General features: G+C 45.6%; 2 protein-coding genes across 2 annotated transcripts; both read right to left on the bottom strand.

The window, feature by feature from the left end:
- Positions 1-15,297: 15,297 nt before the first annotated feature.
- On the bottom strand, positions 15,298-28,901 carry DMRT3 (doublesex and mab-3 related transcription factor 3; the record flags this gene model as incomplete). The annotated part of the gene is made up of 2 exons (XM_082842667.1): positions 15,298-16,262; positions 28,442-28,901. 2 exons carry the CDS (start codon positions 28,899-28,901, stop codon positions 15,298-15,300), a joined length of 1,425 nt encoding a protein of 474 aa, XP_082698793.1.
- Positions 28,902-37,418: 8,517 nt separating this feature from the next.
- Positions 37,419-139,454, bottom strand: DMRT1 (doublesex and mab-3 related transcription factor 1; the record flags this gene model as incomplete). Its single annotated transcript, XM_082842194.1, has 5 exons — positions 37,419-37,573; positions 77,312-77,456; positions 94,994-95,283; positions 135,195-135,384; positions 139,107-139,454. 5 exons carry the CDS (start codon positions 139,452-139,454, stop codon positions 37,419-37,421), a joined length of 1,128 nt encoding a protein of 375 aa, XP_082698320.1.
- Positions 139,455-144,179: the final 4,725 nt, after the last annotated feature.

Genomic DNA, 144,179 nt, shown 5'->3' with positions numbered 1-144,179 from the left:
TCCCACATCCCGCGGAGCGGCTGGGCCCGTGAGCCATGGCCGCTGAGCCTGCGCGTCTGCAGCCTGTGCTCCGCAACGGGAGAGGCCACAACAGTGAGAGGCCCGTGTACCGCAAAAAAAGAAAAAAACCCCCACAACTTTTGGCACCAAAAACGAAAAACATAATGTTGGGAAACATAGATTTGCTTCCCTCTCCTTTTAGAGATAATAACGGACTCAGAGGGAATTGTGGGGACTAGTCCCACATCACACCTAAGCCCTCACGAGGAGCGAGTTCCCAGGTCAGAGCAGAGAGTAGGAGATACGGAGCCCCACAACTTAGATCCACCTGGTCAGGGTCAGCAGTCACCCTGGGCTTTCAGGACCAAAGAAAATGCCTCCCTGCTCGAGGGCAAGACTGAGGAAACTAAATGCTCTGGGTAAGCCGGTCCCAAACTCAGCTGCAGGAACCAGGCACAAATGAGTGAGACCAAGGCAGGCACCAACCAATCTGTCTCCGTGCAATACTGCCAGATATCCCACTTTTTCTAGAATAGCCCCAAAACCTTGTTATATGTGAGGCCTCCCAATTTTTAAATGTTGGCAATCATTTGAAAATGAAAATTAAAACTCCATACTGGGCAAACAAAATACATCTGAGGGCTGGATGAGTCCTTCAGCCCAATATAAAACTTCAGCTCTCCTGTGTCCTTGACTATAGGGGTATGACCACAGCCATGGCCACAGTCAGGCCACAAAAGCATTGTTCTGGTAGAGTTGCCAGATTTAGCAAATTAAAGCACAGGATACCCAGTTAAATATAGGTAAACAATGAGTGATTTTTTTAGTACAAGTATGTATAGGGAATACTTATATTGAAGTATTATATAAATACTTACATTGAAGTAATGAATACTTTTATAATACTGCCTGGGTTATACTTATACATACTGTATAAATACTTATACATATATACACAGATGCTGATATAAATATTTCCTGGGACATACACTAAAAAATCATTCACTGTTTATCTGAAATTCAAGTTCAGCTGGTGTATTGTATCTGGCTCCTGACCAAGGCAGCTCATTAGTGAGTTCTTCTTTCTTCAGCCTCAGTTAGCCAAGAAATCTGGAAACCAGGGGTGTTTGAAGCCAGGCAGGCTCAGAGCAAGTCATCAAAGCTCTGTAGTGTGAATGACTGCCTGGGGCAGTGCAGGAAGGAGTAAACTTCATCCCACCCACAGAGAGAGGCACTCCATGGGCAAGGGGGCTCTGAGCCACTGGAAGTGGCTGCCAGTTCAGGTACCCCTATGCAGGCTGGTTACCCCGGGGACAGTCCTCAGGCCACAGTGGGAATACATGTTACTGTCCCCATCCCTCTGACCCCCTGGGGGCCCGGCCCACTGCCCAGGGGTTGATTCTCTGCAGGCTGCACTGGCATCCACAGCCCATTGCTGTCTCTGCCGTGAGGACTGCAGTAGCTCGGCATCCCAGGGCACAGGTTTGCTCACCTCCACCACCCTCTGAACACTCATCCTGCCCATGGGTCCTGGGGGCTGGGGGCTTGTGGAGCTCTGCTGGGTGTCCCCCACCCACCCCCTGGGACAGGAGGCCAGCCTAGATACCACCATCCTCCTTACGGTGGTGGACTTCACTGTGCGACATTGTCCATGTCAGGAAGGAACAGCCTTTCCTCTATGCTCTTATGTTAAGTACCTGGGGACCTGCAAATTAAACTAACAAAAGACAGATTAACAGGAGAAAAGGCACACAATTTTCATTAATATTTATAGGCATATGGGCTTACAGAAAAGAAGTGAAACTCAAAGAAGTAGTTACACTCAGGGGCTTATATATCTCTTTTTTTTTCAACATCTTTATTGGAGTATAATTGCTTTACAATATTGTGTTAGTTTCTGCTCTATAACAAAGTGAATCAGCTATATGCATACATATATTCCCATGTCCCCTCCCTCTTGCGTCTCCCTCCCACCCTCCCTATCCAACCCGTCTAGGTGAACAAAAAGCACAGAACTGATCTCCCTGTGCTATGTGGCTGCTTCCCACTAGCTATCTATTTTACATTTGGTAGTATATATATGTCCATGCCACTCTCTCACTTCCTCCCAGCTTACCCTTCCCTCTCCCTGTGTCCTCAAGTCCATTCTTTATGTCTGCGTCTTTATTCCTGTCCTGCCCCTAGGCTCATCAGAACCTTTTTTTTTAGACTCCAGGTATATGTGTTAGCATACGGTATTTGTCTTTCTCTTTCTGACTTACTTCACTCTGTAGGACAGACTCTAGGTCCATCCACCTCACTACAAATAACTTAATTTCATTTCTTTTTATGGTTGAGTAATATTCCATTGTATATATGTGCCACATCTTCTTTATCCATTCATCTGTTGGTGGACACTTAGGTTGCTTCCATGTCCTGGCTATTGTAAATAGAGCTGCAATGAACATTGTGATACATGACTCTTTTTGAATTATGGTTTTCTCAGGGTATATGCCCAGTAGTGGGATTGCTGGATCGTATGGTAGTTCTATTTTTAGTTTTTTAAGGAACCTCCATACTGTTCTCCATAGTGGCTGTATCAATTTACATTCCCACCAACAGCGCAAGAGGGTTCCCTTTTCTCCACACCCTCTCCAGCATTTATTGTGTGTAGATTTTTTGATGATGGCCATTCTGACTGGGGTGAGGTAATACATCATTGTAGTTTTGATTTGCATTTCTCTACTGATTAGAATGTTGACCATTCTTTCATGTGTTTGCTGCCAATCTGTATATCTGCTTTGAAGAAATGTCTATTTAGGTCTCCTGCCCATTTTTGGATTGGGTTGATTTTGATATTGAGCTGCATGAGCTGCTTGTATATTTTGGAGATTAATCCTTTGTCAGTTGCTTCGCTTGCAAATATTTTCTCCCATTCTGAGGGTTATCTTTTGGTCTTGTTTATGGTTTCCTTTGCTGTGCAAAAGCTTTTGTTTCATTAGGTCCCATTTGTTTATTTTTGTTTTGATTTCCATTTCTCTAGGAGGTGGGTCAAAAAGGATCTCGCTGTGATTCATGTCATAGAGTGTTCTGCCTACGTTTTCCTCTAAAAGTTTTATAGTGTCTGGCCTTACATTTACGTCTTTAATCCATTTTGAGTTTATTTTTCTGTATGGTGTTAGAGAGTGTTCTAATTTCCTTCTTTTACATGTACCTGTCCAGTTTTCCCAGTGTTACTTATAGAAGAGGCAGTCTTTTCTCCATTGTATATTCTTGCCTCCTTTATCAAAGATAAGGTAATCAGGACTTCCCTGGTGGCGCAGTAGTTGAGAGTCCGCCTGCCGATGCAGGAGACGCGGGTTCGTGCCCCGGTCCGGGAAGATCCCACATGCCACGGAGCGGCTGGGCCCGTGAGCCATGGCCACTGAGCCTGCGCGTCCGGAGCCTGTGCTCCCCAACGGGAGAGGCCACAACAGTGAGAGGCCCGCATACCGCAAAAAAAAAAAAGTTCTAATTTCTCCATCGAATCTGAATGAGATCCTTGCTGGGTAATCTGGGTTGTAGGTTTTTTCCCTTTCATCACTTTAAACATGTCCTGCCACTCCCTTATGGCTTGCAGAGTTTCTGCTGAAAGATCATTTGTTAACCTTATGGGGATTTCCTTGTATGTTATTTGTTGCTTTCCCTGCTGCTTTCAATATTTTTTCTTTGTATTTAATTTTTTATAGTTTGATTCATATGTGTCTTGGCATGTTTCTCCTTGGATTTATCCTGTGTGGGACTCTCTGCACTTCCTGGACTTGATTGACTATTTCGTTTCCCATATTAGGGAAATTTTCAACTATAATCTCCTCAAATATTTTCTCAGTCCCTTTCTTTTTCTCTTCTTCTTCTGGGACCCCTGTAATTCGAATGTTGGTGCGTTTAATGTTGTCCCAGAGGTCTCTGAGACTGTCCTCAATTCTTTTTATTCTTTTTTCTTTATTCTGCTCTGTGGGAGTTATTACCACTATTTTATCTTCCAGGTCACTTATCCATTCTTCTGCCTCAGTTATTCTGCTATTGATCCCTTCTAGAGAATTTTTAATTTCATTTATTGTGTTGTTCATCACTGTTTGCTCTTTAGTTCTTCTAGGTCCTTGTTAAACGTTTCTTGTATTGTCTCCATTCTATTTCCAAGATTTTGGATCATCTTTACTATCATTACTCTGAATTCTTTTTCAGGTAGGCTGCCTATTTCCTCTCCATTTGTTAGGTCTGGTGGGTTTTTACCTTGCTCCATCATCTGCTGCGTGTTTCTGTGTCTTCCCATTTTGCTTAACTTACTGTGTTTGGGGTCTGGTTTTCCCAGGCTGCAGATTCGTAGTTCCCATTGTTTTTGGTGTCTGCCCCCAGTGGGTAAGGTTGGTTCAATGGGTTGTGTACACTTCCTGGTGGAGGGGACTGGTGTCTGTGTTCTGGTGGATGAGGCTGGATCTTGTCTTTCTGGTGGGCAGGACTGCGTCCAGTGGTGTGGTTTTGGTTGTCTACAACCTTATGATTTTAGGCAGCCTGTCTGCTAATGGGTGGGGTTGTGTTCCTGTCTTGCTAGTTGTTTGGCATAGGGTGTCCAGCACTGTAGCTTGCTGGTCACTGAGTGGAGCTGGGTCTTAGCACTGAGATGGAGATCTCTGGGAGATTTTCGTCATTTGATCTTACGTGGAGCGGGGAGGTCTCTGGTGGACCAATATCCTGAACTTCGCTCTCCCATCTCAGAGGCACAGGCCTGACACCCAGCCAGAGCACCAAGACCCTGTCACCCACATGGCTCAGAAGAAAAGGGAAAAACAAAAAGAAATTAAAATAAATAAATTAAAATAAATATAGTTATTAAAATAAAAAATTTAAAGAATTATTAAATTAAAAATTTTTTAAGTAATTAAAAAAAAGAGAACAACAAAACCAATAAACAAATCCACCAATGATAACAAGCGTTAAAAACTAAGATAAACGTAAAAATCAGAAACTGGTCAGGAGCAGACAGCAAACCCCAAGTCTACAGTTGCTCCCAAAGTCCACCTCCTCAATTTGGGATGATTCGTTGTCTGTTCAGGTTTTCCACAGATGCGGGGTACATCAGGTTGATTGTGGAGATTTAATCCGCTGCCCCTGAGGCTGCTGGGAGAGATTTCCCTTTCTCTTCTTTGTTCGCACAGCTCCTGGGGTTCAGCTTTGGATTTGGCCCCGCCTCTGCGTGTAGGTCGCCTGAGGGCGTCTGTTCTTCGCTCAGACAGGACGGGGGTTAAAGGGGCCGCTGATTCGGGAGCTCTGGCTCACTCAGGCCGGGGCGAGGGAGCGGCACGGATGCGGCTTGAGCCTGCGGCGGCAGAGGCTGCCGTGTTGCACCAGCCTGAGGCGCACCGTGCGTTCTCCCGGGGGGAGTTGTCCCTGGAACCCGGCACCCTGGCAGTGGCGGGCTGCACAGGCTCCCGGGAGGGGAGGTGTGGACAGTGACCCGTGCTTGCACACAGGCTTCTTGTTGGCTGCAGCAGTGGCCTTAGTGTCTCATGCCTGTCTCTGGGGTCCGCGCTGATAGCCGCGGCTCGTGCCCGTCTTTGGAGCTCGTTTAGGCGGTCCTCTGAATCCCCTCTCCTCGCGCACCCCAAAACAATGGTCTCTTGTCTCTTAGGCAGTTCCAGACTTTTTCCCGGACTCCCTCCCGGGTAGCTGTGGTGCACTAGCCCCTTCAGGCTGTGTTCACGTCGCCAACCCCAGTCCTCTCCCTGGGATCCGACCGAAGCCCGAGCCTCAGCTCCCAGCCCCGCCCGTCCCAGCGGGTGAGCAGACAAGCCTCTTGGGCTGGTGAGTGCCGGTCGGCCCTGATCCTCTGTGCGGGAATCTCCCTGCTTTGCTCTCCGCACCCCTGTTGCTGTGCTCTCCTCCACGGCCCCGAAGCTTTCCCCCTCTATCACCCGCAGTCTCCGCCCGTGAAGGGGCTTCCTAGTGTGTGGAAACCTTTCCTCCTTCACAGCTCCCTCCTAGAGGTGCAGGTCCTGTCCCTATTCTTTTGTCTCTGTTTATTCTTTTTTCTTTTGCCCTACCCAGGTACGTGGTGAGTTTCTTGCCTTTTGGGAGGTCTGAGGTCTTCTGCCAGCATTCAGTAGGTGTTCTGTAGGAGTTGTTCCACACATCGCTGTATTTTCTTTTTTTTTTTTTTTTTTTTTGTGCTGTACGTGGGCCTCTCACTGTTGTGGCCTCTCCCGTTGCGGAGCACAGGCTCCGGACGCACAGGCTCAGCGGCCGTGGCTCATGGGCCCAGCGGCTCCGCGGCATGTGGGATCTTCCCGGACCGGGGCACGAACCCGCGTCCCCTGCATCGGCAGGCAGACTCTCAACCACTGCGCCACCAGGGAAGCCCAAGTCGATGTATTTTTGATGTATTTGTAGGGAGGAAGGTGATCACGTCTTACTCCTCTGCCATCTTGAAGGTCCTCTCTATATATCTTTTTAACAAAGCAAAGGGTTTGAGCTTCAAAAGGTGATAAATTGTGGGGAAGTGAGTAGGAAATATATGGGGAGGAACTAATGGAAGATAGGGCTATTTTAGTAAGGTCTGCTTATGCAAACTCGTCTTAGTGTTGACTCCCCATCTGCAATGATAAGAGTCACTCTTCTCTCCCTGGTACAAGGCTGGTACCTTCTTCAAAGGAAAATTTATGCCCTGCTTTTAGGCAGATATGAGGAGGGCAGAGAACTCTTCCTGCATCTGCTGAGTCTCAGTTTCCTTCAACTCAAAATAGTCTTTGTGCCAAAGTGGCCTATTTTGGGGTAACATATTCTGATCCGCTTCCCCACGCTGCTTCAGGTGGGGCTGTGGTGGATATTCCTGTTGGCCAGGAAGCCATGCGGAGGCCCAGACACTACCACCACCATCCCCAAACTCATGCACAGCCTGTGGACCTCCCAAAATCGAGAAGGTGCTGAACTACACAACTAGGCCTGGCGGAAGCCCTGCTCTGCCCCCGAGGGAATCTCCATCTTCACTGCCTCTTTCTCCGCTCCTTCAGCCCACTCACAAGAAGCCCCTCCTGTAAGGCACTGGCTCCTTCACCTACATTTCAAAACCCTTACTGACTGCATCGAACCCTAAGTTTAGGGGGAAAAATTCTCCTTGAGTAATTTTTCTTGTAATTAATCAAACCAATCCATAACTGTGAAGGGTAAAGAATTGTCCTCTCACCCCCAGCCCTATGGTGGTGATTTACTTAATGTCACTAGCTACTTCTGAACACTGGTATTAACCACCTCCAACCTGGGAGCCTCCTTACAGTGATTTGGACCCTGAGAGAGTCTTTTATTCACCTGAGTGGGTAACGTAAAGATGAGCAATCTCGGGCTTCCCTGGTGGCGCAGTGGTTGAGAGTCCGCCTGCCGATGCAGGGGACGCGGGTTCGTGCCCCGGTCCGGGAAGATCCCACATGCCGCGGAGGGGCTGGGCCCGTGAGCCACGGCCGCTGAGCCTGCGCGTCCGGAGCCTGTGCTCCGCAACGGGAGAGGCCACAACAGTGAGAGGCCCACGTACGGCAAAAAAAAAAGATGAGCAATCTCTTCTCAAATATTATGACCAGTAGATTTGTCTTTTCCTCCCTTACTAGAGGGCTGGATTGGGCTCTAGAAGACTGTTCTCCAGACAGGAGTAGATTTTGGTGGTTCTTGTTGCCACTGTAGATTCTTGTGGAAGAGGGGGTATGTCTCCTCCCAGAGGTTTTGATTTAGACGATTTGAGGGGAATCCAGGATCTAGATTGTTAACTGACATCTCAGGGCCTTCCAAATCCAGTGATTCACAGACAACACTTGGAGAAACTTTGGATTCAATGATCTTCCTTGTTTTCTATTTTTTGTCCAGTAGATTTAATAAAGTTGCGACTTAAAGTTATATTTCCTTCCTGGTGGTTTTAGACAATTCATATTTGAGTTTAATCTGGGAGCCACAGTATTGTCCATTTACCCAAGACCCCTTCTTCGGGAATCTGTGGTCAACAGCACAGCCATCTGTGACACCGATACTTGCCCAGTGGGAATTCATTCCTCGGTAGGCTGGGGCTTCTCAGGAATCCCCTCCAGGTCCAGTGTCACAGGGCTGTTGGGTGTGAACGTCTTGGTCCATAGCAACAACTGTCCTGGAGGAGAGATCTTAGAACTTGAGTGAAACAGAACGCAGCAAATATGCCTTTGAAAGACTCACACCTTTCTTGTTTAGTCAAGGGATTAACTATGACCAAGGAGCCGAGGGAAAATGCTGAATTCATCCACTTTACCCCTACCGACCTCTAGGGGGCAGCAGAGCCAGGAGAAACATTCATTAACGTCTGTCCGTCTGTAGTGACTGGCTCGCTGATGGAAAGGGAAGACAGGGAGAGCTCTGAATGCTCAGGATTCTACAGCCATGGCCGCATTTCCCACTTCTGATAGAGGCATCTCCGGACCTCGGAGAAAACCAGGGGTCTGGGCAAAGAAAGGCACAGGACTTCTAAAACACCCTGTGAACTCTAAGCCCATACGATGACCCAAACTGCTGAGATGGAAACCCACATCCACCACCTCCAGGGATTGCCTTTAGGTAGGTTACTTCTTTGCTTCCTTATCCATCAAAGGGGAAGAGTAATACTACCCACCTTAAGTGACTGAGGAGAGATGAAATGAGTTACTAGATGTAAATCGTGTAGAAGAATGGCTAGCACAGAGTAAGTGCTTTCTAAATGACTGCTCCTCGAGTCACAAGTAACTCCAAACCATTTCTGGAAAATGCCAGATTCGGGATAGCGCTGATTTTTAATAATTTTCATTTGGGTTGGACCCAGACAGATCTTTTAAAATAATTAATAATATCTAACAGGTGCCTGGAATTGCTGATTTGAATAAGTCAGTGTTGGATTAACAAGATTTTGTCTAGGGTAGGTATAAACAGGAATATATAGAACATGTTTCTGACAGATACATACAGGGCCTTTGGCAAATCAAATACTCCACGTAATAGGGAGCTACGTGTGCATCATACCCAATTGCCAATTTTCAAAAATCTCTATAGAATAAAATATCTCTAACACTAAACCACATGAGATATAATGTTTCTTGAAGGTTCAGGGTCTGCGGTGAACCACAGCTATTACTGTAGTGGAGATGCTTTGGCAGGCTGGTTCCTAGTGCCTCAGTGTTTGCTGGTATTTTCATTCATTCATCAGCTTTGTTTTCCACAGACATTTGGAGTCTTTCATTCAAACCACAGTGCAAGTGTGAGGTCATATCTAAAACCACTAAGCAGTGACTCAAGTCCTCTGGAGGGACTTTTCTGAACAACTGCTGAGTTTACTTTCGGTTAAGTCCAGTAGCTTTGCCCGTGGGATATATGAAACTCTGGACACAGCCAAACAACCCCAGCAAACTCTCAGAATCCAGTTAGTAAATAAACTCCATTGTAATGTAAGAAAAAAACACTGCCCTTGCTATTTACCCTTCACACCGAAAGAGTAAATGATACTGTGGGAACAATGAAGGATATCACTGAAAAGAACATGAGCAAAAGGCAAAATTGCCTCTTCTAAGACTCCTCTTGCCCTGTAAGAATGGGATTTGGGCAGGATGCCTTCGGAAATGATTTTTTTCCCCGGGAATGACAACATTCAGTACCACATAAGAAGTGAAATTGAAGCATTGATCTTATTCCTCAAATACAGGATAGCTTCAATATCAAAATTAACATATAAATGTAGCATCCATCTTATTTTGAACTCACTTCTGCTGAGTAAATGCACATATAAAGAATGAATCACTGAAACAGTATGCAATGAAATCAAGTTCATTTTTCAAATACGTCAGTTCAAATGCAGTCAGTGCCTGTTTTCTGGGCACCCAACAAATGTTCCCAGGATGCCTCCCCTACCATCGTCTCCCACAGATCCAGCCACAGGGCAACCTGGGGACCCTGGAAGATGAGTCCCTGAAGAGCAAACCCCATAATATATGACTGCTACACTGCACTGAATAGGATCCCCTCCTCTGGTCCTATTCTTTTCATAAATTTTAAATGTTCTTAGGCTCTTAGAAGCTGGCCAATTAACTGTAAGAGCCTAGACCAGAGGTCTACAATCACTGCCCCTTTTCCCTGGTACCTGTCCCCTTTCCAGGTTGCTCTTCTATTAATTTCAACGACAGCCATACACCTGGCTAACAAATGCCTTGCTTCTCAAGACGTTTGTGAAACTACTTCTGGTTTTCCCATCATCAAGAGTGTGGAGATAATACAGATATAATAGAAATGCTTCTACTTTTCACTGTGTATTTCCTGCAATCTAGCCCAGATGCTATATAACAACTTTAAAACACATTTGGGAGCCAGCAACTGAAATTCACTTACAATTAACTTCGGTTTCTACATATTATTTCTGGAGATTCCACTATGGAATTATGGAAGTATACAGCAAATTACTATGTTAATTTTTTTCTTCTGCAGGACTGGCATGTTTGTAAGTCTATTTTAAACTCACTCTTATTCACTAAAATTCAGTTAAGAGCAACATCTCTTTTGAAAAACTTACTGCTTTATACTCAGATTATATTATCACCAAACAGCTCATGTTAAACATGGACAGCAGAATAAAATCAAGTGATCTGAAAAGGACAAAACAAAACCAAAAATAAAAACAAGAAACAGAAAAGAAAACTGTTGATATTTCACAGTGAGATGTCGCCTCACACCTGTTAGAATGGCTATTACCAAAAAGACAAGAGGTAAGTGCTGGAGAGGGTGTGGAGAAAAGGGAACCCTCTTGCACTGTTGTTGGAAATGTAAATTGGGGCGGCCACTATGGAGAACAGTATGGAGGTTCCTCAAAAACCTAAAAATAGAACTACCATATGATCCAACAATTCCAATTCTGGGAATATATCCGAAGAAAATGAAAATACTATCTCAGAGAGATATCTGCACTCCATGTACACTGCAGCATTATTCACAACATACGGAAACAACCTAAGTGTCCATCGATGCGTAAATAGATAAAGAAAATGTTACATCCTAAGTGAAATAAGCCAGCCACAAAAAGACAAGTACTATATGACCTCACTTATATGTGGAATCTAAAAAAGCCAGACTCACAGAAACAGAGAGTAGACTGGTGGTTGCCAGGGGCTAAAGGGTGGGGGAAATGAGGAGATGTTGGTCAAAGTGTACAAACTTCCAATTACAAGATGAATAAGTCCTGGGGATCTAATGTATGGTGATTATGGTTAACAATACTGTATTGTATACTTGAAAGTTGCTGAGAGAACAGATTTAAACCACAGAAGTAATAATGTGAGGTGATAGATGTGTTAACTAACCTTATTATGGAAATCATCTTGCAACATATACACATGTCAAATCATCACATTATACATCTTTAACAATGCTACATGTCAATTATATCTCAATAAAGCTGGAGAAAGGGGAAGGTTTGTTGATACTTCTTAGAACCCAAAGCTCCAGGGCAAAACCTATTTCCAGGTGTCACGAGTAAGCCAGGAATCACGGAACAACTGAAAAACTGGCAGCAGTCCCCTTAGGGGAAAGGATAGCATGTTTATGCTAATATCTGGTCCTTTACCAAACCCAAGTTTCCAGAAACAGGCATTTCTGATCCCAAACGTGTACTCGATCTAATCATTAACACTGACACTACCATTATTTGAACTGGCTCTAGGGCGTGAATTAAGACTGCGTACACAGTGAACTTTACTCTTGCCGTAGGAAAGCAGATGTGAGTGGAATGGGGATCTTGAAATCCCCAGCATCACAATTTGTATCCCTCAGCTCTTTTACTTGGCATACATAGATCTAAGAAGGAAACCTAAGGATGTGATGCAGAGTGAGGCAGATCTCAAATCTTAGTGAGTTTAAGAATTACGTGGAGGGACTTCCCTGGTGGCGCAGTGGTTAAGAATCCACCTGCCAATGCAGGGGACACGGGTTCGAGCCCTGGTCCAGGAAGATCCCACATGCCATGGAGCAACTAAGCCCGTGCGCCACAACTACCGAGCCCGTGTGACACAACTACTGAAGCCCACGCGCCTAGAGCCCGTGCTCTGCAACAAGAGAAGCCACTGCAATGAGAAGCCCGCGCACCGCAATGAGAGTAGCCCCCGCTCGCCACAACTAGAGAAAGACCGCACGCAGCAACAAAGACCCAACGCAGCCAAAAATAAATAAATAAATAAATAAAAAAGAATTACCTGGAGAGGATGGTAAAAATGTAGGCGCTTAGGCTACAGGGATTCTGCACTCAACAAGTGGGGCCCAGGAATCTAAGCTAGAGACTAAGTATCAGGTGCCTGGACCACACTTTGAGACAAACTGCTGCAGGACAACACGAGTAGCCCACCCGCCATCACATCAAAGATGAACAAAGCATCTACTGCAAGACTAGCAGGGGGAAAGGGGCACTGTGGGTTAATAGGAATTAACTCTCTATAAGCCTGGCCTGACTCAACCGCAAGCGTACAGCCGAGGACCCAGATATTCTGTGTGACAGATGGGATTTAACTAGGAACTGGTTGATGTTGTTTTCCTCTTTTCATCCAGGTGTTGAGTTTCCTGTGAAAGAGTGACTGAGTGCCCATGGGCAGAGGAGTGTTCATTTCCCTTGAATTCTTACATGCCAACCGTAGCAGGATGGTCTTTGAGAGCTGAGCTAGAATCTAAGAGGTTTTGCCACTTTAACCAGAGGGGCCTCAGCTGTCAGGACTGCAGAGGAAGCAACACTGAATGCAGGAAGCAGGACATAGGATCTTAACGAACAATTTTTCCCTCCGACCCCGTACCACACTTACCGCACCGAAACAAACAGATCTTGCTTCAGAAGTACACTGAGGATCAAACATACCTGTAGTAGCCCAGAAATAAGCTGTCTTATAGGCAGTTCCATTTTGCTGGCCATTGGAAAAAGAGGGCAAGGACTTTGATGATCTGTGGGCAAAATCAAACTGTCAGGATACCATGTCTTAAGCCGCTTTGCTCAATCCAGGTCACTCAACCTGAAGATATGACAGATTTTATAGCACTGTCATCTCATATAGAATCTGTTATCATTGTTGCTCGTTAAATAAATATAGATAAACTTTTGAAGATACCTTTGAAAATACATTTTTGCTAGGTAGGCCCAGACATTAGCCCATCACTACCATATAAAATGTCCTGCACATGTATTTTTAGAATCAGGGGTCACATTATTCTCCTCTCCAGCCCCTCACTAAAATATAACCTTAACAACAAATCGTATTTACTTTTAAACACTCTGGTATGTAACCATGTCAACTAAAGACACATTAGTCCAACTAATATAAGGAATTTTTCCCCTCAATGATTTCTCACTCCAAAGGTGCCCAGTAGAAATAAAAATAAGATTTTGTTTGTTTGAAATATGTTTTCCTCCTGGGACCTATGCAAGGGTGGTGGGCAGCTGACATCAGCTCCTGTTCCCACTGAGGGAGGAGCATCTCAGGCCGAGAGGATTTGCCCTTCTTCCTCCCAGGATGAAGATCCCTTCAAGACCTATCCTTGTGCTGGGAGCTCTCTCTGCATCCTTGTCATGTAAAGGGTTTCACTTCTTTCCCTTCCACATTCATAAGTTCATTGTCTGACCTGGGCAGTCATCTTTCCTCTCCAGCATTCTGAAGAAAGGAGTAAGAAGTGGTTGGTGTGAGCACCACTGCACATGATTGTTCGAAAACTCACTTTTAAAAATACCTGCGCAAGAAGTTTGCCATATACAGTAGCCCCCCCAAAATGCTTGTTAAATGAAGGGGAAAAGCCCTGAAGTTTCGCTGTGGTCATCCCCCAAAGCCAGAATGGCATCTTCTCCAAGTGAGAATGAGGGAATCCACTTCTTCATCCTGAATGCAAATAGGAGTATATACTGAACTGAACAGGAGTAACTGCTCTCACGGATGGAGTACTTTCTCTGTGTCAGGTACCGTGCTATGCACTTTGCTTACTTTCCACACTGTAGATGTTTTCATTTTTACTTTGTTTTTAACGAGATTCTCCATCATATAATCCCTGCTGTCTTGGACTCAACGGGCAGGTAACTCGGACAATAACATACAAAGAGCATCCTCTTACACGTAATAGGCACTCAATAATTATCTGTTGAAGAAACAAATAAACGGATGGAGGGACTGAATTAAGTCTATTCTTGAAAAATAAATTCTGTCTTTCTGAACGCAGCCCCCAAACCTTGCCATTCATATTTCTCAAGGGACATCGCATTTAACTGAAGCCTTGATCCATGCACTGGTAAGTAGCTTTTATATCAAGTTTCTATTTTTAGAGATCCTCTTTCCACAAGTAGAAATGACATAAACCAAGATCATCTCCTTAGTTTATTTTTTTCTAGAGTCCTGAGCATGCTACATTAACCTGACAAAGCTTAATCTTGTGTTCATTTCACAATACATTTCATGCAGTTCACAGCTGGGATTGGCTTTACACTGACATTGACATTACACGTTTCGATTCAGCCATGTGAAAAGAATAATTCTTAATGGAGTTTGTCTCTGAAAACTGTCCAAGCTTAAATAAGCATGTGAGCGGTTCACTCTATTAAGTGCAGTCTCTCTTTAAAATGCAAGGATTTTTAGCATAGGAGTATAAGGTCCCTGTTTATAGTCCGTTTGCAACCGAACCACTGCCTTTAGGTTTCACATATCCTAAGGAATCCTCTTTTACAAAATTTCATTCAAGGGGTTTCCCTGGTGGCGCAGTGGTTGAGAGTCCGCCTGCCGATGCAGGGGACGCGGGTTTGTGACCCGGTCCGGGAAGATCCCACATGCCGCGGAGCGGCTGGGCCCGTGAGCCATGGCTGCTGAGCCTGCAAGTCCACAGCCTGTGCTCCGCAACGGGAGAGGCCCGTGTACCGCAAAAAAAAAAAAAAAAAAAAAAAAAAAAAATTTCATTCAAGTATACTATTTTATTGAACATTCCAGGCTGAGTTTAGGGGCAAGGCTGACCTTCAGCTCTACATCCCCAAATAAATCTTCCATGGGCCCAAGGCTTTCCCAAGACTATTCTCTTTTACAACGAACATTCAGCACTAAAGCCACAGAGCAGAGCTATTTGGCATTTTCCAGTGAAGTGCAAGAAATTAAATAAGTTATGTTTTTATTGCTAAGGTATAGAATCAAGCACAGTCACTTTGTGAAACAGAAGGAAAAGGTATACACAGGATGTGGCCTCTCCTCAAGGGGGGGCCAGGGTTCAAATGCACAGACAATGTCACCTGGTCACCACCCATCGGGTAGCACTTTAAGATGAAGTGTTGAGTATTCTAGAGTCTGAGGAGTCAGACCTCTCGTCATAGTCGTCCTCGGCGTAAATGGACTGCTTTGACACGATGGGACACCCATCGTCAGGGATGGGTATCCGAGGGTCTTCGGGGACGCGGGCGGGGAGGACAGGTGAGCTTCTGAAGACGCTGGTAGAGTTAGTGGGGAAAGGGCTGACGTACTGGGACCTCAGCTGGTACTGTTGCTGCAACGTCATGGTGTTCCACAGGGTGACATCGTTGGGAAGAAAGGGGCTCGACTGGTTTCTCGCCAAAGTATTCCTCAGCATCAGAGGGTACCGGGGGGGCTGGGGGAACGGGTGCTGCAGGGGCACGGCCAGGGGGTTGGGGACCACGTTACTGGAGTCGGCGGAAAACCTCAACGTGTCTGGGACTCTGAAGGCCGAGCCCACGGACCATTTGGAAGAGGAGATGGGGTAGGAGCTCAAGGTGTGTTCAAAGATGTGCCCGCTGGAGGGCAGCACCAGGCCCTCGGGCTCTGCCGCAGTTCGGTCTGCGGCCAAGCTGGAGGTGCGGCTGGAGAGCAGGACCTCCACGGCGCTCACCAGGTCGCCCCCGCAGCCCTTCAGGATCAGCTCCAGCACCGTGGGCTTCTGATTGGGGAATATTTTTTTTAACACTTCCAGGGGCGGTCTGTTGGCTTTCAAGCTGAAGGGCAGAGACACGGTCCCTGAGGGGCCCTCGATCAGGAGGTGATTCTGCTCCCCGGGGTACTTGGGGCTGTCGGGTCGGCTCTCGGAGCTGCCTCCGTTCTTCTGGACCGCATACCCCCCTTCGTCCACCGACACTATCTCGGGGCTCTCTGGCGTGAAGCAGCCCTTACTTTTGGCCACGTCCGGGGAGCTCCTCTGGTCCGTGTCTTTGTCACTGAAGGTCTCAGTGGTGTCCGCTGTGCTGCTGTCCCCGAGTCGTTCTTCAGTCAAATCTGAAAAGCAGAGAACAGCTGGGTTAATCCTTTCCTGGTGTGTGTAAAGGGGAACAGATGTGCTCAGGAGAGGGCCCTACATGGGCTTTCTGCAAGGGGAACTGCTTCCTTGTGGGTTATAACATACTGCAAGCCTTAAAAATATCCAGTGTGTCACTGGCAAATGGGAAAAAAATACCTGAAAATAAAGGTCTAGAAATCGGAGTGATTTCTCAGAATGGTGTGTGCAGGGAAGCTTGCCTTCAGCACAGAACGGAAACACGATACCTACAACCACAGATGTGGCTGTCTAGCGCTAACAATCTAAATAGGGGCCAGGCTGGGGATAAACACCAACCAGGGAAGAACAGGAAAATGAACCCAGGCTTGTCTTCCGGTCCCTCTTCTGCAAATGAGGTGGCCGGTGTCATTCAAGGACATTAACAGCCGGTGCACGACGCATATACCCATGGGAAATTTTAATATTTTAAATCCATTTTCCCATAGGCAGATTTTGTGTCAAATGTCCTGTGAACTCGTCGTCAGTATGTTTCATCAGGATACCATGTACAATAACTAGTCGATATGATTGCCAAAGTGAAACAGGCAGCCTCTATACATTGAAATTTTTCTTAAAAGCCCACTCAAGGTCCTGGCAGACTTGGTTGCCTATAACCCACACTAGAGGGTAAGCAAAACCAGCTGTGAAATCTGGATGTGGGACAGGCTACAGAGAGAAAGAAGGAAATGGCTGGAGAAGGCTTCTGAAACTGCCAGGGAGCAAGATCCACCAGTGAAGCAGTGCGTCCATAACTCCAGGACCTGGGCTGCAAGAAGCAGACAGGTTTTCATGAACTGTTTCATTAGTAAAGGTCATGGAGAGAACTTCAAGATACCTTCCTGAACTATATTAAAAGAAGAGAGAAACAAAACAAAACAAAAAGCTTCCCAAATAAAGCAGAGATTTGCCGTGAAGTAAACCAGTTGCAAATTTAACATTTTGACTTAAGACATCACCCCCCGCAAGGGCTAGTATTACGGTGCTAAACAGTCAGAAAGGAAGGAAGGAAGGAAGGAAGGAAGGAAGGAAGGAAGGAAGAAGTAAATAAGTAAGATTGGTATTGGTCTGCTTGCAGAAGTAGGCTCTAAGAGATCTTAATAATAAAGAAACATATTCTTTATTAACAAGCTATATGCGAGTGGATTTTTATCCACTGCCCTGCCTGAATAGCCTCACTGTCGCCTTCTCAGTGGGCACACCTGATTATGTGTAGATAGCCAGCTGGTGAAATTTCATCAAAGCAGCTTCTAAAATCCATCTCCTCCTATTTGTTGTTGCTTATTTTAAAACGCTTAAACAGGGACTTCCCTGGTGGTGCGGTGGTTAAGAATCCACCTGCCAATGCAGGGGACATGAGTTCGATCCCTGGTCCGGGAAGATCCCACGCGCTGTGGAACAACTAAGCCCGTGCGCCACAACCATTGAGCCTGCGCTCTGGAGCCCGTGAACCACAACTGCTGAAGCCTGCGTGCCTAGAGCCCGTGCTCCGCAACAAGAGAAGCCTCCGCAATGAGAAGCCTGCGCACCGCAATGAAGAGTAGCCCCTGCTCGCCGCAACCAGAGAAAGCCCGCGTGCAGCAACAAAGACCCAATGCAGCCAGAAATAAAGAAAATTAATTTATTTTTAAAAGTAAATAAAAAGCCTTAAACAAAGGCCCATTTATGAGCATTGTTCTAATATGGGATGTACCTTAATTATAATTGAAAAACAAAACTTTGATTCTTCACAAAGCAATAAATATGTCTTAGGCATAAATAAATACTTTAAGAAATTCTTAAACTATATCCGTGAAACTTTCAATTATAAATCTGATACAAATTCGTAGTTGTCCCAAATTTGCATTTTATGTACACTGCTTCTTTTTCCAGTACAAAATATCAAGTGTCCATGTGGCGGTCAGTTGCAGCCCACACACATGAAGCCATTTCTGCTTTCTGTAACAACTCTGGGATATGCACAAAACACCTATTTTTGCAAGAGAAATTTGACATAACCTCTCCTGCAACTTCCTAGGACTGGAATCCCAGTTTTCACCCCCTGGGTTAATGTGGTATTTGTCCTTGATCCCAAGGAGAAAAACAGCAACAAAAAAGCTTCCATATCTTCATATTCTAATCAGCTAGACCTGCCTACATTTTCCTGACTCAGGACCCCACGCCTACCTCTTGGTGTTACGCTATCGTTAAACACTTGACAATAAGCGGACGGTGACAGTATGCTAACTCAGCACTGAACTCAACACACAATTGGATCTTGGCCCCTGCTCAGCGGAGCTTGGGAAAACAAGTCAAATACTCTCCTGGGGAAAATATGGACATAAAATAATGTTTTCAATACTGTGCTCCTCTAAACAGTTTTCTTATTTCTTTAGCTTTCATTATCTATTATTGTCAGCATCAAGTACTTGTATTGCCGTAACCTGCAAGACACTGAGGAAAACAGAATAAAGGGTGGAAAATACCAGGATGTATAAGACTGGCCCCTAACTTGTGGAATTTATTACCAAGTTGGGGAAATAAGACGCATGTGCAAGGGGGAAAGCAAACACAACCAGGCAGAATTTGCTAAGCAGCAAATCTGCACACATGGAACACAAATGTTCATAGCAGCATTATCCACAAGAGCCAAAGAGTGGAAGCAACCAAGTGTCCATCAAAGATGGATAAAGGTGGCTTCCCCGGTGGCGCAGTGGTTGAGAGTCCGCCTGCCGATGCAGGGGACATGGGTTCGTGCCCCGGTCCGGGAGGATCCCACATGCCGCGGAACGGCTAGGCCTGTAAGCCATGGCCGCTGAGCCTGCGCGTCCGGAGCCTGTGCTCCGCAACGGGAGAGGCCACAACAGTGAGAGGCCCACGTACCGCCAAAAAAAAAAAAAAAAAAAGATGGATGAATGGATAAACAACATGTGGTCCATTCATATAATGGAATATTATTCAGCCTCAAAAAGGAATGAAATTCTCACATATGCTACAATGTGGATGAATCACGCTAAGTGAAGTGAGGCAGACACAAAAGGACAAATATTCTATGATTCCACTTATATAACGTACCTAGAATAGGCAAACTCATAGTGACAGAAAGTAAAATGGTATTACCAGGGGCTAGGGCAGGGGGTAAGAGGGACTTACTGTCTAATGGGTACTGAGTTTCACTTAGGGATGATGAAAAAGTTCTGAAAATGGAAAGTGGTGATGGCCACACAACATTGTGAAAATACTTAAAGCCACTATATTGTGTCCCTAAAAAAAGGTTAAAATAGTAAATTTTATGTTATGTATATTTTACCACAATGAAAAAGTGAAAGAAATACGATACACAGTGTCATAGCAATACAGGGGATGGTGGGTTGTTGGGTTTTTTTTTTTAAAGCAAGGAACAACTGGTTCTTCTAGGAAACAAAAAGGTATGTAAATACAGCTAAAAAGCTCTGATTGTGGTATTTTTAAAAGAAATGCGTGAACCTAAAAATACCTTCCCACTTTAAAAGGTAACTTTTCCCCACTCTGGATGAGCTGCAAACACCGAAGACATTTGGGGAAAATGCTTCGAGCTCTATTACCAAGCTCAGTCTTCCACAGAATGCTTTAGACGCCAGAAGAAAGTGATTCAAAGGGCAGAAGTTTAGCCAAAAGGGAACTAAGAAATGATGTTCTGGCTAATCTGTCATATCTACCATTATGAAAATGTAGTATTTTTTTCAAGATGGTAAAGGACATACTGTCCCAATCAACTGGATACTGGACGGCAGGACTCTAAATCAGACAATACAAAATTTAACTTTTGAAGCTATTTTCCGGATCTGCAGAACGGGCCACAGTAGAATCCTCTATGATTGGCAGCTTGTTTACCAATTGTGAACCCCTAGACTGCATGAGGCCTCTTTCATATTTTCTTGTTCTACCCTTTGCACCTGCCACTGTGACATCCCCAGTGCAGCAAGAGCTTCTGGTGACTTCTCAAAGAGTGTGGTGGGTTGTGCTGATTCAGCCACACTTTCTCTCTGAAGATTTCCGGGCTGATCAGCCTCTCCAAAGGGGTGGGCAGGCTATGGCCAAAAAGCGAGAAAATCTAACCGGATGTCACAGGAATCAAATCTACAAATTCAGAACATTCCAACCAACTGAGTTCAGCACTGTTTATACTGTACTCAAAGGGGAGACGGAAGCCATTGAAGGAAGCAGTGAGTGGGACACACCCGTGGTGCCCACACACCTGAGCAACGCATAACGTCCTGCTAAGGGGTGCCAGGTAAGCAGACACCCAGACAACATCCAAGGCTGTTGGGGATTCAGAACCGGGCAAGGGAAGGCCAGCCTCTCACCTTGTACCAAGAATAACTCCTTAGCGATAATTTCTAAAGGTCGGAACATAGGAGCCCTGCAAATTTATGGTGTCAAGTACGGTTGTATTGTTGTGCCTAAACTAGAAGTATTGTAAATTACTGTCATAAATACAGACTTTCACAAGTAATTACAGAGGGTGAGTTTTGGGCCCAGTGATAAAGCGTAATTTAATAACGGGTGTTTCTTTACATCTGTAGATTTTTCCCTAAATGAACTTTACAAATTGTTCCGGTTGGTTTAAAACACAAAGGCCTTTCCAGATATAGAAATGTGAAACTGCCCAGTATCAAAATGAAAAGGAAATACTCCCCAAATGCTTTAACCTCTTCCTCCTTGAAACGGACACCCTAATTCCTAGAACATTAAAGGGTAAGAATATATTTCAACTGAGAATATTTTTACTCCTAGTATATAGGTGCCAAAAACTACTAGACTAGAAGTAGAAAGAAATCACTCTCATCTGATATTACAGATGTGATATCATCTTCTATTTTTAAAGCTAAACTTCTAGATATTTAAAAAAATCTTACCAAATGTTCACTCTTCCATTGCATATTTTTCACGATGTAGAAACACTCACAGCCATCCCTGAAATAAACTCTTCACGAGGGTAAAGGTATTTTTTTGAAAAAGTAGATACTCCATTGAGAAGGACACTGTTGCTATGGAAACCAATGCTCCAACTTCACAATATATCTATGCCATGAGGTAGCTACAAGACTTTAAGGAGAGAGAATGAACACCCACAGAAAAGTGACTTCTGATCTAAAATTACAGTTTGCAAATTTTAACTTTCTTCAGTGGATTTTTTTCATATGAAAATGCAGTTTAAAAAAAAAAAGTCCTAAGTATTTATTTGAAAGATGTTGAGGAAGCCTGCCACATATGCAAAACATTCCGCTCCTGACATGAAAAAGAGCATCTTCCTCACTTAGGTGTGGGGGTCTGATCCATTCTTTCTATCTACGAAAATAAAATATAGCATACATCCAGAATAAAAACACAAAAGCACTGGCATAAAGAGCGCTGCTTCCTAGTGCAAAAGTCACTGGACTTTTTTGTTTCCTTCGGAAATCATGTCACGCATTTTCAAACATGGACTGTCACGCCCTCATCTGTTCACTTGAGCTCTGGGGAACATACCTCTCAATAACTGTTCCCTGATGGGTCGTTTTCAAAGTACACAAATCTTATAGCAATGGCCAGGAAGAGCCCCAGCTGGATGGGGCTTCCAGAAAAGACCCCTGCCCAGTCAGAATTCAAACAGGAGACACGCTTTTTACATTTTCTGTTATCCTTATCTCCCGCTAGAAATGCTGAATCATAAAAAAGTGAATGGGTGAAAACCCAATATACAGCAGGGAATGAACGTCAGTCTAACATCTTTCCTTTTCTTCCGGGGGCTGGGGGGTGGGACCTTGTGAAAACTAAAAATACATAGTCATGTTTGCTTTTTTAAAATCATTAATGACACTGGCTTAATAACATAGGAAGAAATCAAGATGATTCCTGGGGACCAATATTTTGGCGGACATTGATATAGAAAGGGCTAGACTTAAGGAAGTGTGGACTGCAACTCTGGACTTTGTAAGTCCTGCAACAATTTAGTTTTGACCTCTTTCTTGACTCTGAAAGGAACACTTTTCAAGAAGCAGGAGGGCAATTACCTGTAAATCTACAAGTGTGTTTGGCAGTTATAAAAATGCAACTGGCTACTTATTCGTCCACCTATGTAACGAATATCATTAAATCCTTCACTCTGTGCCCAGGCACTGTGCTGGGTAAGATTACACAGAGATGATCAAAGCATTTGCCTCTTGGCTACTGAGAGGCTTACCGTTTACTAAAGAATATTTTGCAAAAATTCCAAGTTATCTGTGCAGTGAGTTGTATTTTATATTGAAACACAGCAAGTAACCCAAAGGCCAGCAGCTGGGCTGACTGCTGTATTCATGGGAGGGAATGTTGCTGTAAACATTCACATATAAAGACTATGAGTGGAACATCTACTGAACGAAACAAGTGATACTTAGTGGGGGGAAACAAGCAGAACACTGATCCCACCTTTGTAAAATTTAAGTCTGCCCAGTCACTGCGATCAAAAGAGATGAGAGATTCGGGAGAAAACCGATGTTCTGAATGTTAAGTTTTCCATAATATTGTTACTCAGTAGTTGATTGTGCTTATTTTTTATAGCTGTTTAACTGTATAATAAAATGCAAAAAAAAACCCACCTAGTTATGTTTTAGTTTCCCCTAGTTTCTTCAGAGAACAGTAGTTTGCAGTGACTCACTAAAGCCATTGGGCGACTCTTGGGAGGGATGTGACAGGATCCCAAGGTGATGGGCCCCGCGATGACCAATGTTCCACCACTCAGGCCCCAACCTCTGCCACCAGCGCCCATGTAAACCCTGGTGCAAGGCCCACTGTGCCACCAGAGTCACATCACACTAGACATGGGGGTCCAGGGACCCGAGTGACTAATGGCTGAGGGGCCGCAACAGGTTAGAAAGCTGAAGAAAGGAGGGAAGCTGGAGAAACGGAAGAGGCAAAGAAAGGGAAAGGAGAGGCAGGCAGGCACGTAGGTGTTCACTGGGTTCTGCCTGCCTTCCCGTCAGGAAAACGTCCAACATTTCCAGAAAGGGGCTCCAAGTCTTCCGGGGACGTTTATTTATGAAGATTCACTCCCTTTCCCTCTGTAAAGCTGTTAGCTGAGAGTGCTGACTCGCTGCAGCAAAGAATTTCTCATCAATGCTCTTTGATTGTATTTCGCAAACAAAATGCCTGTTGCTTGGTAACATTTCACTTGAGCCTGACCTTCCCCGAAAGTTATTGCTATCAGATTAGCTTTACACTGTCCTCCTGTGATTACTGTAATCTTTTAAACCCGGGAGTTCATCCATCAGGGAAAAGACGAGTTGGTTGTGTAAGTCGAGAGCACGGCTATCCTGCCAGATTTATAACCCAGAGGGGTGTGTTAGGTGGGGGGAGGTTCTGTCCTGGATGGCAGTGGAACTCTGTGGTTCCCAGACGTGGAAAACGCTCCCGTTTTCCTGTCCACCCTGTGCTCAGATCCACAAGATGGACACCAGCGCCTCTCCGAGCCGGCCGGGGGCGGGGGGGGGGGGGGTAGCTCGGGCTCCACAGGGATAAAGAGGCTGGGAGACCCGCCAGAGCTACGCCCACCCCGAGGGGCGCCCCCGAGGACTTTAGGGCTGGGCCCGCCCCGGAAGCCTAGGGTTGCCAGATAAAATAGCAGGATGCCCAGTTAAACCTGCACTTAGCAAAAATCACAATGTTTCAGTACAAGTGTGCCCCATACAATATTTGATATCCCTTTTTTGTGTTTATTTGCAGGTTTTTTGCTAAATCGGGCAACCAACCGAACAGGCGGGGTCTAACCCAGCCCACGGGGCTGAGCGCGAGTGGAAGGTGCCGCCGCAGCAGCGGTGCCGCGAGAATTGGGTGCAAGAGAACAGTGGTACAGGGCGGCCGCAGGGGAGCCGCGAGCGCGCTGCTGCCACCGCACGGGCCTCTCCCGGCGTCCCATCCATCCCTGACCCGGCCCGGGGTCCCTGAGCCACCGCCCCGCACTTCCACTCGCTGCGCTCTCGGCTGCGCCGGGGCCCAAGAAGCCGGTCCGTAACTCGGCAACTCGCTGGGCGCCGGTGGGAAAGGCCCGGAGCTGTGAGCAGCCCCGCGTCCGCCCTCCAGAGCCAGCCGTGGGTAAGGTTTAGGAGAAGACCAGTGCGGTCTCGCTTCTTCCTTTTCGTTTGGTTGGTTTTTGCTTTTTAAAATGCAACTCTGAGCCAGGCCCCTCGGCCCAAATAAAAGCGTCTGAAATACCCAGACCCTGTTGTAAATTCGTAGCTACCCTTCATGAGTGACTCTGAGGTCTCTCCCACTTTTCCTTTGCTTCAGCCTCTAGCCGTGGAGAATTTCCCATCCTGGCCTGGACCGGTGTTCTGGCAACATTCATCCATGCAGGTGCGTGTCTCTTTTTTAAAAAAATTAAAGTAAAATTTAAAACTAGGAAGCTGACCAGACAGAACCTAATCAAGCTGGAGCTGAAAAGCCCAGAGCAAGCATAAAGATGCTAGGAGGTGCCGGCCAGGAGGTCAAATCAAATAAAGGCAGTTTTCCAAAATCTCCCAACTTCCCTTCCTGTAAGGTCTCTTGTTCTCTCCATTTCAGGAGACATAAACAAGAAAGGAGACCCTACTTTCCTAGTTAATCCTGCTCTCTTACTCCTAATCAAATAGGATGTTTTAGATTTCTTTTCCTTTAAGAAATTTTTTAACAACTTGTTTACATATTTATTTTGATGGCAGATGTAAACCTAGGAAGCATCTGTAGCCACAGCCCTTTCCTCTGGCAGCCTGAGGAGACCCAGGCCACTCTCCCGGAGCAAGGGTAGGGTGTGGGGGAGGAAGCCAAACAGAGGAATGTAACTTCAGCCTCTCACCTTGGTCTTGACCCCTAACTTTCCTCAGCTCTACAGCACAGGCCCTGAAAGGCTGGCTTGGCTGGTTGAGGCTGCTGACTCAGATACTCTAAGAGCTGAAAGGTGTTCAAGCTTCCCAAGGTATTTTCCTGACGGGAAGGAGGGGGGAGTGAAGAGGAAATCAAAGAGAAACGCATCAATAGGATAGATTTAAAGGAGCTTAGACTAGAATTTGGGGCTCAATCAAAACCTAGTAATTCCAGGCCAGTCGTAGATGATAATCTAGGAGCAGGGGAAATGTACACCCAAAACGGAAAAAAAAAAAAAAAAAAAAAAGCTTTAATCCATTGCTAGAAGTTATAACCTGAGAATATGAAAATTCTCCTTACAACCACCTCCATGTTAAAAGGGATGTTAAACATGATACACCGTTAGACAAAACAATCCCTGTTCCTTTAAAGAATCGGAAGCAGAATTGGGGAAGGAAATTTCTTCCACCTACAAAACTGAGTCTTGGTATTAATGTGGCTCCCTGAACTGGGCATTTTTTTTCTCCAGCGGTGCCCAGCAAACATTCCCTTCTCTAGGGCGTGTACTTTTCACAAGGATTTCTGGAGAGGGGGAAAGACTCTGTGTGTTTGTGCACTTGCATTTGGAGCCAACAAAAAAAGCAAATGTCTCCACAGCTATGTACTAAAGAGACCAACCATGTTTTTGACACTGAAATCACAAAGAAACAAATCTCCATAAACCACCAGGAGATATTTAGAGATTCCTAATGGTCTGTGAACTTACTGTACATGTAACTTACTACCACTCAAACAGAGCTCCATTTACTTCTCTACATAGTGAGCTACTTGCCAAGGACCATATCTGACAAGCTTCTCAATACGCCTGGTATGTTACATACAAATGCATCATAAGAACAACTGCCAAAAAAGGAAAAATCCATACAGTCCCATTCAGGCCGTTTTCCCTAACTTAAAACCCAAATGGGCTTTCTCTGTACAAAGCATTGCAGAGAACCGATCCCCTTGTATACTTGCCTTCCTAATGGAAAACAATTATCTATTCCTTTCCTGCCCTCTCTCGCCATCATCGGATTGGTGACTGGCTTTTTGTTGGTGTTGAATGGAATTATGGGGCCCGAACCAATTGAAAGCAGAAAACAAAAGTTACATAATAAATGTGCAACGTATGCATTAGGACCTGAGCATTTGATCCCTGATAGTTTAGGCCCCCAAAGCCATCACTCTGACCTTTTCTAGTGATAAGTCCTATTCTCCTTTGCAATTACTTGTTTTCATTTTGAAAGGCTCAGGTCATCCTAGAACACTTAGTTCTGAGTAAAAGAGAGAGCACCAGGTCTGGTTTGTCCAGTTGCCGTCTCCGTCTCCTATTCTCCCTAAGCATGTATCCTTCTGCTACTGAGGCTGCTGCTTGGCCTTTCTGCCTGCCCCTCACTCCCCGCCTCCCAGGGTTATTTTTGGTTTTGTGACTCTATAGAAAGCATGAACTCTGGCTATCCCAAAGAATGGTTAGAACAGCACACAATGTGAAGAGAATCCCCTCTTGGACAGGGACCCCAGAACCCAAAGCACTATTACACGGGTGCTGCTTGGGCAGGTGGCCACTGCAAGATGCTACCACTGTCACAAACTCAAAACTCCCGACCTAGTGTTGGGGGAAATGGAGACAGAGAAACTGGAAATGTAAAGGTTAAGAAAAGTTACTGGCATGGAGAACTGAGACAAAACTCTCCTAGTTACCTGCTCTAACTTAAAGGAGAAAAACAAAAAGAATGTCCTCTCCCCGCCCCCCTCCTATTCCTCTGTGACAAACCTATAAGTATGAAGAGATCACAATGACAAAAGAGAGTCAACTGGGAGTGGGCGGACATTACTCAGGGAAATGCTTATATTCTACCTTGGATTAAACATCCACAAAATCCATGTTCAGTAAACTCACTTCTGTCCTTAAAATACGCAGTTCTGCTCTTCCCATAAGATGTTCTCAGAGCTTCAGGTCTGGACAGCATAACGGAGCAACAGGGCAGGAGAACTGCACCTGCCAGGCTGCCTACCAACTCACCCCAAATGTTTCCCTGGCTCCACACAGCAGTGCAGTGCTGCTGAAAGCCTCTCTCCAAGAGCCAGAGGTACAGTCTTTTTTGGGGTGGGGGGAGACTGGGGGTAGGCAGAAGCGCTACCATTAGTTCCGCCCACAGAAGAGCTTTGGGCCTTCCAGGGCCTTCCATCTCTGAATTCCAGCATACGCCTCAACCCCCTCCCTGAGAAGATGGGCTTTTTTCCTTTGTACATCTGCCCCAGTGAAAGGGAAAGACCAAACACCTGTCCACAGAATTCTACGAGCTTAAAATCAAAGGAGCCCTTGGGCTGGGCAGGATGGTAAACTAGACATTCTCCAGGAGGAAAGGCTCCACTGGGGTTTGCAAGGCTTTGGAGGCCTGAAGGAGGGAACCGGATGGAGAGGTGAGGAGAGGAATCTGCCCACCTCCAGGGCTCAGAGCAGACCCATGCTCTCTAAAGCACAGCAGAGGAGGAGAGGGGAGAGGAGAGGAGAGGACAGGAGGAGGCCCAGGCCCACCTAGAACTGGGGAACGGACTCTCCAGGGCTGGCCTTCCTCACTGTAGGTCGTTTTGTTGCTGTTTCTTTAAGACCACGGTGACTGCTGAGGGCTGCCTGCGGAATGGTGTTAAAGGACCTGAGCAATTCTGCAAAAGGAGTTGGTTGACTCTGGGCGCACTAGATTCTGAGTCCCCGCTATCAGTGTGGGGGCCTTTCTGGCCCTTGTTTACTACTGCTTCTAAATACGGCTTCAAGAGGCTGGAGGCCACAGTAGGCTACTTGAAAGGCTTCGGGTTCGCTCATATTCCCCGGGGGCCGAGAAAAACACCCAGAGTCATCCAAGCCTTGGGCCTTGGCTCCTGCCTTGCACCTACCCATCCCAACCTCCAAATGCGAGGCCCTCTAAAGCCTGCGGCAAGAAGGCCCGGCCGCACTGTGGCGTGTGCCCACGCGGATTTTAATTTGGTTCTGCCTCGACCTCTTTATTTACCCGTCCCCCTTTAACCTGGGGAAGGCACTTGGCGAGCCCGAGGCGCCTTTCCCGTGGGCGCCTGGGTTCACCTCCTACCTCGCCGGGTCCAGACCGAAGATCGCTTCTGCCGAGAGAGTAAGGACCGGCTCGGCTGGAGTTGGGGCGGAAGGCCGGGCCGGGCCATCTTCCCAAAAATTCGCCTCCGAGCCTCCCAGCCACAGCAGCAATAGCCGCTTGGAAGTGTTTTCGCCCACGCGCGGGGCCCAGTGCGGCCCCGCAGCTGCTCTTACCTGGCTTGGCGAGCTGCGCCTGCAGCGCCCCAGGCTGGGGCTCCGCGGCCCAGCGCAGCGCGGCGGCAGCAGCCAACTCCACAGCGGGGCGCGGCGGCGGCGGCGGCGGTGGCTGAGACGGCTGCGAGGTCGGCGGCGGCGGGGCAGAGGTGGCGTCTCCCGGCGGCGGGGGTCCCGGCAGGGAGCGCAGCGAGTCGGGGATGAGGCTCTCGAGGCTCTCGTTGGCCTGCTGCCTGCGCAGCGCCACCTGCGCCGCCATGACCCGCTGCCGCTCGATGATAAGGATGCACTTCTCACAGGTGCAGTCTTTGAAGCGGCAGTAGCGTTTGTGGCCCTTGAGCCAGGACAGCACGCCGTGGTTGCGGCAGCGCGCGCACTTGGGCGTGCGCTGCAAGGGCGCCCGCGGCGGCTGCGACACGGGGCCGCCCATGTACAGGTAGGGAGAGCCGTAGCCGTTCATGCCCCGGGCTCCCGGAAGAGCTGGCGGGCTGGCGGCGGGAGCGAGTCAGGCGGCGCTGGACGACGGGTTGGGAGGCCCGCTCAGGGGCGGCCTCCGGGCGGCGCAGTCTTTGGTCCAGCAGTCCCCGCGGCCGCGTGTGCTTCGGGATGGCCGGAGGGGCTGCAGCCGTGTTTACGGCTCCCGCGGCGCTCACAGCCTCAGCCTCCCGACTGGCGCTCCACCAGTCTCACGCCGGTCGCGTCTCCGCCTGCCGCTACTTTGGCCGGCACGTCCTCCCTCGCCGAGGCTCTGCGGCGGCTGCCAGGAGCCGGCGAGGGCTCTGATAATGGTCTGAGCCAGCTCGTCTGCAGCTCCCGCGCGCGCAGGCCGGGCCCGGCACTTCCTCCGCCGCCCTCCCCCTACTCCTCCTCCCTCCCACCGCCACCCCCACCCCCACCCTCGAAGTCCAGGTCTCCTTGCATTCCCCACCCCACTCCACGTCTGCCTCCTTCCTTTCCGCTCGGGCCCTTCGAGTCCCTGCACTTCACCTTCCTTGCCATCCGCCGTCGGGCCACTCTCACGGGGGCGCTCAAGGCCCCCTCCTCCAAGCTCTCTGTGCTTCCCCTGCCCGCTGCGGGCGGGACTGCGGCGCTCCGGAACGCGGCGGTGCACGCGGGGCGGGGAAGGAAGGACCGGGGCGGGGAAGGGAGGACCAGCGCGGGTGAGGGTGGAGGTGCCCTTCGCTCTCTTCCCTTCCCTCCAGGCCTGATTTGGCGGTACCGAGCCCAAGGCCGCTTTCATTCCCACCCTTGGCCACAGAAACACAGCTCCGCGAGAACCTGAGCCTACCAGAGCCCTGCGGGTGCACTTGGTTCCCGGAGTGAGCCGAGAGGGTTTTAAGTTGGGGGGAGCCAGGCCCCGCGGCCACTGGCGGGAGGAGTTGGGGGCAGGGCATTGGAATTGGTTCGAGAAATGTTGGCTTTCTTTATTTCCTTTTGCAACATTTTTTTCTTTTGCTGCTGTAGAAGAAAATGATTGATTTTGAAAACCTGCTGGCCCAAGGATGACGACCCATTTTGCAGGCTATTTCAAAGGAAAAAACTGTCCTCTCTCTCTGGTGCAGAGTTTATTTCTCTACCCTCCTCCCCACGTTTTAATTTTAAAAAGTCTCTGTCCTGAAAAGCCGGGAAGCGCTCTTATGGGGGATTTGCTTAAGTATTGGGTCTATAAACTTTCAGAGAGCGGACGCAGGAACCACGCTAGCGCCCCCAAAGTTACCGCACATGATCTCCTCCCTGCCCAACGGCATTTGAGCGATAAACGGAGGTCTCGCGTGCCCCAATTCAAATGCCCACGGACTCAGCAATCTAGTTATGGAAAGGGATGGGGCCACACACACCCCCAGTGTCTTTGGGTAGGGGTGGGGGAGAGCCCTTGCACAAGATGACAGCATAAAACTTTGTTGAAAGTTATTTGCGTGTTTCTAGTCCCCTAAGGGTACCGATTTGGCCTAAGGCAGACTACCACCACAAATGCACAGAGTCTCTCCCGCAATGCAAGAAAACAAAAATAAAAAGCAGGTGGTTACAGCGACGCAGGGTAGCACAATGGCTCAGTGCGAAGGGGGGTAGAATGCAGTCCCGGAGCCGTCTGCCGGCAAGCTCCAGACAGCGCACTCTGAACTCAGCTCTTGGCGGTCTGGGCGAATCGAATGCGAAACCGGGGCATATACGAGTTTGCTGCAATGGCCAACCGTTTGGCGGCACAGCTGCCCTTGTCCTCTCAGCTTTTCTCTGCACTGCCCTGGAAGCAAACAAGCAACGCGAAAACGTCCCACTGTGTTTGCTGTGAATTCAAGTAGCACCAGGCGTTCTAGCAGCCGACCCTCCGTTTAGAAGGGTGATTCCGGGAGGGGAGCAGGTTAAAAAGGGAACCTGCTTGTGTGTGTTTCCCTTGAAGCCCTTGACTGCCCCCCACCTCCCCCGTTTCAGACCTGCGGACCTGGTAGGGCGCGATAAGGAAACCCTAGCCCGAGAGGGCTAACCCTGGGAGGCCTGCCTCCAAAGCTGCTTCGGGAACAGACCCCTTAGTCTTGCCCCTAACCCACCGCCTCATGGATCTCTCCTCCCAAGCTTCAAGAAGAAAACAAGCCTTAAAGACACTACAACTGTGAGGAACTTTATAAACTCTCCAAACTGGAGGCCTAGGTGACCTGCAGCCCCGCGGGCCAGAGGCCCTGAAGTGGGGAGTTGACAGCGAGTCACTTCACTTAAGGAGAGACTTAGAGGGCCTAGAAAGACACTGAATCTGGGAACTTTCGCGCTGAAATCTCCAGGTCTCTTGGGAATGCGGGGACCACAGACTGTTTTCAAAGCCAAATTTCTCCCGATTTTCTCCAAATGGTCAGGGAAACCAGGGAGTATAAGGAACTTGGGAGTAAAGAATTTTTTTAAAGGAAAGCAGCAGAGCTCTGCACCAGGTTTGGGGGATATTTCCACTACCAAGGCGACCCACTCTCCTCCCTCAGTCACCTAGCCACCCTATCCCTTTGCCACTCAAGCAGGACATCTTGCATTATTTGGTCCCAGGGCCCCGTTTCACTCCAGTGCACATTGGGGGCTGAGATCTAAATACTCATTTGATATAGCGCAATAATCCTTTTCTCATATTTGATGGGAATGTTTTCCATAACCCAGTATTTGACAACATCTCCCTATAGGGACAGGTTTGTATTTATGTTGGTAAAATGTCCCCTGCCTCAAAGTCTATTGTAACCCAACACCTGACAACCCAGAGTCCCATTTCTGTTTGCAGAAAGGGTTTATTCAAGCACATAATGGGATCCCAGCAGAAAGCCTTTCAGAACAAGGGGCTATGGTAAACTTCACCACATGAACTCCGTTTCCAGGGCTATTAAGCTTTTAATTGGAAAATAGCAGAGGAAATTTCAAGGTGACTATAACGTGTTAGCAGTTAGTGCGGAGAAGAAAAGCCGGAGCGGGGATGAATGTAGAAAGCATATGGTCCGAATCACATTTAGGAGGAGCAGCCTGCTTCTACCAAGTCCCAGCGGCTTGTACACTTATGGGAAAAATCATCAAAGAAACTGGAAAGGGAGGGGGGAGGATTACAAGTAAGTGTAACCTCACTAGACCGGATCCACTCTCTCGTTCTGCGCTGGGTGGGGTGTGTGTGTCTGTATGTGCACGTGTGTGTTCAAACCACAATTAACTGGATAGAATTGTGATAGGTATTAACAGCGAAAGGGTGAAAGATAGTGTGCATGTGTGGTTCTCTTTCTCTTGACGCACACACAATCTATATATGTACGTACGTATGAGTCGGAGTGCGGGTGCCGGTGCTGAGAAACCGAAGATGTCCTGACTGGACGCTCATGACCGCAATCAACACTTAATCAAAAGGACAGTTTCATATTGTCCCGGATGTATAATACATCAGGAAATTTTCTGCTTTGCTGGATTCTCATGGAGGGGAGGTCAAGGTTCCTATTCTGCTGTTTAAAACGCGACCACGGTGACACTGGAGGCCGGGGCATGCAGAAAGCCCTTTTATTTTACTTATTTTTTAGAAAGCCCTTTCAAAGCAGGAAAACGAGCTCCCTCTCCCCACGCATGAATTTTTCAGCTCTTACCCTGTCCGTGCCTCTTCGGCATCACTCATTGGCCAGCTTCACATTGAAAGGGGGGAACAAATGTCTAGCGAGGCGCTGGGGCCACCAGGAATCGATTTTTTGGGGTGACAATAATGCCCTTCCACATTTGGGAGAGACTCGTGTGCACCCCCATGGCATCCCCGAAGCCGCCCTCTGGGGCTCAGGACAGAGGGTAGAGACCTTGCGACCAGGGAGTCACTGAACCTGCGTCTGGCGGCCGGGGGACACAGCTGGTGTGAAGGAACATCCTGGACGGTCACGTCCCCACACCATTTTGGCATCGGGGCCGAGGCTTTTCGGAGCAAACGGGACCTAAAACGGCCTTCAACCCCGGCGGCCCCCTGCAGACGCGGCTGCGCGGTCGTTCATATTCTAGAACTCTCGAGACCAGCAACAGCTCACCCTGGAGGTAGGCACTCCCACGGGTGCAGATTACTCAGACCTAGACTAGACACAAGGTCGCGCCCGCCCCCATCCTTTGCTGTGGCTGCACGGGTGTCGCTCCCGCACTGCAACATCTGAGGGGGCCCCTGAACGGCGACCTCCGCCCCGCGCTGTCGAAGGGAGGGACTGGGAAAGGGCACGCTCGGAGCGCTCCCACTGGGCCAGGGCCGCGGGGCCCGCAAGCGCCCGGGGCTTCCTGGGCCGAGTCGCGCACACCCCGCCGGCCATGGGGGACTGGAGGCGGCGGTCAAGTCCCTACACGGTTTTAAAGAGGGTCGCCTGGGCGGCCTGCAGACCCCGTCTACCTTCGGTGCCAAAGGAAAAAGTAAAACATGTACCCTCCGAGATGAAATGAGAGCAGCGCTGCCTTTAAAATAGTTTTAACGTAATCTTTCTCCTGTGACTTTAAAAACCAAAAAAGGCCGAGGAAATAATTTCAGGTAATTTAGAGAAACATTCTAGAAACAAGACAGTTTCTGTTCCCCAAAGTGTTTGCTCTGGGAGCGCTGGTGCAGTTCGCAGGACAAGCCCCCTTTCCGGAACTCTCTTCCGCCTCCCCGCTCCTCTGCAGTCCCGGAAAAAAAGCTCTGCTGGGGAGAATGTGGGCGGAGGTGAGGACTTCCAAGGAAGAAGTCCCTTCTCGATTCGACGGGCCCGGGAATGAAGGGGGGAAACGGCCAGCGCTGCCCACACCCCAGGGAAAGTTGGGTGCGAACTCCTTGTACCGAGACTAGACCGGCAGGACAGTGACGCAGCAACGCCGAGGCGCTGCGCGGGCACTCTAAAGCACCCCACCCCGGGGAGCCAGGCCAAGACTCAGCTCACTACGCCCAAGCCAGAGCCTCCCGGGGGGGGGGCGACTTCCGGAGCAGTTAGGCCGCGCCCACTCTGCGCCCCCGCCCCCCAAGCCCTGCTCGCCCCGCCCCTTCGCCCACGACCCTCCCCAGCTGTCCGGGCCGCAGCTTAGAGCTGCTGAAAAGTTTCCAGGCTCTTTTGCGGAGGGTGGGGGAAGGTACTCAACGAACAACTGGCTGACTAAAGGCCGTTCGCGTTTTTTGAGGGGTAGGGGGGAAAGGCGTCTTCTAAAGGCGAGAATCAAGAGTAGCGACTGAGCTTACGGGCGTCCGGCGCGCAGCACAGGTCTCAGGCCTCCTCCGCGTGCGTATGCGCGGAGGGAGAAAGGAGGACGAGGCCCCGTTCAAGTTGCCGGAGCAAACCTCCCAAAGGGGCGGCGGCGGCGCGCAGGCAGGCAGTGGCGGCCCCAAGCGGCGGGGCGGACAGGGCCAAGTCCGGGAGCCGAGGAAAATCCCCTGCCTTCCACGGGCTGCCCTCTGTATTTCTTTGTGACACGAAGCGCGTTCTGTAAAGCGCTTTTACCACCACTTGGTGCCAAGTGTCAGATGCGGTGCAGTCTGTGTGCACGTGAAACCAGTTCAGCACTGCGGTTACCGTGAAGCGAGGGGCGGGAGCTCGATTTCTACACGTGGGCGAGAGTTTAATTTGCACGAGGTGCCCGGGAGACGGCAGTGCCGGCTCCCGCCCCTGCCCGGAATGGCGGTTCCCTGCGTGGGCTCTGGGGGGAAGCGAGTGTCACCAAGAGCGCCCTGGGCCCCGCAGGCGGCTTTCCCCGAGACCCTAGTTACGCAGCGCGGGGTCTGCAGCACATTAATGGGGTGAAGGGGACACCCGAGTGAGCGCAGGTCCCGGGAGCGGCGTCCGCTGGAAGGGGGGAAAACTCGCCCTCACCCCCAGCTACTGCGGGAGTCGCAGGCGGTCTTGGGGAGCTTCGTCTGCCCACAGCTCCAAGTCGCGTGGCGGAAGCTTGCCCGGAGTCCGGGAGAAGACCCGGCGAGCCCGCCTCGGTCTCTCGGCGCCGGAGCCACGGCGCCCGCAAGAGACGAGCACTGGGCGCCCGACACGCCCACACCTGCACACACTTGTGGTGCGCACTCCACATCGCACACACTGCGGGTGCCACCCGCAGGGGGAGGCGGCCTTGTTACAGGTGTCCGTTCAAAGGCGCAGAGCTGAGAAACTTATAGCCCCTCAAACGCGGGTGTTAACATTCAGCAGACAAGACTTGCTGTCTGTGCTCTTCCTTCTGTTCAGAATTTTAAGTTCCTTACGCAGTCCGCTTGGGCCTGGCCTGACTGGCGCTCTCCTCCCTAGCGGTCAAGAATAAGCCTCCTGTTGGAAACCTGAGCGTCGCAGGGCCACTCCACCCTACCAGGCGCGGGAGGAAGACCGCAGGTCCCTCTTTAACGGAGCCATTCGGCGGAGAAGAGAGAAGCAGCCGAAGCTTCCCTCAACTCCGCCTGGGCCCGTTGAGGTCCTGGGGTCTGTGTCCTCGCGCTGGGAGTAGCCCTTCTTGGGCAGAATCTTCGATAAGAGTCCCCGCGCGGCGGGCGCCCGAATTCAGAACCAAACTCGGCGTCAGGAGAAGCAGTGGACCCTCGGGGCGTAGGAGGCCCACTAAACAAGCCTGGTTCCCAGGGCTCCGACGGCCCAGAGTGGAGCTCCGGGCCGCAGTAGGAGGCCGGGAGGCGCAGGGCCTTCGAAACTGGAGCCCGGGCTCACCAGGGACCCAGGGGGTGCTCGGTCAGGGCTCTGAGAGCACACACGCACGCTTTTCCGGGCTCCGCCTGGCTTTCCAGAAACGCAGGGGCACTGAAGGGAGCTGTGCTGGGAGAGGGCACACACGCACACACACCCGTTGAAGGGGCGTGCCGAGCTTCTCCATCAAACACACCCGGCAAAATTAGTGTGTTGGGGTCATCTTGGAACAGTAGCAACTGGAAGACTCCTGGATCCGCAGAAGCCAGGATTATTCAAAGAAATAGAGGGGGCCTGGGCAGTGGGCAGCGAGTGCGCAGGTGAGCAAGGAATCTTCATCTCCAAAAAGCCACCACTGACGCCTTGAAGGTGGCGAGTCTGCGGCCCAGTCCTTCCTGGCGCGCCCGGCAGCCTCCGGAGTCGCCGTCACAATACCTACAGCTACGGCCGCCCCGAAGGGCACACGGCTGCAGTAGCAGCAGCCTGACAAGTGTGATAAAATGATCTTCCTTAACTAAACTCGTAAAGCACTGGGCAATAAAACTCAATCTTCTGTAAAATCCAATTAAGTCATTATCTGACTGATTGTATCTTTAATTGAAAACAGAAGTGACAGTAAATTTCTGTGATATATCAGGATCAATCGATACCGCTATACGATTCAGCCCCAAGAAGTGATTTATAATGTCAAACCTATATAGGTAACTCCACATTATTCTCTCTAAAACCACTGGTGGATGAAATTAAGAGTAAGTGCATTTAATAAAAAACAAGATGGTCAGGTTATTGATTACAACAGATGGGGGTGAAATCAAATAGATGTTTTCAAAGCACAGAGCGAAGAAAATACAAGTAATTTCTTTTTTCCTGTTTAATACCGCTCATCAAATATACACACAAGAAAATTCAGTCATCAATAACATTTTTATTTCAGGTACAGCCACAACTACACAGAACAATGAATTTTTTTTTTAGACTAGTTTTATTTCAGGATGGCTTCTGTTACATAAGGAGTACACCACTAGCAATTTTTAACAAAAAATGAACTCAGAAATCTATAGTTACTTTTAAAGATGTACTTATCTTCAAATCAGATTACAACCTAAGGTTACAAAATAATCTAGATTGCATCCATTTTTTTAATAGTAGAATGTGCATCATAAACTCTTATATTTTTCTAGAAACAACACTCAGGAACTCTGCATTACTGGGGTTACTTTAAATTGTATTGTTTTCAAACTACCCTTTAGAAAAGGTAGCAATTCTTAAAGTCATTAATTTTTTCTTCTGACTATTTCAGTCACGTTTTGGATTTGAGGGGATGGGGTCGGGGCTAGGCTTTTCTAACAGCAACACAAACACACACACTATTTCTATTTAACCTTCCGCAGATTTCTAACATTATCACTAACTCTATTCTTTTCTTCTCACCAGTCAGGAACGTGGCTAAATTTATGGTTTAGCACTTTTATTAAAATACTAAAATTCAAGAAAAGATCTGAGGCACCTAAGATTTCATTTTAAAACTGAAAGTAGTTGACACATTTAGGTGCAAATGTACTGCTTTACTTGAGTGAATTATTGTATTTCTTGCAAACTACATGTAAACCAGTGTCATAAAAAAAAGAGGAACACTAATATTTAACTCCGTGAGCAAAGCACTTAATTGGCGCAGACGGTAGACACAGATAGTAAACTATTCCAAATGTCTTCTAGCCTCTGGGCTAAGCTCTAAGGAGTATAAACCAAACATCATCTCCACAGTTAAGTTGGTGTGAGTCAAGGCAAAATGTTAACAACAAACCCTGTGTATAAACGGAATAAACCTGCCACTCCAGGTGAATGGCCAAAGGCATCGGAGTGCCGGATTATTCGTCGTCCTCGATGACAGGAGTGACCGCAAAACTGCTGGGCTCCGAGGCAGACTCACATTCGAGCACTGCCTTTGAGCTGTCGTTACTAACAGAAGAGCTGGTGGAGAGGGAAACCAAGCCACAATCTTGACTGCTGGGTGGCGAGAATACTGGGAAGTGGGGAGAGACAGAGGGAGAAGAGTGCGTTAAAAGTGGCTAGTCTTTCTACATTCACCGTGCAATTAGGTTCCAACAAAGAAAAAGGCGCTCTCTGCAATTTCTATTCGGAGTTGAAAGTGTTTTCGTAGACACTCATTAAAATCCCCAGTGCTTCTTTAGAATAAAAAATAGTACTTCTGCACAGTATTATCTATTTAATTGAAGAGGCAAGTTAAGTAGCAGAGTTTCAATTTTATGTTCATTAAAAACAAAAAACAGTCTTCTCCCCCCTCTTTGGGGATACTATTTCCACCCTTCACTGAGCCCCACCCCTTTATGTAAACGATGCTAATAGTTTGAGGAGTCTTGTCAAATGATCCATCTGACAAATTACCCCAAGCAAGACCCCACCCATGTATTTCCACCATTTGACAGGTAACCCTAGTTTCTCGGTAGCTAGCAAGTGAAAGCGATAGCTTATCAACTTTCCTGTTAGTTCTCTTGGACAGAGGGAAACAAACACTTGGGGGAAGGTGTACATACCTTTTTAAAAGCATACCTAACTTTTAAAAAGTCAAAAGCAGTAAATGGGAAGGAAACTTAAAAAAATCCAAAAATTAAAAGAAACTGAATTATACAACACTAAAACAGAAGTCAGGTAACGGTTTTAACAGCAAACCTATAAACATAAAACTCCACTAGGAATCTGACATTAAATATGAAGGATGCAAAAGTAATAATGTGTTGAACAATTTTTGCAACCTTACAAGCCACAGTAGATACAAAATTTAAGCAAAAGGGTCTCTGACCTTCTTAACCTTAGCTGAGTTTAGATCCACCCCCAGAACTCCCTTCCTGCCTAGTGTGAATGTAATTAAGGGGAAGCTGCAGTGGTAATTTCTCTCCTCATTAACTTCCTGATTGGTTTCAGCCTCAGGATTCGCAGGGCAGTAGTTTGTCACCAATTCCAAATGGCCAATCGTTAATACTAATGTTTGTGTAACTAACTGCCAGCATCTGCCACGGCTTCTTGTACAACAATAATGGTGAAAGGGTACATTAGTGCCCCTGTGTTAATTCAGCTTGTGTTCATCAATAGGGAAATCTATGATGTAATTAGCAAAATGCATTGGGAGCTGAGTGCTGGTCATTTGTAGAGAACTAAATCATAGTAGAAGCTGTACTGGGTCCTGATGTGTTTGCCATCAATACTTATTATGTTTGGAATTTAATAAGGTATATTACCATGCTGAAAAGAGACCTTTTTACAACAGAACACTATTTACGCTTGTTATGGGTTTCGAGGTTTGCTGCAGCTAGTGGAACCACACAGAAATAAAAGAACAGAGCCGGGATTTAAGAAGCGGATCTTTAACCACTCCACTGGACCAAATTATCTGAGAAAGCCCCGTTCTTCTAATGTGACATATGGACAGACAGACAGACAGATGGACAGTTTGGGATAGCTACCTCAATATCCAGTTAGGAAAGGAATGTTCTGAAAACTTAGTAAGTTAAAAAATTTGAAAAACAGTGTGGGTAATTTCCTGACAAGCAATTTACTTTTTTTTTTTTTTTTTTCCGGTACGCGGGCCTCTCACTGCTGTGGCCTCTCCCGTTGCGGAGCACAGGCTCTGGACGCGCAGGCTCAGCGGCCATGGCTCACGGGCCCAGCCGCTCCGCGGCACGTGGGATCTTCCCGGACCGGGGCACGAACCCGCGTCCCCTGCATCGGCAGGCGGACTCTCAACCACTGCGCCACCAGGGAAGCCCACAATTTACTTTTGATATTGGCAGTATGTGTTTAGATTTACTAAGTTAAACAAAAAGAGTACTAATTTGAACCTAGGAAACCTGAAGCTTTCATTTTCTCACTGTTCATTAAGGCTTCTTACTAATTTGAGTTGTTATATGGATTTAAATTTCCCTGCAAATCCAAGATAATTTATGAATTGTGTTACATGCCCAAGGATGTTGTATCTACGCAGAGAGCAGACTTTGCTCTGACATCTTGTGACTATACAAGGATATGGAGAGCCAACTAAGGGCCAACCAGAGTCTGTGCGTTAATCTGCCCACCCTCATCCCCATCTCAAGCCAGTGACAGAAGCTTCTCTGTACAGAAGAGATGGAGAAGGGAGTGAACATTTACTACTTCTTGTATGTCACCTACTTTAATGAGTATGTAAATTTAACCCTCAAACCATTCACTGAGAGAATTGTTCTCCCGTTTTTACAAAGGAGGCCCTGTGGAAGCTGCCAAGGGCCGTGCAACGTTGGTCAGCCCCACCTCCTGGCTTGTTCTCACCCCTGCACCATCCCCACCCTTGGGTGTCACATTTAGTCACTGGCCACTGAACCGTCCTAATCTCTGTGTTAGTTTGAGGAGGTAGAATAACTGACCCTTGTCAACTTAATGCAGAGGCTATAAAGGAATAGGCAAAGCGCTCTCCAGACGTGTTCTGAGCTTCTGCCTACAGTTAACAGCTGACCTAGGGATGCTCCCACCCCAGCCACAAACACCCTGCCTCCCCCATTCGGCCCAACTTGTGACTGAAAAAGGAAGGGGCGGGAATTCTGCAAAAGAAAGGACTTGGGGAGAGCCCCCCTTTTGCTCTCACTTGCCTTGTGGGTACTTTCTTGGAAAATATTCCTCTGACCTGAGGGTGTGAAGATGTGCAGAGGGTCACCTGCATAGACTAGGGAGGCTCCAAGCATACTTAATGCATGACTGCACTCCAGAGAAGATCCAGATAAATGAACTCAACCTGTTTTGCAAAATACCTGTATTTCTTAAAGCTTTTCTCCGCTCAAAATTTAAATCCGTGTTCATTTCACCTTTGTTAAAGGCTTCGCATCGTCTCTGAATGTTGAGTTAGGGACAGTATCTATTTAACTCATTTTGTGTAGCACCTCATAAAAGTAGTTCCAAGTGCATCAAAGATTTAGTGTTTATCTTAGTGACTAATGTCCAAAATTTATTTTACTATCATCCTTAAAGATGAAGGGACCCTCTTCATTTAAATGCAGCTTCATTAAACTTTACTGGGGGGAAGAAAAACCACCGATCATTTTAAATCATTTTATACCAATTAAAAATTAAAAAGCCAAAATTCTCTTTTTTTGCGTGTTGATTCTAATGAGCCCTGCAGAAGGGCTAACGTCAACTCAAAAGGTTCCTCTTCATTATTCTGTAAAAATGCTAATGCCTACTGTCCACGGGACTGTGGGGAAAGATACGCTGTTGGTAGCACTAGAAATTGGTTCAATCTTTCTGGACAGCAGCCTAGTGACATGTAATAAGAACTGTAAAACTGTTCATACCCTCTGACCTGGTAATTCCACTCTGGGGAATAAACCCAAAGAAAGAAAGAATAATTGGCCGGGCGATGCTCAACACACCACTATTTGCATGAGCGAGGACGTGAGTGCTTTGCTCCAGCGCTGGGGGGTGGGGTTTGGGGACGGGGGACAGGAAGCTTTCACAGGCCACAGACAATTCAGGATTATGCTACCCTGTAATCATCACTAGGCTCCCAGCATTTACAGAAATGGAAGAAATGACTTCTGGAGACCGAAGTAGAGATTTAAAAGCAAGAAAATGAAAAAAAAAAAAAAAAAGGAAAAAGTGCCCATCTGATCTTTTTTCTTGTTACAACGAAAGGTGGGTAAACCTCTGAGGCTGACCCTGGTTTGAACCAGCAAACCCTGTATCTGTTTTCTCTCGACTAGCCTATTTGTCTACAGCAGCTAAATGGTCTTTCTTTTATTATTATTTTAAAACAAACAAAGAAACCTTACGTATAATCACTCTTACCAATGCTGAGGGGGAAAAAAGATGATTTCAGTGATGCCATCTAACCACCAATATTCTTTTTGGAAAATATTATAGACTGCACCCCCCCCCCAAACCCACCTCTCTAAAAAACAAAACAAAACCCAATCTAACTGCTAAATCTTTTGACACTGCAAAGACCCCTGACTTTTAACTTGAATGATCTGTTAGGAGTCGGTGGACCGGAACGAACAATTCTCTTCCAGCGATGTGAGAAACAGGATATTCGTGCTTGAGAAAAAATTGTTCTTCCTCTAGATGTTAAACACTATTAAGCTCCCACTAAGAAACCATTTTAAAAATAAAAAATGCAAGTGGCATTCTTCAACTGTTAGCAACTCTTCACCTAGACACTGACAGGTCTCTTTGGTTTCCTCGAGTTTGCAAGCCTAAGAGTCTGATGAAAAGCTGATGAAAATGTCTTAAACAATGAATTCTTCCGCTTCATGATAACCATAGTGTTTGGAAATAAAATCATGTCCAATCAATACCACTTAGCAGATATTTGATGTTTCACAATAGGCTCTTTTCCAGAGTAGAACTGCTACCCTTCTCACTACCATTTAAAATAACTAGGATTATCTTAGCTGTCCGAAGCTTGGCAGGTTCAGCTTGTACTTTCAAACAGCATTAATTCTTGGCACTCAGAAGAAGGGATAAAAGGTAAAGATATGAATGGAGATCTTTATTCCACCTGATCTATCAAGGATTAGCTCATTCTTTTCCAGTCCATGCCTGCACGCTAGTGAAGAGGAAGGCTAAGCTGTAACTGATGTAATTAGAAACCACAAGCTGAGAATAAAATAGCCCTTTATTAATCGCCCCCATTTACTATAAATTTACCAAAAACATAATAATCTTTGAAACAATTAAATGTGTTTTTGTCCACCTGTGTGTAATCAAAAGCGTAGTGGCTAGAGAGAGAGTCTGGTTAGGATTACGCTTTCCCTGAAAACATTACCTTAATTGCCAGTCTAAAATCTAACAGCAGTTTTGAGAGGGGCCAGCTCAGCCCTGTGCACAGTGTAGGGAGAAGTGGCCAAGCCATCATAAAGGAGAGCTCCTGTGGATGGAAAGAGGCGCGTGATCAGTGCCTCCTCCTTGATCCTGCTGCCACAGCCTTGGCAAGCTCTAGGAAAAGCCATCTTACAGACAAGGTGAACCGATAACAGAAAGCACATATTTAACCACTATCGACACTGCCTCATTCTCTCTCTATTTCATGTGTAACACGGATACAACACAAGATAACACTAGAACTTCTTAATTCTCAAAACAAACAGCAGCCTATCAAGCTTCCTTTGGCAGCCCCTGGGAGACAGTGTGAGGACCGGGGCTCACAGGCTGGCCCTGCTGGAACTGCAGACTGTTACCCTGCTGCTAAGGAACGAGGGGATAACGCACCCCACCTACCACCTTACCACCTACGGAGTTCAACGGACACACGAAGGGAAGAATTCACACAAAAAGGGAAAAGAGAAGGGACCCCGTTCAGCCTTCCACCTCACCTGGGACGCGGGCAGGATTACCTCGGGTGCAGGCATTCCTCCTCTTCCCCCCACCCCCACCCTCCACGACAGATTCTTCTGGACCACGGCAGGGCAGCTGCTGGGATCCCACACTCCCTGTTTATTCCATGGGGGGCGGGGGCGGGTCCCCAAAACTACTCGAGTCTCAAAGCAAGCACGTGAATAAGTGATGTGCCTGTGACAGCGGCCCTACCCTGGCAGGGACTCACACCCTGAGCATGTCGTCAATCCTCACCTCCCCAGAACCCTCTTGTCTACTGGCAGTGGTCAGGCTCCTGGGTGCTCCCTCACGCCCAAAGTGGCACCGTGAGCTGTGGAGCCTTTTCTCACTGATATTTCTTCTTGCACTCCTGAACTGAGCAACTGCGTAGGTGACGGCTAATTCATTATGACTGGCTCAGCTGGCATGTGTCATCCATGAAGGCAGCACTGGAAACACACAATCCACAGATTCAAAGATCCTCTAATTCACTGTGTTTTAACCAAAATATACTCAGTAACAAAACCTAAACACAGTGTGGCCTTTTCTTCACTTTCATGACAACATTCTGAGATAAATCGTCACACTGACTAATTCTGCTCTATTCTCCTCATCACTGAAATAACCACAACACCGACCTTGAAGAAATCCCCTAAACTACCCGGGCAATGAGCTTAAACACCAGTTTCCTCATCTGTAAAATGAGGCTAACAACAGGTCACTGTGATCATCACTGAGTACATAGTAGTTTCTTTACTTCCTTTGTCTTCAATTTCAGTGTCTTCACGTTAGAAGATCCTTGCCTTTGAAGGTGCCAGCATCCAATCAGTATTTAGTACAAGATCTGTTCCCTCCAGGCCACACACAGTGTGCCTTGAGAGAGCCAGGAACCAGGGATACACATTTTACTTCACTTGGGGCCTACATGACAGCCAGAGTGTCAAATCCAGGAGGCAAATGACCTGGTCCTCATTTGGACAACAGGTCCCTCGTTACATAAGCTCCGGCTTTTTCATTTTTTGAGAAGAGGTGTCCAATCAAAATGAAGCAGCAGAATACCTCTGGACATACCCGACCAAAAATAGTGTTGTTATCCAATGACCAAGCCAACCATTCCTTCAGGCAGCAGTATTTGAAAGCAGGAAGAATCTTCCTTTTGAGCCTAAGTTTGTCCTAAAAGTTGAAAACTCTGGGAAGTACTAGGTACAGGCTTCAATGTCCCCAAAGAAGTAGGGGTCTCATTGTTCCTAATCTACAACTATTGGGTACCTGGAGCCCTGATGGGATGAGGCTTGCTGGGGTACCAGAAGCTGACCTTCAGTCACAAGGCGACAAAGCAGGGCTAGGGCAAGGTGTATGGGTGTTGCCAGAAGACCCTCTCTTACTATCCGAAGACCTTGGGCAAGTGCCTTACCCTCTCCATGCCTCTATCTCCTCAGCTGTACAATGGGGACACAGTATAGCACTTAGGATGGTTCCACACAGAGCTTTGGGGCCCCATTAAGCCCCAAGCATCTGAAAAACCCACACTACCGTTGTACACAGCTGTACCATTTGGTCACCCACATGTGTGTCCCACAGACGCAGCACCTCAGCACTGGATGTGGTCCGAATTGAGCTCTATTCCTAGCATCACTCCCCTCAGCTGCCCCCATCTATACCCATCCTGCCCTGCTTAGTCTTTCTTTAGCGCTTGTCATCTCTGGTCCAGCTTCTCCTCTCTGAAGAGGCAGACCATTTTCCCACCATATATGTGTACTGACAAGGGCAGGAAGGCTGAGGGGGTCCTGCTCCCGGGCCAAGCTCCCAACAGTGGCCACCTGAGAACACGTGTGGAAAGACCATGAGCTCTGCCGTCAGACGTGGCACCTCAGTAAACACCTCTGAGCATCAATTTCTTTCACTGTAAAAGGAGGTAATAATGACGCATTTCACAAAGTTGCTCCGAGGATAGAAGAGATGATAAATGACAAAATCATGTGTAAACGTGAAGACTCCTCTCCCCTGGCCTGAGTCTGTGCACTTCCCTAAGGAAGGAGTGTGATTTAGTCCCTGTCCTCCACTGCCTAAGACAGGACCAAGAAATTAGTAAGACTTCTATTAAACACTGGTTGGGAAAGAAAAAAAAAAAGAGTTAGTGTCAACACAGCTCAAACCTCCCTGACTGTTTTCAGATAAGTTTCAATTTCAGTGTTCAGAGAAAGGTGACTTACTTTATTCGTCCTTCTTTACACAGCAGAAGGCTAAAAGTGAAGATGAATTCCGAACTGAAACCCAAGCCTGTTATATTGTGTTTTCTCCCGGGACTTCAGGTACACATGACATTGCCTGAGGCCGGGCCAAAGGGGAAGGGACTTGGCCGAACCAGCAGAGCAAGGGGAACCTCCTCGAGAAAGAAACAGAAAGTCTATTGGATAAAACACTAACACCTGGTAAACTGAAATTCGGCCAAGAACATCTACTGTACACTACCTAGCACAGTGCAGTGTACCCAGCAGGTGCTTAATAATGGATAGGGGAGTGAGAAAGCCCATGGAATGTGGTCTTCACAAGACATGCTGCCACCACAAAACAGGGCTAACCCACACACTGGCAAAGAGAGTCTCAAGTCTAAAACCAGTTTTGACGATGTTAAAGTGCAAAGGCTTTGTCTAATTTTGTCTGTATTTATTGGAAGGACTCTGGGCACCGACACGAGGAGAAAAGCCACATCAAACACACCCTGAGGCGTGACCTCAGCCAGAGAGCCTGGCTCTGGACGAGTCCGCAGGACCACGTTCCTTGGGGACTCTGCAACGCAAACCACATATGGTACCATGGCTGGGTGGTCACAGGTGCAACTGCATTTGAAAACAGAGTTTAAACAGGTGTGTGATCATCTCAGAAACCAAGGCAGACCAGGCTAACAAGAGGCTCCACAAGTCAGCTCTGGAAGAGAGTTCCCATTTGATTCTGGGAAAGCGGTTTTCTCAGATACAAAAGAAATCAAACCCGCAAAGCAGACCGTGGCATTCGCCAGCCTAGAAACTAGGTTGGCTCTGTCCAGATAGTTTGCAACAAGAGACATTTTTAAAGTAGCTTTGCTGAGAGTTTCCTTCACACTGAGAAGAAAGAATCACAGATGCTTCAACCTTAAAGGGTAATGTGTGATGAAAATCTCCACCTTCATGGGACTCTTGTTAAGACTAAGAAAAAAGATTAAAGTTTTGGAGTCAACACCACTGCCAGGAGAGCCAGGCATGAGGAGAGGGAATGCAGCTGCTTTCTCACCTGGGGCCCGAAATCAGCTCGGTTTCCAGCTAATCCACCAGCCTGCAGTCAGCCTTTCACTGTGGAATTACATCGTCTCTGATAAAACATGCTGCTTAACAAAATATGGAAGATGTGCAGTTTCAGCCGTATGGCTTTGAGGAACTCTTTCATGGAAGCAACCTAAGTGTCCATCGACAGATGAATGGATAAAGATGTGGCACACATATACAATGGAATATTACTCAGCCATAAAAAGAAACGAAATAGAGTTATTGGTAGTGAGGTGGATGGACGTAGAGTCTGTCATACAGAGTGAAGTAAGTCAGAAAGAGAAAAACAAATACCGTATGCTAATACATATATATGGAATCTTAAAAAAAAAAAAGGTTATGAAGAACCTAGAGGCAGGACGGGAATAAAGACACAGACCTACTAGAGCATGGACTTGAGGATATGGGGAGGGGGAAGGGTAAGCTGTAACAAAGTGAGAGAGTGGCTTGGACATATATACACTACCAAATGTAAAACAGGTAGCTAGTGGGAAGCAGCCGCATAGCACAGGGAGATCAGCTCCTGCTTTGTGACCACCTAGAGGGGTGGGATAGGGAGGGTGGGAGGGAGGGAGACGCAAGAAGGAGGAGATATGGGAACATATGTATATGTATAACTGATTCACTTTGTTATAAAGCAGAAACTAACATACCATTGTAAAGCAATTATACTCCAATAAAGATGTTAAAAAAATTCAGATACTTTGCAATGAAATGAATAAAAGAGAAAGTTCACAAGCCATTTCACAAGTAGAACTTGTGTAAAAGTTGCAGCTTATAATTTGAAAAGAAATACTGTGCCCCAAATGATATGCTAGTAGCAGGGTAGAAGACTGTGTCCAGTAAATTATTTTACCTTTACTATCAGGAGATGATGCCTTCTTCAAAAAAAAAAAAAAAACGAACGCAAAACTCCACCAGTATTGGCTATTAATACTATGCCAACTTTTCCTTCTCTTTCTTTCTAACTAGGGTTACAGGAAATTTTAAATGAGTAATTATTAGTATTTTTCTCTGGTACAGAAGAAGGAAGCAAACACCAGGACACATTTAAATAACATATACCAGATGAAATCAATCAGGATAGAAAATTCCAGGCATTTCCAGACAGGAGAATACATGCTTACTCAGTCACACAGGTTGTTTTACCTCCTAATTACAACACAGCCATCATGGGTGGGTAAGATAGTTCAGATTACAGGCTCAAGAATACGCTCTTTTGGAACGGTCCCTGTTAAGGGTGAAGAGAAACAAGAAAGTAGCACAAACTATGTTTTTCCTAAAGAGTATTTACACACTTTGCATAAGACCCCACCTGCTAAAAAAACAAATCATATACGTCTTTCTTAAAACATTTTTCTATTTGTTTAAAATGCCTTCTGTTCAACTAGATCCCAAGAAGGGACTTCAGTGCTAAAGAGGTTTAATCTGTGGGTGATATAAGGCATTCAGGGAATGTGATCGTGCCCTCCCCTCTCCAGGGGTTTATGGTATTTTTTAATTGTTTCAGGAGAGAAGACCTCACGTCTTGACAAGTATTTTAGTTTGCTTTCAAGAAAAGATTTTCCTTCTTCCCCCCAACTACATCCTGTCTGAAACTAAACTTAACTGTAGCCTTTTTTTAGGGACTTCTCAGAACAACCCATGTTCTCTTTGGGCGAGAAGCTTCTGGGCAGGACCTGCTGGTGCTGGCCAACCAAGCTCAGCTCTGAACTAAATGAAGGAAACCAACACCGGCAGGTATTTATCAAAGTATAAGACAACTTTCATTTAATTCTTCCTCCCAATGGTCAAAAAAATTGGTCTCCTTTCAGGATTTTGTTTTCTGCTTAAGGAAATTTTTTTTTATTATGGTAAAATACACATAATGTAAAATTTACCATTTTAACCACTGTGAAGTGTACAGTTCAGCAGTATTAAATATATTCACGATGTTGTGCAACCGTAACTACCCAACCATCTCCGGAACTTTGTCACCTTTCCAAACTGAAACTCTGCACCTATTAAACAATAACTCCCCCCATTCCCTCTGCCCGGCCCCCTGTAACCACCCTTTTACTTTCTGGTTCTATGAATCTGACTACTCTAGGTACCTCATATAAGTGGAAGCATACAGTATTTGTCTTTCTGTGACTGGCTTATTACACTTAGCATAATGTCTCCAAGGTTCATCCATGTTGCAGCGTGTGGCAAAACTTCACTCCTTCTTCAGGCTGAATAACATTTCATTCTAAGTACAGCCCACATTTTGTTTACTCAGGCATTTATCAGTGGACATATGGGTTGCGTCTGCCTTTTGGCTCTTGTGGATAATGCTGGTTATGAACCCTGGTGTTCAAATATCTGTTCAAGTCCCTCTTTTCACTTTTTTTGTGTGTATACCCAGACGTGGAATTGCTGGATCATATGTTAATTCTATTTTTAAGTTTTTGAGGAACCACCATACAGTTCTCCACAGCAGGGGCACCATTTTACATTCCCACCAGCAATGTACAAGGGTTCCGATTCTCCACATCTTCAGCAACACTGGTTATTTTCTGGGGTTTTTGTTTGTTTGTTTGTTTTTTAATAATAGCCATCCTAAGGGGTGTGAAGTGTGGGATTTTGTCTTTTGATCCTTTTACACTAATCCTTTCCTGCACTGCATCCTCTCTTCCCCAACCCTGACCTACCACCCAGTCTCTGTTTTATCATCACCAAACTTAACTGAAGAACTGGCCCACTGCCCACTCCTCACTGGGTTATGCCTGGCAAACTGGTAGCTGTTTCACTCCCAGAAAAGCTTTCTCAAGGTCACCCATAGCCTGCTGGTCCCCAAAGCCAATGGCCTGTTGCAGTCTTTCCCTCTTTGCTCAAAAGCACTGACATCTAACATGTCCTCTCCCCTTCATCCCCCTCAGCTGCCCTCCAGGCTTTCTGCCCCCCTGGACCATCCTTCCCCAACACCAACCCTAGACACAGACTCTCCAAACTACTCCACTTGGTCCTCTCATCCACATAAGCTTTAAACATCACCTCCTTGCAAATGACTTCACGATTCCTATCTCTTGCCCCGATTTCTCACTGAGAACTACTTCTGTGTATGAAATATTGGCTGAACATCTCCACCTGGGTGAGTTTCCTGCAATGGAACCTCACCTGTTTAGAACTGAACCCACCATTTTCTCCTCTCTTGGGTCCTGAACATGCCCACATCACCTGCAGCTCAGGCTCTCTCAGACCCACCCCCCAACCTAAGCCACTGCTCTGTCCCCCTCTCTTGAACTGCACAGAGCCCTCCTGCATCTCCCTCCCTTCCGGTTACCCTCAACTGCTAGCATCTGGTTGCCCTGTCCAGTCTTTTCTACTTCGTCTTAATTTATCCCAGTATGGCCAGTTAGTTATTCTTCCAGAAGCATGTCTCTAACAAGATGTTTCTTTCTAAATAAACACCTATGGAGACTTCTGAAGAGCTGAGAGTACAAAAATAGATCTCTATGACAATGAACCTGAACCCTCAAGAAAGGTTCAGCATACTGAAGGCGAGAAAGAAGGGAATCCATTTTGTAAACGTCTGTCATCAGAGAGTGGGAGGCAGAGAACTTTGGCAATCACAGGAGGAATTATGAGTTGTTTGGAAAATTCATTTATGCAAAAGAGATCACTGTTCAGTGATGGCAAGTTAATGTGACCTCATGAATCTATCCTTAAACTCAGTTCTTGGATGGATGTAACTTCACTCTGGACACTGACAGAAATACCAGAAGGACAGAATCTGGAAGACTGAACAGTATACAGATATTTTTTTCTCCAGAACAAAAGAAGCTTATAAAACTGCGACCTTAAAAAAAAATAGGTAATACGGTGTCGTTGGACAGATTTTGCATAGATTGCTTTCATTATTGTTGATTGGTTGATGACTGACTGACTGACTAACTGAAGATGTGACAACACAATAAATAAAGTTGATTCTACAGATGGACATACAACTCTGGCCCCAACAATGAGCCAATCCACATTCTTCTCAAGCACACCTGAAACATTAATACAAAATGACCACGTACTGATCTACAAAGCCAAGTCTCCACAAATTTCAAAGACGCGTATCTTTCAAACCTTTGAAGTCTTGCAGATTTAAGTCTGTAGTCTGTCAGAGTAACTACTAAGAAAAAAACCTTTCAGCTTTAAAAAAATGATAAAGAAGAATATAAATTTCACTGACTCTGACTAACCAACAGGCCAGCATTTGGCCACAACATAATTGATCGCACCCTTAGTGCTACTGTTGAAAGCAGTTAAGAGCCCAGGCACTGATTCCAACCCACACACTCCTCCTCGATCCCACATTCCAAGTAGATCAGGTATTTTCACACTTGGTTCATCTTCAGTGAAGACTGTAATTAAATCTTTAATTTGAAAACAAGAGCGAAAGTCCGGCACTCGCAGCATTACTGGCCGCCCTCAAAGCTTAGAGCAAAGGGCAATCCAGTACCAAATGGCGACCTCTGCTCCTTCAAGCTCAAGGAATCTGCTCATTTCAGAAGGCACCAGCTCATCTCCAAACTGGCAAATTTACATGTGGAAATGCTTTCCACAGTTATCTGCAAGCTTCCTGGGGATCAGAAACATTATTTAAATTACATCAACTGTCAACTTTATGTGCTGCCTAGCCTTTTGATTACACCGTAATTTTGAAAGCATACGTTTCAGAACATGCTTTGTTTCATATTCAAGGTGTTGGAAGAGACCTCTTAGGGAGCTGAGTGTCCAGGAACACAATGACTACCGCTGGTCCTCTTTATGTCTTAACACTCTTCTCAAGCATTAAAGAAGGCAGTGTGGTGTCAACTGGTTACTTAATTCACGGAATATGTCCTGAGCATCTGCTCTGTGCCCAGCACCATCGTAGATGAAGCGAATACAGCCATGAATAAAACAAGTCTCTGTTCTCATAGGGAAAAATCCAGGGACACCTGTAATCAGAGACACCTGGGAGCAGATTCTTACTGGTGATGTGACTGTGGGCAATAACTGAACACTATACACCTCAGTTCTGGACATTCGTTCATGGAAAACAATAATGTTAAGGGCTGTCATCATTACAACTAAAATATATTCAGTCAACACTATTCCTTCCTCTGCTTTTCCCTTTCCATAATAAGGGAGCAGTAAGTACTTCACAGGTACACCAGGCACCATCTGAAGCAAAATCAGGAGGAAGGTGAATTGTTTCTCAGTTACCCTTTTACCTGACCCTTTGCGCCTCCCTCACCTCTGTGCACTTCTTTTCTGTTCTTAGGTATACGGTGCTCCCTGATCCTCTCCCCTGGTCTCCTCTCTGCCAAATGACACCTTACCCCTCCCCCCAACCCCTCCAGACACAGTTCTATTCTCTCCGTTTACTGCTTACTCTCTCAAGAGTTTACTCTTGATGAAAGGCATCCGGTTAAACTACCTCACTCAAGAGGTGAACTCAGGCTTCGGGCTCTAACCTCCTGTTGGTATCCTCATTTCAAAGCGGTGGCTTCTGGACATTGCAGAGATGTCACCTTTTGGGGCAGAGCAAATTTCTAAAGTGTTGCCTATACCACTCAGTATACAGAAGGTACTGCTATTAAGTGGGTGGATCCTAGAGTTTTACTTTTACTATGTCAGGTTTCCCTAATTTAGGGAAAAGATGCATCCTTGCTGAGGAAGGTTCTGGTCCCAGCCTGGTCTGCATCCCCACCCTAGAATGGTGTCACAGCCTTTCAAAGTATCTACCAGTACAAGAATCTCAAGGTGATTCCACTTGCTTTCCACTTGCTTCCACCTCCACTTGCTTTCCAGGAGCTTAATTAGAATGTAGTCCTGTGGCTAACCAGAAAGCGACCGGTATTTAAAGAACTGACATTATAAGGCAGTTATTTTCGGCTAACAGTAAGTCTCATGTTTTCTAGTGCTTCCATGAGGCTCCAGGATTGTACGTGTCAGAGCAGAGAATAAAATGAACTTCTAATTATTTTCGTTAGGAAATATTGCTATTTGTAACACTGACCAGATGAAATTGTGAGAAAAACAAAAGACACCAACATTAGCATTAGCTAATGAATGTGGTTGGTGGTTAACGGGGAAATTTTTTATAGTGCTCAACCAAGGTCATCCATTTATTTAAAAAGTCCTTAGAACCTTTTGTGAAAAAACAGACTATCAGGTATCACAGGTTTTCATTTGCTTTAATAAACATGTACTGTTTTCATAGTAATAAAAAGTGATATAAAAGACAGAAAGCAAGGATAAAAGGAAATCAAAGAAAACAGGCCACCGCCGGGAGCACTGCTCTCTGCTCCTGCACTGTAGGAGTAAACTGCTTTCTTTATTGAGTGCAGGCTGGCAGACCCTGGGGCAATGAAACAGGACTCCTTAGGAAGGATGGACTACCGGCCCCAGCGGGAGCTGCTAAGTGCTGACTTAGGTAAGCAGGCCTGTGAAATGAGGTTCAGCCCACATTATTTATTAGCATAATTATTAATAATCATCGCTATCATTCACTGAGCCCCTATCATGTTCCAGGCATTGTACTTATCATCTCCACAAAAACCCTTTGGGGAGGTGGGCATTAATATCCTCATTTGGCAAATTAAAAAAATTGAGGCTCAGAGAGGGTGATTCACATCCAAGGTCACACAAGTGTTGAGAGTCAGAGCCAGACTCTGTACTCAGGACTTGAACCTGGGACTGTCCACCACAAGGCCGCGGTACATTACGATGGGTTTACCGGTTTGATTTCTCACGGGGGCTACTCTGCTGACACGACCCAGGGAGCCCTCTGCCATGAGCCCTCCGCTTCTTCATATTCACAAAGTTGCTGCCCAAGCTCCCCTCCAGAAAGCCATGATTTTGCTGAAGAAGACAGCTTTGAAGCCCAAGCATCACCTGAGCTGCAGGTTTGCCTTTTGAAAATGAATCCAGGAAAGCAGCTACCCAGGGAGTCCCAACTCCCACATCTTTTCAATCTACTTTCCGAGCAAAAGAGATTTCAGGGACCCAACATGTAATTCGGTGGAGTGAAGGGCTGGGGAAAGGTATCCATTTGCTGCCTATCAGGTGTTTCAGAAAGTAAAGTAGGAGACACTTGGGAGAACCCTGCAGCCTCTTCAAAGGCGACCCCCTGTTGCAGAGCCTTCTGAGCTCCGAAACAGCAGAGCACAGAGGAGGCATGGTCTCTCCTGGGCCAGCAGGGAGGCTGCCAGGGGCCGTGGGGGGATGCTGACTTCTACCAAGACCCCCAGGCCTCTGCTAGGAGAGTCGGAAACAGAACCATAGGATCTGGGAATCTGAGAGCAACCAGACACCAAGATATCAAAAAGAGTGATATCAAAAAAAGGGGTCTTAGGGACTTCCCTGGTGGTCCAGTGGCTAAGACTGTATGCTCCCAAGGCAGGGGGCCCAGGTTCGGTCCCTGGTCAGGGAACCAGATCCCGCATGCTGCAACTAAAGATCCCGCATGCCACAACTGAACGATCCCAATGCCGCAATGAAGAGCCCATGTGCCGCAACTAAGACCCGACGTGGCCAAATAAATAAATAAATAAACGTTTTTTTAAAAAGGGGGTCTTATTTTTCCCAAGTTACATTGGCCTGAGGAGAAGAAAGGGGCACAGAAGACCCCTACTCATATAAAAGTGTTACTTTTCCCTTCATCTGATTTAAGATAATGATGACGAGTTCAGCAAAGTGCACACCTGGAGGAAGGACAGCAGGGTGTAGGTGGGCTCCCAGGTGGATCCTTCCCATAGGCCTCACGTTCACTAAGCACAAAGGGGCACAAGAGAGCTGAATTCTGGGCCGATCCACACAGGAGAGTTTTCAGAGTAGATAAGTAATTACCCAATTCCACCTCCTATGACCTTCCATGAAGGCAGGATAGAGACAGTGAAAAATGAACCAGTCACCCCAGCAAGCTCCAGCACCTCCCGGTCAGCAGTATCAAGGGCTCCTGATACATCTAACAGAAACGCCACGGGGCCTGATCGGGGCCACCAGCGGGAAAACCTATCCATCAGCAAAGCTAACACAGTCCAGTTCAGGCTCAGATCTAAAACCAGAGCGTCGGGACGGTTAGCAGTGCAGTCATACACTCCTGGATTCTACGGAATTTGTAAAACTAGACAGTCCCTTGGGCGAGTCATGTTTGGGGCCTCAGTTTCCACATCTATAAAGTGAGGGGGTTGAGCTCAGTGGCTTCAAACTGCTCTCTCAGAACTAAAATTCTTTGTGTTAAGGACTTCTGAAATTTCCATTTCTTTTAAGCTCTAAAGGCTTAAGTGCCTACTTAAAGTCGGAATTAATCAAGTACAAAACAGACCTAATTCAGTATCAAGTGATTACTCCTGAAGATATGGAGACCTTTCTTCCCTAGTGGAGACATTAACATTCTCTCTGTCAATAATGTACTAAGCTTTTCCCAGTCACTGGGATTCAGCCACTGAACAGGAGGTTCACCTCCTCCGTCTCTGTGCTGATACAGAAGAGGACCTTCCGGTGACATGTGACAGCCTCTGCCTTACAATCAATCGCTGACTTTGTTGGGAGACTTGGCTGAAATCTGATCATTAGCTAACTTTTCACAATGAATTTCCTAACACTATAATTTATTTGATATCTCGATTGGCTCAGTCTATGAATCCAGTCCTTAGAAGAGTGTCAATCACTGCTTTTTTGTGAATCTGAACTATTGCCCAATACGACCTCGCAGACCTGGACACACGCCTATTACAGAGAGAGGACACATCTTCAACTTTTCTTACAAAGGAGACAGCAGTGGAAATATAACTGTCCCCCACGCTATGTCAACAAGAAAGCAGGCAGAATTGCCTTCTCCTGTTTTTTGGTCTGTTTTCTCCAAGACGAGATCCTCTAGTAAGGAGAACTCAGCTACAAGAGATGGAAACTGTTAGTCTTTCCAAGCACCTCTGCTTGTGCATATGAGCTGGTGTTTTTATAGGGAGACTGACTGGGATTCAGCACAAGTTGGCTGTTAGGGAGGATGGACTACACTGGAGGGGCTTGTCTTGCAACCCGTGTGACCTGCTCTTGTACTCAGTTTGTGGGGAGAGGAGGGAGAAGTGGTGGACGAAACGGTCCAGCCACTAGGCATCTCAGGCACTGTCCAGATACTGGCTGAGGGTACCTCCCTTACTGCAAGGCCTCTCAAGAGGTACTCTGGCTTCCTGATGGAAATAAGACCCACTGGACTCCACTGTCCACCCACCAGATAGACAACAATGTATATATTCAAATATCACACTAGCAGAGGTTTGGGAGAAAGTGGTACTTTCATGCACTGCTGCCAGGAACGTAAACCAGTGCAGCCAGTCTTGGGGGGTAATTTGGCAGCATTTAACACAATCTAAAATGCAGGCTTCTTTGAAATGTCCCTTCCTAGCATCTCCCCAGAAAAACACCAGCACCTGTGTACAAGGAGACTGCAGCATTTAAAACATGATTGTCAATAAAGAAGGAAATTAACCAATAAACTATGATCCTTCCAAACTTTGAAATAGTACATGCCAGTTAAAAAGAACAAAGTAGATCTACATGCACCAACATGAAAGGTCTTTAAGACCAACTGTTGATTGAAAAAAGTAGATTTGAACAACCATCTGTTCACTATGATGACCCCCCTTACGTTAAAAAGCCAAGCAAACTATGTATTTCTACAAAAACACATATCCTCATAGCAAAAAGTCTGAAATGACATATTAAGAGTTTAGCTCTTAATGCAATTGTTAAAATAAGTGAGATAAGGGAAGAGTAGGCCATAGCACAGTTCACACACCAAGATTACAACTGGTGGAAGAATACGCACGTGTATTCAAAAAATAAACCTTGTCAGGAATTACAGAGGAAATCAAAACAGCAACGTTCTATCCAGTTAAGAAAAAAAAAAGTTATTTTAACTGTACATTCAGAATCATGTTCTTAAAAACCAGTTTTCCAAAGTTATTTTTGGAAATAACTTTTTTCTCTTTTAAATCTCTGACTTAAAGAGTGCTTTTTAGATGAACAAAGTACAAAAGACAGCTGTATAGCAAGTTTCATCTTGATGGGAGTATGAAATGGCTGACTGCAAACTAGAATGAAAGAAAAAACACACATTAACTACAGTAGTTATATTGTTCATATAAACTAATTAAACTATTTTGATTTTTGAAACTTACTTTGCAAAAGATCTAACTCACTGATAAAATGTGCGTGGGTATCATTATTATTCCCAATTTGTTTTAATACAGCAGGTCTTTATCAGAGGACAATTCCTTAGGTTAAGTTAGTCATTTTCGGGTGTGTATATTAGGCCACTAGTTTACTAAATTATCTTGTTAATAAGTAGTCATACACCTTCCAAAGCAAACAACTGACAACTAGAATAAAAATATACTATAATGTCTATGTTTGAAACATTATAAAATAGCAACGTTTTGTGACACATACCATGTTATTATAAGTATGTGATATTATGAGAGGGTCACAAATATGGTATTTGGAATAAAGCCAAATTTAAAGCACTTCAGTAACAACCAAGGTGCTTGAAGCAGACTGGGTTCCATGTATACAAAAGAGGTGGTTATTTACAAAAGAGTGATTTGAGAATCAGGGGAAAAGAGATCCTGTCCCTAAAATATGCCTGCCACCCAAGGACCAAAATATCTGAAATTCCACCATTAAAGATTCATTGCTTCAGAATAAAAACTGATGTCCTTTTAAAATGCAAATACTGAGGAGAACTAAGACATAAAATCAGTATTATTTTACCATGTTATTTATCAAATTGGTTTTTCTCAAAAGAGGCACGGGCAGGGCCTCCCTGGTGGCGCAGTGGTTGAGAGTCCGCCTGCCGATGCGAGGGACGTGGGTTCGTGCCCCGGTCCGGGAAGATCCCACATGCTGCGGAGCGGCTGGGCCCGTGAGCCATGGCTGCTAAGCCTGCACGTCCGGAGCCTGTGCTCCGCAACGGGAGAGGCCACAACAGTGAGAGGCCCGCGTACCGCAAAAAAAAAAAAAAAAAAAAAAGAGGCACGGGCAAGAGGGGAGTAGGCTACAGAAGTAAGAAAAAGTCCACATGTATGTGTGGACTTACTGCGAGGATACTGGAGGAGAAATGACAAAAGTGCAACACTACTGACCATTCCCTTTCACTCCTGGAATTGGTCCTGCCTGGAACACTTTCAACCGTAACCTTTCTAAGAATTCTGGCAGGCTCAAAACCAATCCGGAACATTCAGTTAAGAAGACCGTGGAATTAATGAAAAACCGATACAAGTTACTACAATTTATTAAGCCCTAACCATGTGCCATATGCAGTGCTATGCCCATTATATACATTACTTAATTCACACTAAAAAGAAACTTCATGAAATGCATACTATCACCTCCAACTTACAGATGGAAATACTAAGGTTTAGAGAGAGGAAGACACCTGCCCAAGGTCATGTGGCACTAAGTGACAACCCAGGTTTGGGAGACACCAAACTCAATGCTCTGAACCATTATGCAAATATACAAAGGAAAATGAAATAACCTGAACACAAATCAGGCTTAGGCCCCAAAGCAAACCACATGCTCTCATACTTTTAAATTCACCTTTTCTTTAAATAGATACATTTCAGTTAAGAAAGGTAAAAACAGCTTCTTTCTCATGGTGATTTTTCTGCCTTTCTTAACCAAAATAAATCTTCTCTAGAATGGGGAACTTCATCAGTAAACTGGAATCTGCTGGAAAATCTTCAACACATTAGTTTTAACTAATCCTCCCAGGCCCCCTTTTCCCCTAGTAGATGTTTCAGATGAAAAGGAAGTCCATTTGGAAATGGACCAGATAATATCCCACTCTCCCAATGAATTTCAGACTTTAAGGAAATAAAAATAACTCATTGTACCCCAAATCCAAGGTATAAGTGGTAGGTGGCTATGTGTGTTAACGTTCATGGAAAACAGAGTTGGGGAAACACACTGTCACGGGTGAGTTCCAATGATATTCCTACAAATAGACTGTAAAAGATGGCTTTTGCGCCCAAGGAACATCCTATTGGCATCCTCCGTGTAAGTTTCAACTCACCTCCCTGTGGCGGCACCTTGTACAGAGTGGACCGTGGGCCACTTACTTCCTGCCCCCAGGCTTCTTTGATGCCACAGACACTATGCTCCTTCAAGCACATGCGCAAATCAGAAGTGAGGGGGCTTAATGCCTCAGCCAATGGCAGTGGGAGCCTGTGGATAAATACCTCTCCTGCTGTAGTATCCTCAGGTAGAGGACTCTGAGAGGCTCTCTAGGAGCTCCCCAGAAGGTCCCAGATCTAACACCTGATGCTGCCCGCCATGACTCCTGTAACACAGCTGGATGTTGGATTTTCCTCCTGCCCTCACTCTTCCTACTTGGAATTACCATTCAATACACTACAGCACACAAGTCCGTCCTGTCTTGAGTTCTGCTTCTAAGCAGACCCCAAGCTAATACACAGACATCCTTTATACCTCAAGAAGCAGCATAATATGGGGGGTGGGAGGAAGTGACAGATCTCAGTGTGAATCCCAGTTCTGCCATTTACTTACCACACTGGGGGAGTAACTTCTTTAAGCCAGTTGGCTCCACTACCACAAATACCCACTTTTTTCAGTGCGTATTGAAAGAAATAATGTAGAAATAAAGAATTTCAAAAATCTCTTTAAGAACAGATTAAGTTATGCCAATGAAAATCTATACATGGGGCCTCCCTGGCGGCACAGTGGTTTAGAGTCCGCCTGCAGATGCAGGGGACACGGGTTTGTGCCCCGGTCCGGGAAGATCCCACATGCCGCGGAGCGGCTGGGCCCGTACGTAAGCCAGGGCCGCCGAGCCTGCGCGTCCGGAGCCTGTGCTCCGCAACGGGAGAGGCCACAACAGTGAGAGGCCCACATACCACAAAAAGAAAAAAAAAAAAATCTATACATGAAAAAAACAAACTCATATGATGGTGATATGAAATGACCAATAAAACAAACCAACCTTTGGGAAAACCTAACAGAAAATAAGCATACAAAGAGAGAAGCATTAAACATGAGAAAGTGGATATAACCACAGGTACAGTGTTCCAACCACAGTTACAGCAATTTTATAACACTGTTTGAAAATAAAAGTGAAATGTATAGTTCTCTCCAAAGAAAGAAAACTGCCAACATTAAGTGAGGAAAAGAGTTCATTAGATACCAATAGATTACCATAAAAGAGAAGAGTTAATCAAGACATTCCCCATTTTGAAAAAGACCCAGGGCTAGATGGTGTTATGAGTAATTTCATTCAAACACAAAGACATGATTATTCCTATGTCATTTAAACTTCTTCAGAGAATAAAGATGAACAACTTCTGTTTCATCCTATGAGCTTATAACCATGAGACAAAAAACATGATAAAGATACCACGAAATAGGAAAAAAGGCCATTACTCACTTATGAGTAAATACAAAAGTCCTAAATAAATACAGGTAAACTGAATCCTGCAATGTATTAAAAAGATAATGCCTCATGACCAAGTAAGATTTATTCCAGGGATATAAGGATGGTTCGACATTAGGAAATCCATTAATGTGACTTACTACATTAAAAAGAGAAAAACCACATGGTTATTTTGATAGATGCCAAAAGAGGCATCTGACAGAAATGTAATAACCATTCTTGTAGGTATTAATGTATATCAGCATAACATACACTGGGGAGGGAAGGAATACAAAATGTGTAATATCTATATGAAAGAAATTATAAAACTTTACTATGAAACTTCTGGTTTTAATATATTTCTATCTTATTTGATTTTTCCCCAATGAGCGTATATTGGTTTTTGTAAAAATAATAACAATAACCCTGTATGAAGCACTGAACTAGGAGTTACACAGAGCGTACTGCAAAGCCCTCTTCAGGCACCGTGATGTCTGCTGAGTGCCAATAAAGAAAAAGGTAAAGGTCAAAGAATAAATGAGGAGAAAGAATATGCAACCGAAAATAGAAGTAATTATTCTCAGTATTTGTGGAGAAGATTCAAATTTCAAAATAGCAGGACCAGGGAAAAATCACCCTGTTCTTGTCATTCATTTTGGAAAACATGGCGATAGAGGAGTTGAGAGCTGGCTGATTACAGAAGAGGACTTGATGAATGAGGGACAATGTGGGGACCAGGCAGGGAGTTAAGATTATTTCTGGAATACTGTTCCACTTGGGAGTAAGCTCAAGAGAACGGGCAGACAGTTAAAAAGAGGTCCTCAGTGGCCTGGTGAGTGGTCCCTGGAGCAGAGAGGGCTGGGCACCAGGGCCACTTTGGAAAGGAAGAGGCTGAACTAGCCAGGTCACACAGAAGATGGGCAGGGGTGAGGTCAGGATCCAGGCATCATGTAAACAAAGAGGATTCTTTGGGGAAAAGATACGTAAGGGATGAACGGGGTGTCACTGGTACCTTGGAGGTAGCCCTAGAATGCTGTGGGTGAGGCAATGGTGAGTGAAGGGGTGGGCGGGTTAGAAGGGCACCCTGGGGTTGGCAACCCTGCCACCCCACCACCTCCTAGACCAGTGACTGCCTTCAACCCTAGAGAAACCTCAGGTGGCTGCATGGCACTGTAAATGTCATTACTGACACTGAATCCTACACTTAGAAGTGGTTAAAATGGCAAGTTTTGCATGTGTTAAGCATAAAGTGAAAGTATAATAAAAATAAAAGATTATTAGTGCGTCACTGAGACATCATTAAGGTGCCCTGGCGAGCCCCATGGGAAATTAAGTGAAAGAAGACTGTGGTCCAACCAAAGGAAAAAAAAAAGAAAATCATGAGATACTTCTTCCAACTAGCACTAAATGTGAAACAGATTTCACGATAATAGAGCCACCAGAGTCACACTGTGTAACGTCTGCCTACCAACCATGGAGGCTCAGACCTCTGGTCACTTTAACTCTCAAAAGGAATGAATACAGCCATGTCCACAGTGTCCTCGCAGCAGTCGAAGTACATAAGAGAGAAATACACGACCCCAAAGCTAGTTTCTTTGCTTAGAAACTTCTTGGGCAAGAAACCATGCTCTTCTCAGAGCTCAGTGCATTTCTGGCACATTTTAAGTAGCGGCTGGAGACAAGGTTGACGCCCAGAGTTGGTTTACTTCCTACAATAAAGTGTCTCCAGCCCTGAAAATGACTTTGGAATAACTTCACTTACTGTGTGGAGAGACATTTTTCCTAGCTAAGTATACACAGAGTTTCCTCTCTGGTTTAACAGAAGCAAAGTGTAATTCACAGGATTAAAAGACGAGCAAATCATTTGCCTCCATTTCTTGGAGACAAACATTCGGTTTGATAAGTAAACAGAAAGTCATTTACACTAAAAAGACCACTTGCATGGATATAAGCAATTCTGATTTACTCCAGCGGGTCTGGAGGGGGTGCAATTTATTACAGTCCACTTAGCGCTGTAACAACCGCTTTTCAAAAACCGACACTGATTCATGAAAATGAACATACGGACTCTCTGCAGCATAAACCCTAACAGCCTCAGGCAAGTGCCGAGAGAAATGTAGTACAAGGCATCACTCGACTGGTATGCGGAAGCAAGCAATTACGCCGGTATTTAACCCAATTCATTACTCATCAGAAAAGGGCTCAGCACAGGAGTCAGACCCAGATGAGCTGACAAGGAGCACAGCCACTTAACTGTCCCCTCCAGCGATTACACTCTCTCAACCCAAGAGTGTGTCAAATTAAAACAACTACACATTGACTTTTCGCTTCTGTAAACATTAAGGGGTGATTGACAACTTTGGGCTGCAGCCAGCCAGCCAGGCATCCTTATCCACCGTCTTTGCTTATCTGCTCTCAGCTCTAGACGTGTTGCGTTAGGAATATTCCTACAGGACACAAAAGTATTTCATGTCTCTGCCACTGGGGCTCACCCAAAGAGGTTCTGCCATCTCTCATGGATAAGCAGCTTCAGAGGACCCTTAAAAATGGAGTATTTTAGGGCTTCCCTGGTGGCGCAGTGGTTGAGAATCCGCCTGCCGGTGCAGGGGACACGGGTTCGTGCCCCGATCCGGGAATATCCCACATGCCGCGGAGCGGCTGGGCCCGTGAGCCGTGGACACTGAGCCTGCGCCTCCGGAGCCTGTGCTCCGCAACGGGAGAGGCCACGACAGTGAGATGCCCGCGTACCGCAAAAAAAAAAAAAAAAAAAAAAAAAAAAAAAAGGAGTATTTTAAAAATTAACATTTGTCCCTTTCTATTAGAAAAACTCTAGTACTTCCAATCAGAAAAATGGAAAATCAGCCAGTCTCTTACATGCACTTCTGCCCTCACAGCTCTACCTACTATGATCTGGACTGTGGAAGGATTCCCTTCCCTTGTTATCCTATTCTCCTTTATCTCAGAACTGTAAGGAGTGGAAAAAGATACAGTTGAAGTAGGAGGGAGAGACAAGTAAACAAAGAAACAACCCTAGGAAATCTACTCACCACAGAGATCAACTGTGGTGAGGTGGATCAACTGCCAACGGTAGGCTTGTGCTACAGATTCAATATTCAATGTCTAGTGTTCTCTGATGATCACAGAAAAAAGCCACAGGCAAGTGTCAAACTTTGACTCTTCCACCATTTTCCCCCTCTGGTACCAAGACTATTCAATGGGGAAAGGGCAGCCTTTTCAATAAACGGTGTTGGGAAAACTGGATATCCACACGCAAAAGAATGAAGTTGGACCCTTACCTTACACCACATATAAAACTTAACTCAAGGCAGATCAAAGCCTTCAATGTTAGAGGGAAAACTAGAAAACTCTTAGAAGAAAACACAGGGAAAAAGCTTCATGACACTGGCTTTGGCAATGATTTCTTAGATATGACATCAAAAGCACAGATGACGGGAGAAGAAATATACTAACTGGACTTCATCACAATTAAAAATTTGCTCATCAGAGCACACGAGGCACAGAGCGAAAACGCAACCGAAAGAATGGGGGAAATATCTGCAAATCCTATCTATGAAGAGGGATCAATGCCACTTTTCCCTCTTGGTTTTAATGTAAGCAATCGTTAGCAAGTGCCCAAGACTGACATGCTGCCCCATGAACGTAAGACAAGGTTTCCACCCTGGGCAAGTACTATCATTCTTGGACTGAGACCAACCAGGTTCTAGTTTACTCACTTCCATCTGCTAGTTAAAAAAAAAAAAAAAAAAAAAGTGTGCACCACAGTTAGACCCAAAGATCGACTTAACACTTGCCAGTGTTCAATGAGTCCAAGTCAGTGAGGCCTCCTCAACCTGACAGGCCATTTGAATAAGGGCTGCTGCACCCACAAAAGACTTTTCAAGTGGTGCCTATTGAGCTTGAGGTACTCCTATGTCTCAGGTTTAAACGCTGTGCTACCCACCCCATCACTCGAAAAGTCCACAACAAAATAGCCTTCACCTAACTGTCCAAGACAGTGCTGTCCAACAGAACTGCCTGAGAATGGAAACGTCCTATTTCTGCTCTACCCAGTACGGTGGTCACCAGCCCCATGTGGCTACTGAGTGCTTGAAATGTGGCCGGTTTAACAGAGGAACTGGATTTTTTATTTTAATTAAACATAAATAGCCCCACGTGCCCAGTCGCTCCTGTGCTAGATGGCGCAGGTCTAAGACAGCAGGCTGAAGACAAGGGTTTCAATACCGTGTGACAGTCTGAGGTTGGAGAGTGTCCCAGAGAGACATCAAGTCGGAGAGAGAAGACCGTCCAGCTCCACTCCCAGCTGCCACCTGTTCCCTCTATTCAGCGATTTCCTTTTCCCTAAAATAGGGTCAAGGATTTCTGGTCTACCAACCTGTGGTATCACGGAAAGATATTTGGACTTTGTCCCTGTTCCTGGCACAGAGCTCCTAAAACCCTTGGAATTTCCTGAGTGGGATGATAGGAGCCTCTTTGTTCTAAGCAGGTGACTCTCTCTTTGTTCTAAGCAGGTGACTCTTGGCGGGCTAGATGGTTTCAGGATGGGGGCTAGTCACAGACGCAGGGTACAGGCTGAGCACCAGAAAGACCCGGCCCTGATTAGAAGCTTGGAACTTCCAGCCTTACCCCCAACCTCCAGGGAGAGGGAAGGGCTGGAGAGTGAGCTCATCACCGATGGCCAATGATTTAATCAATCATACCTGGTAATGAAACCTCCCTAAAAACCCGTTAGCAATTGGGGTTCTCAGAGCTTCCGGGCTGGCGAGCACATCAAGGTGCCAGGAGGGCGGGGGCCCTGAAGAAGACTTGGAAGCTCTCCACCCTCTCACCATACCCTGCCTTATGCATCCCTTCCATTGGGCTATTCCTTTATAATAAACCCGTAATAGTAAGTAAAGTGCTTTCCTGAGTTCTGTGAGTCATTCTAGTGAATTATCAAACCTGAGGAGAGGCTGTGGGAACTCCCAAATTTGTAATGGGCCAGGCAGAAATGTGGGTAACCCGACCACCCCATTTATGGCTGGCGTCTGAGATGGGGGCAGTCTTGTGAGACTGAGACCTTAACCCATGAGGTCTGGGCTAAGTTTGGACAGTCAGTATTAAAACTGAACTGAATTGTAGGACACCCAGTTGGTGTCAGAATTGGTGTCAGGAGGAAAAAGGCTCATTACCTAATAAGACTGTTGTTGGGATTAAATAAGATGATGTATGTCAAAGTGCTTCAAAGTAAGAGATTATTTTTCCTATTTGGTTGATCTGTAAGGGGCATTAGCTAGTTCATGAAGGCTAACCGTAAGTTTACCGTGAAGTAACCTTTGCATTAGTTCATAGTAACATTGGGAAACAACACACTGCTTTCTCACTCATTTCCCTATGGGGGAAGGCCCTAATTCTTACCTGCTTTATTTGCCAGGAAAAGTGGCAAAGATTCTAATAGGTAGCAGTACATCAGGGTTTAATTGTTTATGATTACATGGAGCACTTCGAGGGCAAAGATGGCGAGAAATCGGAAATTCTTCCCCCAAGTTCAGAGAGAGAGAGAGAAAAAGAAGAATCCAAATTTGGGGGAGGTGGGGGGAGTGGGGATGAGAAAAAGAAAAGCAACAATCTGGAAAAGAAGTGGTCCGGGTGAGTGGTGTGCACCTGACCGTGGAGTTTTCCATCTCTAAAAACCTCCGTGCTTTGGGGATCCAGCCTGCAGATGAGGGCCTGCCACAGGCTAGGCTCGGCGTGTCGGAGAGCTTGGGAGGTGAGTGAACGGGCAGCAAACGCCAGACAGTTGGCAGTAAGACGAGGCAAGATACTCCATTCATTCTATACACACTGGCCCACCCGACCGACCTCAGCATCCTTCTCCAACTTCCCAAGAACCTCAACAAGAAGAGGAGACATACAGAGACACTGAACTCTTCAACAATGTTACCGAACTGAACTGTTATACCCCGCCCCACCCCTAATTAATAAGTTGAAGCCCTAGCCTCCAATGTGACTGTATGTAGAGACAGTGCCTTTAGGGAGATAAATGAGGTTACATGAGGTCTTAAGGGTAGGGTCCTAGCCTGGTAGGACTAGTGTTCTTACCATACAGAGGAAAGGCCAAAGAAAAGGGGTCTCACTGGAAACCAAACCTGGCAACACCCTGATCTCAGACTTCTAAACCCCAGAACTGTGAATTTCTGTTTCTTAAGCCTCCCAGCCTGTGCTATTTTGTTATGGAAGCCATGGCAAACTAATGTAAATAGTATTAGCATAAAACAGGAAAATCACACACCCTGGCTTGCTGAATGTGGGCAGCCTCAGCACCACAATTATGGGTGTCACTCCATTTCATATAGTAGGTTCTGCTTGTTACAGACATTCATGTATGGAAGACTTAATAAAATGAGATAAATCCATATTTCCCCTGAGAATCTTAGGGTTCTAATCTTAATAGTTTTGCTGGCCCCTGCGATAGTTTTTGAACTCAAAATAAACCAAGCCTGGGCTTCCCTGGTGGAGCAGTGGTTGAGAGTCCGCCTGCCGATGCAGGGGACACGGGTTTGTGCCCCGGTCCGGGAAGATCCTACATGCTGCGGAGCGGCTGGGCCTGTGAGGCATGGCCACTGAGCCTGTGCGTCCGGAGCCTGTGCTCCGCAACGGAAGAGGTCACAAGAGTGAGAGGTCCGCGTATCGCAAAAAAAAAACCAAGGTGCTGAATTAAATTTCAGAAACAAATAATTTTTAATATAATAAAATACCGTGAACATGTTTATTAAAATAACGTTTGTGGTTTATGTGACATTTAACTTTAACTGGCCATCCTGTGTTGATCTTACAACACTAACGAAGTGATCGTGTTGGGCTGACTAAGGGCTATTCTCCCTCCTCGGGCACCACGGCCAATGGGAGGCTTCTGGCCCCTGTCCCACCCCCCACCCCCGAGGCCAGCACCGCACACCTGCAACAGTGTCCTGTGCCGCTTCCAAAAGCTCAGATGTGGCATGGTTAGTCAACCTCCGGTAAGAAGACACTGTGACTAAGAGGAAACACAGCCAGGAAAAAGAGCAGAGGGCACTGGCGGGAAAGCTATATTCACCTCTGCATCTAAAGTGGGGGGAACCCCTACCCTAGACTTGGTGTAAACGGGGGACAGATCCTGGATTCTGTGCAGTGCCAGATGTGTGAAGACCACAAATAACCCTGCTACACTGAAAAGAGAATTTAAAAATACGTGTGGGATTGCAGGGCCTGCTGTTATCTCCGAATATTATTTTTTTATGGAGCTCATTTTTAATATCTTTAATACTTTTAGGGTGAATGTAAATAAACCTGATCATGCAATAAACTCAGCGTGTTCTTTTTTTTTTGCCGATTTAAGCTAAAACACCATCAATGTTCTCTTAGAAGCAGCATTTTTCAAGATAACAGAGGTAGCACTAGGCTTTTCATACCCACTAAAAAAATAAATAAGCAACTGACTTTTGAGCCCTCCCCCCAAGGGGATGTATTCAGCTCAACAGGCCAGGTGCTCAAGAGCAGGTGAGGCCAGTCCTGTGGGGTTTCTTCTCTTTGCCCTCCTGCCAAGGGATCATTCCAGTACCATAATAACCCCAGGAAAGAGGGGCCCACTTTTTTGTAAGAAAGAATGGTAAATATGACCATGTTACACACAGCAAAATCAAACCCACTTCCATGATGAAATAACCATCTACTCTAGTTCCCCCAAAAGATTCCGTTGACGCCAATTTTAGTGAACAACAGTTGGAAGGGACATAAAAGCTGGCCACCATTCTTTACACAGAAGCCAAACTGGAACCTAACCCCAGCGTATATTGTATACCCATGTATATGTGCAAGATGGGAAGTATATGCCTATATATAAATATAAATACATATAAAGCTAACTTTCAGTGCTCGGAAAACAAAAGCTATCCCCATATAACGGCCAAATTCTGACATAACTCAGTTTGGACACCTCATCTGGTGTGCACTGCACTCATGCTCAGTGTAAACCCCGCTGCGCCGGGCAATGATATACTGTAATGTCACATCGCAATCTGGATTTACTATAAAGGGCCGCTGACGAGCTTCAGAGCAGTAAACACTGCAGCGAGGTGTATTTCACACTGAGCTGGTTTTTATGAAGAACACTTCACCGCCCAGGCACGGCACCTGGATGATGGATGGTGAAAGATGCATGACAAGCTTCATCCTTGTTTGTAAATCTTAACTGTTCCCGCTCACTAACTCTGAAGGCAATTTTCAAAGACAACAGCAGACAGAAGGACAGCACAGCTTTCCTGAAGGTTATTCAAGTTGTACTTGGCCTGGGCCGGGCCTCTGAGGAACCAAGGAGGGAACGTAAACTCCGGAGTTACTCCACACCGCGCCTGAGAAAAACCGCTGAGGCCCTGCGGGCTCGAGTTAGAATCAAGCGAGGAAATCTCACGCGTGATCACGTTGGACGCTCTGCCCAGAGCGGCCACTGTCCATCCAAGTTCATGCCCATGTGAGCGCTGCCTCTTCAGGATTTTTAAAGACAAGGGGTCACGGAATGAGTAACAGAATAAGCAGCCTTGATGGTGTGTCATGTGTCCACAATAGATGGGGTTCCCTCCACTGAGCAGGCGGGTAGGGCCTAACGTCACACCTGCATCCCATCAAGATAAAATTAGCCCCGAAAACACAGGCCAGCAGTGTCTAGTCATTGTGTTCAATCTGGTTCTGTCAGGACATTTGGGAGTTCCTAAAAGTGTGCTTTCCAGAGCTCTGACCTTTCCCTGTCCCCTCCTGACTGCAATCTTAAGCCCAAAGGAAAACCCCGGCAAAGGTGCCCTGTTTTTCAAGAACAAGTTAAAGCTGTAAAAGCAACCTCATGATAAGCCACTGACAGACTAAGTAGAATGTAAAACACTGTCTCTCTCAAAAATTATCTGGGGAAATTCAACAGGCCTTTTATTCACACTAATTTTAAAATAACAACCATGTCTATGGAGGGGAAAAAAAAAACTTTTAAAAAGTGGTTTCATTTCAATTTGCACTTTTAATTTCAAAGCTAATAACTAGTCATTTAATTTCGCAATGTCTGCCTTTGTCAAATATTACACTTGCACTTTACTCCCTCCTGTTAAATAAAAAGAAAATTCAAATATCATCGCAAAATTAAACAGTGACTTTACCATGTCAATCAAGTCATAAAGGTGTTTTAAAGTTTACATTTAGCTTGGGGAATAGTAATGTAAATACCACACCTGATACCCTGTGGATTTTTTTTCTTTTCTTTTTTTTTTTTTTTTTGGCGGTACGCGGGCCTCTCACCGTTGGGGCCCCTCCCGCCGCGGAGCACAGGCTCCGGACGCGCAGGCTCAGCGGCCATGGCTCACGGGCCCAGCCGCTCCGCGGCATGCAGGATCCTCCCGGAACGGGGCACGAACCCGCGTCCCCTGCATCGGCAGGCGGACTCTCAACCACTGCGCCACCAGGGAAGCCCCCTTGTGGATTTTTTAAGGCTGCTTTCGGGGGTTTTTGACCAGCTAAGTCATCACTGTGTTCTCAGCTTTTCCACCTGCCACGAGGAAACGAGGACCCCCTTCTCTTCCCTACTTCACAGGCATTGTCTCCATACCTCAGTGTCCTCGTGTGCAAAATGCGGATGATACTCTGATGACAAGACTCAAATGAGCTATCCCCACAATGTGCACAGGGCATTGTCTTACAGACAGTGTGAGAAGTACATGTTTGTGAGAAAAGGAAAAGGAAAGGGAGGGAAGAAGAAACCACAGGATTTACCAGCAGAAAGAACACCAGGGAAGCAGTTCAGAGACCTGAGCTCCTACACTGGCCCCTCTTCCTCAACTCTAGAAACAGGCTCAGAGATGGCACGGCATCCTGCCTGCAACTCCACCCGGTCTCTCTTAGCGTGAACGGTGATCAAGCTTCTCCTGACTTCTCATGCAGGGCTGTGTTATCAATCAAAAACCCGTCACAGGCAAAGATTTAAGTCTTTAAAATTCGAGCTTTTCAAAGGGAAGATGCTACATGATATAAATCCAGGATACGTTGCAGCCTGGGGGTTGCACCCCACGTTTTTCCATGACCGATTTATTTCATCAAGTGCTTTATCGGAATGCCTAACTCTGGGCCAGGGAGGCACCAGCAGGAAGAATCCAGAGGCCAGTTTCTTATTCATACAAGAAACCATGAAACATCCCAGGAGTCCCCTGAGAACATGGTGTCATGCTAGGCACCTGGAAGACTACAGAGATGAATGAATGAGATCCCTGCCCTTCATGTGTGAGAATACACCCTGGAAATTCTTGCTGAAGTGCTGCAGTGAGTGAACTTCTTCCTTCCATGAGTGAGTCTGACATCCTTCAGGTAGGCCCTGGGAAGTCCCTGCTATTTCTAGACTGATGGTGGCCTTGTCAAAAGGCAGTATGTTGCACAGAGGACATGTAGAGTCCCATCAGCTCTCTCTCTTTTCGTGGAGGGAGAAAAAACGTTTGAAAAAAAGACAGAAGCCTGTGTGTCCTCATCCAACAGCATTTCAGCTTGCCTTCTATACTATTATTTAGGTATAAAGGGACCTGCTGGTGTCCTTATATATTCCTCTTCCCTGGTTGTTTCTTTGGAAACATATTGTATATGTGATATATTAAAAATAAGTCTTCAAAGCTGCCATTTCTCCATGTTTATCATATGCTTAAGATTAGTTGTGTACTTCATGTTCCTCACTCAGCAGGCCATCACGTCTAGCCAGTTTCAAGAATCACAATACACATATGGTTCATTTCAAGCAGGGTCCCTGTAGGGCTAAAAACACAGCCTCCTTGATGACTGTGATCACCCTCATTTGTACGGCCCAGTGCCAGGCACTTGCTGAAATCAAAAGATATATAAGACATAGTGATGGGTCTTCACGTGAGATTAAGGGAACTGACAGCTGCTGCCATGCTTTCACATAAGGTTTTTGTGATCCATATATAAAAATAGATAAAGCTCTTATTACCCTTTTCAACCTTCCAGATGAGGGATCTAAAGCTCTAAGAGATGAAACAAGCATCTTACAATCCAGCCCAGAGCTGGGGATCTGAGCCAGATCTTCCCTCCCGGGGGGTCCATTCCTTTGCACGCATCGGCCTCCACAGTCACTGCCGATGAATGGTGCACTTACCTCTCTGTTCAAAGCTAAAGCTGAGAATAAGAAGGTCACGTAAGGAAAAACAGGTTTACCAGCCAAGCGCCCTTTTCTTTGAAATTCAGCAAAAGATAAGTCATTTCCTAAAGCGCCAAAGCTTAAACTCAACACTTTCTAACTGTTGCATAAAACCCATTCAGCTTTCTTTAAAAAGCAGGGAAAGCAAGGGGTCAATGTTCTTCTCTCCTACAGGCTTGCCATACAATTCAAAGCAGAACATACACACCAGAAGCAGCCCTCAGATTCCTTGGCCTGCTCTCCCGCCTGTCTGAGGAAGACTAAAACATTTCCAGAAGAGCTTTCTCCCTGACAAGAAGAACTGCCTGAAACATCAACACAACCCTTGCAGAAAGGAATGGTGGAAGGAAGATCACCCTGCCCCTCTTGTTGCATGTGTGATTTAAAGAGCTTGTCTACCCCTGGGACGCGAGCTCATCCTCACAACAGCTGTGTGGGCTCGACAGGGCCCAGCTCTTCCCGCTTCTTTAACAGGTGAGAAGACTCAGGCTCCCAAGAGCCTGAAACCCCCAGGGCTACAGCTGCTCAGTCGTGGCTCCCATTCAGGTGCTGGGCACAGAGCTACCCCTTTCCTACCCCCACCCCCGCAGCTGCTCAGGACAGCTATCACATCACCTCACATTAAAGGCAGCTTTGGGGTCCTGGATCGTGAGTGAGGAGACCTGAGGGTGCTTCCAACAGGCAGCACAACCTCACTGTTCTCACCTGCAAAACTGGGAGGTTCGACCTCATCATCTTTTGCTAAAATCCAACTCTCACGCCCAGCATTAAGCAAGTCCATTCCGTGGGCGAAAGCTCAACCACTTTGCATTCAGTTATGACAACCGTGGGGAAGGTAGCGTATGCCATCAGTGAAATCAGGCACTTCTAGACTCATCGGCATACAAAACTGCCAATGCTGAATGCATTCATAAAATCCTATTTGGGAACACAGAGGCCTCTACAAGCTGCCCAGACATTACAGAGAAACATGAGGGCTTCAACTCAGGGAGACCCTTCTGCTGACCTTGCCATCTGACCTTTGGGTAAAATGTAAACGCTCTGCACCTGGCCTCAGAGCTGCTCACATCCTACGTGTGTCAGATGACTAATATGTAAATAGCTCGTGATAGGTAATAAGCATTCAGATGTGCGTTTCCGTCTCCTAAAAAGAGCAGTTTGAATGTAAAGGAAGGGTGCGTGTGCACAGGAGCCTGCCACTTATCTGAGCTGGAAGCGGCCAAAGATCCAGAAGAAACAGGAGGCACCATTTCTAACTTTCAAACTGAGATCACAAAACGTTATAAAGAGACAAAAAGATCGAAGCATGTTCACCTTTACCATTTCAAATCTAAACCTCTTTGCAAGTGTTGTCCAGCTACATACACTCCGAGAACTTATTCAAGAATTCACCTGTAGAGAAAATGCCTATTTACAGGTATGAAATGCCATCTCCCTGTAGACATGTGTGCATCTACTGACACAGAGGTGTTGCTGTGCAATCTGCCTGCTTATCCCAAGTTGAGGAAGCATCATTTCCAGAATGCTCCTACCACCACTTCCTGAAACGCCTGCACCTGTTACTATGACCTGGCCACACTCACACATAAACCAGCCTTCCACTTGGGCACTAGGCCAGTGTTTCTCAAACTATCTGCAAGGAAGGGCCTGTTTTGTTTAAATTTTTTTTCAGTTTCCAGTCCACCACAGTCTGATGCTTTTATAAAATACAATAAAAAGGAATTACTAGAATCATAATCCAAGAAATGGAAAATAACAGGTGTTGGCTAGAGAAATTGGAACCCTCATACACTGTAGTGGAATGTAAAATGGTACAGCCACTGTGGGTAACAGTTTGGAGGCTCTTCAAAAAGTTAAACACAGAATTACCACATGATCCAGCAATTCCACTCCTAAGTATACCCCAGAAGAACTAAAAACAGGTATTCAAACAAAGACTAGTACGTTAATATTCATAGTAGTACAACGAACAATGTCAAAAAAGGATGGAAAGAACCCAAATGTCCATCGACTAATGAACAGATAAACAAAATGTATATCCATACAGGCAATCGTGTTAGGCTATAATAAGGAATGAAGCACTGATTACATGCTACACCTTGTATGAACCTTGAAAATATTACGCTAACTGAAAGAAGACAGTCCAAAAGGCCCCATATTATATGATCCCATCTACACAAGACATCTACAATAGGCAAAGCCATCGAAACAAGAAAGCAGATTAGTGGTTACCAGGGGCTGGTGGAAGGGAGAACGGAAAGTACTGCTTCACGGGTATGGGGTTTCCTTGTGGGGCAATGGAAATGACTTGGAACTAGATAGAGGGGATGGCTGCCCAACACTGTGACCTACTAAATGCCACTGAATTGTACGCTTTAAAGTAGTTAATGGTTAATCTTATGTCAGGTGGATTTTACTTCAATATAAAAATGAATTGCTAGGAAAGTGAAAGACAAAAACTACGAGCCCCAAGTTTTTATTGATTCAACAGAGAATTGCTCTGTCAAATGGCTGTTTACTCTGAATTCCTCTGCTTATCTCCTCTTAGACCAGTAACAAAGCGTGCACAGCCCCACTCTGGGGACCACTGCCCTACAAGGGGTGCCCTAGGGGATGCCACCCCACCTTGCTTACTCACAGACATGCTATCGTCCCTGACAATTATGCTCCCACACATACCTCGCATTAGCTAATCTTTATAATAACCTACTATGATAACCCCCTTCTTTAAAGAAGAGAAAAGGAGCTTCCTTGAACTCACCCCCTCCTCCAGGTACTGCCCCATTTCATTACTCCCCTTACAGCAAGACCCCTTCAAGAGCTGTCTACACTCACTGCCCCAGTGCTTCTCTCCCACATGCTCCTGGACGCACAGTCAGGGTATGGCCCCCACCTCCCCATCACAGGGGCCGCTCACCAAGCCGCTGATCATTTCTACCTTTCAACAGTCCATGGTCAATTCCAGTCCTCAGCTCATCTGACCTCTCAGCATTATCTGGCTCAGTTCATTGAAATGCTTTCTGTACTTCCCTTCCTAGTTTTCTTCCTACCTCACGGGTAGGAGAAGGTACCTACCTGACTCTCCCCTGCTGGTCTTCCTTATCTACCAAACTTCTAAACGTTAGAAGGCCTCAGAGCTCAATCCTTGGTCCTTTATTCTTCTCCGTCTACACTCACCTCTCCAGGTGATCCCACCACATTAACTTCAAACGACATCTACGCACTGAACGCTCAAGTTTCTATTTCCAGCAGGGAAATCGCCCCTCAACTTCAGACTTCGTACATCCAACTCCTACTTGACGATCCACTTGGATGGCTCACGTACATCTCACACTTAACACATGCAAAATTAAACTCCCAATTCCTGCAAACCTGTTTTTCTCATGGTCTTCTTTACCTGAATAAGTGGAAACTCCATGTTTCTACTTGATCAGAGCAAGAATGATGGAGTCATCCTTCACTCTTCCCTTTCCATCCCATCCCAAATTCATCACCAAATCTTGTTGGTTCTATCTTCAAAATGTATCTAGAATTCAACCCTCCCACACTGCCATTACTCCCACACTCCCACCCCGACTAAGCCACTGCCATCTTTTGCAAGCATTATGGCCACAGCCTTCTAACTGGTCTCCCTGCCTCCGCCTTGCACCCCTACAGTCTGTTCCTAAACAGCAGCCAGAGTGATCTTTAAAAGCCACAAGCAGACATGTCACCCCTTTGCTGGAAACCCTCCAGTGGCTTCCCACCTACTTGAGATAAGAGCCAAAGTGCTTGCAGTGGCACTTACACAACCAGGCCCCACCATCTCTGATCTATGTCCTAACACTTTTCAAGACATAAAAAAAAGTGAGAGAATGGCTCCTAGCCTTTTTACAAAGAAAAACATTAAACAGTAGCAACACAGCAAAGGGAAAACTTTCCCTGTAATTCTTTTTCCCCCTACATTCTATTTTCATGTTGTAATCTTCAGCAAAACCAGAGGAAAACCTTGAACTTGGACTCATTTCTTTGGATGGTAAAGAACGGTTTATCTTTAAAGAAACTGAAGAAAAATGAATTTAATAGACAAATTTATACTTAAGTAAGACTTTAACGAAAACATTAAACCTACTGAAAAAACTGTTTTTCAACTTACTTACAAATCCCCACCTAAAATAACTGATATACTACTTACAAATTGTAATTTATTTATTAATGCAACCAACCAAAGGACCTCAACTCAAACTTGATAGAACTGATACATGTAACTGGTTATCAGCCAGCCTCTACCACCTTCTCACAAATGACTATACTGATACCCCCATCCCCATCACCGCATCCTGCCACTAGCCTCAGCCCCATTTACCAGAGGGCCTAAATGGCCCCCACTTGTGTCAATGCTGATGATAAAAATGAGGATCCAATGCCCCAGGAGGCGATCCTGAGGTGTTCCTATTGACCCCCAACTTTCTCTTTCCCCACCCCTTCCCACCTGCTCTGTAAAAATGTCATGCAATGTAGGAGCCCAAGACACCATATATTTGGAAGCCGTAAAGCCGCATTTCTTTAAAAAATAAGCTAAGGTTTGGATTTCCTATGAATCCATATTCTCCTTCTCCATGGCAATTCCAAAGTAGATATTACTGAGATTCCACTATATTTCTTCCTAGCTCACTCCCTCATGTCTGAAGTGAGTTAGAGAAGGATCAGAAGGTTAAACCTGAGGTCTCCTCACACCACACTTTCAAACACACTCTTTCAAACATACATATCACCAGAAAAGTTTTAGGAAATCCTAGGTGTTATTCACCCCGTCTCTCACCATGGACACTGGGGTGGCTGGTCTTTCTTTTCCTGGACTGTAACGTCTCTCCTTCTGAGCCTTTTCCTATTCTGCCATAAATTCAAATGCCTATTGGTCCTCTCCAAATTCCTTCCTCTCTGCTCTAGTAAATTTCCTCTTACCTTTTTGTCGCACTGCCTTGCTCTGAATTTACACCTCTGTCTCAAGAATGCCAATGCTTGTAAAAATATTCCACTATTCCTAGAGCAAGGAGTTCAGGCAATTTCTTCCTGAAAGTAAGTTTCAGTCCTAATTTTCTGTATGAGCAAATGGTTTTTTAACTGCTCCATCCCTAAACTCTGGCTCCATGAGACGATGAGTTAGGAGTGTGACCTTTCGGGATTGTGTTTTCTTATAGAGCGAGTTTACTTAAAAATCATTGACTCGTTTATTCCTTTGTTCATTCACTCCTTCATTCATCCACTCAGCTGATGAAAAACAAATAGGCATCATAGCAGCTAAAAAGGTACATAAAATGTGTTCTCTGTCCTTAAGGAGCTTATAATTCACATAAATATATAGAATCAAAGGCGGCATGAAAGAAGGACCACGTGGGCAAACATTATACGGTATGAATATTTACATAAAGAATTGTGTTTGTCCGTTCCTGGCAAAAAGTGATTATGAATGGGTCAAAGTGCAATCAATAATGTGTACTTCAGTCTCTCTATAGTTCAAACTGGTCAGGTTCCCTCGACCTATGTATTCCATATTAACAAAATCCTTTAGTTTATTTTAGTATGGTAAATAAAGCTTTTTTAGACTTCACTGTTCTGAATTTGGAAATCAAAGCATGGTTCTGATTCTCACTCTCCAAGCACTCGTTTTACCAAGAGGCCAGTTCTTTATAGAGAATCACGTTATTGAGAAAACCAGCTTCTTTTGTCTAGTGGAGTCAGTTCTAGTAGTCGATTTCTCTACCAACTCACTCACTATTGCCCTGATTTCCACTCAATTGTGTATGCTTCTCACTTTCCTACATCAAAAGATGATGCTTAAATACAAAGAACTTAAAAACAGGGCCTGGAAACACAGCAGCCATAGAAGACCAGCCTATCATCGCAGTGTAAACATTGGGGAGAAAGTTAAAATTGAAGTTGAGGAACTGTGTATTTCAAAGTGCTCTGGTTCATTAAACAGTCATTTTTTATTTTAAAGCCATTATATCAGAGTTATTTGCATTGCTACTGCATAAACTCTGAGATCTATTATATTCAAAAATGTTTTATTACGTTATTCTATTTCCTCCTGCAAAAGATGAATACACCTTCAATTTTAAACTGGAAAAGTTTTGGAAAACGATTCTTCAATAGACAGAGATTCATTTCACCGAAAATATCAGGACTTGAACCACATTTAAAGTGCCCCTGATATTACATATTGATCCTCCAGAAAATACATCTTTGGCTTCTGATGGTAGTCTCTATCTTATTCTTATCACTCCGGGTGTCCAGAAAAGAGAAACATGATATTAAGAATCTAGCCAAGCAAAATCATTCCATAACTGAATACTTTAAAGGATACTATACAACCTTTCCAACAGCTGCTATCTGGTAAGCTATTAGAGAGGACCAGAGACCCAGTCCTGGGCAGGTAGCCTCTCTCCACCTCAAATCCAGGCTGCGTAACCAGGAACCTACCGCTCGCTTTGGCTTCCGAGTAAGAGAGGCCGTCCTCAAAGGTGAAGATCTGGGACATGCTCTGGCCCAGGTAGGAGGTAGGCGGGTAGTAAGAATGCATCCTGTACTGGGAACTCACTGCGTGGAGGCTCTCCGAGTTTTTCATCTGCTTAAGAAAAAAGAAGGAATATGTTGAAACCAAAGTTGCCTATTATAAGAATTACCTAATTCTTTAAATTAAGGGAATAGCTTATTAAATTTGGAAGTATCCTCACCCATGAACATGCCCCTCCAGGGCACAGACCCTGGAAATACTAGAACTGTGCAGCCTGAGGTGCCTTTTCGATGCTGGAGGCCCCTCTAAAGTACCCCTCAAATTCCATCTGGTCACAGGATGCTTGACTAGTAAGTACAAAAGAGAACAGGGCAGTAAAGACCAAAGAGCGCTGCTTAGGAGCCAACACAATCCCCTGAAACACTGACCAGCACATTTGACCAGGAGCAAGTTATTTAACTTCCTCACGTTTCCTCCTGGGTAAAACGAGCATCTCACACCTTGGTTACCTTACAGTGTTCACATCGAGAGAATATTTTTAAAAAAAACATGCAAGCCTTGTGTGAGGGTCGTTGCTGTCGTCAGCATGAGGCCGTGCTGGATACTGTCACTCAGAGCCCATTCCCACCCCCTCCTATGCTTTTCCCTGTAGCAAGGAACGGAAGTCTGGGATCTGCTTCTTCCAGATGCTCCTGGCTTCTGGAGGTGATTTGGATTCCGCTAATAGGACATAAAATGAGATCTGGTAGGCAGAAGGGAGGCACATGCTGCTTCTTCAGCAGTAGTGGCAGCTGACACTTGGCAGTCATGCCTTTTTCTGGCAATCAGACCGTGCCTTTGGGACCATCAGGCAGCTTTTAGGTAAGGAGCAGTTCCCGTAGCTTCCTGACCTCTCCTTCAAGGCTAAGGAGATGGAAACTCCAGGCTTGAAAGGGGTCCCCCTCTTGCTTTCCTGGCTCTTCCTGGCCACTTCCACGAACATTAGAATTGTTCTGAGTCCTGCACGGACCCTGGTACAACAGTGAGCACTAAACACATGATCAGATAGATCTCCACAGCAAGAACAGCTCAACTAACAGCTAGACTTCAAGTACGTATACTGCCTTTTAAAAACTAAATTCAGGTGGCATTAACTTTATTTAAAAAGTCAACATAAGGGAATGTTCAAGGATAAACCAACTCTGTTTAAGAATTAAGACATAATTTCAAAATCACGTTTTTCAATCAAATCTTCAGAATACTACTTGATAAAGAAAATAGTAGCAACTGACAGATCCTGGCGGGATAAAAGTCGGTACTGGGCTTCCTCGAGATTTACTATGAACATCTAAATTCTGGACAATTTCCCAAGTGATATAGGCCTAAGTAATATGGCTTTGCTCAGTGGAAAGGCCTAACTCCCTGATTTCTCTGTGCTAATCTGAGAAGCTCAAGGGATTCCTTTTTGACCCTCCCAACTGCTCCCCAGCACAGATGTCTGTTCTAATGGGTGGATTATTTCTTCTTGCAGAAGCAAAGAAGACTCCATTCCACTTATTTCCTTACAAGTTAAGTTTATCTGGCAAGTTCCCTTTATCCTTTCTAGTTTGTTTTTCTGACGCATATAAAATGTTATCTCTTCTAACTCAATCACCCCGCTTTCATTTTCTACCATTATATAAATCTTTACTAAATAAGAGGGCAGGCAAGCTGTACTTGGAAATAGCCAAAGGGGAAAAACCGTCTGCCTTTAATGAGTGAGCCCAAGTCAGAAGCCATTAAGGAGCCGTGAAATCATTTAAAGTGAGGATCAATGGTCAGTTTACTGCACAGACCCAGTTATCAATTAGCCCAGTGCTTCCCAGGGCTCTCTTAATGTGTATTCAAATAGCCAGGGGATCCTGTTAAAAAGTAGACTCTGATTCAGCAAGTCTGGGGTGGGGACCTCACAGTGTGACATGCTCTCAATCAGCATCTCAATCAGGAGATGCTGATTCTGCTCAAGGGACTAGAATAAATGATCCTTTCTCCCATACTTGGAGCCTTTAAGGGCCATGACCAAAGGAGGAACTTCCAAAAAAACTCTTTTGAACAACTGTTTTACAACCATCAACTTTCCACCGGAACTGAGGGAAGGCGGAAATGATGTAAAAAACATTTAAATTTTTTTCATTCTTTTTCTTTCTATATATGAGATTCCCCTGAGCTAAAGGATTTCCTTCAGGGCTCTGCTGCCATCTAACATGGCTGCAGCGGGACTAACAAACTCAGACACACTTTGCATTAAAGAGCCACTTCTGCCTCTATAGACCTCTGTCAAGTCAATCACACAGTCTAAGTAATGAACGCTGAACTAGAGGCTAAGTGTCGACTTTTAAGTACAAAGCGCCGTGATGTAACCCAAGGAGCCTCCCCGCTCTAGGTGGTGAGTTGGGCCCTTCTCCTTTCAGTTTGACAGTATCTTCCAGTAAGTTCTTTAGGAAAAATACTTTGCCGTTTTGCCCACGTACGAGAAAACTGACAGGACTGACCCTGCAAGCCTCTGCAAAATACTGGATTTTTTTTACTATGAATTTTATGTAAAACCTCTTTTTAAAAGTTTTCACTGTGAGTTTAGAGTAGGAACTGGCAAACATGTTTTGGTAAATGGCCAAAGAATAATTATCTTAGGCTTTACAAGCCGCAGGGTCTCTAGACAAATCAGAAAATGAATGGACATAGCTATGTTCCAATAAAACTTTATTTATAAAAATGCACCCTGGTCCTCAACCTTCACTCTCACTAGAATACAGGGAGGTGGGGACCCAGCACTGATGCCTGGGCTCCACCCCTAGAGCATCAGACTTCACTGCTCAGGGATGTGGCCTGGGCCCTGGGTTTTTTCAAAGCTCCCCAGGTAATTCCAGTGTCACACCAAGATTAAGAACCAGTGTTCTAGGATTACCTACATATTTCCCATACCCGGAGAAGTATGAAATCCCCAGTATCAGCTAAAAAATGCAAAAGGTTAAGTCTGAGAAACAGACTAGTCACTGCTGCCAATCCCAATATGTATAATACTTAAAAAGAGATTCAGCTAAACTGTAGAGTTCTTTTTTGTCTTTCAACTAAAGCTTACCGGAAAATAAACACAATTTCAAATCCATGTATATGTTTGTTTTTCCTTAATTCCTTTTCTGTTTTCAGAAAGCATCAAATAACAAGGATTATTTGGAAACAGATATTGAGTTAACTGAACTCAGACTTTCGATTTCTCTAATGAATCCCTAGATGACTGAGCTATAGCAAAAGAAGACCTCCAGCAAAAGAAGAAAAAGAAATAAAAGGTCAGACTCCACCTGAGATTATTAAAATGTGAATTTACTGAGGCCCCCAATCGCTTCACCGGCTGCCAACTAGAAGAATAATCTACAAATAACCATCCGCACAACGACTTGGAAATAAGAAAGAAGGTCGGTTTGATGCATTTCAAAGTGCACATGTAAACCTCTGAAACATGAAGTTAAAACTGAATCGTGGGCTTCCCTGGTGGCACAGTGGTTGAGAGTCCGCCTGCCGATGCAGGGGACGCGGGTTTGTGCCCTGGTCCGGGAAGATCCCACATGCTGCGGAACAGCTGGGCCCGTGAGCCATGGCCGCTGGGCCTGCGCGTCTGGAGCCTGTGCTCCGCGATGGGAAAGGCCGCAGCAGTGAGAGGCCCGCGTACCGCAAAAAAAAAAAAACAAAAACTCAATCGTGATTCACCCAGAAAGTCCAGAAAGAGGTGTGGAAAAATGCAATTTAAAACTCTAGATCACTTCTTACTCCCTTCTAACTTAAAAAAAAAATCACAGCCTGCGACATTGGGCTGAGACAAAAACGGGTAAATAAGGAAACCTTTGAAATGTCCTGTTGTATGATATTTTAAACCACTAGTACTCAGCTTGGGGTAATTTGTCCCCTGGGGACACTTAGCAAAGTCTGGAGACACTTTTAGTTGTCACAACTAGGTGTGTATGGGGGGCGCTACTGGCATCTGGTGAGCAGAGACCAGGAACGCTGCTACGCATCCTCCCATGCGCAGGGCGGCCCCACACACTGTCCAGCCCAACATTCTGGTGGCGCCAAGCTTGAGAAAACCTGCTTTAAACCAACCGAACACTAACCACCCCCTTGTGCTCAGCTCCTCACCTCCAGCTAAAACAGCAAAGCTCTACTGAAGGATAAAAGGTGCTCCCAAATGGAAGGGACTGTTCAGTTCTGCTGAAAGGATATCACTTCTCTTTCCTTTATGCAATGCTGCCTTGCTTCTTCTCAAGATTTTATTTTTTATTCCTTTAAATTAAACAAACCAAGTAAAACCTAAAAGCCCAGGATTCCAGTGCATTACGGCTACTATTATTATTAGCATGTGGTAGCTGGCAAGCAAGAGGCATGTTTTATACCTTATTACCCACCCCAAGTCTCTGAACCAGAGTATGACCTACGCAGGAGCCAGGCTGGCGGAGAACGTGCGCGGTGTCAGTATTAACCCTGGAGGAAAACCTAAGAGCTTTGGGTTTTATTTTATTAAACTGTTGAGAACATACAGCGCAACGAATCTGAACCACAGGTTTCCCTGTTATATACCACAGTCACCCTTTTTTATAATAACGATAAAATCCCAACAGAATGTAAAAATGTTAGACCCCACTTCCTTTAAAGAAAAATTCCTAAACACTACTCACTGGTGGTCTATTAACAGTTCAGATAGGAAGAGTCTGGTCTCACACTGAATCAAACACTCCATCCGGGGAACAGCTAAAAGAGATTCCTGAAAACCAAGTCCTGGTCTCGTTTATATCAAGCAGAGCTCAGCTGCACAGAATTAGAGTCAGCGAAGAAAGGGGATGGCCTTCATAAGAAGACTGACTGTATAGGCTAAAATTCCTAATTGCAAACTCTGATGTTTAAACAAACAGCGTGAAGATCCCGCTGGCACTGACATGTGACTTACGGGCTTTTAACTGCAAAAGCCACATGTGGGATAAAGCTTTGGTTTTAAGAACAGAAACCTTTTTTTTTTTTTTTTTTTTTTTTGCGGTACGCGGGCCTCTCACTGTTGTGGCCTCTCCCGTTGCGGAGCACAGGCTCCAGACGCGCAGGCTCAGCGGCCATGGCTCACGGGCCCAGCCGCTCTGCGGCATGCGGGATCCTCCCGGACCGGGGCACAAACCCGCGTCCCCCGCATCGGCAGGCGGACTCCCAACCACTGCGCCACCAGGGAAGCCCAGAAACCTTTTTATAAAACAAAGCAGGGCTCTTCGCATGCTGTGGAATTCTAGATCTTCTGGTGAGCTTCAGAGTGGAGGTTAGGGCTGACTTTTTTAAACTCCTTATTAAAGAATTTCTTTAGTTTTAAAAGAAGCTTCTTTTCAAACTATTTGAATGGGATGCCTGTTCCCACGCTCACCTGATCGCACACCGAGAATGCTCCTAGCCCAGGGACCTTAGACCTGGGCAAGGTGCTTTCCCTAAAAGGCAAGTGCCCATCCCCCCTCCTTAAATAGGCACCTCATTCATCCTCTGGGATGCCACACATCGCAGCTGGAAGGAGTTATTTTTAATGACTGCTGTTATACACACATTTCAGAGATTACTGAAACATCAACAGACCCCATGCTGAGTCATGTGCCACAAGCAGGTTCCCGACAGCTACAGTCCATCCCTCCCTTCTTCCTTCCCCATCCCTCTGTTCCCCAGAGGTTATTTTTTTCTCCCCTAACTTCGTTAGGAGTTAACTTCCTCCGCTGGGCCCACCTTACTTTCTCTTAGGTGCTATATTATGGAATGTCTTCCACTCCCCTCCCTACAGCCAAGAAAAGGAAACAGAGGGAGACTGGCCTGTGAGGACTCAGGCCCTTGGAAGGGATTCCTGAGGGGCCAGGGGGACTCCTTCAATGGGGGAAAGAACTGTGTTTGAGGGTCAGCACTTAGATGCTGGAGAGCATAGGAGCTGTTTGTCCAGAAATGCAAGAGGTGCTCTTCCTCCTGAGAGGAAGTGGGAGGGGGAAAAAGGAGACAGAAAGACGATGTGCATGCAGTATGGCAGAGAGGACAAACAATTTAAGAAATGATACATCGAAGATGTTTAAAATTACAAGCCCCATGTTTCCCAGAGCTTCAGAGCCTGTGACACAAGTGAAAGCAAAACAAAACTTGTGTGGGTGAGCTTTTCCAAAAGGATAGAAGAAAAGCAGCTCAATTCCAGGCTGGACTAATACCAGAGTAGATTTTTAAAACATAAAATACACCGTAAGATGAACCATGGGAAAAAACATAGACCCTGGAGAAGGCATAATACAGGAATTCACATCATTTTATAAACTTTAAAATATGGAAACGGCATATGATACCAGGATTGCACTTGCATTTATTAGTGGTCCATTTCGCTTGTCCTTAGTAAAAAAACAATTAAGATGCAAATAGGGACTTCCCTGGTGGTCCAGTGGTTAAGAATCTGCCTTCCAGGGCAGAGGACGCAGGTTCCATCCCTGGTCGGGAAACTAAGATCCTACATGCCACTGGGCAACCAAGCCCGCGCACCACAACTACTGAGCCCACGCACCTCAACTAGAGAGACTGCGTGCCACAAACTACAGAGCCCATGCACTCTGGAGCCCGTGCGCCACAACTAAGACCCAACACAGCCAAAAATAAATAAATAAAATGTTTAAAGAAAAGATGCGAATAGCCCCACATTTTAAAAAACCCAAACTAACTTCCTAAAACTTCTGTCACTTGGTTGTTCTCTCGCCATCGGCATCACTGGCACAGACAGAACAGCTTACTCCTCTAGCCAGTGTTTTACAATATGCAGCACTGTGACCCTTTAGTGGGCCCCAAAGTAATTCAGCGGCTGCAATCAGCAAATATATATACCTTTAAGAACAGTATGGAAATGAATGAAATGAAACTGAATAGAGTTCAACAGAAATATGAGAATTCACTGTATACAATATGGTAAGAGCTGTTTTATGAAACTTTTATTTTGTGTTTATGTGTAGGTATAAAATATACTGGATCACAATATAAAATATTTCTCATTGTGGGTCTTGGTCTAAGATGTCTGAAAGACACTGGTGTAAGGATCAGGTGAAGGGAAGTAAGGACCTTCAAAACTAGGTATGCAGGGGGCTTCCCTGGTGGCGCAGTGGTTGAGAGTCCGCCTGCCGATGCAGGGGACGCGGGTTCGTGCCCCGGTCCGGGAAGATCCCACATGCTGCGGAGTGGCTGGGCCCGTGAGCCATGGCCACTGAGCCTGCGCTCCGCGACGGGAGAGGCCACAGCAGTGAGGCCCGCGTACCGCAAAAAAAAAAAAAAAAAAAAAAAGGTACACAGTAAGAAAAAGCCAAACTCTGAAAATGGTTCCTTTTCCCGGAACCTGGGAGGGTTTTATGCATTTTCGGGGTTCACAAAAGAGAGGAGAGCAGTTCATGTGGAAACAGCCTCATTTGTCTCATTCACAAATCTGAAACACAAACCCAACTGTGTGACTGACTTCCCACCTGAAGTCACACAGAGCCAGGCAGAAATGCAAGCATGATTCACGTAAAAGCCAACAGGAAACAGCTTTGGTGAAAGAGCTGGTTTGTATTGTTAAAATTGGGTTAATAACTATCAAGACATAGTACTCCCCACTCTAGCGTGCAAGTCTCTAAGAGCATGACATTACACCTCTGCAGAAAGGTGGAGGGAGCTTTGGGAATGGTCACATTCTTAATGTCACTTTCCAGAGAAAATGTACCTTGCACATCTCACATCTAAGGGGGGTCGGGGGTCGGGAGGTGGACAGGAAACTGTAGATACTTGAGTCCTCATAATGTAATCATCATGAACATAGGAAAAACCTGTCCAAGACATCAAAACCTTGGTTCAGCTCACAAGGGATTAAGCAGAGAAGGCAGGAGGCCAAGGCAAGTCAGCCTCAGAAGCTTCTCTCTACTAAACCAGGCCACCTTTCCCATTTTAAATTAAGGCACCTGCCTACTATAAAGACCTAGGCATTGCTTTTGGATTTTAACAACTCTTCACGTTTTCACTGTTCCAAGATCAAATTGGGAGTCTGAAAATGAGAAGAAAAGATGCCTGCAACCACACATTCAGGAACTTTGATTTTAGAACCAGAAGTATCAGAGGCATCCACTTTTGTTCCCGTCTTGACGGACAAATTTAATTAACCTTTGCTACGCTGTTCCAACCTACTGTTTTAGACAAAACTAGTGACCCACAAACAATATGTTACCATCAGAATCTCGATGGCGGAGACACCAAGAGATATAGCTCTATCAGCAGTATCAGGAAATAAGCCACTTGGGTCAGCCGCTCGAAGAAATATGGGTTATATTCATGTCACACATGAGCTGTCAGAAACATTAGGATACTTTCAGCATAAATCAGCAGCATGAAGGGTATCTTATGAGTACTGAACATGACAGACTGCTTGGAGGGCAAGGTGAGCCTGTCTGGGGCCACCTGCTAAGTGTGAGCACATGCGCACATGTACTTTACCCAAACTGGCATCAAAAACTGGAATGCAGCCTGGTGACCGTGGATGGGCACATCGCACTCAATTCACGGTGTGTTAGTAGCATGGCAAGGTGCTTCCCACTCCAAAACCATGAGGGAGAGCCCACCTCAAAGTAACCAAATGACACAGAATGACCAAAAATCTGTTGCCTCAAAGCACACAGAAGTGCATGGGTGTGTGACTGAAACGTGGTTAATACTATCAGGACTAGGGCTCTCCTCCTATCTAATATGTCAAGTCTCTGAAAACATTTTGTAAGATGTCATATCTTACAATATCATAAGATGTAAGAAAACATTATATAACACCTCTCAGGGCTTCATACCGGGAAAACCAAGAAATGTGCGCTGCCCCACGAGGAGGGCAGAGAGACGGGGACAAACGTGCCCCCTCTGTAGTCAGCCAGGTAAACCCGGGTTCCAGCTCCAGCCCCCCACTTGCCAGCCTGTGATATGGCAGGTTACTTCACCTCCCTGAGCCTCAGTTTCCTCACCCGCAGAAGTGGATACCAATCCCCGACACGGCCGTGTTTCAGGGCTGAGCGGAGCAGCTGGTATGAAAGGCCCAGCACCAGGCTGTCCAGTAACTGTCCTGACACACCTCTCCCTCCCCTACGGGTTTCCCACTGTGTGGCCTCAATGCAGGGCGGTGGTCACACCCAAGGACCCCTCTTTTGGGTTTGTTACCACATGACTCTGGGCCCTTTTACAGGTATGTCAGGGACCTAGTAATAGAGAGGGAGACAGAAAAATCTGTCCGTTATATACTTCAAAAATTATTTTAAGTATATAAATGTTTGATATTTGAAAGAAAAATCCATTGTCTGAATTGTTTCTACTTTTCACATTTAATAAAGTTTAAAACCAACTCAAGAAACTACACTGACACCATCAAACAGAGACAGACAGAGACAGAGAAAACACTCCTCCCCCATTTTGGTTGCATACCACTACCAAATACATAGAATTTTTATGTCTGCCCTCCTCTCAGTATTGGCTAAGAATTGCCAAAAAGAGTGTTTGTGAAAAGGAATGAAAAATGAAATGAGGAAATAATCCCCTTTTCCCTGTTCCTCAATCTTCTTACGAATTCCCCCCACCAGGAGGTTGTGCATCTCAAGGAGATGCCCTCGGGATCAGGGGTCTCCCAAGAAGGGGGCGCTGACAGCAACCTGTCCTGGGTGCAGGCTGTAAGGGAGTAGAGAGAGCACTTTTTAAAATAATAAAACTCACTAAGGCAACCTGCTTCTAATTATCACCAAGCAGTGGCAATTCTAAACGACAGTAATGATAAAATACTTGTCCTCACCCCGCCTCGCTTCGTCCCTGGGCACAGCACTGCACAGGTCTCACCTTCCACAAGCACCACAGCTCCCTGGAAACCTCCAGACTCTGACCACAGGAGCGATCAGAGAATTACATGTGTCCTTTCTCTCATCCACCCACTGTGAGCTGGCACTGGAGGGGACAGTCTAGCGCAGGGCTAGGCACAGAGCTGGCACTCGAGGTATGAATGATAAATACACGAAGGAGTTTCTTATGCACACTCTGTAATATGGAAATTTTTCATAACCCTATTCTTTTTGTTTTTCTACTACCATATTCCTAATATATCTCCAAATATAGGGCAAATCCGCCTCTGTTATGCATTCCCTTGATTTTGGTCTTTATCCAATTAATGAGGGCCACTTACCAGGCCACACAAATATGGACTCCCAAGAAATCTGAGACTCACTCGTGCGCACATATAAGCATTCTGAAAAGCAACAAATTTTATATCATATTCACATCGACTTAGGAAAAAAAGTAAACTAAAAAGGCAAATGGAAATAGATCAGATTTTGGCCAGCAGCCTAACTAAATCAAATCTGAAAGCTTTTAAAAACTGTGACCTAATTATCTAATTTTCAAGCAGATTACAGAATCCCCAAATGACTGTATCATTTACTAACCTGATGCTACTGTGTCAGAGATCGGATTGTGTAACGACCTCACAGGAGACTGATAATGTCTTTCCTTCTGCCTTCAGCTGAATCATGGAGTAGTCCCTGGAGTAGACCAGCCCTTTCCAGGGTTTCCCAACTCAGTCCAGATTAAACTGAACTCATGCAAGAATAGAAATGACCCCGCAGGACGGCCCAGGAATCACTGGAGTCTCCCAAAGGGTCTTAAGACCCGAGGTTACCCTCCATCTGGATTTCCTGGGATGCTACTGGACTGAGGGAGCCCCACAAAATGCTGAACTAGCATAAAGGCATTAACAGGGCTGAGATTAAAAGATAGGAAAAGATCATAACACCCTGTCTGCAAAGAGTGAGGTTGAGAGAGCTGCTAAAGACAGCACACTGAAGACCCCAGAGAATTCCGCTGTTGTCATGGTGACACAATGCCAGTGCCTTGGTTTGCAGACTCTCTCTGGTCTTCGGACTAGTACAACTTTTTTTTTTTTTTTTTGCGGTACGCGGGCCTCTCACTGCTGTGGCCTCTCCTGTTGCGGAGCACAGGCTCCGGACGCGCAGGCTCAGCGGCCATGGCTCACAGGCCCAGCCACTCCGCGGCATGTGGGATCTTCCCGGACCGGGGCACAAACCCGTGTCCCCTGCGGACTCTCAACCACTGCGCCACCAGGGAAGCCCACTTTTTAAAAAGGAGGCAGGGAAGACAGGAACAGAGTCGCCAACTTTTTATATTGCCAAGTAAGGGCATTTATGAAAAAAAAATCCTCGTTTCATTAAAAAAGTGTTGGAGAGGGATGGGCCCGATAAAAACAATTTTTTGAATTGAAAATTTAGCTGTAAGAAAAAAAACCTTGTCCTTTTTTTCCTCATTTCTCTGTAAACCAGCATAGGTAACAGCCTGCATTCAGGACAGTGAAGTGCAAAACACATTCCCAGTAAAATAAGGAACAAGATGACACCAGCTGTCCACCACTGGTATCTAAACTGAATAATTCACTAAGAACATAAATTAGAACTTGGAGGTATTTAGGGGGAAGAAAAATGTCAGTATCAATATTTTTCTATTAAATGACTATCTAATCTAGAAACCCTAAAATAAGCATCTATAAAATTATTAGAATTAACAGAGTTCACAAAAGTAGACGGATACAAAATAAGTACACCACATTATGGCAACATCAACAGAAATGTATGTCTCTGTAATTCTCTTTTAAAAAACAAACTGGGGGCTTCCCTGGTGGCACAGTGGTTGAGAGTCCGCCTGCAGATGCAGGGGACATGGGTTCGTGCCCCAGTCCGGGAGGATCCCACATGCCGCAGAGCTGCTGGGCCTGTGAGCCATGGCCGCTGAGCCTGCGTGTCCGGAGCCTGTGCTCCGCAACGGGAGAGGCCACAACAGTGAGAGGCCCGCGTACCGCAAAAAAAAACCCCAAAAAAACCCCCCAAAAAAAACAAATTCGGGGGAGGGTTAGCCTTAATAGCCCAAGGTAAATACCACATCTAATTTAATTTCCTTTTCTTGAGGAAAGAGATTCCTTTACATGCTTTAAACTGAATGCAGCCTTACAAATTCCTCTTCTACATGCTTGAAAACTTTTTCTTTCCAGAGGAAAAAGCCTGTCAGTGTCTGCTCACCAACAAATAGTGGCCAATAACCAGTTTGCTCTAAGAAGGGAAGCCAGGGCTAGTTTATTCAGCCGACAAAGAGGGTGATGGGATTGGAGGGGCAGCCTAGTGGATCACCTGAGTGTTTGTAGAGAGAGCACCTCACCCAGAGAAGAAAGGCCCCAGGTCCTCAGGGAGTCACTTGCTCTTTCTCAGCCAGCATCACCCAGTAGTCTGAGGTGACCAGAGGCACATTACCCCGGGGGCCTGGTGGTGCAGCTTACGGGTCTGAGGTGAGCACAAGATTTATCTGAAGTCCCCTACTTTGTCATCAAAATTGATGTGGATTTTGCATTCTACTACCTTCTCTCTGACGTACCGTTTTTTAAAATTTAGAAATATTAAAAATTAATGGACGAACTAATTAATAGTTGGCTATTATAATTGTGTCCCTGGGAGTGGGAGCCCGGTTTAAGCCTTGGCTTCCTATCCCCCCACCCCACCTCTGGACCCTCCTGGGAGACCCTAGGGCACAGACGTGGAGGCACTGCAGCTGTGCACACGCGCCAGAAGTCACTTCTTAGCTCTTCAAGCTAACAGGCTCGACCGAACCACGCTCATAAAAAGAGGAGGCAGTGTGAAAACCAGGGCTCCCTCAGGCTGCTCGTACAGGATGGAGAACAACAGTGGGCAGGCAGCACAGTCAACAGGGGCGGCGTTTCCAAGTGCCCTGACGGGCCGCATCCCAGTAATGCCCACAAGGGGCGCCGTTCTCTGGGCTCCAAGGCCTAGGTCAGATTCTGACTTCCTGCCTGCCTGTGTCTCAGTTTCAAAGCCAGGGCACTTAGATGATCCCCAACCTCCTTCTCATGTACCAGGTGATAGCAGCCTTCCCCCAAGACCTACTTTTTGCATTTTTGTCCATTTGGTTCAGTGGTAGATCCCTAGCACATGGTAGGACCTGGATGCTCGTTTATCTAATAATCGAATGTATTCCAGTGAGGTGCATAATCATAAACGGGCCACCGTATCTTGAGACACTTCAGACTGAGCCCCAAAGAATGACCAGAAGGAAGGAATCACCTCTGCTGCCATGTGACCACACCCCAACTGTGGCTGGAACATCTGTCTCCACCTTTGGTGGCACAAGCTTCAGAAAAGCCAGTCAAGGGGGTGCCCACCAGGGGGATCCCAGATACAGCTCGGAGTCCTCCCATATTTATTTCTGCTCACTTGATATGTACCTCTCCCTTGTCAACCTGGTACAACATGTTTATTTAAGAGGTAATGTTGCCTTGAAGGAGTGCACCAGGCAATAAACAGCTTTTGCAGGCAATTAAACGCAGAAGTGAAATTGAGCTGCTGGTCAGTGGAACCAGCCATTCATCGTGAGTTTGTTCCAGTGTCACAAACGTTATTCCTGTTTCACAACATGACAGGAATCTGTGATTGGGCCACAAATCTCCAGAGGCTGGAGACAGACCCAAAGCAATTAAAGCAGCTCTCAGCATGCACGCAGGGCAGCAACACTTGGGAAAGAGCCTTGGGATTCTGGGATGCTGGCCCAGTTGACTGCTCTAGCTTTTTCTTTTCCTTTAACTAGGTTTTGTACTTAGTAGGTGCTCAATAATCATCTGTGGCTTGCATGACTTTATAGGGAGACTTACAGGAAATCTCAACTCTACAATAAAAAGCCAATGATTTCTTTTTGTAAATAATTCAGTACCCTCCCCACGAATCTCTAAGAAGTCTGGCTTTAAAAAATTATAACAATCTCCACTAGAGTCGATTTTTTTGTTTGTTTGTTTGTTTGTTTGCGGTACGCGGGCCTCTCACTGTTGTGGCCTCTCCCGTTGCGGAGCACAGGCTCCGGACGCGCAGGCTCAGCGGCCATGGCTCACGGGCCCAGCCGCTCCGCGGCATGTGGGATCTTCCTGGACCGGGGCACGAACCCATGTCCCCTGCATCGGCAGGCGGACTCTCAACCACTGCGCCACCAGGGAAGCCCCAAGAGTCGATTTTTTCTAGGAATCACAAAGGAGCTCTTTGTTCTGAAAACTTTTCACACTGCTGCCCCCAAACACACTGTTACCCAGAGCACCAAGGGAAGGAGGATAACATGAAAGTTATCGCTCTGGTGAAGAGTTAGAAGGGAAGTCGGGTCCTAGCAACAGAGTCAAGACAGTAGATGGAGGAGATGTTGCCTAAGGTTCAGGCCCTTCAGGTAGAGCTGGGGTCAGACCGGGTTGGGGGGAAGGTCCAGTGAGAGAGACCAGCTCAGTGCCCTCCAGGCACAGCTATGGGGCACCTTCCAAAAGGAGACAGGAAAGCATGGCTACAACCAAGAGGGGATCCCTCCCCTGCCCTCCCCAGGAGGCTTCCACCAGAAGGAGGCAAGGCACCGTCTGAAGAGCAGAGCCAGGGCACCCTCCTGAAACAATAGGAATAGCAAGGTCACGAGGAGGCCCTGCCCCAGATCACTGTTCCCTATACCTCTGCCATAGTGACTTGGTGAAAAAGTGAGCTGCACAGTTCCTATCCCTTAAACATTGGTTATAAGTATTATTTGTAGGTGTTTTCTATTTAATACTTCTTTATAACACATACACCTTAATAAACATATTTTACGCCATAATCTTTGTCTATGCTTCCAGTTTTCAATTTCCTAAGTAGATCAAATTCTTCCCCATCCCTGATAAAAATTATTCCGTATACATTCATACTTGGTCCATATTCACATGTCATGGTCTTTCAACAATAACAAAAATGTGCATTATGTATACCCCATCTTATTACAAAGGGGATCAGAGGTAGCTAACTAAAATACATATGAACAAAAGGCTGAAAATTAAATAGATTTCAGAAAAGAGCAGGGCCAAGAGAAAATGATGGTTAATGAAATAAATTCACAAGAAGTTAATATCAGCATAGCATTTGCTGGTACACACAGAAACTTCCACATACACTTCAGTCATTATGCTGCCTTATGTATTCATGCAACAGTTCTGTGAAGGTGGTACTATGCCCACTTGACAGACAAAACAGCTGAGTTTCAGAGGGTTAAGTATTTTCCTCAAGGCTACACAACAGTTAAATCACAAGTTAGAATTGAATATAGAACTCCAAGCGCCAGACTCCATGTGTCTCAAAACACACAGTGCTGTTTCCCTAAATCTACAGGCCTGGTTTCTGGACAAGGCTCTGTCATCAACTAGCTGTGGGTGCTGAGCAGATACCCCAGCTCCAGATCTCAGCGAAAGGGACCTCTGTAAGATCCATTTCTGCTCTGACCGTCACTGGACTGACCGACCATCCCTGGACTGACTTTCACCTGTCCTTTTGCAAAATGATGGCTTATATGCATGTCGGCTCTTATATTTTTCACGTTAGAGTTTATTTCCAAGAGAAATAATTTTTGTGGCTGTGACTATAAGGTTGTAAGTCAAGCTCGGGATCAGGTCTGGTTACAAGATTAATCCACAGACTTGTAAAATGTCTGCAAAATAATCTGTTAAGATGGAAATATATTACCAATGGTGAAAACTGACTAGGAAACAGATTGAGCCCAGACCTCCTTGAAAACAAGCTCTTATGTTAAATGAGGCCTTGGCTTCTCTCCTGGGCCTCTAACCAGGGGCCCCTCTCTCCAGTCTAGTAAGCGGTGGTTCTAGAGAAGGCGTCAGCGGCATCCAAACTGCAGGCCCCCCACATGACTAAGAAAGTCTGGGTAACATTCTTCCTCTCACCCTTGGCAGCAGGGGTACAAGAACTTGCCCTTAGGGGGATCTCTCCTTGTACACAGCGGCTGAGGCAGCGCTCCAATACCAGGCAACGCTGCTACCCAAGAGAATGTCTCCTCTTGGCTGTCCCTGGTCCCCCAGAGGGTGGACCTTGGCAAGAGACCTCCAAGCAAATCCAAGTCTTCTGCTACCCCCTCCCCAGGTCTTTCAGGTGGAGTTAAGAACAAACGTTAGTGTGTCAGCCATCTCACGCCATTGGAAAGGTCTTGACAGAGCGGGGGGTCAATTAACTTAGAAGATTTCTGATGCTGCTGAGTGTGAGCTCTCTTTCTTTCAGAAGACACTTAAGAATTTTCTTTCTCATCCTTTTCCTCATAAGCCAACAGGTTCAGAGACCTTCCCTAATTTCTCCTTAAAGCCTGGAAGTAGCCAGAAAACCAGGATACTCCAGCAGTCGTCCCTGGCTCATGGGAATCTGTAGGATGAGCTGGTTTTTAAGAACTATAAGCTACTTCTTTCTCCTTTCTTAGAGGATAGTCTCTAACAGAAATCAACCTAAAACCTGCCCCAAATCATAAAATCCAACTGGCACTCTGAAAGGCCTGTAGGGGTCCAGCCGGAAGATCCATAAATCATCGCATTTCCTTTATACTCATATCACCTCTCAGTTCCAACGCCTTTTTAAAAAGTCTGATTCTAAAATTAAAATGTATAGAAAACTTATGAAGATGATTAGCCCAGGGAATTAAAGCTGACACGTTAACACGCCGAGAAAGTCAGATCCCTAAGGCTAGTGTGAGAGTCCAAAACATGGGGCGATGTGAATATCCACAACTTCCCCACATCTACAAATGCAAAATGGAACAGAATTGCTCTGAGGAAAACGTCAATGCACATTTTTTAAAAGTGAGCATAAGAAGGTCAATTACCCTAAACTCCCACATACATACGCTGCATTGTGCTGGAACCAAAGCCTAGCTGGGAAAGCCCAAGCACAGTAAAGGCATCCAAAATGAGAACTGTTCTCTCAGAACTGGTATCTTACAGCTGGAGGGGTGCTTGGAGGAGCAGAGTCTAAGTGCTCATGTGTATGCACATTCCCACAACACGGTAATCCAGCCTGTGAATGCTTTCCAGGCCTTGAATCTGCTGCTGATACACTGGCATGATAGAAATGGTGAAAACTGAGGAAGCGGAACAGTGCTGAATAAACACTCCCTGATAACGCAAAATGCTTTGTTTTATCCCCAATATTAAAAGCTCTCGATGGCACACTATTTCAGCAGCACATACTTAGCATATGAAAGACTGACCTCCATTCCCAGCTGAAAATGCTCTCAAGTGGGCCCAGCACAGCAGTGACCTAGTTCTTCTCTCACCTTCCTTCCATGCAAACATACAGATCAGAACACATCTCCCGTCCAGGGTCAAAATTCATCACTGGGATTACTGCCACCCAGAAGACCACAGCCAGCATTTTCTAAGCGGCTCTAAAGCCGTGGGGATAAGCCTAGAGGAGATGTGGCCTCTTACATAAGCCACTTGTGAAGCTGATTCTGGCCAACTGGGTATTTATGCAAAATGACATCGAAGGAATGAGAAAGGTAAAATTTGAAAACAGAAACAAATATATCCAGATTTCTTTACAATTCCTTGCAGTCAACCTCTGGGGTTAAATGATGTTATGGGTAGAGTGAAAACTTTCTACGCGTTTTGCATAATGGCACACATGTGTGCTGAGTTGGGCGTGCGCGTCTGTGAGTGTGTGCTTACGTGCGTGGTTTTCACGTACCCAGTTCACGCTCTGCTAACATCTTACCTGCCACTGGTTTCCTGTCGCTTGACCGGGCATATAAGGCGCTGGGAGGCTCCGAAGGCTGTTCTTCACAGGGGAGCCCCCGAGAGGGCTTCCCATGTCCCCGGAGGGGGAGTCAGCGGCTAAGGCCATGGAGTACTGCGGGTAGTTGTACAGGTTGTTGTAGTAAGGGAACAGAGACGGCTGGTAGAAGCTGCTGTAGTAGGTGGAGTCGGAAACGAGGTCAGGTGTGTTCTCCACGTGCCCTCTGCTGGTGGCAGCAGGAATATCCTGGATGGCCACCCGGCCCTCTACTAAGAAAAAACAGAAAGAAAGAAAAAGACAACATGGTATTAATATGGGGGCCTACAGAACTTTACCTCTAAACCTTGCCAGCGTAGGGCCTTCCTCCTCAAGGTCTGCAGAGCGTTAGACCAAGGCACCTGGGCATGCTACTGCTCCTGCGGTCGGAATACAGCAGGGTTCCTGAGGCTGGCGTAACTCTGGCGGCACAGCTGGCAGACCCTTGGTGATTATTTTTACTGAGAACACCAAAAACATTTTAGGCAGGGGTCATTTTAATCACATAAAGCCTGACCAAGTATAACTTCTACCTAGACATTCCTACCCTAATGTCAAGAAATTAGAGATCAAATATAGTTAACTTGGCTGCCTGCAACAGCCTTACAACAAAATTAACTGTATTTCACTTTAAATAAAGTAATAAAAAATCCTAGTTCCCTTTCTATGTGTATGTCCACACAGATATATCCGAGAGCCAAAGCAAGAGGCTAAGAGTTTAAGAAAACATCGTTTCCTTCACTTCCTTCTAACTGCTGATACCGAATCCTGAAGTCTGGACAATGGTATAGACCCTGGGAGACAAACTTCTGTAAAAGGTCAGTTAGTAACTCTTTTAGGCTTGGTGGCCAATCCTCTGCAGAATGTACAGGCTGCTGCGTGGTTGTGTTGCAATAAAACTTTATTCACAAACACAGGCAGTGGGCCAAAGTGATCCGCAGGCTGAAGTTTGCCGACCCAGGGTCTAGATGTTAAGCTGTCAATTCCAATAAACAATTGAATGGACTCCTAAGTCATCTCTCCAATAGACATTTATTAAACAATGTTCTAAGAGTTGGCCAAGTGCCTAAAATGGCTGCAAGGTATAAGGTTGCCCCTGCCCACTGAGAGTCTACAGTATAGGATGGACGACGGGATTACAAATTATAACAAGGACTCTCATACAGGAACACCCATAAACTTTTATGGAAACTCAAAGGCTGGAAAGATGACATGCAACCTAGAAAGGAATTACAGAGGCCGTCACAGAAAAAAACTGTACCTGCATTGTACTTTAAAAGAGGAGCAGGAAATAGGTGAAAATGAGAAAAAGGTAGTACTGAGAACAGAGCAGCAAAGACAAAGGGATGGAAGCAGGAAAGTGGGAGGGGACCTTGGGAGTGATGGACAGGGCTGTCGGGTTAAGAATTGCGAAAAGGGCAAAAGAGGGCCAGTCTGACCGGCGGACTGCAGCCAGGCGAAGGGAAGCCTCAGACCAGCTCTCTGAACTCTTTCCGGGCTGTGGTGGGAACCACTGAGGATATCTGAGCAAGGAGCACAGAGGATCAGAGCTGTGCTTTGGAGTGATTCAACTGATGGCAAATCTTAAGACAAGCAAAGGGAAGAGAGCCCAGAGGCAGGGAGAGCCACCAGGCAGCCACTGAAGCCGTCAGGGAGAGACTCAGCAGACTGCAAATACCAGAGACACGGGGGAGATGAGCTCAAGAGAACTGCAGGACTGAGGGGCATCAGGACGCAGAGACGCAGGAAAAGCCAAAGAGGAAGAGCAGGAGGCCTGGGGTGGCAGCAGAGATGCAGGTGGTAAGTTGGCTTCATCACGCAAGGGGCCAGAGGGGCACGGACAAGGGGGAGAGGAGCCAGGCCGAGAAAGTCGACACCTGCACTCATGGGAGAGGCTGAGGTTGGAAGCTGAGATTCAGAAGTCACCGCAGGGAGATGCTGGCTGCATCTGGGAAGAGGAGGGAGCTGTTACGGAAGAGTATGTTCTGAAAGGAGAAAAGAGCGCCAAGGCCAGAACCCTGGAGGATGGAGGAGAGAACGCAAGGCCACAGAGGACAAATTCGACAGGGATGGCAGAGGGGCAGGCTGCAGTGTCGACCCCGCTAAGAGATCAAGCAAAATTCGTTCTGGAAAAGACCCATAGAGGGCCGGGTCTTTAGGGCCCTGTGCTTTTAGCACAGTGTTGGAGAAGCAGAAGCCTTCGAGAGATAAAGGAGCAAGTGAGCGATGAGGAAACAGATGAATACGGTGAAGGGCCTTCTCTCTGGTCAGAAGGGACGACCCAGCGAGCAGCGCCACCATGCACCCGCCGTGCTGAGCACATTGCCGGACACCTGGGGGTAAATATTTGCAGAAGGGATCAATGAACAGTGTTTTTTCAAGTAGCCTGTCATCAAAATAAATACGAGGAAAAACTAGAAGCTCCAGCGAGTAATAAGATATTGTTATTTCATTTTTAAAACACAGAGAAGGGCTGAACACACGTAGGCAGGGAGAAGCCTGTGGAGAGAAATTCCCAGGACTAGCAACACGTGGCCCAGAGCAGGTGCTCAGAAAGTGTCCTCTGACTGAATGCGGGGAAGGCATGACTAAACGTGCATGCTCTAGAAGGTCTGGGAGAAATCTACAACACAATGTGTTTCTACAGCCTCATTTTCCAGTCAGCACTGAAGTCTCTTTTCTCTGACAGGATAGCAAGTCCGTCCACCTCAGGCTCCTGGCGATGCATTGTCAGGGCCACTCTCTTATTATACATCTCTTTCCTTTCTTCTCTCCTCCTCTTCCCAGCTAACGAGATGAGAAGTTCCAATTCCATCACTCTACCTGTGTCTGGAGAAGGCACCTGCAATTCTTTCCTCCTGAACTTTCCCACTGGTCCATCTCTTATTTTAAACACCAATGTAGTGGCAAAATAGATGGTTTTCTGTATCTACCTCTTCTGTTTTCAATGTCATGTCTTTATGTTAACCTGATTACAAAAGCAATACAAGTTTCACAAAAAGTGATAAATTATATAGTTATTTAAATCAGAAAAGGAATGAATGACATACTCTTACCACCCAGTCATAAGCATTAGTGGGACATCCGTATACAATCTCATAGGCATTTAGGAAGGCATTTTAGACGTTCGTTCCCATCCCTGCTGTTGAAAAACACTGGATACCCCTAGGGCCTGTCCTTCAAAAGCAAGCTTCTTGATAAAGAAAACAAAATACAGTAGGAGGCAAAGAATTAAACAGAAACCCAAAGACAGGAGCATTCTCAGAGCAGGGCACAGGTTCATGAATTTCTACATCATAACTTTAGTTAGGACCATTAATCAGGCCTCAGTTTACCCAGAAACAAAATGTTGTCAGTAATAATCCTCAAAGTACCAAGAGCATGGCCTCAATAAATTTCGGAGTAAACCTCAAATAAAATGCTACATCAGGTCAAAGCGAGGATTTGTTTTGCTACAGACGACTGTAATTAATTAAAAGGCGATCACTTTTCTACTTGCCCATATTTTATTCCCTCTTTCAAATTATAATGACCTTTAAGAATAAATTAAGATATATGCTGGAAAAGTTTCGATTCATACTAGCATTTAAATAAACAATAAAAATCATGTGAGCTTTATGAGAGTAAATGCCTAAATATTTTAGACTCTTAAAATGTTTAAGCACTCTCCAACAGTGACATTTTAAAAAGCACTAGGAGAGGGCATCCATTCCAGGGACATGTGGAACGACCAAATTCTTATTTTATAAACCACTAAACCGTATTTTAAAGTTCCAAATTAAAATGCCTGGTCAATGTTCAAAACATCTTTATGCCTCCCAGACTTTATGTGTGTGCTACCAGTAAGTGGAAGTTTCCCAAGGCTGAGATAAACATGCGTCCAATTATGTGTCTAATCCAGCGGTGCTCAGAGTGTGGGCCTTGAATCGGCAGCATTGCCATCACCTGGGAATTTGTAGCAATGGGCATTCTCGGTCCCACCCCAGATCCAACGAATCAGAAACTCTGAGGGCTGGCCCAGCAACCTGAGTTACAACAAAGCCTTCGGTAGGTTCTGATGCGCTCAAAAGATGGAGAACCACTAGTTTCATGATTCAAAGCAGCTGCTCTATAAATTATCCCTAAAAATATGTGACTCCTGGCTGCATTATTGTGAACAGCCCTGACTGGCTACCAAGTGAGAGCACACAAATGAATTCCACTGAATAAAGACGTCGGGCTTCTACAGAAATCACTGCAGAGCTTGGATCGCAAGCTGTGGGTACTGTGTGTATACTGCTGCCAGATGGTTCTGATTTTCATGGCTCACACCCAGGCTTTCTTCATTGATTCTAACCACAAAAGCTTAAGTCACCCTTTCAAGTGCTAGTATAGTGACAAACTATACTATTCCTCATAAGGCTTCTGGACTATCAAGAGAAGCAAGTAATGCACAAATCATTTACTCTTGATCTTAGGGTGTTTTTTTGTTTGGTGTGGCCGATTTTTAAAAAAATTTTTTTGTTTATGCGGACCATTTTTTTTTAAGTCTTCATTGAATTTGTTACAGTATTGCTCCTGTTTTAAATATGTTTTGGGTTTTTTTTGGCCTCGAGGCATGTGAGATCTTAGCTCCCCAACCAGGGATCCAACCCGCACCCCCTGCACTGGAAGGCCTGGACCGCCAGGGAAATCCCCTTAAGGTGTACTTTGGTACTTATATTTGATTAATTCATTAGTTATCATGTAACAACTGTCCAAAGCTTTGCTCTAGACATTGTAAAAGGCACAAAGAAATATTCAAAATGTTTCATTTCTTCTTAAGAGGGTCCCATCTATTCGGGAAAATTAGGTGTAGACCGAGAATCCTACAAGTAATGATCCAATGGCCACGATGACAGTATAGGCAGATGTCACCATCAGCAAAGGCAGTGGAGACGTGAGTCAGGATGGAGGTGATTCAGAGATGGTGAGGGTGGCAAGGCAATCAAGAGAGGAGAATAATATCAACAGGATAATGCAGGAGGAAAAGGACAAGACGTGTTCCAGGGACAGTGACCAGATGAGCCTGGCTGGAGTGTAGAGGTCACGTCAGGGGACAGCGGATGCTGAGACTGGAAACTTACTTTTGGGACAAACTGTGGAATGCCTTGCATGTGAATCCCAGCCAAGGGCTTCCGGTTGCCCCTCAAGCTCTAGGGGGGTCGATGAGTTTTCAGGGCAAGGGAGTAACATAAAAATGTTTTAGGAAAATCAGTTCGATGCAAGCACAAAAGAAGGATCTAGAATAAGGAGGCAGAAGAACAGACTAGGCTAGAACAGTCTCTTCTAGATATGTACGTGGTCTATAGACTACAATGGAGAGGCTCTTTAAATTCTCCAGGCCAGATGAGGTAACTATAAGCTCGCACAGGGAGGCTGCAGTAAAGAGAAAAAAGGAACTACATGAAAATTACTGGCATGTCTGGTTTTCCGGGAATTCCCTTCAAACAACCACATTACACTACTAACACCTGTCATCCAGGGACCAGGGATGCCGTCCAGCTCCCCTTCCAGGTCCTTGCTCCACTGCTGAGTGATCATGCTTTACTCACTCCAGTTTGAGAAGGAACATGTAGCTCTCGCCCAGAGTAAGAATACAAGCAGGATGTGCCACCTCTCCAACCTCTGCTACAGCAGAATTCCCCAGAGTAACTGGAGACAGTCTCTTCGCCGCTGAGCTGGTAAGTCACGCTAAGTGTCACTATTAACTGACTGTAAACCTGAAAGATTTCCAACTCACAAGCCACAAAATATATAAAGCATACAAAATTTGAAATAGGATGTGTGTGTGTGTGTTTTAAACCACAAGGCCAGTATGACTAACTACAAAGACCAGAGCAGTACACTGAAAAGCAAACACCTTAATGAGTCTGCTGAAAATTCTTAAGCTGGATCTCACTCTTTATTTTTTTTAGAATAAAAACTGGTCTGGGCTTCCCTGGTGGCGCAGTGGTTGAGAGTCCGCCTGCCGATACAGGGGACGCGGGTTCGTGCCTCGGTCTGGGAAGAGCCCACATGCCGCGGAGCGGCTGGGCCCGTGAGCCATGGCCGCTGAGCCTGCGCATCCGGAGCCTGTGCTCCGCAAGGGGAGAGGCCTGCATGCCGAAAAAAAAAAAAAACTGGTCAAGGTGACTTGACGATATTCATAATAAGAGAAAGTACAGTGGCACTGTTCCAAGAAAATGGGTTTGCTCCTTAATAGGAATTATCAACCCCTAAGTCCTCTGCCAAGATGCAAATGAAAGCACGAAGCCAGGTGTTTGAAGTGTTGTTACTTATGACTGGAATAGTCCTAATGTCTGCTGTAAGGAAGAAAGATCAGCAGGTCTGGATTCAACAGCTAAGAAAGGAAGCAGTGCCCAGAGAAGTATGTTATCTGGAAAAATGACCAGCAGCAATCATCCAACAGAGACGTTTGCAGAGACGTTGCCTATAGAATCGATGTCTTCTTATTGCAATGGTCTGATTTGTGGCTCTGTACATTTATTTACCTTCAACACGTCCCATTCTTTGATAAGGCTTCCCAATCCCTCTGCTACTTTTTTTTTTGCACTAACATATGCAGCGTGAAATATGATTCACTCCTTCCTGAGAGATCAATACCCACACATGATAAATACCCTTATTGATCCTGCAGTGTTATATGCTGGTCTCCAGGCCCATGGCATATTAATAGTAGTTAACCAGTAATTCATTTTAAGGCATGTGAAGGTTTTTTCTCCCACTCTTGTCTGGTGTCAAGATTCCCAGAGTTGTTGCACTTTGTGTCCTTTATGTGCAAACCTGAAGCCATACTCCCTTCTCAACGACAAAACCAAACCCCCCAGTTTTCTATATGAAAGATCACATAGGAAACCAAAATTTATGATTCACAGCCATCTCAAGTAAGTGGTAGATTTATGTGTACAGGGTTTTATTTTTCTTCATAACCCCATCCCTTGCGTGGTGCCTGTCCTACTTAGCTTCTAGTTTTAAGTGTTAACCAGGCAGAATGTTAACCAAGATCTCAAAATTACCCGCCATCTACTAACATGTTGTGCTGAGTGGTAGGAAGGTACAGCAAAAGTACAAGTCACTGTCTCCATTCTTTCTTTTTTTTTTTTTTTTAAGGAAAATTAAGGTCTTAAGAAAAGACAATGTTGTTTGATGACATGTCATGGAATCTGGAGGAGACAGTGGGGTGCCGCTCGCTGGAACAAGTTGGAACAAGGTGGCTTCCTCAGCTCCCTGTTTTTAAGCAGTCTTCACCGCAGGGCAACCCTATGTCCAGACTAATCAGCCCCTGACATTTCCTAGATTTAGGGAAAACTGAGAAATCAGCCTAAGGACTCTTCCCCTACAAGGAAAAGAACCCAAAGGGAGACGTTGATACATGGGGAGAAAAGTCGGTCTGTGAGCTGATGCCTGGCCCCTCGGAGCATTCGTCCAACTCCAAGAAGAAAAGCTCACCATCCTGACCAAGGGATTGGGTGGGTTTTCCGAGCTAAAACAGAGCTAGCGCAGGAGAGGCCTGATGACTGAGGCGACAGCGTGCCTACTGTTCACACCACTAAGTGTCGACCGTGATGGTGGACGAGGGGCATCATCACAGCTGCCACCTTCCCCTGATTCCGGAGAAACAACTCACGCTCAGAGCACTAAACTTACTGAGCACCTGTGTGTGCGAGGCAACCTGCCGCACTTTGGGGGACAAAGACGTACTCCTTGATGCTGCAAGGCCCAGCAGTAAGGGGGGATTCTGAAACACACACACAGAAGGAGAGACTGACTAAGGCTATGGGAAAACAAAAATTGTGTGGCCAGGAGGGCGAAATTAAGTCCAGCCTTCAAAGTACAAGTTCTGCAGATGCTGGCTCATTAACATCACTCTCCACTCTCAACCACAAGGCGGGAATATGTTACAGCCCATTTCTCTTCTTTCCCAAGGAATATTTTTTTTAATGTAATTTGGTCCTGGAGGAATGCGTCAATGTCACTTTTCTTTGTAGGGCGAAGGCTTTGCATAACAAAGTGAACCTGAAGTTGGTCTTTAAAACTCAGAGAGGTTTGTTTCAAAGGTGTGTGAAAGTCAGTGTGGGATACAAAGGGATCTGGGGGAGACCAAAGGGGGGGGGGAGGGAGAGAGACAGAAAGAGAGATGAGCATGACCAGATCAAAGAAAACAAGCAAGAGATATGGAGGACGATGGAGAAAATGAAACAATTCAGGCCTCCCAAGGGAGCTGCCGAGATTTGAAACATGCTGCCCTGCGGCCACTGAGAAGCTCAGTGAGTAACAAGCACATCTATTGTGTGCAGCAGCTCCCAAAGTGCTGGGCAGGGAATGCCCAGAATATAAGCAAAAGCCTAACTTACCTGCCCTCAGGGAGCTTCCTCTCTGTGTTGATGAGCAAGGGAGAATTTAAGGGATCAGAGAAGGTTTTCCTGGTAGAAGGCTTTTAAACAAAGGAGGAGAGAGCGAAGGAGAGAGAAAGGAATTCCAAGCAACGAAAGGAGACACAGCACCAAAAAAGTTTCTGGGAAGTCAGAGCAGCCTGCAGAGCAGAGGAGCTCAGGGTCCCAACGGGATGAGAATGAGGGTGCTGCTGGCACAGTACTTATGGAGTTTAGACTCTCCTCCAAGGAAAGATCTTAACTGGATCTGAAGATTGCCACGTAAAGCGCAGGCTTCGCTGTGCGGTCCCTGGGAGCAGCTGATGGCATCCCAGCAGCCCCCACCTCACACACGTGGCACCTGCCATTGTTCCTGGTCACAGTTTCTGCTCCCAGTTCCCTGCCTCCCCCACTGTGTGCCGCAGGATTCCCCCGACACCCGGGAGGGAAAGGGTTTGCCAGATATGGAGAAAATGCCACATCTCTGACTTTACCAGAAAATGTCTCATGGCCATGAAGGCTGATCTCGTGGCCAAGAAAGAGGTTTTCTCTCTGCAGGCCAGTTCAGAATTTCCTGTCATTGGCAAGATGCCAGAGTCACTCTGAGGCTCTGTCCACACTGCCTGGCACACCGGAGGGATGGGCAGGGCCACACAGGCCAGCGGCAGAGCTCCTGCTGGGAGTGGATGAGGGAAGAAGAGACGAGATGCCCAATGAGTTTCCTCTCCACCCAGTGTTCTATTCTAAGAGATATTACGGGGAATCCCTTCTCCAATCTTCTTAGTATTTTTCACACTGAGAAAATTTTACTTTAGGTGCATTTTTGATAGACTGTGTCCACATACTTAGGTCTCCACAGAAAAGCTCTCCTCTGTTCACTGTGCTGTACAGCAGAAAGTAACACAAATTTGTAAATCAACTATACTCCAATAAAACATAAAAAAAAAGAAGTCTGGTCTGAACTGTATTCCAACAACTTAAAAGGTAGGGGCTTCCTTTATCACGGTCTTTTTCTTGGCAGGAAGGGTGCTGAACAGAGGAGTGTCAGTTTTTAAGTTTGCTCAAGGCCAGCCCCCTTTAGATTTGGGACTTAGATTCTGCTTTTATAACTTTCTTTTAAAAATAAGATTGTAGAAGATACGTCTTCAAGATGGCAGAAGAGTAAGACGTGGAGATCACCTTCCTCCCCACAAATACATCAGAAATACATCTACATGTGGAACAACTCCTACAGAACACCTACTGAACGCTGGCAGAAGACCTCAGACCTCTCAAAAGGCAGGAAACTCCCCACGTACCTGGGTAGGGCAAAAGAAAAAACAGAGACAAAAGAATAGGGACGAGACCTGCACCAGTGGGAGGGAGCTGTGAAGGAGGAAAAGTTTCCACACACTAGGAAGCCCCTTCGCGGGCGGAGACTGCGGGGGGCGGAGGGGGGAGGCTTCGGAGCCGCGGAGGAGAGCACAGCAACAGGGGTGCGGAGGGCAAAGCGGGGAGATTCCCGCACAGAGGATCAGGGCCGACCGGCACTCACCAGCCTGAGAGGCTTGTCTGCTCACCCGCTGGGGCGGGCGGGGCTGGAAGCTGAGGCTCGGGCTTCGGAGGTCGGATCCCAGGGAGAAGACTGGGGTTGGCTGCGTGAACACAGCCTGCAGGGGGTTAGTGAGCCACAGCTAGCCGGGAGGGAGTCCCGGAAAAAGTCTGGACCTGCCGAAGAGGCAAGAGACTTTTTCTTCCCTCTTTGTTTCCTGGTGCGCGAGGAGAGAGGATTAAGAGCGCTGCTTAAAGGAGCTCCAGAAACGGGCGCAGGCCGCAGCTATCAGCGCGGACCCCAGAGACGGGCATGAGACGCTAAGGCTGCTGCTGCCTTCACCAAGAAGCCTGTGTGCGAGCACAGGTCACTATCCACACCCCCCTTCCAGGGAGCCTGTGCAGCCCGCCACTGCCAGGGTCCCGGGATCCAGGGACAACTTCCCCGGAAGAACGCATGGCGCGCCTCAGGCTGGTGCAACGTCCCGCTGGCCTCTGCCACCACAGGCTCGCCCTGCATCCATATCCCTCCCTCCCCCTGGCCTGAGTGAGCCAGAGCCCCCGAATCAGCGGCTCCTTTAACCCTGTCCTGTCTGAGCAAAGAACAGATGCCGTCCCACGACCTACACACAGAGGCAGGGCCAAATCCAAAGCTGAACCCCAGGAGCTGTGCAAACAAAAAAGAAAAATTCTCCGGGCGGTCTCAGGAGCAGCGGATTAAACCTCCACAGTCAACTTGATGTACCCCGCATCTGTGGAACACCTGAACAGACAACCAATCATCCCAAATTGAGGAGATGGACTTTGGGAGCAACGATATATAGATATTTTTCCCTTTTTCTCTTTTTGTGAGTGTGTATGTGTATGCTTCTGTGTGTGATTTTGTCTGTATTGCTTTGCATTTACCATTTGTCCTAGGGTTCTGTCTGTGTTTGTTTTAGTACAGTTCTTAGCACTTGTTATCATTGGTGGATTTGTTTTTTGGTTTGGTTGCTCTCTTCTTTCTTTTTTTATTACTTACAAAAAAATTTTTAATAATTATTTTTTATTTTAATTATTTTATTTTATCTTCTTTCTTTCCTTCTCTTCTCCCTTTTATTCTGAGCCGTGTGGATGACAGGCTCTTGGTTCTCCAGCCAGGCGTCAGGGCTATGCCTCTGAGGTAGGAGAGCCAAGTTCAAGACACTGGTCCACAAGAGACCTCCCAGCTCCACATAATATTAAACAGTGATAATCTCCCAGAGATCCCCAGCTCAATGCCAAGACCCAGCTCCACTCAGCGACCAGCAAGCTACAGTGCTGGACACCCCACGCCAAACAACTAGCAAGACAGGAACACAAACCCACCCATTAGCAAAGAGGCTGCATAAAATCATAATAAGGCCATAGACACCCCAAAACACACCACCGGATGCAGTCCTGTCCACCAGAAAAACAAGATCCACCCTCATCCACCAGAACACAGGCACAAGTCCCCTCCACCAGAAAGCCTACACAACCCACTGAACCAAACTTACCCACTGGAGGCAGACACCAAAAACAATGGGAACTACGAACTTGCAGCCTGCAAAAAGGAGACCCCAAACACAGCAAGTTAAGCAAAATTAGAAGACAGAACAACACACAGCAGATGAAGGAGCAAGATAAAAACCCACCAGACCTAACAAATAAAGAGGAAATAGGCAGTCTACCTGACAAAGAATTCAGAATAATGATAGTAAAGATGATCCAAAATCTTGGAAATAGAATGGAGAAAATACAAGAAACGTTTAACAAGGACCTAGAAGAACTAAAGAGCAAACAAACACTGATGAACAACACAATAAATGAAACTAAAAACTCTCTGGAAGGGATCAATAGCACAATAACTGAAGCCGAAGAACATATAAGTGCCCTGGAAGAAAAAATAGTGGAAATAACTACTGCACAGCAGAATAAAGAAAAAAGAATGAAAAAGAATTGAGGACAATCTCAGAGACCTCTGGGACAACATTAAACGCACCAACATTCGAATTATAGGGGTCCCAGAAGAAGAAGAGAAAAAGAAAGGGACTGATAAAATATTTGAAGAGATTATAGTTGAAAACTTCCCTAATATGTGAAAGGAAATAGTTATTCAAGTCCAGCAAGCACAGAGAGTCCCATACAGGATAAATCCAAGGAGAAACATGCCAAGACACATACTAATCGAACTATCAAAAATTAAATACAAAGAAAAACTATTAAAAGCAGCAAGGGGGGCTTCCCTGGTGGCGCAGTGGTTGAGAGCCCGCCTGCCGATGCAGGGGACGCGGGTTCATGCCCCGGCCGGGAAGATCCCACATGCCGCAGAGCGGCTGGGCCCGTGAGCCATGGCCGCTGAGCCTGCTGCTCCGCAACGGGAAGGGCCACAACAGTGAGAGGCCCGCGTACCGCAAAAAAAAAACAAACAAAAAAACAAAAAAAAAAGCAGCAAGGGAAAACAACAAATAACACACAAGGGAATGCCCATATGGTTAACAGCTGATCTTTCAGCAGAAACTCCGCAAGCCAGAAGGGAGTGGCAGGACATATTTAAAGTGATGATGGAGCAAAACCTGCAACCAAGATTACTCTACTCAGAAAGGATCTCATTCAGATTTGACGGAGAAATTAAAACCTTTACAGACAAGCAAAAGCTGAGAGAGTTCAGCACAACCAAACCAGCTTTATAACAAATGCTAAAGGAACTTCTCTAGGCAGGAAACACAAGAGAAGGAAAAGACCTACAATAACAAACCCAAAACAATTAAGAAAATGGTAATAGGAACATACATATCAATAACTACCTTAAATGGAAATGGATTAAATGCTCCAACCAAAAGACACAGACTGGGTGAATGGATACAAAAAGAAGACCCATATATATGCTGTCTACAAGAGACCCACTTCAGACCTAGGGACACATACAAACTGAAAGTGAGAGGATGGAAAAAGATAGTCCATGCAAATGGAAATCAAAACAAAGCTGGGGGCTTCCCTGGTGGCACAGTGGTTGAGAGTCCACCTGCCGATGCAGGGCACATGGGTTCGTGCCCCGGTCGAGGAAGATCCCACATGCTGCGGAGCGGCTGGGCCCGTGAGCCATGGCCGCTGAGCCTGCGCGTCCGGAGCCTGTGCTCCACAACGGGAGAGGCCACAGCAGTGAGAGGCCCGCATACTGCAAAAAAAAAAAAACAAAAACCAAAGCTGGAGTGGCAATTCTCATATCAGACAAAATAGACTTTAAAACAAAGACTATTACAAGAGACAAAGAAGGACACTACTTAATGATCAAGGGATCAATCCAAGAAGAAGATACAACAATTGTACATATTTACACACCCAACTTAGGAGCACCTCAATACATAAGGCAAATACCAACAGCCATAAAAGGGGAAATCGACAGTAACACAATCACAGTAGGGGACTTTAACACCCCACTTTCACCAATGGACAGATCATCCAAAATGAAAATAAATAAGGAAACACAAGCTTCAAATGATACATTAAACAAGATGGACTTAATTGATATATACAGGACATTCCATCCAAAAACAACAGAATACACATTCTTCTCAAGTGCTCACGGAATATTCTCCAGGATAGATCATATGTGGGTCACAAATCAAGCCTTGGTAAATTTAAGAAAACTGAAATCGTATCAAATATCTTTTCCGACCACAACGCTATGAGACTAGATATCAATTACAGGAAAAATTCTGTAAAAAATACAAACACATGGAGGCTAAACAATACAATACTAAATAACCAAGAGATCACCGAAGAAATCTAAGAGGAAATCAAAAAATACCTAGAAACAAATGACAATGAAAACATGACAACCCAAAACCTATGGGATGCAGAAAAAGCAGTTCTAAGAGGGAAGTAAATAGCAATATAATCCTACCTCAAGAAACAAGAAACATCTCAAATAAACAACCTAACCTTATACCTAAAGCAATTAGAGAAAGAAGAACAAAAAAACCCCCCAAAGTTAGCAGAAGGAAAGAAATCATAAAGATCAGATCAGAAATAAATGAAAAAGAAATGAAGGAAACAATAGCTAAGATCAATAAAACTAAAAGCTGGTTCTTTGAGAAGATAAACAAAATTGATAAACCATTAGCCAGACTCATCAAGAAAAAACGGGAGAAGACTCAAATCAATAAAATTAGAAATGAAAAAGGAGAAGTAACAACTAACACTGCAGAAATACAAAGGATCATGAGAGATTACTACAACCAACTATATGCCAATAAAATGGACAACCTGGAAGAAATGGACAAATCCTTGAAAATGCACAACCTTCCGAGACTGAACCAGGAAGAAACAGAAAATATGAACGGACCAATCACAAGCACTGAAATTGAAACTGTGATTAAAAATCTTCCAACAAACAAAAGCCCAGGACCAGATGGCTTCACAGGCAAATTCTATCGAACATTTAGAGAAGTGCTAACATGTATCCTTCTCAAACTCTTTCAAAATATAGCAGAGGGAGGAACACTCCCAAACTCATTCTATGAGGCCACCATCATCCTGATACCAAAACCAGACAAAGATGTCACAAAAAAACTACAGGCCAATATCACTGATGAACATAGATGTAAAAATCCTTCACAAAATACTAGCAAACAGAATCCTATAGTACATTAAAAGGATCATACACCATGATCAAGTAGGCTTTGGCCCAGGAATGCAAGGATTCTTCAATATACGCAAATCAATGTGATAAACCATATTAACAAATTGAAGGAGAAAAACCATATGATCATCTCAATAGATGCAGAGAAAGCTTTTGAAAAAATTCAACACCCATTTATGATAAAAACCCTCCAGAAAGTAGGCATAGAGGGAACGTTCCTCAACATAATACAGGTCATATATGACAAACCCACAGTGAACATCGTCCTCAATGGTGAAAAACTGAAACCATTTCCACTAAGATCAGGAACAAGACAAGGTTGCCCACTCTCACCACTATTATTCAACATACTTTTGGAAGTTTTAGCCACAGCAATCAGAGAAGAAAAAGAAATAAAAGGAATCCAAATCGGAAAAGAAGAAGTAAAGCTGTCACTCTTGGCAGATGATATGATACTATACCTAGAGAATCCTAAAGATGCTACAGAAAACTACTAAAGCTAATCAACGAATTTGGTAAAGTAGCAGGATACAAAATTAATGCACAGAAATCTCTTGCATTCCTATACACTAATGATGAAAAATCTGAAAGTGAAATTAAGATAACATTCCCATTTACCATTGTAACAAAAAGAATAAAATATCTAGGAATAAACCTACCTAAGGAGACAAAAGACCTGTATGCAGAAAACTATAAGACACTGATGAAAGAAATTAAAGATGATACAAATAGATGGAGAGATAATACCATATTCTTGGATTGGAAGAATCAACATTGTGAAAATGACTATACTACCCAAAGCAATCTACAGATTCAATGTAATCCCTATCAAACTACCAATGGCATTTTTCACAGAACTAGAACAAAAAATTTCACAGCTTGTATGGAAACACAAAAGACCCCGAATAGCCAAAGCAATATTGAAAAAGAAAAACGGAGGTGGAGGAATCAGGCTCCCTGACTTCAGACTATACTACAAAGCTACAGTAATCAAAGACAGTGTGGTACTGGCACAAAAACAGAAAGATAGATCAATGGAACAGGATAGGAAGCCCAGAATAAACCCACGCACATATGGTCACCTTATCTTTGATAAAGGTGGCAGGAATATACAGTGGAGAAAAGACAGCCTCTTCAATAAGTGGTGCTGGGAAAACTGGACAGCTACATGTAAAAGAATGAAATTAAAACACTCCCTAACACCATACACAAAAATAAATCCGAATGGATTAAAGAGACCCAAATGTAAGGCCAGACACTAACAAACTCTTAGAAGAAAACATAGAACACTCTATGACATAAATCACAGCAAGATCCTTTTTGACCCATCTCCTAGAAAAATGGAAATAAAAACAAAAATAAACAAATGGGACCTAATGAAACTTAACAGCTTTAGCACAGCAAAGGAAACCATAAGCAAGACGAAAAGACAACCCTCAGAATGGGAGAAAATGTTTGCAAATGAAGCAACTGACAAAGGATTAATCTCCAAAAGTTACAAGCAGCTCATTCAGCTCAATATCAAAAAAACAACCCAATCCAAAAATGGGCAGAAGACCTAAATAGACATTTCTGCAAAGAAGGTATACAGATTGCCAACAAACACATGAAAGAATGCTCAACATCATTAATCATTAGAGAAATGCAAATCAAAACTACAATGAGATATCATCTCACACCAGTTCGAATGGCCATCATCAAAACATCTACAAACACATTGTAAAGAAATTATACTCCAATAAACCTGTTAAAAAATTTTTTAAAAAAATCTACAAACAATAAATGCTGGAGAGCGTGTGGAGAAAAAGGAACCCTCTTGCACTGTTGGTGGGAATGTAAATTGATACAGCCACTATGGAGAACAGTATGGAGGTTCCTTAAAAAACTAAAAATAGAACTACCATACGACCCAGCAATTCCACTACTGGGCATATACCCTGAGAAAACCATAATTCAAAAAGAGTCATGTACCACAATGTTCACTGCAGCTCTATTTCCAATAGCCAGGACATGGAAGCAACCTAAGTGCCCATCGACAGATGAATGGATAAAGAAGATGTGGCACATATATACAATGTATTACTCAGCCAGAAAAAGAAATGAAATTGAGTTATGTGTAGTGAGGTGGATGGACCTAGAGCCTGTCATAGAGAGTGAAGTAAGTGCTAACACATATATATGGAATCTAAAAAAAAAAAAAAATTGTTGTGAAGAACCTAGGGACAGGACAGGAATAAAGATGCAGACACGTAGAGAATGGACTTGAGGACACGGGGAGGGGGAAGAGTAAGCTGGGACGAAGTGAGAGAGTGGCGTGGACATATATACACTACCAAATGTAAAACAGATAGCTAGTGGGAAGCAGCCGCATAGCACAGGGAGATCAGCTTGTTGCTTTGTGACCACCTAGGGGGGTGGGATAGGAAGGGTGGGAGGGAGGGAGACGCAAGAGGGAGGCGATACGGGTATATATGTGTATATATACAACTGATTCACTGTGTTATAAAGCAGAAACTAACACACCATTGTAAAGCAATTATACTCCAATAAAGATGTTAAAAATAAATAAATAAATAAATAAAATAAAATAAAAATAAGATTGTTGATGTTTGTCTCTGCTTCTGCAGGTCCCCAGTGGTGATCTGAAGAGAAGGACTAGACCCTTAATTAAATGTGAAGAGATAAAAAGCCACATTATGTCTGGTATTATTTCACATGGCTTTTGTTCAAGCCAAGATTATATACCCCAATCAATTTAATACCCCTGGTTTTCAGTTGGGTATTTGTCCTATAAAATGTTTCAAGTCATCAAGAACAGTACCTTAACCAACTGCTGAGAAGGACTGGGTCCCCCAGGAACAGAACCTGCCTCCAAAACAGCAGCTCTCACCCTGGGCTGCACGGGGTAGCGTGGAGGGTAAAATCCCTCAGGACCAGGCCACCCCCCCAGACCCTTTACATTAGAGCCTCTGGCTGTGGGGACCCAGGCATCAGAAAGCTTCAGAGCCTCCAGGGTGACTCCACCAGCAGGGTGACAACTGCTTTAAACCCACCAGAGGTTGTGTTTCAGCACCAGGAACTCCCACTCTCATACCCTACGGCAGCAGCTCCGAAAATGTGATTGAGGCCCCCTGCCCACACCGCCTTTTCGAGGGTCCATGTGGTCAAAAGTATTTCCACAATAACGTAAAGCTGCTATTGGCCTTTCTCTCTGTGTTGACGGTTGCACTGATGATGCAGAAGCAATGGTGGGGAAAACGTGGTTTCTTAGCAGGAATCAAGGCAGTCCCAGCAAACTGTACTGAGAGTCACTGTATTCCCTACTGCTATGAAGTGAAACAGTTATAAATTTTTACGTCAATTTTGCTTAAGATGCCCTTGATGAAGCAGGAAAAAAAATGGATTAAATCTCTACCTTTGACTGCATCTTATTATCATGGTGACCAAGTGGGAAGGACTCACAAAGCACTTCTGCTGCTTTGTGCTGAGGTTTTCCTTGGAGGAGGCGCTTGTGTAAATGTTTGAATGAAGAGCCAGGCTCACTGCTTTTTTTTTTTTGTTTAAATGGAACACCATTTACTTGAAAGAATGATAACAATCTACAGTCACTGAGGCTTGGGTATTTGGCAGACATTTTCTTTAAAATGAAAAAAGTGAGCCTATCACTTCAAGGAAAACAACTGGAAGTATTTACTGCCAAAACGTTCAGCTTTAGAGTAAAAACCAGAATTTTGGAAAATCATGTGCTTGACAGCTTTCCAAACTTAAAGAACATTCTGACAAAATCATCAGTGATATTAATGAGTGGGATTCTCTGATATTTCCTAATGAAATGTCAACATTTGGAAGATCTGCACAATTCAGTGAACAAATATTTTCCAAATGACCAATGCATGACATTACAAAATAATGAATGGTTGACAGATCCACTTAAAGTGCAAGATGGATTTTAATTTAACTGAGTACAAAAACCTCATTAGCATGGCTTCAGATCCACACTGCAACTAATCTTTAAGAAATTATCACTTGTCAAGTTTTGGTCTAGTATCAAAGAATAGTCACAGTGATCTCAAAAGACTCTTCAAGCATTTATCTTCCTTTTTCAACTATTTATCTATGTGAAGCTGAACTGTCTTCATGTATTTCAGTCAAAACAACAGATTGGGGACTTCCCTGGTGGTCCAGTGGTTGAGAGTCTGCCTGCCGATGCAAGGAACGCGGGTTCGTGCCCCGGTCCGGGAAGATCCCACATGCCGCGGAGCGGCTGGGCCCGTGAGCCATGGCCGCTGAGCCTGTGCGTCCGGAGCCTGTGCTCCGCAACGGGAGAGGCCACAACAGTGAGAGGCCCGCGTACCGCAAAAAAAAAAAAAAAAAAAAAAGACTGAATGAAGTACACATGGGAACTCAGCTGTGTTCTATTAATAAGGCAGACATATAAAAGATATTTGTAAAAATATGAAACAATTCCACCCACCCTCACTAATTTGTTTTGGAAAATGTAGTTATTTTTCATTAAAATATGTTACTTAGGTTAACAAATAATAGATTTATTATTTTCAAGGAATTAACAAATGTATTCTTAATTTCTCAGTTTTAGTTTCTAATTCAATAAATACTGATAGATGTAATTCACATAAACAAAAGCTCTTTGAGGTCCTCAAGAATTTTTTTTTTAAGAGTGTAAGAAATTTGAGAACCTCCGTATCGCAGGCTCTTCTCTTTCCAGGAGGACGGATTTCAGAGCAATTGGTGTCAGTGTCTCATCCTGAGCTGGCACACTGAGCTGCTTAGTTAGCAGTCAGCAGGAAAGGCCCAACCGGACGCCTCTTGCTTCACCCCTAAGCCAGGGACATTTCTTTCAGTAAAACAGGCATTCACCACTACACAATGCGGCCAGGCAGCAGAGCCTTGGGTTGAGAGCACCAACCCAGGCTCCCAGGTCAAATTCTTGATCAGATCTGGAATCCACAGCCCTGGGACCTTGGATCCGTTAATACTTAAGTCTCCATTCCCCGAGAGTCTATATATAACATGGGGTTAATACTGCTACTTACACCACAGAGGGCGAAAAAGGCTCTGACAGGGTCAGTGTTTGATAAAGGTTAGCCGTTGTTGTTATCACAGTCACAACACAGTGAGAGCATTCTCTGCCATCGAGTAAGAGAGCTACCAAATTATCTGCCCAAAAAAGGTATCCTTGCTCTCAATGCTCATCTTTGAGGGACCGCAGGAGGCCTGGGCTGCACCTGGCAGGGCTTCCTGAGTACAACTGAACTTGGAAAGGAGCGGAATCCTCCACTCCTGGCCTTCTCTGAGGTCAGACAGTAGCCTTGAATGCAGTCGGTGTGATATCACTCCCCAAAGTCATAATCAGGAAATGCGGGAACAATCTGTTTCTCCCACAAGGCAATCATGACAGGCTATTTTAAACGTCAAACACAAACCTGGCGCCAGGAAAGCAAACAACCCCTTCACTCGCGTACCTGCCTTGAGCCCCGAGCCATCTCTACTTGTGAGACAAAGCCAGCAGGTGGAGAAGAACTGACCTTCCTTTCCGACTGCAAATCCCCGCCTCCTCGTGTATTCAATTCTGCTGTTGATAAGTGTAGCTGCTACAGGGCTTCCCTTAAGTGAGACGGGGATTTTATTTATTTGGGGAGGGGGGCGGCGGGAGTGCTGCAGTTCCAGGGCTGAACTTTTAGCTCGCTATAAAGTTAATGTGCTCTTCAGTGTTCATTCCAGGCAAGACTGTGGGGCTATGTATTTTCTGCCACCCCCAAAAGGCCATTATCTGTAATTGCCCATTACCATGCATAATTATTTCTCCTAGCTTGGTCTATGACCTCCAGGGCTGCATACTGTTACAGCCAACTGCTCCCTCTTACTAAATTTGTGAAGGAAGCTTTACTGACCTTTAGTACTTTGCATGGTATATTCCAAAGCCGACATGAGAACGGTTTACAGGCAAACTTATCTCGAATCGGGAGTATTTCAGATCTCCTCCAGATGTACCTTTCCCATCTCTATGGAGTTTTCCCTCCCCTCAAATAACAAGAAAATAAAGCACAATCAACTCTCCATTATGCGAGGGCTGATAACCCAAACTGGGAATTATCTGGAGCCCTTTATCCTCCCTTTTCTTGGATTTGGCCGTTTAACTATATCATGCTTTTTAAAGACTGCTACTGGGAGAAGGTGGAGATAGGAGAGGGAAGAGAGAGAAAGGGTAAAACTTACAAAAATTTAATACTTTTAAATTCAATATATATGCTCCCACTTTTAGTGTTTTTTGAGTGGGAAGAGGAACTGTGTTCAAATCAGTTATTAAGATGAGATTTCGGGATTCCAGGTGCATTGGAAATACTAATTCTAGAACTGACATTTGGTGACATAGCCCAAAGTGTCCCCCTATATTTACCTCACTTTTCAACATTAGCAGGGAAAGAGGAGAGGGGCCGGGGGTTGCTAGCTATACACGCAGATCGCTGAAATGCTTAGCCATCCGTTGGCATTTCTGTGTCTTCTCTACTGCGCCACTCAGGTGTGAGGGTGGGAGATGTGCCTCTAAGCCGTTATAATGTCCACACACAAAGAGCTGGGAATGAAACCAACCCACTTTTGTGTAGTCACTAACTACCACTGCACCCAAGACCGCCCACCAGAATCTCCTCGATGGGTGACGCCCTTCACGTGTGCCATCTTGATTTCCCTTCTGCCTTCCTTCCTTTTGAGTAAAGCTCCTCTGAAATGAAAAGAAGTCGATTCTAAAAATAATCACTTGTCCAACCTTTCAATCATCATTTTTACCAAAGTCAGGTAGGGGAAACGACAGAGAATCAAACCTAGCAGTTTTCACCCAATCCGACAACAGGGAAGGCCTAAGAAGTAATGTTATCCCTTGTTTTGATACCTGGAGAAGTTCAGGTGGTAAATCTAAGGATGTGCGTGCAACTGGCAGCAGAACCCCGTCAGAGACCTCACACTTCACCACCAAGCTGTGTCATTAAGGGTAAAGGAAGCTGCTTAAATGTGGCCAATGAACAGCTTAAGTTAAAAGACATCTGTTCCTGGGCTTCCCTGGTGGCGCAGTGGTTGAGAGTCCGCCTGCCGATGCAGGGGACACAGGTTCGTGCCCCGGTCCGGGAAGATCCCACATGCCGCGGAGCAGCTGGGCCCGTGAGCCATGGCCGCTGAGGCTGTGCATCCGGAGCCTGTGCTCCGCAATGGGAGAGGCCACAACAGTGAGAGGCCCGCGTACCACAAAAAAAAAAAAAAAAAAGACATCTGTTCCTACTGATGATTTCCTGGAGAAGAATATAAATGACTACTAACTATGCATATGCTGGCGTGGAGGTGAATCAAACACCAAGGTCAAGACAGTTCTCAGACTCCAACGACAGAGACCAGGACGGGAGGTGACATTTCCACTGGGAGATGTCAGGCAGGGCAGGGGCTGTGAGTTGTGATTTGGTCCAAAGGCACACCATACTGTCCCAAAGCCCCTAACTTGTGGCTCTTCTGACTCATCCTTGAAGCAGCTCGCTCCAACCCTGGGTCCTGGTTTAGCTCTGCAACTGTGGCCTCGTTGCCAGCTGCTGCCGTGCTGTTCTCAAAGTATGTACACAAGTCACTACATACCACGTGAGGTGATCGCCTCCAAGCTTTGTCTTCTCTTCACAGCTAACTGCTCCACCAAACATGTCACTAACCACAGGGACAGGAAGGCATAGCAAAATATGTCACACTTGCGATGATTCCTGCCTCCCAATGTAGGGCCAGAACCCGAATTCCCAGCCTCTGTGCAGTCAAGGCCTAGGCATGTGAAAAAAGTGCTGCCAATGAGGTCTCCCAAGTGAGACTCCAACTGCAACAATGCCCTTTCCTTTTGGCGGGGGCTAGAGCCAGAAACCTGTGGCTTTTTTTTTAAAAGTTGGATTGACTGATTGATTATTTATTTATTTTGGCTGCGCTGGGTCTTAGTTGCAGCACACAGGATCTTCGTTGCAGCATATGGGATCTTTTAGTTGCAGCATGCAGACTTCTTCTTAGTTGTGGCATGCTTGCGGCATCTAGTTCCCTGACCAGGGATCGAACCCAGGCCCCCTGCACTGGGAGTGCAGAGTCTTACCCACTGGACCACCAGGGAAGTCCCAAGAAACCTGTGGCTTTTGAGAGTGGCAGAAGCAACAGGTGCAAGGCGCTGAAGGCTCTGACAACTTGGGATACACACATGTACATGTAGACACACATGCATATACATACATACACATACACACACACAGATATATCTGTATCTATATATCAATCAACACCCTAACCACAAAGAAAGTTGTACCTTAACTGAAAGAAATGATTACCAAGAGCCAATCTGGGCCTGTCAACCAAAATGTTATCATGGTGACTAAGAAACAGCATGACAGAAGCTATATGAGTCGCCAGCTTCTTACAACTACAATCACAGCTGCTTCATGTGCATCTTTATTTCCTTCATCCACTGGCCTGTGTCATGAAGATATTGTCCATCGGGTCTCTGGAAATCTAACATGCTCTTGGAAACTCCATTTCACAGAAAGGTCACCAGTATTAAGAACTGTTTGGCAATTCTCCAAGTAAACACAGAACCTAGGAACATCTCTGCGTGGGTACAGCCTGTGGCACAGAGGGGGGACTACATAAACTCTAAAACACGGGGCCTCTATCTGTGACAAAGAAGCCGGCCAACTCTGTGGGAAACACTGGGTATCATCTGTGGCTGCATCAACCACCAGCCTCACCCGTGCTTCTCAAGGTTTCTTCCATCACAGAAACAATACTGGATTGACAAGTCAGAGAATAAAGATTTTTTTTTAATCAACAATAAAGCAAGAGTAATTATCTGAACACCACCAACAAAAAAGCATATACTCCCATGAACGCACAAGTTTTAAGATGAAGTTGTCTGTCCCCACTCCGCACACCCAGAAAGGAAACAGCAACATAGGCAGAGCCTGGAGACTCACCTGGGGGTTCTCTTCCATCTCTGGACTAGACCCAGCCCAAAAGTGGTAGTAAAGTTGACCTTCTGAGCAGAGACTACAGTGCTGTGACTAAAAGGATTTCAGAGCTGAAGAACTGAGCTTACTGAAAAGATAACTGCAGATGCTGTCACAGGAAGGACTCACCAAAGAGTCAGCCACGGAGCAGGTGACAGAGCTGTTCTTTCATACATGTTGAGGAGTCACAGCCATTTGTCCTAGGAGGCCAACTTGTGAGGGAAAGCTCTCAAACACTCGACAAATTCATTCATTCATTCATTCATTCTATATTAACTGGGTGCTCAACTGTTTAATTCCAAGGTAGGAAGAGTCATTTTTTCATGACATTACCATACAGAGGTGCCTTCAGGTTTAGCTGAGTCTGAAACCAGGAAGCCAAGCAACGCCCCAGAATGTGTAGGACTTTATTTATTGCAAGTCAACATACAGACAGCCTGCAGACTTGCGTTACTAGCTAAAATCAAACAAATATGTAGACACGGGGAAAAGACAATTAAACGGTACAACTGGAAATATGACACCCTAAGAAAAACTAAGAAAATAATAAGCAGCAGATTATTAAATTCTCAGGGACTGAAAACACCAAAATAGGGAGGAGAAACAAAGTCACCGCAGATTAAATATGGAGAGTTTTAAGCCAATTATAAAAGATCAAAGGGAACAAGAGAGGGGAGGAGTAGCCTTACAAGTAACCGAGATAGGAGACCTTGGGAGAAATATGACCAGGGTAAAATCATTACAGTTTACAGTGAAAGTAATCTAGGGATGACTCCAGAGAGAAATTCACTAGGGACCACTCCTGGGAGAACAGCATGGGCACAGAGAGCAAAAAGCTCTTTATTTTCAGAAGGCACACAACTCCGGAGGGAAGGTGGTTGCTGCAGAGAACAAGGGCTAGGATGGGCGAGGCGAAGAGTGCAAACGAAAAATGCTAGTGGCTTGAGCCACATTTTGGATCCCATACTGTCCACCTCTGGCTAGGAACCTCGGTGTGGTCTCCATTCCATGGCACCGTGGGCAAAAGGGAGAGGCAACAGTTGTGGAATTAGCAGAAACTCACTTGACACTTTCTGTTTCACCCTCCAAAAAAATCTGAGATTGCCCCCTTCGAATAAGGTCAACCTCCTGAAAAGTCCTAACTGTTACCAACTGTCCTAGATTTTAACCAAGAGAAACAGAGCCAAGAAAAGAGCTGCGAATGCAAATGATGTTCACTTTTCACTGTAATATCTCATGTATTCCGCAGTTTACATAGACTTTTCAGCGGCTACCGATAATAACTCTACAAGGCTGAGACCCAGAAAGAGGAGCCGGCTGTGGCTTAGAAAGGTGCCCTGCACACAGAGGAACACGGTAGGAGCTGGAGTCCCGAGTAAACCCAGGTCTTCTCAGTCCAAGTCTGGTGTCTTCTTGCAATGACAGGAAGGACCCAGACACCTAGCTCTTCACCTGGATTCCGAGTAGCTAATTCTGTGTATTTTGTTTTGTTTTTAGTAATCATCAATACACTGGACGCTATAAAGTATCAGAGTCAGAAAGCCAAGGGAAGTGCACCACACTGCCAAGGAAACCCCGCTACAACCAGCATTTAAGATCAAGCGTAATGCCTGACTTACCAAATTTTCTTTCTTACAAGAGATTCAACAGATCACTCTATAACTGTGAGGCTGGTTAAAGCCTACGGTATAACTGAAAATACAGAATGACCAAATGTAGTATATTAATAACATAGCACTTACTGATACTGAGAAAATATATCTCAAGGAAAGAAAAAAAAGACGAACTCTGGACATCAACTATTTTACTTACCTCTGTAACTGGATACAAACTGCTCACCTAGCTTAGTAACCCGGCTACCTAGTGGGTCCCAACTTACTATCATGACCAGAGTAATGGAGCCCAATACAGGACATGAGCATGGGCTGTGAGTCACAGACTCGGGTGGGAATCCCCACTCCACCACTTAAAATACGTGTGATCTTAAGCATGTTATTAAACCTGCTTCCTTATAAGTGGAAAAATAGTTCCTATTTTACAGAGTTGTTGTAGAGATTAAATGAGAATATAAATAACAAAGCAGCTACGGCAGTACCTGGCATGAGGCAGACACTCAGTAAATGAGAGCTAGCGGTACTGCAATCATTACCTCCTCTGAAAACACAATGCCAAAGAACTGGGAATTAAACAAACTACACACACAGACGGCAAAGGGTAAAGCGCTGCCCGCTCTCTCCCTTCACACACAGGCATTAGAAAATATGATTCGCAATCGTGCGTGGATCCTCAGTTGGAGAAACATCCCTTACTGCTGCCGCACTAGCTCCTGGCAACGCAAACTAATGCGAGAATTACATTTCTTTGCTTAATCACCCTTACCATATGCTCTGTTTCTTCAGTTCTACCCAATTCTCCCCTGCTCCTAGATGCAAGCTTTTGTTCCCTGTCAAACTCCTCTCCATTGCTGTAAATAATCTCTCTCCCTCTTTGTATATTACCTTTCAAATATTTATAGACTGTTATTCTCCTTCTCTCCAAGCCATACATCATTTTTGTTGCCCTTCCCCTAGATTCTCTCTAGTTTATCTACGTCTTTTAGAGAAAAACAAACCCCAGGTGCTTCATGATGAAAACAGCACACCCAAAGCTAACAGCCCTACGCCAGTAAGGCCCCTTATTCAAAAGCCACCAGAGAATTCTTTGATGTGCTTCTTCCTCCTCTTCCCCTCTAACTCAGTAATTCCATCTCTCAGATAAAAACAAGGGAGAGAGGGATAAGGGAGGTGACCACCAGCCTCTCCCAGTGGAGGCCGGGGCTCCACGAGGCAGCAGCTCCTGGGGTAGGATGCCATGGGACAGCCACTGACACGCTCCAACTCACTAATGAGGAATTCTGCACCACGCACATGGCTCCCGCTTGTTAATTCCTTCCCCATCCACTGCATTCGATATGAAGGTATTAGAACCGTGTCCTTGGGACTCCCCTCCCCTCCCCCACCAGGTCTGGGCTGACGCACCTGCTTCTTCATCCGACACGCAGGGCCCAAGGTCTCTAAATCGTGTGCCTTCTGTCCAAACTGTGAGGGGCAACAAGATACAGACAGTGTGTTACCTGTTTTGCTGAAGGTAACTTCCTCATCTCGCAGTCCTGGGTATCTGTGTGGTTATCCAACACTCCCTACTCCCTTTAGAAAGGATAAGAGATGGCTAACACTGAAGACACATGTCAGTACAATTAATAAAACAAAAAGAAAAGCAAGGCCGAGAAAAGAAGGGGAAAGCTTACTCATACTCTGATGTGTGAGTGTGAAGATGTGTCTTGGAGATTCCCGGCTGCTGGAGTGTGGCCTGGGGTAGGGGAGCTGTGATGGGTTATGTACTCCTTACCCGGAGACACAATTCTTACGTCAGGTAGCTTGATTTTTGAGGTGAAAAAAAAAAAAGGAAAGAAACAAAAAAAAAACACCTAGTTTATGGCTGTAGGGTAGATCATATCCAGACTCATTCCTCTGTTCCTCATTTTAGTATCTGAAACTTGAGTTTGATGGCATGTTTCTGTCCTTCGTCATGGTTTACAAAGAATTTTCACGTTAAAATCTTAGGTGAGGGCTTCCCTGTTGGCGCAGTGGTTGAGAGTCCGTCTGCCGATGCAGGGGACACGGGTTCGTGCCCCGGTCTGGGAGGATCCCACATGCCGCGGAGCGGCTGGGCCCATGAGCCATGGCCGCTGAGCCTGCGCGTCCAGAGCCTGTGCTCCGCAACGGGAGAGGCCACAACAGTGAGAGGCCCGCGTACCGGAAAAAAAAAAAAAAAAAATCTTAGTTGAGCACCACACTGATTCTGCAAGATGAACTGAGCAGGCAATATTATTTTATCCATTTCACAAATGAGGAAACAGACACTCACAGAAATTAAGTGAACTGCTCAAAATCGGAGAGGTGATGAGTAACAGGCAGGTATTTGGACTCTAGATCTTAGGTTCTTTCAGTGACATGGAGCTTCCTCCCCAGGCATAAAGTTAACCAGATCAAAGCAAAACTGTTTCCAGGTGTCTTCGATCTTCAAGACCTTTGATCAAGCTTCTACTATCACACACCATTCTCTCAGGGGGAAATTTGGCACTAATAAGACTGGTTGATCTGTTAACTAATCTGGCCCCAATCTGGAAATCGGTACTAACAACTAACCCTCACCCTGGCGGAAGCACAACCCTGAACGTGTTCAACATCAACCAAAGAAGCAGTAAAATCATTTTGAAAGAGTTGATGGGTAACGTGCATTCTATTGATAATTTCATGTAACACTGGTAAGAATAAGATTAGTCTCTAGTAACCAGAATATCTGAATGGAGAGTGTATCCCATTCCTCACCTGGCTTATCATATACCAAACAGTAATACTGGAACCTCTAGACCACAGCACCAGACATGAGTGTGAAATGGTTCAATCATTGAGGCCATTAGCTTAACCTGAGCTCTGCCCACGGTTATACTGGAATAAGGACAGAGGTTGGAAGAGTGTGAAGAACACATCAGGTCCACTTGGCTCTGGTCTGCTGATAGGGGACCAGACAAGCCACAGGCTCCTCCGCCTGTCCACAGAGGACAGTGACCAGGGCCAGTCCTCGGGCTCCTGGCCTCTACAGCCTGTCCCCAGCTAGTCTCAGCTAGTCTCCTGGCTTGAAATACCAAATAGTGGGGGGGGAACTGCAGCTCATATCACCAAGGGCCAATCTCCACAGTAAATATGGAACTTCAAGATAGGGGGAGGGGATTCAATAAAAAAAATGAGCAAAGGACATACACAGAAGGCTCACAGAAAAAACATAAATGGTCCTTTAACGTATGAAAAGATTTCAGTCTCACTAACAAAGGAAAAGGGGATTATAAGCTATAGCAACCATATTTGTTTTCTATTGCTGTATGCAAATTTATTATCTTACAGTTTCGTTGGCCCATCGTCTGACCCAGGTCTCTCCAGGCTAAAATCAAGGTGCTTAACTGGGCAGAGGGCTGTTCCAAGCTTCTAGAGAACTCCTGAAGTCTTTGCCTCAGCGCCCCCTTCCTCCATCCTCGAAGCCAGCAACAGTGGTCAGGTCTTTCCAGCTTTGAAACTTCCCAGCATCTTCTGTTGTGACATCTCTGGGGCAGCTGGGAAAGGTTCTCCACGTCCAAGGATTCAGGCCATTAGAATGGGCCCACGTGGAATCCAGGATCACCTCCCCACCTCCAGATCCCTGACTTCACCACATCTGCAAAGTCCCTTTTGCCACGAAGGTAACACCTTCACAGGCCCCAGGAGCCAGGGTGTAGCCCTCTCTGGGGGCCATTGTTCTGCTGACCGCACCCACGTACAGCGCTTTACCTTTCAGACTGGTAAAGCCCCCATGGCAACCCCCATAGCACTGGCAATGCCGTGGCAGCAGCTCTCTGGAGGAAGTGCCGTGGACACCATCTACCCAAATTACCTTAAGATAGACCTCCTGTCCTACCAGTTCTTTCCATCTCTACTGTCACCACCCCAGTGCAAGCAGCACCCCTCTGCCTGGGCAACTGCATTGGCTTGGCTTTGCTCCCCCTTGAAACTACACTCCACACAGCAGCAGAGACATCTGAAGAGAGTAAATCAGATCACGGCATTCACTGCTTCAACACTCCAATGACTTCCCGTCGCACTCACCATAAAACTCCAACTCCTTCCCTGGCCTGCGAGGCAGCAAGTCGCAGCCCCCTGTGATGTCACCCTTGCTCACAGCACCGATCACACTGGTCTGCTTCCTGCTCTAAGCACTGTCTCACCTTGGCGCGCCTCCTGCCTGGAAGGCTCTTCCCCCAGACCTTGACTGCAATGGCTCACTGTCCCTTGGGATTTAATCTCCTTAGAGAGGCCCTCTTTCCCTAACCTCCATGTCAACAGCCGCGACCCCTCCAGAACGTGTATCTTATCACTCTGTCTCCACAGTGCTCATCACTTTCCGAAAGCATCTTACTCACTGGTGTACCTGATTATCCACTCTCTCCCCTGTTGGACATGTAAGACCCACGAGACAGACGTTTTAGGCACTGCTGTATACCTCATGCCTGGAAAAGGGTCTGACCCAATGCAGTCACACAACAAATACTTGTTGAATAAACAAAAAATAAAATAGAAACACAGATGGAAGAAAGGGAAAAAGGGAGGGAGCGACTCTGGCCCAGACAGCTGACTCACCAGCAAAGATGAATTCAACTCAGTTCAGCAAACAGTTATTAGTGTTTGATGCATCCAATCTGCTTCCCTGAATTAATGTATATCCGGTATTTCAGATAAACTCCCCAACCTCAGGATCAGAGTTAAAGGGTGATGTAAAAAGAGGGAGTAGTTTTATAAGTGCTGAGATCAATACCGAAGAGTCAGCTGTTAGTATACACTGGACTGAGCTGACATTGGGTGGCTGAAGCAATACCCGAGAACTCTCACTGCCAATAAACATCAGAAAATGTGCTATTACTAGAACACTGAATCAGTATCTTCTTCTGACTACAAACCAGCTGTTTATAGTCTACGTTAAGAGTTTCTTGTGCATTTTTTCTGAAATGCATGCTCAGTGGTACTGTACACTAAGACTGGGTTAGTGATTGTGAAGTCTACTCACAGACGTAAGAGACTAGAGGAAACTGGGTTTGCAAGGTAATCTGGTTCAGCAACAGGGAGCAATATTTATGTGACTTTTCTTAGGGGAATTTTTTTATCAGTTGAAAAGTAAGACACCTTGAGGCTGAAACAGAAATTCAGAACTGCACTTACAGAGTTGCTTGTGACCAAGGCGAAAGGAACCCTGACGAGTCAAGAACCAGTGAGACAGCAGTCAGAGCCCCAGGGGGCCCAGAGGTACCCTCACTCCACTCCCTTGGCTTCATGGCACAACACAGAGCACTCCTAGGCCCAGAGTCCAGATCACCTGGCAGAGGTACAGAATTCACAGTATCCCACATCAGGTGGCAGCTGGCCTTACCCTGGGCCCCCTTCCCTACTAACCTCAGCCCTTTAAGCAACTTCAGAGTCCTCAGAGGCACAAATTAGACCAGCCTATAGAACAAAGAGAGAAATCAGCAATGAAGCAAAAATTGTGGGCCTGGGGGAAGAAGTAAGAGGAAAAAAACAAGACGTTGACGAGATAAAAGGAATCATCTCACGTGAGTCTACAGGTGATTCCGGAGGCCAAGAAAGGCGGGTTAGCAGAAGAGGCTGTCCTTAGCCAAAAGTTAATGAGAGGGAGAGAATGGGGAGTCATCACTCAGTGGGTTTAGTGTTTCAGTTTGGGAAGATGAAACAAGTCCCGGAGATGGAAGGTGGTGATGGCCGCACAACACTGTGAAGGTACTTCATGCCACTGAGCTGTACACTTAAAAACGGTTACAATGGTCCATGTGATGTTAGGCATATTTTACCACAATAAAATCTTTTAAAAATAAGATAGCTAATACAACAACAGATAGGACAGAAGGGCATCCACGAGATCCAAAGAGTAGTGGGTTGGGTGGCTGAGGGGGTCGTCAATGGACAGGATCCCTGAACCAGCAGATAACCAGGAACCCAAGGGTCAAGGACTCCAGGGGGACACAGTGCAGCAGGCAGGAGAAACTGGTGACACAGATGAGCCTTCTGACCTTCCAAAAGTCTCCTACGGCAGCAAACAAGGCCGTACAGCACTACAATGATACCTAGTGTCACCCACCACCTATAAAAGTTTTCCAACGCTATGAATAACTATGGCAGTAAATTCTGAGACCGTCTATGAACTACCCTCTTCCGACTGGCAACGTGAAGAACAGCTGTCTATTCTCATCAGCTCGCGGGTGTTCTCTTCTGCTTTCCACAGGAGTGACGGCGGTTTTCCATTTTCAGAAATCCAAAGATAAAAACTATTCTTGCCAAGTTTCTAGGGCAAGAGAATTCCTTCTCCCTTGTTCTGAGGAAATGCTTGTCACCCAAGGTCTAAAAAGTTGCTTAAGCCCTTGAGAAACAAACCAACGTTTCTACGGGCCAAAAACACAACAAAGAAAATCTGTCACCGGTTCCCTCTATGGTTTAATTCCTCAAACACTATTCCTTTCATTACAAAGTGTACGTGATAATGAGGGAAAAGAGAAAATTTTTAAAAGACTGAATATTAACATATTTCTAGTGATAATAAAATGCAAACCTAGAAAACCCTCCATGATCTAAACTTCTGATCATCAAAGAGACACTGACGGTTTTATATCTTTAGCGTTTGCCAGCATGAAGGCATCTTATTGTTCAATTTTAAAAAACTTCACAGGATGAAGGCATCTTACCTTTTTTTTTTATTTAATGTATTTATTTATTTATGGCTGTGTTGGGTCTTCGTTTCTGTGCATGGGCTTTCTCTAGTTGTGGCAAGCGGGGGCCACTCTTCATCGCTGTGCGTGGGCGTCTCACTATCGCGGCCTCTGTTGTTGTGGAGCACAGGCTTCAGACACGCAGGCTCAGTAATTGTGGCTCACGGGCCCAGTTGCTCCGCGGCATGTGGGATCTTCCCAGACCAGGGCTCGAACCCGTGTCCCTTGCACTGGCAGGCAGACTCTGAACCACTGCGCCACCAGGGAAGCCCGCATCTTACCTTTTAATTCTAAAAAATTTCAGTACGAATCTTCTGGAGCCCTCACACACTGCTGGTGGGAATGTAGTAAAATAGTGCAGCCTCTTTGGAAAATACTGTGACAGTTCCTCAAAAGGTTAAACATAGTGTTACTGTATGACTCAGCAATTCCACTCTTTAATATATACCCAAGAGAATAAAACATATATCCATATAAAAACTGGTATAAAAATGTGATGGAAGCATTACTCATAATAGCCAAAAAGCATAAGCAACCCCAAACTCCATCATCTGAAAAAAACCAAAATACGACTTATCCGTATAGTGGAATATTATTTAGTTTTTAAAAAAGACTAATAAATACATACTACAATGGGGGTACACCTTGCAAACCTGAGGCTAAGTTAAAGAGGTCACCTATGACCCCAGTGTGGGAGCAGATGGAGAGTGACTACTAATGGTACAGAGTTCCTTTTAGGAGGAGATAAAAATGCTCCACAACTAGATTCCAGGGCTGGTGGCACAGCTCTGTGAACTTACCAGAAAACACTGAATTGTACACTTTAAGTAGATGAAGTGTATAGCATGTGAATTTCACCTTAGGCTGTTAAACTACATTTGAAATTTTAGTCATTTAAAAAATTCAGATACATTTAAAAAATATCACAAAAAATGCAGATTGAACATCAATGATTTTACTCTGATACCTGCAAGTGGGTTCATGATCACTAACAGAGTGTTTTAAAACACAACTTCAAATTTAACCATCACTATTCATTTAATCAGCAAAGGTTTACTGACCACATGCTACAAAGCCAGGTACTGTACTATGCACATGAGTACATGATGAATAAAAAATGCAATCCCTGCCCTTAAGATTACACGTTCACAAAGCAGACAGCGGTGTAAACCAATCAAATGTTTCTTTGTCTTTTACATATGCTGTTATAAAACTAACTTGTTATTGTACAGCACAGGAAAATATAGCCATTATTTTGTAATGACTTTAAATGGAGTATAATCTATAAAAATATGTTGTACACCTGAAATTAATAATATTATAAGTCAAGGGCTTCCCTGATGGTGCAGTGGTTAGGAAACCGCCTGCCAATGCAGGGGACACAGGTTCAAGCCCTGGTCCGGGAAGATCCCACATGCCGCGGAGCAACTGGGCCCGTGCACCACAACTACTGAGCCTGCGCTCTGGAGCCTGCGAGCCACAACTACTGAGCCCGCGTGCTGCAACTACTGAAGCCCGTGCACCTAGAGCCCGTGCTCCGCAACAAGAGAAGCCACTGCAATGAAAAGCCCATGCACTGCAACGAAGAGTAGCCCCCACTCGCCGCAACTAGAGAAAGCCCACGCACAGCAACGAAGACCCAAAGCAGCCAAAAATAAATACATACATACATACATACATACACATATACATATATTGTAAGTCAACTATACTTCAATTAAAAAAAAACTAATTTGTGACTTTAAACCCTGTATTTACCTTTTTCGGTGGGTCTAGATGTTTTCCAAATTTCCTTTCTAGCCAAAGCAGACCAGTAGGCTACTTCCTATGTACTTTGTCATTTTAACTTCTTTACAGAAATACTGTCTACAGAGAATTTCTATCAGGTCGGTTAACTGCTATATTTGACACATAAGCAGAGACTTCCCTTGGAATAAATAAAATTGACTGAGACGCTATTTAAAACACTAGGCTATCAAAATGGTCAGTACTATTCATCTTAAGTGTTTCCTTTCATTTAAGCCTCCAACTCTTGCTTCAGCTTAAGGAGATTTGTTTTGTTAAACATCCTGGAAATTTCTTTGACTCTGAATGTAAAATTGGGGAATGCTTTTACCTGAAGGCCTTTTTAAACCTAATCTCCACATCCTCTATTCTACTTGAAATTGAGAGCTCTAAAATCAAATGGAGCTCATCTCATGTAAGTAGCCAGGACCCTCCAAATATCAACTCTCAAACTAACCTGGATAAAATGTTTTGGTGTTTCATTTGAAATGCTTCTTTCTGTATAACATGGAAAACTGCAAAGATAAAAATTGAAATATTTCAAATTTAAATAACTCCACAGAAGATTCTAGGGCAGCAAAACTACTCTGTATGCTACTATAATGATGGACACACGTCATCATTAATTTCTCTAAGCTCACAGAATGTACAACGCCAACAGTGAACCCTAATGTAAACTATGGACTCTGGGTGATTACGCTGTGTCCATGCGGGTCATCAATTGTAACAAAGGTACCTCTGGCGGGGGATGCTGATAATGGGGGAGGTGTGCATGTGCACGGGCAGGGGTGTATGGGAAATCTCCGTACCTTCCTCTCAATTTTGCTGTAAATCTGTAACTTCTCCAATGAATAAAGTTTATTTATTTACTTATTTATTTATTTATTATGTGGTATGCAGGCCTCTCACTGTTGTGGCCTCTCCCGTTGCGGAGCACAGGCTCCGGACGCGCAGGCTCAGCGGCCATGGCTCACGGGCACAGCCGCTCTGCGGCAAGTGGGATCCTCCCGGACCGGGGCATGAACCATGTCCCCTGCATCGGCAGGCAGACTCTCAACCACTGTGCCACCAGGGAAGCGCTAAAGTTTATTTTTAAGAAACTTAAGTCAACATCTTCAATTGTTAGCTCCTCAGTCACATTTCTTACTGGTAAAAACTGCATGGGGACATTATTCCATTTTCAAATTACCACACTGCATGTTTGTAAAGCACTTAAGCCCTTCGAAGGCACATAACCAGGACGGCGTGCGTGCCCTACCGGCATGAGCTCTCTCTCTGTGCTGAAGTGGAATTACTGCTAAAGAAGAGAAGTGAAGGAGGGGGTCCCGCCATTATCAGATGCAGACCTGGCTGACCCTTCCAACGGGGGAAAGGTGAGTGAAAGCAGGCCGTGGGCGCTGGGGGGGGAGGCCTGAGATGGCAGGAAGCGGCTTGATGTGGAGGAGTGCGAACGTGCGTGTGTGTGGAAGCCCAGGGTGCTCCAGAAGGGAGGCCCCAGGAGATAACATTCAGGTCCTTACTTACAAAGGACACGTATGCAGAACCGAATTCTCTACAATGCAGCCCTTCATCTGACAGCCCTGCACAGAAAAGGAGAGGCAAAGAACTATGCGGACCTCGGCGTGAGCTCTGGATAAAATGGCATTCTACTTGCTGCATAGGAGGCTGAAGGAAAAGCAGAATATAAAATAAAACGAAAATAAAACGAGGAGCCCACATTTCAAAGAGGAGGAATGCCTATGAGATTTTTTAAGTCAGTTGATAACTTTCAAAATAAAAAATCTAGGAAGCTAAAATTTAAAAAGTAAAACCACGGAAATAATGCTGAAGTTGCTATTAATTCACCGGCATTTATAACCGGAAGTGCTCACCCTTTTTTCGAGGTGACCCAAAATGGCTGGGAAGAAACCATTTGGTAATCGATAGAGCACCTGTTAGCATATCTGATCCTGCCAGTGTAAGAGACAGCAATGAATAGGGCATTTCTTCAAAAGGTTGTTCCTTCACAGTAACACCCGCAATCATAGATGAAAATAACAACAAGAATATTTTATACCCATGGTGGGAGGAATCGTCAGGCAGTGTTTTGATCCATCTTGGCCAATCTTTGGCTAAGGATCGTAAAGACTTTCTTCTAAGGTGTTATCCTACTCAGAGGGATCAGCTCTCCAAGAGATCAAACAACAGCTTGGTAAACCCAATTTCCTTCACAGAGGCCTTAGAACTCAGCCAGTAATCTCAGCAATAATTCTCGGGCATTTCTCACTCTCACTTTTGGCGCTTTCAGGAGCCAAAAGGAGATAACGAAGAAGCCTCAAGGACATAAACATCTGCTGGATTTCACTAAACCACTGCCCTTGCAGACACTCAACGTCAGGTATGTGAAAGAGAAGGTGAGCAACCCACCCCCGTGGAAGCCAGGTTGGTGGGCTGCTCTATCCCATGACAACTGCTACAACTTTCACCTGCTCACGAGGTAACTGCAAATCCAAGCCTTCCACGTCGATATAATGGAATACTAGGCCATTAAAAAATTCCAGTTTTAAATGAAAAAAATAAGAACTACACACGGGTGGGAACAATACACTCCCATTATGTTAAATATATAAATTATATATACACATACACACGTATGAAAACGATAAACAGACACGCAAGCTTGCACGTGCAGCTTGTAATCAATCCTGGGATAACAAAGAGAAGACCCTACAGGTTGGGATTGGAATATATTCGTTGAATATGTTTTGTACTCTATAAATGTTTACCGTTTACCTGCATAAAAGTAAATGTTATTTTAAAGAAATCCTTATCTCTGGAAATTTAATACAAGCTACATATTTGTCAGCAGCACACTACGCAGGAAGTTGGGCCCACTGTGCTGCATAAAACATGAGGAACACTCTTTAGTCAATCTGTCTTGTCACTGCTTCTCTTTCTCTCCCCCTCTCTTCCCCCCTCCCTCCCTCCCCTTCACTGCCCTTTCTGTCTTTCTCCCTCTTTACATTACACAGTTTAATTCTACTGGCATTTCTGTTTTTCTCCTGTTCAAGTCCCAGCCCAGTCCAGAAGTTAATGATCCCAACTCAAGAGCTTTGGTGGAAGTCCTGAGTAATGATGTTGGATGGGGCTCCTGCCCCACCAAGATGAGCTGGCCCATCTTTCTTGGGCAGGCATAGCCTCCCCGCCCATACGTGAGCACAGGAGCGACACATTCTGCTGGCTTCCACACTCCGCTCCCTTGGAGTGCTGGTTCAAGACTCCAAAAGGACTCCAAGGTCTATCAGCTCCAGAAGCAAAGAAGGGAATCTGGTCACATCCTCCTTGACCCTGAACTTTCTATCATGCTTCCCTGCTGCTTCTATTTGTAACTTTCCCTATCACCACTCTGAAATGCCCTGCGAGAACTTCTTTGTCATTCTGAACTCCATCTAGCCTGAAATCCTTCTCTAAGGCTTCACTATCTTGGGGTATACTATCAAACTCTGACACCCCTTCCACTGAGGTGCAATGCAGGACAGCAGGCTACACCAAGTTCACCTGTGGTTCCCTACCAAATGCCCAGCATTGACATTTATCCATCACGGGCCTGTCCCTGTATTTCTCCCCGTGAAGACTAGTGGCTGCAACCTTCCATGCCAGCCAAGAATGGCGCTGCCCCTAACAGTGTTCCTATTTGCCCATCAGCCCTAAATCCCTTCTGAGGATTAAACCATAACCTCTAATTGTAACTGTCCATTTTCCAAGGAAACACGGCAACTATTCCCACAGCCTCACTTCACAAGCAGGTGAAGAAATTCATGGGCTTTGGGACCAGACAGACCTAGGCTGAATCCCAGCTTAATTCAGCTTTATTCTGGGGCAGTTTCCTTACCACTGGCTTCCTTATCTGTAAATAGGAATAATAATTCCTACTTTATAAGATGTGTGTGAACATCAAATGAGTTACTCCCCTCTTTACTCCTCTGGAACTTCCCCTATCAGTCCCTCCAGCTGAATCCACCAGGTCTGCCCTGACCTGGTAGTATTTGGTAATTAACCTTACACACAGCTTAAAATCCCAAAGTGCAGGAATCATATTTCTGACAGATATACTCCTTCCTTCTTAAGAAAAGGAAAGTTTAGAAACTGCTGTAAATATATATTATGAGCAACTGAGCTAAAAAAAAAAAAGAAAATAATACCATTCCCTTTGTTAGCTACAGAATCTGTAGCCCCAGTAACACACACAGGGACAGATACACAGACACAACGACCCGCAGCAGAGATTACAAGTCTATCTCTCACCTGCCTTCTTTGGTGCCCGCTAACCTTCTTCTTTCTAATGGTCAAGGCTCCTAGAACCTTCAAAAGCCTCAAAGACCTCATCCCTCATTTTTGAGAAGAGGAAACAATAGGACCAGACAGCTAAAGTGACTTGTCTAAAGTTGCACAGCTAGTTAAATGACAGCTAGGCAGCTGACAACTTCACCCTGGTGGTTAAGCGCAGCAAACTGAGTAACTCATGAAAAGCTTACTTAAGAGGAACCGCACCGCAAGACTCCATTTCATGGAGGCTTAGAAGGCTCAAAAGATTCTGTGAACCTCGGCACATGTGTTTAATATGAAATATATGCCTGCATTTGCCAACAGAATGTCACGGATCTTTGTCTGGTGGATTTCTTAGAGCCCCTGCATTCTAGACCAGTGCCATTAAATAGAGCTTTGTGAGAAAGGGACATGCGCACTTGCCAGCATGGCAGCCCTCCGCTATATATGTGCCTGTTGAGCATCTGAAATATGGTTAGTGCCACTGAGGAATTAAATGTTTAATTTTTTTAATTTTATGTTTTATTGTGGTTAACCTACACGCAACATGAAATTTACCATCTTAACCATCTTTAAGTGCACAGCTCAGTGGCATTAACTACATTCATAATGCTGTGCAACCACCACCACCATCCATCTCCATAGCTCTTTCCCTCTGGAAAACTGAAACCCTATACTCATTAAACAATAACTCTCTATTCCCCGCTGCCCCCAGCCCCTGACAACCACCATTCTACCTTCTGTCTCTCTGATTCTGACTACTTAAGTATGAGTGGAATCACACAGTATTTGTGTTTCTGGGACTGACTTGTTTCACTTAGCATAATGTCCTCAAGGTTCATCCACATTGTAGCATGTGTCAAAATTTCCGTCCTTTTCAAGGTTGAGTAATTTTTTGACCACATTTTGCTTACCATTCATGTGTCAGTGGACGCTTGAGTTGCTTCCACATTTTAGCTATTGTGAATAATGCTGCTATGAACATGGATATACAAATATCTCTTTAAGATGCTGTTTGCAATTCTTTTGGGTATGTACTCAGAAGTGGAATGGCTGGATCACGTGATAATTCTATTTTCAATTTTTGAGAAACCACCATACTGTTTTCCACAGCAGCTGCACCATTTTACATTCCTACCAACTGTGCACAAAAGTTCCAATTTCTCTACATCCCCACCAATATTGTTATTTTCTGTTTTTTTGATAGTAGTCATCCTCATGGGTGTGAGGTAATATCTCATTATAGTTTTGATTTGCACTTCTCTAATGACTAATGATATCAAGCATCTTTCCTTGGGCTTCTGACCACTTGCATATCTTCCTTCGATGAATATTTTAATTTTATTTCACTGTAATCAACTTAAATAGCAAAATGTGGCTAAGGGTTTCCATACTGGACAGTGCAGCTCTAGAACACCATAATTCTTGAGGTAATTTGGAGACCCAGTGCAGTAAGCATAGTGAGCTTTGAAGACAGATGGACCAATTCAGATACTTTCTAGTTCTTCAGATGTAGCCAGTCACTTAAAATTTTTATACCTAAATTTTCCCACGGTATAAAATAGGATTAATACTTCCTTCTTCTAAGAATGAAATGAAATGAATCGGCATACATGCAGCCACTGGTATAATCTTAGTACCTGGGAGAGAATTGAAGCCAATGGACACGCCTTGCCTCAACTTCAGTATCCACTGATAGCTGACACGTAGGATTTGGCTTTTTTAGACAGTCTCCCCAGATGGACTTCAGTCCTTTCCAGAGAAATGGACTTTCATTCTAGGAAACAAGGATCTTTAGCTCCCACCAAGAGGACCCACAAATGGAAGGGGCTGACTGAGATGAAATCTGGACTCTCACTTCTCTGGGATTCTGTGATGCTGACCCTGCCCAGATTCAGCCTTGACAAATAACCAACAGAAAAGTGAAGTCGTCAAACTTCTGGGTTTTTATTTAGGCCCACCTCCTTTGTGAGGCCGTCAAAAACAGACCTTCAGAAGGGAGGATCTTTTAAGAAACCTCTAAGCTCTGAATGTGCTCTGGGGCGCAGGACCTTCCCGAGACTCTGTTTCTGTGGCCACGCCTTTCATCCCTCCATCCCAGCCACAGGCTTACCTGCGGCTGCCGCGGGCGGGGTCGGGGTGCTGGCCGGCGGGGTTTGCGAGGGGCTGCTGCCCTCAGTCATCAGGCATGGGGTGCTGCTGTCGTTCTCCCTCTTGACGAGCAGCTCGGCCGCGCTGGGCAGCGGGATGGGGTGGCTGATGCCCAATTCCTCCTCCTGGGCCTGCTGCCGTCTCAGGGCCACCTGGAAGCACAGGGCAGTGGGTCACCCTCCAGCACCCCAGAGTCACTCAGTACCGCTTTGCCAAAGCCATGGAAGCCCCACCCACCCCAGGGTGAGGCCTGAGAATCCCTCCTTGCTTTTTTTTTTTTTTTTTGCGGTATGTGGGCCTCTCACTGTTGTGGCCTCTCCCGTTGCGGAGCACAGGCTCCGGACGCGCAGGCTCAGCGGCCATGGCTCACGGGCCTAGCTGCTCCGTGGCATGTGGGATCTTCCTGGACCGGGGCACGAACCCGCGTCCCCTGCATCGGCAGGCGGACTCTCAACCACTGCGCCACCAGGGAAGCCCCCTCCTTGCTTTTTAAAGCTACCCAGGTAACTCTGCTATGCAGCCAAAGCTGAGAAATGGTTTCCAGCCAGAGTCCCTGGCCCACAGTTAAAGCACTCCTAAAATGTCCCTTAAACAAGTGAGTATGTAGAGCAGCGGGAAAGGCTGGATGAGAAGCTGCGGAGTCAGCAGAGGCATTCAGCGTGAGGAGAAGCCAGCACGGAGAGACTAGGAAGGAAGGAGAATGGGGTCACTCACTCTTTCCTTCCACAGATGTGTCAAAGGCTGCTGTACCGGGAACAGCGACCAGCAAGATACAGCAAGGTTAGATTAGTTCCCAAGGTACTCACTGTTTAAAAGGAGAAGCAGGAAACAGGCAAACATGCAACTGCAACTCAAGACAAAACGTGGTAAACACCACAGGACAGGCATACACTGATCCTCCCGAAGAAACCGGGGCAAAAACGGCTTTAACTGTAAGTATAAGCTGCAGGTGGTACTGGAACGGGGCCTTGAAGAATAGGATGAGTGGGGCTTGACGGGCAAGGATGAAGGGGCAGAACGACCCGGAATAAGGGAGCAGGGTAGGCAGGGAAGGCAGGGGCTGCTCAGGAAACCTTGCAGAGCCCTGTTCTCTGTGGCAGAGGGAGCACATACAGAAGTAATGGGGAAAAGGGGGCTGGAATACAGCGCTGAAGTCTCAGGAGAGAGAGGCTGGAGGTGGAGAGAAAGGGAGAGGACATGTGCCGCATTCCAGGCAGGAGGGAAGGAGATTCAAGTGGGGGCTGGAAAGGACGCAGCGTACCTAAGACACTCCTCATCATCCCTCTTCTTTTAAATAACATTGTTTAAGGTTGAAAAAAGAGGTGTCAAGAAAATAAATTGTATTGTGGCTTACTACAAATAACAAAAATGGAGACTTTCTGTTGAAACTGACCATTGGTAATAATGAAATGAGAAAGGGAAGCACCTGTACCTCAGAGGCCCAAATACAAGCCGAAAGTTGAAATCAAAACGGTAAACCAGAAACACAACTACAATGTACACATTGTCTTAGGAATACCGTAGTCCAAATTTAGAAAAATGATTAATTTGTAAGTAATTTTACTCATAACAAGAGGAGTCTTCAACTTTAAAAATATCCTTGAATAATCCATTAAGATTAAATAAATAAGCTTAATTCTTGAATTTTCTCTTATTAACCAAGAAGTTTAGGAACAGAACATTAAAGATTTGACCACAAATTTTTTAAAAGAATACCCATGAACTTGTGAAGTATGTCAATGCAAACTTAGACCCTGGTTTACACGGATCCCATGCATGCACAAAACATACAGGGTATTACATAGTCCATAAACTTAAAACACTTTTACAAAGACCTCTCAAGCGTTCTTAGGAAATGTTATTTAAATGGGGAAGGTGGGGCAATTGATTTAAAATGCAATTGTTTTAGAGTCAGATCTAAGATCAATTTCAAACTATTTTAGAATGACTAAAAATGCCTGTTACATGAATGTTAAAGGATTTCATTCAGCACAGCACAAGCCTTCTGGTGTGGAAAATAGCGAAGTTTTCATACTATAAAAGTAATCTCGGGGCTTCCCTGGTGGCGCAGTGGTTGAGAATCCGCCTGCTGACGCAGGGGACGCGGGTTCGTGCCCTGGTCCGGGAAGATCCCACATGCCGCGGAGCGGCTGGGCCCGTGAGCCATGGCCACGGAGCCTGCGCGTCCGGAGCCTGTGCTCCGCAACTGGAGAGGCCACAGCAGTGAGAGGCCCGCATACCACAAAAAAAAAAAAAAAAAGTAATCTTGAGTTGCTTTTGTTTTTAACAAAGCAAACATCCTCCTTCCAAGTTACTACGCCTATTAATATAGCTTATTCAAAATTAATGGCCCTACTTGGATATATATTTTTATTATTTTGAGGACAATTCCTCTCCCAAGCATACTCTCCATATTAAATATTAAAGCCAACAGGTAAATGTTCAGAAAACTTTTCTACCTACAAATACAATTTAAATGTTCATAAGGTTTTTTTTCAGTAAACTCATTATGATGCATTTTAATGCTACACTCAGTGTATTCTTTTCATCCATTACAGATTAAGATAAAAGTCTATAAAGAAACTCAGTAAAACAACCTATATTTCCATGAGTGCACTCGCAATCTGTGAAGCCAAAATATATCTAGTTTAAAACATTTCAAAATTGGATGTACATAAAAAGTATAATCTCTAAGCATTTGTGCACTCCTGTCCAAGGATCCTAAATCATTTTCAATGGGGGCTATTTACCCATTCCTAACCGAAAGTAGCACATAGTAAGCATTTCTTTGGTATCTTTTCATTTTAAATAACCTGTTTTAAAAGGATGCAACAGCTTTTAGCGGGAAAGAATGTATATTATTCTCTTCTAAAAATCGTTTTAGGATACCAACGACGTTAACCGTTTCCGTGAAGATGCTAAATTACTGCCCAGCTTAGGATGCTTTAAAAAACTAACACACTCCATGAACGGTAGACAAAACCTCAAACTCTTGCTCTACTCCTCTGCGTAGATTTTAAAAAATTCTTAGGTGTGTTTTAAAACACACTCAAAGTAATTTGTACTTTAATAACTTCGGTGGAGACAGCAAATTTTAAAAGGCTAATGAAATTTCCGTAGTGCTCAAAATGGCTTAGACACTCAACCTGGATCCACCCGGGCAAATACGAAAAATGCGCCAAGAGCACAACGAGGACCACGCCACCCTGGCGTCCGTTACAGCGCCTTTTCCAGAAAAACAAAGCCTCTCGACGCGTTTTGCGGATAAGCAGCAGCCAGCCGGGTCTCCGCTTCGCCCCTAACCAGTAGCCAGAGCGGGCACCCTCCTTAATATAAGCGCACCTCTCTGCTCGAGGCGGAGTCAGGGATCCCACTGAACCACGAGGGGGCAAACCCCCCAACTCTGCTCAGAGAGCGAGGTCAGAGATCCCGGGGGGGCCCGAAGGCGCAAACCGCGAAACTCTCTGCCAGAAGCGGGGTCGAAGATCCCGGGGAGCCTTCCCCAGCAGTGCGAACCCCGCAACTCTCAGCTCTGAAAGGGAAATCAGACATCCTGGGGATCCTCGGGACCCCCGGGACCGCCGAGACCCACGAGGGGGCGAACCCCACAACTCCTATTGGAGGGAGGGGTCAAGGATCTGGAGCCGCCGGAGCAGAGTAAACCCCGCACCTCCCTGCTCCATCGGAGAGTCCAGGCCCTCCGAGAGCGGCGTCGGCGCGTGGCTGGGAGCCCGGGCCCCGAGCGCGCCGCGGCTGTCGGGAAGCACCGCCACCTTCTTCCCGAACCCGCGCCCCCCGTGGCGCCCGCCTGGTCCGAGGGGCTTTACCCAAAAAGTTAAGGGCTGAACCCCGTTTCCGGGGCGCCCGCACTCACCTGCGCGGCCATCACGCGCTGTCTCTCTGCGATCAGGTTGCATTTCTTGCACTGGCATTCCCGCCACATGCAGAAGCGTTTGTGGCCCTTGAGCGCCGACGCGTAGCCGTGGTTCCTGCACCGCGCGCACTTGGGCAGCCGCGGGGACTTCTTGCTCGCGGCGGCGTCCATGCCCGACGCCCCCGAGCCTGAGCCGCCGCTGCCCCCGGCGCCCGCGCCGCCCGTGGTCCCGAGCAGCGCCCCGGCCGCTTTGCCGAAGCCCCCGGCCTTGCCCTGCGGTGGTGACCCAGGGGCGTGCGGGGCCTCCGACGGTGGCGAAGCCTTGCTGTATGCGTCGTCGTTGGGCATGGTGCCCCAAGGAGATGCGCAGGGACTCTCCGGTGGCTGCAAGGGGAGCACCCAGCCGACGGCAAGGCTCCCAAGAAGGAGGCGCAGGAGGCGTACGCGCTGCAGCCGGAGGTGCAGCTGGAATGGCGACGTCGGGACTCGCAACGCCCAGAGTGATGGGGGGTTGTGCCCGTTTGTTTTTTTTTTCCTTTTTGCGCGCGCGCGGCGCAGAACTTTTGGATACTTTTCAGAACGTTCCCGGGATTGCCTGCGCGGGAGAAGGCGCGAGGAAGCGCGGCCACGCCCACCGCCCCCCAATTCTAGGCACCGAGCTCCCGCTGCGTGCAAGCTTGCACAGGCTGCAAACACCGAGGGCATTGCTGCAGAGCCACTGCAAACGCACACCCGGAGCAGAGGTGCTCGGGGATTGTGTGATCCCTGTACGCTCAGCGTGCCCAGGCCGGGCTGCCCTAGCACGCTGCACGGAGGAAGCTGGGCTTCGCAGCTCAAGAAGGTTGCTGTGCATCTTAGTCGTGAAGGCTGCTTGGAGGAGGGGCAGACCACCCTGTGGGATCCTCCAGCTCCCTTCCCCCCAGTGACGCCATTTTCCAAGCTCGAAAGGGCAGACTTTGAAAGAAGCCAGCCAGAAAGTGGTTTCTTTCTCATTTAAGAGAATTAAGTATGAGGTGGAAGGCCTGAGAAGAGTCTCTGCGCTTATAACAGCAAATAAGCTCCTCAGTGTGCGGGGGTTAAGCGCGCCCCACATTGGGCCTTTCTGTTCTCCAGTTACCTCTTCCTACACCTGTGCTCGTTTGCTCACAAAATCGCCACCCGCTGGCTCCAGATAACTTTCAAATCTGGAGTTGCAGTCCTTCTTGCTTCTTACTTCAGCGGCATGCAGCTTCTTGCCTTTGAGGCAACTTCGCTTAGGACCTGCAGGCACTGGAAACTCGGTCTTCTAAAAACCTCTGTTGGGGTGGGGGTGGGGTGGGATGTAGACATTTATCAGAATTCATTCCATACTTAAGATCTGTGCTTTTTTTTTTTTTTTTGCGGTACGCGGCCCTCTCACTGTTGTGGCCTCTCCCCTTGCGGAGCACAGGCTCTGGACGCGCAGGCTCAGCGGCCAGGGCTCACGGGCCCAGCCGCTGCGCGGCATGTGGGGTCTTCCCGGACCGGAGCACGAACCCGTCCGTGTCCCCTGCATCGGCAGGCGGACTCTCAACCACTGCGCCACCACGGAAGCCCAAGATCTGTGCATTTTAATTATTCCTCCCAAAACCCAAATCCTCTTACAGCCTTCCCTGCACCTCTACCCCCAACCATGTTTGTCTTCTGTCTTTGCACTTGCACGGCCAATCCAGCCCTAAGGCCTGCTGATCATTTCTTCCTACACACCCAAGTGTGCCTCTAAGGCCAACCCTTCTCACATCTGAATCTCTGCAGTAGCGTCCAGCTGGTCTCACTGATTCTTAGTCTTCCAGTATATTCCATATTCCATGCACACAGCAGCTGGCGCCCTGCAGTGGCTTGGTATTGTTTTCCATGTGAAAAACAAAAGTTAAAGACCTGAGGGTGCATCTTAAAAGGACTTTGAATGATCTCCCTCTGCATTTCTCAGCCTCATATAGTTATTTAATAGCTTGGAGGAGCTCTTTGTTGACCTTTTACATACCTCTTTGCCCGGTGCCACGTCCCTAACCTTGCAATGGCCACTGTCCAGCCAAGGGGGCTGCCCTCACATCTCTCCCTCACTCTCCTTGCTTTTCCCCAGTGTACCCTGGTTCCAAATTCTTGGCCCCAACCCTAGGGGTTAGGTCCCCAAAGGATCCTGGCCACCCCACTCGGCTTCTCAGCAAAATGGTTGCCCGTTGACCCTCTCTTTCAGCAGATTAGCATTTTCAGCACTGAAAATCTTCTAACCTGCCTTTCCCATTCTTATTCTGAGGCCCCTCTCACAGGCTCTTTCCCTCAGCCTGGATTTTCTCCATTAGTGTTCTCAGTCTGAAAATTATTTACTAAAGAAGCTTCTAGCTTTTCACGGTACCTCATATCCTACCCATCAAGCCAGCGAAGCTTTACTTAGGACAGAGGCCAGGATGCAACGATTCATCTCAATCTGGAGCTTGTTAAATGAGAACCACTATTTTGTTCAGGAATATCCATAAGACTTTCATGAAAACACACATACCAATCAATTGCTGTTATCTACTATTGACCTTTCTTTTTCCATATTTACATTTTAATATATTAACTAAATCTGCATCATTCCCAAAGCCAAGTCCAGTTTCAGAGAATGAAGTCAATGCCAGAAGCAGCAGCTGTCAAATCCCAAATTACAGGGGAGCACGTGTTTCTTATGAGCATCCCCTCACCAGAATCTGTGATGGAGGGACTTAAGCCTACAGAAAATGTGAGGCTAGGAAACTGTGTGACCAAGATATCAAAACATAAAATGTTGTAATGAAGTTAATAGCCTAACCAAGTTTTTATTCACAAACCACAGAGGAAGTACCAGACACGAGACAATCGAAAAGGAAAGTGGGAATACCTCCAGGGTGAACAGAGTGGTCCCGGATATTTTGAATAGTTTGGCTCTGTTGTCTCCTTTCTTCCCTCCCTTCTTTCCAAAACAAAGCTATGAGGGATGATGATGCAGATCTGTATTTACTGAGGGAGAAAGATGTTCAGTGCGTACTGATAAGGGAGGAGGAAGGGAGTCCAGTTCTAGAACACAGCGGGGTTAGGCAAAGACTTCTTCGATATGACACCAAAAGCACAAGCGATGAAAGAAAAAAATTGATAAACTGACTTCATCAAAATTCAAAACCTTTGTGCTTCTAAAGACACCATTAAGAAAGTGAAAATACAAGACATATATCTGATAAAGGATTTTTATCTGGAATACATAAAGAACTTTTGTGATACAATAATAAAAAGACAAATAACCCAATTGAAAAATGGGCAAATTTTTGAATGGTCGTGCACCAAAGAAAACGTTCGAATGGCCAGAAAGCACATGGAAAGATGCTTGATATCATTAGTTATCAGGAAAATACAAATCAAAACAATTAGATATCACTTCACACCCACTAGGATGGCTATACTCAAAAACAAAGACAGTAGCAAGTATTGGCTAGGATGTGCAAAGACTAGAATTCTCATGTATTGGTGGTAGGAACGCAAAATGGCACAGCCATTTTGGAAAACTTTACCATCTGACCAAACAGTTTCATTCCTAGATACCTACCACAGAGAAATGAAAACATCATGTCCACACGAAGACTTGTATGCGAATGTCATAGCAGCATTTTCCATCTGAAACAATGCAAATGTCCACTAATGGTTGAATGAATCAACAAAAATGGTATATTCATAAAATGGAATATTATTCAGTCATTAAAGGGATGATGTACTGACACATGCTACAGTAAGGATGAAACTTGAAAACATTACACTAAGTAAAAGAAGCCAGATTCTTTCCTATGTTCCCATTTATATGAAATGTTCAGAATAGGCAAATTAATATAGAGAGAACACAGCAGTTGCCAGGGTTGGGGTGGGAATAGAGAGTAAGTACAAATGTGTTTAAGGGAGCTTTGGAAGGGGTGATGCAATGGTCTAAAATTGGATCATGGTAATGGTTGCAAAACTCTGTAAATTTACTAAAATTATTTGTATGATTAAAACAAGAGAATGTTATAGTTTATATATTATACCTCAATGAAGCTATTAAAATTTTTGAACTAAAAGAAAAAAAAACTCAGTATGTACAACGTGGTTCCATTTCTGAAATAGGAACTAATGTCTATTAATATCTGCTTGAGTAGGTTATTTAATTCTCTATGAGTTATAGGATTATGGGTGATCTTCTCCTTATACTTTTTTTTTTTTTTTTTTGCGGTACACGGGCCTCTCACTGTTGTGGCCTCTCCCGCTGCGGAGCAGAGGCTCCGGACGCGCAGGCTCAGCGGCCATGGCTCACGGGCCCAGCCGCTCTGCGGCATGTGGGATCTTCCCGGACCGGGGCACGAACCCGTGTCCCCTGCATCGGCAGGCAGACTCTCAACCACTGCGCCACCAGGGAAGCCCTTCTCCTTATACTTTGTATGTGTGTTTGGGAGCAGGCCCATGTTCTGGTGTCCTCCCTCCTGTTTCGTCCCCTGTAGCCGGGTGGTAAGAAATGACATCTGAGTTTGGGCCTAGCAGACTCAGTGTCAGCCCTGTGATCAACCCCAGATCACCAGCATTCTTGGCATTAGAATTGGAACCCAAGCTGGTTTCACAACAAATTATTATGTGTTTTGCTTTCCAGTTACCATAGCTCTGTGGTGCATATATACTTTATTATCTGAGTTTTTAAAAGCACTTAGGCATTACTGTCACCAGAAATAAAGAATACATTATTTTCTTGGCGAGGCAGTATAGTACCATAATTAAGTGCCTGGCTTTGAATGCCAGCCACGTGATCTTAGGCAAATTTCTTAACTTCTCTGTGACTCAGTTCATCTGTAAAAGGAGGGTAATAATAATAACCACCTCAAAGGATTGTTGGGAAAACTAACTTAGTTAATACTCATGATGTGCTTAGAAAAGTATCTAGCACACAGTAGTACGTATGTCATTTTCATTATTTACATATTTGAAATGTTAAGAGTAGTGAGAAAGCAGGGTACATCTACATATAACCTTCCACCTACTAGAATACTAACTTACAGGGAGGGGGACCTACACTAGAAAACACCA

The sequence above is a fragment of the Leucopleurus acutus genome, assembly GCF_964270905.1.
Source record: "Leucopleurus acutus genome assembly, chromosome: 7".
Taxonomy (NCBI): domain Eukaryota; kingdom Metazoa; phylum Chordata; class Mammalia; order Artiodactyla; family Delphinidae; genus Leucopleurus; species Leucopleurus acutus.
The sequence above is the reverse complement of the archived record's forward strand: the minus strand, read 5'-3'. Positions and strand labels throughout refer to the sequence as shown.